This window comes from Tyto alba, unplaced genomic scaffold, assembly GCF_018691265.1.
Source record: "Tyto alba isolate M040663 unplaced genomic scaffold, T.alba_DEE_v4.0 Super-Scaffold_42, whole genome shotgun sequence".
Taxonomy (NCBI): Eukaryota; Metazoa; Chordata; class Aves; order Strigiformes; family Tytonidae; genus Tyto; species Tyto alba.
Window position 1 is genome coordinate 19,020,078 of NW_024881318.1, and position 120,628 is coordinate 19,140,705.

The 120,628-nt window shown below is 41.3% G+C and overlaps 1 protein-coding gene across 1 annotated transcript; it reads right to left on the reverse strand.

Annotated features, from left to right (window-relative positions):
• Positions 1 to 27,417: 27,417 nt before the first annotated feature.
• On the reverse strand, positions 27,418 to 118,485 carry PLCXD3 (phosphatidylinositol specific phospholipase C X domain containing 3). The gene is made up of 3 exons (XM_042804868.1): positions 118,192 to 118,485; positions 60,559 to 61,267; positions 27,418 to 33,910 (listed from the first exon to the last, which is right to left on the reverse strand). The coding sequence occupies exons 1-3, from the start codon at positions 118,292 to 118,294 to the stop codon at positions 33,754 to 33,756; spliced, it is 969 nt and encodes a 322-aa protein (XP_042660802.1). The 5' UTR covers positions 118,295 to 118,485; the 3' UTR covers positions 27,418 to 33,753.
• Between the last annotated feature and the right edge of the window lie 2,143 nt (positions 118,486 to 120,628).

Consider the following 120,628-nt stretch of genomic DNA (forward strand, 5'->3'; position numbering starts at 1 on the left):
AATGAAGGCAGACCTGGTCTGGTGGCAGGAATGGTTCAGAACAAAACAATGTCTCCACCAACACCCACAGAGACACATGTTATAGAGAATTGTGGAGGAACAGCTCTTTGTACAAAGGTAGCTGCTCAACATGAGCTGACAGGAATAAAAATACCTCTGTATTAGGTCATAATGGCTCAGTGCACTGCAGGTCTCCTTGTGCTGCCCAATAGATCTGCACAACTTCTCTGCTCTCAGTTTGAAGGCAAGAGAGTGAGAATATGGTAAAATGGCTGCTGCTCTTAATTAATTATTGCTTTCACTAGGAAACTGGAGACAGAGTCCGGGTCAGGGCAAAATACCTCTCTGCTGCTGCACCTTCTCTGCAAAAGTGTTGCTCCCGGAGAAAGCAAAAATCCAAATACATTTGAGGTTATTTACAGTGCTTTGCCTTTTATCCTCCACGGTGAGCTCCAGGCACACAGTGACCCTGGGGAAGTGCAGCCAGCAGACAAGAGTTGCTGAGAGCCTCTGCCCTGTAACACTGTCACCATCCCGAGACTGAGGTGCCAGGGCAGGAATTAAAGTGGAAAGCGAGAAAATATACCTGCGCAGAACTGAAACAGCAATGACAAGCACAAACCAAGGAAGTAGTTTGCCCTTAAAAAATAATCTAAGTCTGGAACAGAACCCAAAACCTCCCAGATACCCAGCATGCATCCCACCAATAAAGTAATGCTGCATTGAATCCCCTTTCACTCCAGCAGACTGGCAGAAATATGGAAAGATTTCAGAGTCCTCAAAACATATTTCCCAAGTTGTTGGGACCCAAGTTCATATATATTATTGAAAAAGGAAAACAACTCAGAACTTCCTGATGAATTTTCCAGTTGCTTTTGCAGTTTTTTTTTTTTTTTTAAATCTGAGTTTGGCCAGGGAAGTGTTTTTGTACAACTTGAGGACACAATTAGCAAACTGATATTCTGCCAGATCCCTATTACTTAGTGTAAACTTGTCATAAGAAGTCAAAATAGTCATCATTCTGATTCCATGATTACTGCTGTATTTGTAAAGTTATGTGAAAAATACTGGCCTCTACTTTTCAAAGAATATCTCCTAAACCTCAGCACTTCCAGCTCACTGAGGGAAGCCCCACCAGCCCCAGTGGGACCCCAAAAAAGAGATGCCTGGCTTCTCCCAGTCTTGTAGAAAGAAACCACAGCTGTGAGCTGCAAGTTGGTGTTTATAGTAGTATAATGCAGATGGCTAAAAGCTTCCAGCTGAGAAACTACTTTTACACTTTTTCTTAAAAGGAAAACAAGGAGTTACTAAAAAAAATTACAAATTTTAAAATTATTACAAGGAAAAGGTGCTTCACAGTCTACAAGCAATCTGTGCCATTCAAAATCAGAGAACAAGCTAGCAGACAAACATCACAGTTAGCATTGAGAGAAATGGCATTAGCGTACTTCACACCGAAGTCAGGGCTTGAGGGCAGCATGAGGAGAGCCATACTGAGTCCTTAGATGGGAGTTCATGTGAACTTAACTCAGTTGCCTGAAGCTGATGAGCCACAGCAGCAAAGAGCACTGCTTGGGCTAACTCACATTTTGGCAAAGCTGCATGCAACTGCTGATGTGCCCTAGGAGGTTGTCAGCTCATTTATTAGCAGGCAAGCTGATCAGAGAAATGAAGGGTCTGGGACCAGGACGACAAAGCTGGCAGTTATGAGAAAGGAGCTTTTCCCAAGTAAGGCAGCTCACCTTACGAAACTGCAGAACTGCTCTCCACATGTATGCCTCAGTTCCTCACAGGCTTTGTCTATAGGATATCCTGAGAGCAATCCCACTTCCTTCTGCCCTAGCTGGAGATCAGCACTTGCATATGAGCATCCTTCCCTTATACCATGGGGTGTTAGGGAATCTGAACAGCAGGCAATACCTTAGTGCTGACACTTCGCATCATGTTTGCCTTCTGTCCCCACAGTTAGCTGCTCACAAGGTTTCCTCATGACCTTTTAAAAGTATGAGAAATCAAATAAGTCTGCTTACAAGCACTTAGAAATTTAGTCAGCAATATGGCAGGTGATGGCTCATACAAACAAGAATGCCTTCTAGGACTGCTTTTCACATGGGAAAGCATCAGTGCTGAAAGTTTCACCTCCTCTGGACTGCAGTCCTGAAGGCTTTCACATCCATATGATGCTGTGTCTTACTGAGTCTCTGGTCTCAAGCTGTGGTGCAGTATTCCCCAAAGACCAAAGCACTCTCACTGGAATCAAATTTGGAATGACCCAGATAGGTCAGTGTATAGATGCATGCCATTTTAAAGCACTCAGACTTTGGGAATGCCTATGCACATATCCTTGGTCACAATTTCATTATTTCTACAAGAAATATTTATCCAGCAAAACAAACATAACATTCCTTCATCTCTGCTGCAATGTGTGTATAAAAGATCATTTTCCAAAGAATGGGGAAATGTTATCCCAAGGGGAGTGGAGAAATCCAGTGATTATTCTGCCTGAGATTGTAGCATTTATAGATGGGTTTCACAAGGCCACACCTCATCTATTTCATCCTGTATCTAATTTCTGACACTCAGAAAAAACATATTATCCTCCCAAGTCAATCACTAACCCCTCTCTGAGAGCAGCCTATCTTCTCATCCCAAAGCTATACTCAAGGGAGAAACTCCAGAACTGTAAAGGGGAAATTGCAGAAGGAAGGGGGCAAACACTACAACGCTATCTGGGAGGTAAGCAAAACAGAAGTCAAACAGTTCTTCAATTTAAGTGATATCCCTTGGTGCAGAAACAGGAAAAAACATTCATCCTGTCCCATAAAATTCACAACTGTGGACTGGTACCTCCTACCTCCAGTTCTCTGGATGATGAATAGCAAAAACTTACTCAACTGCACTCCTCATCTCACACAGATCTTGCAAACGTGGCTTCAGCTGTCTGCTCTCTGACAAAGTGGAGTTTTAAGACTGATACGATTCACTAGACATTTTTTTCCCCTCAAAATCTTCCTGAAAACAAAGTACTAGAGAAATCTCTCATCCTTACATGGCAGATGAAAATTTAATATCAGGCTGAACTGGAAGGAAAATACATTTTGCACTTAATTCAATAATTCAGTGAGGTATCTTTTTCCTCTTTAAAATTTTATCAACCTATATGCCCCTCATGAGAAGGGATATTGAAACAAAAAAATGAAGGCACCTTTAAGCACAAAAGGCCACCTGAATGGCTTCAGTACTGAGCTGTTTTGACATATCCTGTGGCAATGAGAAAAGTGAACCATAAAATATCTTATTTACTCTGTCCATCACCAGGCTGTCTGATGACAGTGGTGGTACTGCCCCCAGCATGGTACAGAGGTGGCGGCAGCCTTGCCTGCAGCCAGGCTCCTGTCGCTTGTGTTCTGCTTCACTGGGAAATCCACGCTGCTGCCTCTTCCCTGGCTGCCACCGCTGGTCTGAAGGAGGTGGGGAAGTGAAGAGCAGAGGCAAGGGCTCTGAGAAGAGGGGTTGTGTCAGCACAGAGGATGCTATGTAACAGCAGCGCCTGTGGAGAAAAACAATTTCTGTCCTAGGACTGTGTTAGCAGATTCAGATTTTACGTTGCAGGATTTGAAAGCTTTGAGTGGCAGCTGCCCTCCCCAGCTTCTTTGTCAAACAGCCATACATTCCCTCTCTTACACAGAATTTGCTGCTCCTTGACTTTAATTAACAATCTGGAAGTATTTGGTGCATCAGCAGTAGCCCAGGACTCAGGACTTTATCAAGGCAGGGGTTGGCACCAAGGTCACTCCAGGGCAGCAGCAAGGAAACCTGGCCACTGCTTCTGAAAATGTGTTCAGGTAGCTTTGCTCTGGATCGTGGCACAGTTCAGGGTGTTTAGCTCTGAAAAGCATATTCACTGCTTGCATCACCAGGAAGACCCAGCACAAGCCTTGTTTGCTGAGCTTTAGCCCTGTTTCTTGCACCCCATGGTAAAGAGTGGGCTGGAGACAAGGAGGGAACCCTCAGCTCAGCACCTTCTTTCGTTTCCATGCTTTCAGGCTACTCTTTTGTCACTTCTTCATTCCACAGATCACCTGGAAATTAAATTAAGACTTTTCACCTTTAGAAGCCACATTGAATTTCATCCACATTAACACCCAGTGACAGCTCTGATGGACTGACGCATGACCACAGGATTATCTGAGCACAAGGCCAGCACAGGCACATTCTCCCAAATCAGCAAAAGCACCCCTTCTGCCAGGGGCTGAAATGCTTAAAGTGGGTTTTATCTACCACACAGTGGAAAAACAAAATCCCAGTTTCTGTGCTTGTTATGGCACTTTACCATCAGAGAAGAGATAGAGAACCAACCATAAGCATTGCATACAGGCATCCACTCAGCACTCAGCCACCTCACCTCCTCATGAAGGGTGGATGGAAAGTTATCCACCACCTACACAACACCCTGCTTGCCAAAACAGCCACCAAGGAAGGAGAAAGCAGCATCTGAAGGAAGAGAACCTGAGCTGGCCCACCTCAGAAGAGTCGCACACCATCCGTTGTGTGAGCTGCAGCAGAGAGCACCAGGATCCCTCCTGCACCACAGCAGGGAGCCTGCAGCAGCCACCACTGCGAGGCTTATGGGGAAGGGAGGAGGACAGAATGTGTCTGGTGCTAGGCAGTAATTTGAGTACACAGCTGGAAGGAGGATGAATGATCTGGGCTGCTTGACCCACACCTTGTATTAGCCCAGGTGAACATGACCTTACCTTATAACATTTTTCAGAATAAAAGCTATCATTAAGTAGGTACTATTCAAACTGCTTGTATGTTGAGGATTTTGCATCTAAAGCAAGCCTACTATATGAAACAAATGATTCATTTAACTGTTTTGTTTCCTGGTTAACCCTTCACAAGTACTAATGAGATGGCTTGATTAGTGACCAGTAAAACATACTGTGATAATTATTTTTATAAGAAACCAGCAGAAACGTGTGTCAAAACTTTCATGGAAATTTCCTTTCTAGAATTTTTCATAGAAAATGCCTACTTTCCCCTATTTATTTTAAAAGTGAAAACTTACATTTATGGTGGCTGATATTTTTAAAATGAAAGGGTTTTTTTTCCTTTTTTTATTTTTTTCCTCAAGAAAAAGTAGAAATTTTCTCTGGAAAAGTTATTGAAATTAATTTGAAAATCTGGACATATTTTTCCATTGTCTTGCAATTTTTCCCCCACAGTTCTCTCTGTTAAATAAATCTAATCTGTGGTGTGCCCAGAAAAACCTGAATCACACATACAGGCCTCTTCCTACAACCATATTAGTGCTTAAACCAAGGTGGTTAAGCTTGACAAGAACAAATCACAGAGCAGGATTTCCTCAGTTGAATTATTTCTCAGTTGCTCATGCATCCAAATGAAAGAAGACTTAAAACAAACTTGCAAGAACGTTGAGAAAAAATTATCTCCTAAAACATGCACCAGGAAAGGTCTCTTCTTGTCTTGAAGGGATTGGAAATCAGCTGGAACTGCCAAAACTGAAAACCCATTAGCCTCTTCCAATGCCAAAAATATGCCCCTTCTCCATATGGGTTGTAGTAGTCAGCTGCCATTTCTGGGGCTCCCTGCTCCTGGGCCAGGCAGTCTGCAACACTGCTTTTCCCTCTTGCAGTCAAAAACCTACACACATCCCCTGAGACCTGTCCATGGGGAGAACAGCATTTTCTGTTCATGGTATTCATGTTTTATGTGCAGAGTTGGCACCCCAGGATAGTTTGAGTCCATATATGCAGGCAGTATCTTGGAGTCCCTTTTCGTCACCCCTGCATGGGCTGCTTGGACAATTCTATTATTTATATCATTTATAATTTAATTTATAATTATATTAAAGGTATAATTACAATACATGTTTTATATCTATAAGCACACAATTTAATGGGTTAGATTCCTCTGTTGAGGACAAGTCAAACAGGGGCTCACGAGCCAATGAATAACATAAGTTCCAAAATGTAGCTGTATGTCATTTTTCACTGGGGAGGAGCTGTAAAGAGCAACTTTCTCTCATGCAATCCAAAGGAGATATGTGACTTCCATCTTCACAGCAGTGAGTGGTTTCTGTTCCATCGAAGTGTTTAAGGACGACCCAGATTATGAATGCAGGAGAATGCAGGAGAGGGATGGCAGGCTTTCAGCCCCAGGCTCTTGTTCTGCTTCATCAATCCAGTCTCAGAGGCCTGACCCATGGTTCATGGCTGGACTATGGGCATCGCTGCATGTGAGCTGGCACCACCACTTTGTCCTACACTGGTCACCTATCATGTGTTGATGTAAGACCACAGTCTTCCCATTTGCAGTCACCTCCTAAATTACTCCCAGTCTCTGTTCAAGTCATTGGGCAAATTAATTCTCTCTGGGTACCCGTAGGCACTGGAGCACTGGAGTGAGAGATAGATGCTGGTGTCTGAGGCAGCGAATAGGACTGGAAATTCAGGATCCCTAAAACATCACCCAGCAAGACATACTGGAAGCTGCCTCTGTGTTTAGTTCTTCTGTGAGAAATTATAGTGCTTCCAGAGTGCTAGCAAACAGGAGGGACAACAGAGCTGTGAGGCATTTGTACCCCATAGCTGAGCAGGTATTCTAGACAAGAGACAAGTAAAAATACTTATCATTTCATGTAACAAATAACTCTGAAGCTGTATCAGTGCTTGATGCAGATGGTGGTACTGTGAATACTTGTGACCATACCTAGAATTAGGAGACAGCATCTTGTGCCACAGCTGATTTGCCCAGTATTTACGAGGGCAACAGCTCCCCATCTGCAAGGAGTGATCTGCTGGAATCTGTTGGCTTTGGAAACTCCCAAAGAACCAATTCCTGAAAGCTGACCCAAGTCATGGAAAGTATTTGGGGAAAGGCTCTGTTCCAGGCTGCTGGAAATACACTTTGCAACTGTGGGAGCCATCTGCTGTACTGGTCTATCTGGCATCAGGATGGAAAGCCTAGTAATGTGCATACATAAGGCAAACACTAGAAACTGCAATTCTCCTTTACAGGTTCCACAGAATTATGTCAATTTGCTTCCAGACAGTTTGCTGGTAGGTCTTAACTTCCTGAAAGAGGTAACATGGTGCTGAAAATGCTGAGGGTAGGAAGATAAGATCCTGCCTGGCAGAAAAAAGGGTAGAAAAGGCTTCAAACGAAACAATGTGAAGAAGTAAGGATCCCTGATAAACAACTGTATTTATTATCAAAAAGATTTGATAATCATCAGTTGAATCATCAGATAACCAGTTTGTTTGATTAAACTGGCACCCGAACGCCACAGGGAAAAGGTGAAGGGAGTGGGTACGTCCTTAATCACTGCTCCTGTCCCAGCATTCCTGTTCCCTGCTCAGACTCATTGCCTCTCTGCAAAAAGAGATGATGCTCTGATGCCACTGTTTGCTCTGGAGCGTTTTGAAGTCCTGGGACAATTTCCCTTCTCAGCAGAATCTAAAGCATCACAGTCAGCTTTGTCCTTTACTGGACTGGAATTGTTGGCTTTTCTCCTCGGGCAGAAGCATCCCACCGCCTCTGCATATGTGGTGCTGTGGTGCTCCCCTTCCTGCAACACAGCCTGAGGAACTTTTCACATAAATGAACTTGAGCCAACACTGTTGTGCTGGGCTTGAGTGTTTGAGAGTAGTGTAATTTAAATGGTATATACATGTTTTATTTGCATATATGTACATATATTACATACATGTATTTAAAATATACCAGATCTGGATATAGAGATTGCACCAACTTCTCCTTTTGTTCCTTGGTTCGCCTGTGTAGACAAAAATCCCATAATGTGCTGGGGAAACTCTAAGGCTTTAGAGGTTTCGTGCCAGCAGAGATTGACACAATGAGGATTTACCAGTGCAGATCCAGTCTGCAAGGCTTTGCTCATCAGCTCAGGCTCAGATTAATTCCTGTACTACAGCTGGCGATGGATGAGGGCAGATGAGACTTTTTTTGGTTTAACTGCCATTGGTCGGGAGAAACATGGTCATGCTTGGCTCCTACTGCACTAGGGAGCTGTGGCACTTGGCTGCATACAGCTATTTTGCAGGCAAGAGTCAACTCATAGCTGTGGGGTTTCCTCTTCTCTCAGTTATTTCTCAAGTTGGTAAAGTTCATCCACAGTGAGAGGCATAGGGTGATGCCAGTTTGGCATTCATCGAAGTCCTTTTTGCCAGTGTTTTGTCCCCAGTCTGTCACATCTATGGGGAGTGAGCACCCTACTGTGAACTGCACCACTTGCTGCTGGAAATGGACTCCAGGGATGGGTTTGAGAGCAGAAATATTCTCCACGCTTGTGAGTGTGTGTCTTCCTGACTGTATTGGTGCCTATCTTTCTGCCTGATACAGAATGAGAACAGAAACAAGAGAGGCATAGCTCGTCTTATTAAAGAAAGTTTACGTAGCATGTTAACGCTAAGGATAGAAAAGAACAAAGCCTAGGAAGGAAAAAGGATTTTCTTTGCTGCTGTGTACATTTTTCACATCATAAAGGTTCTGTGCTACATGAAAGCGCAGTCCTGCAAGCACTGATATGTGTGAACGACTTTATACCCCAAAACAGGATTTTTGAGGGACTTAAATGTAAAGCAATTAAGATGTGGAATTGCACAATCCTTAGCAAAATTCCTGCAGCTTTACTTCAGGCAAACTTCACCGCTAGGGAGCACCAACAGACAAAGTTTTTTAGAGCTTTGCTATGTTGAAATCAATCTACAAATATAAAATACAGAATGCATTTAACAGTGATACAATAAAAAATTTAAACTGTGATTTTTTAAAACTGCCCACTGAGAAACTAGATGAATCAGGAGCAATGGGGCAAGAGATTTTAATTTATTTGATCAGTAGGCAATGTCTGTAAATTGATATTAATTAAGAGCTCTGCTGATTCATCTCTGCAACTCATGGATATTTTTTTCTGAGTTTCTGAATGATTGGTAACTTTGCCATGATAAAAGAATACAAATACCAGGCACCGAATGAGTCTTTCTCCACCAGATGTGAACCTTCTAGGTCAAATCCGAAGTACATTACAGAGCCAATAGAACAAACAGCTTGTTCTTTTCTGTGGCATATCAGGATCAGAAGTTCCTGACGGTGTTTGGCAGTGACTCAGAGGCAGATAGAGAAAATTCAGAGCTGTAGTTCAAATCTCAGTCTGCACAGCAGAACTGACCAACCAGAAGTGTTTGCTAACAGCTCACCTCGTACATCTTCAATTTATCTTCTTTTTGCCAGATGCACAACTATATATCCTCCTCACCCTCTCTTTTTGTCTGAGTTGGACACAAAACATCAACATGCTGTCATTTCGGTGCAGAGTGGGGTGACATTAAGGACAGTGTCAGACTGCCCTGTGAAACTCTCTGGCCATTACGATTTTAGCTGTGTGCTCCTTTGGCTACATTCCATGAAGATGTTCAGGAGCCTCAGGACATTGAAATGAAGGCAAGGCTCAAGTCAGCACACCCTCTACTCCTAAATGGCTTTGAGGATACAGACCAAAGTGTATAATAAACCGATCATTAATGTAACATTTCACATCCTATCTTCTGTTTCTAACACTAGAAGAGGGGATTAGCCTTGATTATTCTGAGACTCAGGAGCCACCCACATTGCAGCTCTTCCCAGTCTTCATTTTCCCCAGCAACCAGGATGTGAGCTTATGACAGTGCCATCCATTTGGAAAGCAGTCCTGGAATACCTCACACTGATTCCCACAAAATAGAGGAGGTTTGACCAGAGACTAGTCTATATCCACTGCTCATAAGGACCTCTCTGTGGCTGGAGCCATGACTGAAAGGAAATCCTCCAAGCAAACATACACGTGACATAGCTGTCAAAAGACACAAAATGCAAAGCTGTACAAACCTGATGCAGTGGACAATGGCATACTGACCGCTCTTATGAAAACCCTTTTGGTTATTGTATGGAAACTAAACTGCATTAATCTAGTTTGCCATAGTAGCTCATTTCCAGTTGGACTAAGGCTCTTCCCCAAGGGCATGTTATTTCATACCTTGTTCTTCCCAATAGCCATCACTGTAGTGAATGTGCTCTAAATATCAAGAGAAGTTGTAATTGAATTAAGCAGGGAAGCTCCTGATCATTTGTACATTACAATGACACTTAAGGTGACATGCCTGACCACACACAGAGGGACAGTTTCTGCACCACAGTACTGCTGGGCTGGCCAGGGATGCTGATCCTCAGCCAGGGACTCCTTAGTCCACCTGGGCACTGTGTGTTTGAGGGCAATGGGGATGGGGACAGAAATGGGGCAGCTGAGATGAAATTGAACTGACAACAGTAGGTACATACCTGAATTATTCTTGATACACTCTGCAAAGCTGGATAGGGAAAACCATACAGAAGGTGAAAGTCTTGACGGTTGCTGGGCATTGTATAGGCTGTACAGTGTAGTACAGAAATAATGGCCTATGCAGGTAGATATTGCTTCCCTTTCACTATCAGAAAAACAATCCTAAATATCATAGCTTAGAGATCCAGTTTCTGACCTTCCTTATAGTGATACCACCCATTTAATGCTTGGTTCTCCAAAATAGCTTGCTAGCCACACACTCAGTGGAACAGCTGATGTTTGGTTATGGGGTGGGTGTGCGTGAAAAGGGCCCCAAGCTGTGAGGTGTCCCAAGCTCTGCTGCAACTCTGTCATGTTTTGACCAGTGATATTTCTGAGCAGACCTAAAAATCAAACCATGGCTCCTGTCTGATGGGGAGCAAATACTTAACATCACAGCTCATGAAAACTGTCAATCTGAAAAACTTTTCCTCTGGATGGCTGGTACATACACAACCCAGCCTCTTTGTCTCTTCATTGCAGAGCAATGCTGATGGCTAAAGAGCTGCAGATCAGCCTAAGCACTGCACAAATCTCATCTGTATCTGACAGGACTTGCCCTGCAGGACTTGCCCTGCAAGGTCCCAGAGCCAGCAAACCCAGCTTCAGCAAACCAGGGAGTGAACTGCAAGGTGCCTATGCAAGCCAGCTTATCTCTGCTCATTTGGACTCATGTCCTGAAATATCCATGTATGCACTAACACCATCAGCTAACCATCAGCTTCTGGCATCTGCTAATAGCCTTCTCCAGAGGAATTTTTGGATGGATCCTACTGCACCTTTCCATTTTCATGCTCATGCGAGTGGGAAATATTGAACTTTAATGTGCATGTAGTGATTGACAGGCTCATGAGGTGATCCAAAGATATCCTACTATCTATCCGAGACAGCTTTTAAAACTGAGTTTACAGTAGTCAATCCTTCTTTAGAGACTTAATGAGTTTAATGATCATCCCAGTAGGCCAATGCTCACTTTGCAAAAATAAACCCGGAGGACAGAGAGTGAATTCAGGTAGGCTTCAGCCCCTTGAGCCACCCCACTGAAGAGGAAAGATGATTTATGGTGTACCTGTTCTGCAGATAAGCAGGAGACTTGAGGCACTTCTGTAATTATGCATGTGCTCTCCTCTGGAAGCAGTGGCTATTTTCATACCACAACCCAATAAAGGAAATGTGAGAGGCATCTGCGCTTTGCTTATAGCTCCATTAGCCTTTCTTGAACTGTAAATTACTTGGCAGGCTGAGACAAAAGAGAAAGACAGGGCTGGATTACAAATGAAAAGTTTGAAGTTCACAGCTAATTCAAGTATTTTGGATTTTACTGCTTAAAGTTTAGTGCCTTAGAATAGTTACTCCACAATTATAAAACTCATTAGTGGAAATCAACACGTTTAGTACATGTTTAATTGTAGAACAGACTACTGTAATATATTTTTTATATATATAAGTGCTTTATAACATTTCAGCTATGACCATTTTCCACATCTGTCTTCATCCTGGTCTCCTTCTTACTTTTCATCAGTCAGAGAATAGAAAAGAGAATAGACAAATGGGTTTGATGTCTGCCTAGCACATTTGAAATTTTCAGAGTGAGGGGAGTTATGAACAATAAATTGTACATTTTCTCCCATTTCCAGCCCTCCGGTTTAACCATAATGACAGCACTAGGAGAACATAAAGGCACAGCCTGTGAGGGCCTGCGAGGGCAGGAAGCACAGTGCCGTAATGGCATCTGGAGAATTATCAGTAGCACAGTTGTGAGTAATTGCATAAATTGCCTTTAATTACACTCCATGACCTGAAACAGGCTGCTTCCAAGAAACATGACACACTACCAATCATGACAGATTTAGAAAGTAACTTGAACAAGTATATGGTTAGATCTTTCTAATCAGAGCCGCAGCTGAAATGACAGATGTGCATGCATATTTGTGTGCTTGTTTTATAGGTCACCAACAGAAGTAAAAGAGCAAGAAAAAAGTCCTTCTTTACACAGGAAACCCTACACAAAGTATTCCCAGAAAAAGGGAAAATCTGGAAATGGTGTTTTGCTATCCTTTTCCTGGGACTAAGTATCACCTCTGTCTTCTGCTATAAGTGTACCTACCCCTATAGGGAGGCTTTAGAGATGGCAGGTTATGCCACGGTTCCTACTGGATGATAACATCTTTGCCATGGGCGCGATAACAGTTGTAAGTTACCACATCTTTCCACAAATCCTGAAACAAATTTTGTCTCAAAGTCAGTTCTGTCCCCTCTTTAGTTACAGTTCTGCAAACTTGCATGCATTTTTGTGGTGAGGCAATTCTGTCCAATGCTGAACAGAACTTACTGATGAAATCTGTAAGTGTTGCATTAGAGGTGTTGCGTTAGAAAGCCATGCTCTCAGGTCTCCACCTAAGCCTTGGGGTGGACCTGAACTCCTGATCCAGCATCCTGGCAGCAGAGCCAGGAGCTGGGGTTGTAGATTTATCTAATGCTGATTTGTAGGTGCACATGTGCCTCCATGGCAGGCAGACGGGCTCCTCAAATGGCTCTACTGATGGAGCCAAGATGACTGTTTCTCTGTCTTACTGTTGCCTGTGTCCTACGGTGGGATGCAGTTGGTGGTGTTGCCGTGCCATCTTTACAGAGCTTACCTGCAATTATGGGAGCTGTGCTCTTCTCCATGACTCAGAATGTTTTATTCATTATCCATTTATGGTAAGACAAAGAACCAGGGACTCTGATGATACTGAAATTCCACTGCATGCGAATGGTTAGGTTTTCACCTGTGGGTCTCTAATTCTCATGCCTTACAACATGTGAAGGAGAGTTGCATGCCAAACTTGATGCATGGGCATTTACCTGCATATGACCTGCATGCAGAGTGCAGCTGGCTGTTCAGTTTTAACATGTGTATCTCTGTATTCAAGGATAACTGCGTGCATCACTCCTTGAACAACTGTATGAAGATGGGAGAAAAATGATATGCTATGTCATATGGCTCAGGCAGTCATTCTGCCAGACACTCTCCTCCTCACCCTTCCCACGCAGCTCCTGCAGAGTGTGTGGTGACACCCTCAGACTGACCCAACACCCAGCTTGGTCACATCTGGCAGCTTTAATCTCCTGAGCTGCACTACAAATCCTTGCATATCCAGGAAAATAAAGGGGGATCTCCATTATGCCTACATGATCTATTCACACTGCTAAGTCCTCTGTAGCAGATGTGGGTGGAAACTTACACAGTTAGACTGATGAAGAAGGAAAACCAACTCCTTCCTTGATTCCCGCTGTGGATATCCACGCAGTTATAGGCTGACCTTTCCCCTGCCCAAGGTGTTAGTAGGTCCTCAGTGAGCCATTTTGGAGTTTTTAATCTTCAGCCTTACCTGTATTAACACATTTTGAGGCATTCAAGAGGTGGATCCAGTAGGTCATACTGTGATTTTGTTGTTGTAAGTCTATTTGTCACACAACTCTTAGTTTTACATTTTTAAAAATTGTGTTTATAATGTACAGTAGAAAGCATATGTACATACTTACATGTCAAGGAACATGATGGCTATGTGCAATGGCCAGCAAATGTAACAATCAACTGGTGGCTCTACCAGGGTCCACATAATTCTTCTGAATAAAAGAATTATAAGAACCTCTTTTTTTTTTTGAATGAAAAAGAACTTCAAATTCCCTAAGCCACCATTTACAGGTAACTGAATTCTTGGCTTAATAATAGGCTTTAAAAACAACAAAATCAATCTGAAAACCAGCATTGAGTCTCTGACTCCCTCAACTGTCCTTGAAAATCCCAGCCTAAGGTCTTGCTCATGTTCCCATTGAAGTAATTAAATTAATGAAATTCAGCATAGGGCAGCAGAGGGAAGCGTAGTCCAGACAACCAAACACAAGGTTAGGAACTAGAAATTACAACACCCAGTCCCATAACTTGTTTTCTATGGATTATACCAACTTTATACTTACTTTTCTTGCCATTTCCCTCATCTATTTCTAGACTCCAAGGTTTACTCACCTATTTAAAAAAAGATTTGTTCACTTCTAAATCCACTACACGATCTTCAAGTTATTAATTTTCTTGGATAAGACATCACTGACAACCAGCTCTACTTCTCATCACACACTGCAGCACAGCCGAGCACAGCCTGGGCACCCCTCTCTGCTCCCTGCCAGCTGCATGAACTTACACTGGAGAGAGAAGACAGCACTGCACAGAACAGGGGAACATACCAGAAGGGCTTTTGTTCTGTGCTTGTGCGCTGGGAGGATGCAGGATGCAAGGAGGCTGCTGATGCAGGGGGCTGGTGAAGATGCAAGCCCATGCTGCCCTCTGTGATTTAACTCCACAGGAAGGAGGTCTCATGACTAATGTACTACACTTGGGCCCCTGATGTGTCAGTATTAATAGCAGCGGGCATTTTGAGGCTTGCTTTCCCACCCACACTTTCCCCACTAAGTCCTCCTATTCCCAGTGCTTAGGCAGAGACAGCCCTGGCTCCCATCTTCTGTATACATTCCTGGTACAGAACTCCACTCCAGCTGTGACACTCATCACTGCTTGTGCAATTTACAGCGCAGCAATGACCAGCTGCCACTGCCCTCCACTGGTCCCATTCTCTCCACCCACCCATCCACCCATCCATCCACCCTTCCATCCATCCACCCTTCCATCCATCCATCCATCCATCCATCCATCCATCCATCCATCCATCCATCCATCCATCCATCCATCCATCCATCCATCCATCCATCCATCCATCCATCCATCCATCCATCCATCCATCCATCCATCCATCCATCCATCCATCCATCCATCCATCCATCCATCCATCCATCCATCCATCCATCCACCCACCCATCCACCCATCCATCCACCCACCCATCCATCCTTCCCTCCCTACACCCACTCACCCACCCTGTTTGCACAGAGGCTTGGCAGCACTTTAGGTTGCCCTGGTTATGGTTTCTCCTCCACAGGCTGCTCTAGACTGCTGTCATACCCCTCTCTGCTGAGGCAATGAAAGCTTCTTCACAGTCAACCAGAAGGACGTGTAGGCCTTTTGGTGACTATGAAAGGGATATGCCAAGATCATGGTTTTGGCTATACAATTTCCCATTTTGATGTTTGAAACCAGTCTTGGTGAAAGAACCTGGAACAAGCTGAACACCTAGTGAAGCATGAGCATATTGCAGTCACTAGACCCATGGTATATTACATGAGCACTTGCTTAACACCACCTTTGCCCTGTAAAGCTACTCGTAATGAGAAGTTTTTCAGCACTGCTAATGACGGTGGGCCTTGTGAAGAAAGCTGACTGCATCATTGAAGTAATTTAGCCCAAGGGAACCTGTAGAAACAAATTAAGCAACATATAACAGAGATTTGCCTTCCTTTTTTAGCTATTCAAGCAAGCCAAGGAGGTCATGCAAAATATCTTTAATTTCATTAAAGGGAATTTAAGTCATTAATGTCTGGCTGACACTGTAGTGTTAATTCTGCTCTGCAGAGGTACGAAAATGGCCAGTGACCTGAATTTTTTAAACTGCATAGAAACAGCATGGTGTAGTTACAATGCTACAGCCATGGTGAGTTCCATCTCTAGGTATAAACAGTATTCCTTCAGACAAAAATTAGAAAAGCTGAAACTTAAAAGCAAGATCATAAGCATAGCATTGGGAAGAACAGTAAAGGACTCTTCATTTTCAAATTGTTTTGATATTTTGTGATCATAGTGGCTGGAGCTTTTTTTAATTTTTTTTTTTTTTAAAAAAGGAGCAAGTCAGATGAGAAGCTTCTTTTAGGTGAAATGTTGGAGAGATTCAATGAGTGTAACAGAAGCTGAGTATGCAGAGGAGGAATTAGTACAGTGACTAGAGCTGGAAGTTTGGAGAAGAAGATGATAGCAAAGAGGACCATGTTCTGTATGACCAAGACCATGAAAGAATTTTAATTGTTTCTGAACATGATACCTAAATAAAAAAATTAGGGTTTTGGTATCACCACGTTAACTCAGCTTCATTTTGCTTATGAATGAGCAAGGTGAGATTCAGCTACACTAACAGGAATTTGGTTTGATTGTTTTGATGATTGTAAAGGTCTCGTGGAAGAATTAGAACAGTTGATGAAAAGAAGAATCCATTGCCTATAAAAAAAAATTAATTACCCAGAGTGTTTGCTATCTAATTAGACATGATCCAGCTGATACCTCATAGCAGCTGTGCATAAAGACTCCCTGTTTCTAGAATCCTCACAATCTGAGTAAAATGAAATATAATGTAATCCAGAGGCAGTTTTTAGGATTACTAAATTAAATAAAGTGAAATAGTACTGAAACTATACACAATGGATTTGTAGGACACACTCAGCTACAGGTGAAGCAAGAGAACAGTGCTGTACAACAGGGAGCTTGTGCTGAATGGTCTCCCAAGATAAATCACAACTTATGTAATACAAATATTGCCTCATGTATATGTGTATGCATGTGTTTTCATTACAGCTAGGCTTACTGTTCTCTGCCTAACACAAGGCAGGAATGCTGAAGAGGTGATATTAAAAAATCGATTTATTTTTTTAAATATTACTTGAAGCCTAATTTCACTATTCACTTGAGAATTTACAAACATAAGCAATAACTGACCTTTTTCAAGTCCTCAGGGATAACCAAGAAAACTAAATCTGTATTAATTAAGTCACAGCACAACCTTGTTATCTATATTCAGGTGATTGATTTTCAGCCTCACCATCACCCCTTGTGAGTGGAGGCAAACACTGCCATTTAATTGCCTTGGTACTCAGTGCTAAGTCCAGGGCTAACATACCCTGAAACTGTATGGATCAGTGTTGTAGTAAGAATTACTGTTTTATAATTCATGGCAACGTAAGTTTTAGATCACAACACTGATGAATCAAGCAGCAGAGACTAACAGAAAAAGTCATGCCACTGTTAACAGTGGCTGGCATTGGAAATAATTCGCTGAACACTTGCAGAGCAACTGTTACAGACTTCAGGACAAAACAAGGATATCTCATATTACATGCATTTAGCTCCATAAAGTGGGATTTTATAGGTTGCCAAGATGTGTAAAGCACTCATCTTGATTTAAGTCTTGAAATGTTCAAAGTACCACATGAACATATTTGAATGTTCAGCTAGTGACACTAATGTAAATTGTCCCCTAAACCTCACAGCTGCCTACATTGCATATTCATTGTTTTCCAACAGCTCACTTTCACCCGGTTTGGTCCTTGAGCAACACTGTGAAAGGAATTATCACAGACTGGTACAACCCAGATCCTCTAAATCCTATCAAACTTCACTGTATTTAGGTTTCACAAGCACATTTTTGGGCAGGGAGGGGATGGGGAAGGGCAGGGACACACTGTACTGAAACTGGATGTTTTCTTGTACTCCTCTTCATCAAAAAAAGTCCAGGCTAGACTTTTGGGTTTGAAAACAGAAGGATCAGTAGAGGTGCCTGGGCATAGCTTAGTTCACAATTAGCCACTGCAAAATGCCTGTAAAACCCCAGTATCAGTGCATCATTCTTTGCATGGGATTTTCAGGTCAGCCTGAGTGGCAGTATTTTGAACCCTTGATGATTTGCAGAGGACTGGATTCAGTGTGATTAGATATAAATGAGACATAAACATAGACGAGACCCAGGCAATAACCTGGTATATATGCTGCTTTAGTAACTGTAACAGGACCACAAGGATTTATAATAACCAAAAACTGTGTCCTTAAAGGCTGAGATCTATCCAAGCCTCAGGGCTGATCCAAAGAAGGAGCTCATTTCAGAGTCAGTTGTCTCTCCAGAATTTCCTGAAGATTCTTCTTTCTTTCATCAATACACAAATACAATCAGAATCACACAGTTCATCACCTTCAAAGCAACAGGATTAGTGTAGCTTGCAGACAGTGTTTTAAAGAAAGTATTCTATCTGCCATCTGGACACAGAGCTGCAACACAGAGGCACCTGGACATGTTGTAGAGCCATGTTAATATCCTGACATGATATAAGTACCTAGGAACTATCAGGGAGGTGTTACCCATACAGGAGAGCCAGCTGCATCTTTGAAGGCAAACAGATATGGCAAAGAAATAGAAGAGCCACCTCCATCTATTACAAAAATGCAATTAGTGGGAACTCAAATAACACAGCTTAGATACAACAGTCAGGGAAAGAAAATACTGTTGTTTAAGAACAGCTTGAAGATACAGAAACTGGAAGTCCTACTGTAGTTGAAAAGGGAATCCTCTGCAACACGATGTAGTGGAGGTTGCCTTCCCCAGCAGATGGGAAGGCTGTTCCTGCTCAGCCATGAGCAGTTTGGCACGTGCCAGACCCCAAGCTTCCCACCACTGCTGTCCCCAGCTGCCTGAAAAATCCCCAGAGAAGCTCCCATTCCCAAGGCTTTACGCTTTTCTCAAGTAAATACGAAGTGCTAGCAAATTAGAGCACTGGTATCCTAACCTCACTTTGTAGAGGTATAAATGTCAGGCAAGCTCCAAGGTAGTGAGGCAAATAATGTGACAGCAGGCAAAACAGAGCAAAACCTGGGCACATCCTCACACCAGAAATGATGTAAGAGGCAAGCACAAAGCAATTTCATGTCGAAAGATGGCACCTGACCCCCAGACAGCTGCACATATGCAAATACATACAACACAGACAGGGAGAATCAACACTGTTTTTTACTCAGAAAGTAAAAAGATTTTCTGTTTGGAAGGTCAATGTGCTCTGAATCATTCCCCACATAGGTTTTGTATAGCAATTTGAGAAAAGATGCATGAGAAACAGCAGGAGATACACATTTTACCTTCTCTTCTTTACCCTTCTGAAGCTGCCCATCTGCTGTATAATCACAAAAATAGCAACAGAAAGGTCCCCAAACCATTTTGTTCCCTTCCATCTTGTCCAATTATTAGGGGAGAACGGGCTTAAATCAAGATACTCTCCATGCCTGTTGGTCTTTAAGTGTTCTATGCACCATAAAAGAGCCCCAGGACCAGAGAATGGAAGAGCTGCAGACCAGCCAGAAGATGGACCTGCTGCTGGGGAGCTGTCTGGGGCTGGAATCCAGGGCTCTGGCACCACCAAAATATTTCGCTAACATGATAGAGATTAGCAATTATGTGTTGAAAAATGGTGTGTTTCAGAAAACAAACTTCAAGAAGGAAAAAAAAAAAAACAAAAAAAAAACCCCAAACCTGAAACAAAAACAAACCCATAGGCAAGCTTGTAAATTATAAAAACACAGGTCAATTCCGCTTTGACAGAGATAACTTCTCTCCCCTTTAAGTGCATACTCATAGCCAAGTGTTCACACATATGCATGGATGATATTTACAAGGCAGAATCACTGTTTCTTTTTTCTTAGAGGATAAAAATACATAGATTTACTGACAAATCTTTGTAAACTTAGTTTTGCTCAGCTCCTTTCAAAAAAATGACAAAGTTTCCAACTCAGTGTCATAAATTCTCAACACATCAAAATAACACTCAGATCATTAATGCTACAGTATTTGCCACTTGCTTTGAAAAGAGAATTTGTGCAGACTTGTAAATAAATCCCATTTATATTTATTAACAAACTATTTCTGAGTATGCACTGGGTCCCACAAGACATAGAAGACCAAAAGTTAGCACTTATATTTTGCTCTCCCAAAGGTTCCTCTAAACCATTCCCTTCCACTTACCTGACCTGATTGATGCAGCAAAGGCTGTAATAGGAGCTGCAGGACATTGGCATTAAATACCACTGCTTAACAGCATCAGTTTTTTGTCATGTTTTTGTCCACAATACCCAAGAAAGAGGAAAAAAAGCACCTTGCAGCAGTAGCAGGTCAAGTGTTTGTTTTGATATGAAAAATGAGACGTAACAGTCCAATTCTCTGTTCTTCTGCACAGTGCTATGGGACTAAAAGTTACTACAAAATTGTCAGCATAATTCTCCAAGCTATTTATTTAATCCTTCTAGAAGGTCAAGATATTTTTCTGAATGTGTAGAAAATGACAAATTAAAAAAAAAAGAAAGGTAGCAGGAGGTTCACTGAATAATTAGTATAGTGACATATATACAGGTTCTCACATGAGTAACTTGGTCTTTTAAATTAAACTCCTTTTTCACTCTATAAATTGTATTTATTTAACCCAAAATCTAATCTTTGTTGTACAAAGAGAACATGAGGGGAAAAGCTCCTGAGAGCTCTACTGTGTTAAACGTTATGATACTAAGGAAATTAACACACTTTATACATATTTGTTAACTGCAGTCTTTGCACAGCTGACACTTTCAATGCAAAGAAAGAGCAGCCCTGAAGGTTGAAAAGTAGCTTCATCATAAATGGTTGATATACATTTCTCTTTGTCAAGTCTTTTTATCGAGCTCTAATTTAGGACTCAGGTTTTATTAAGACAAAAAAGCAGAGGGAAGATGACAAACATTGGAGAGCAGCAGCAGTCATGTTTACTCACTTCACCAGCACAGTTTCCTCCTAGGTGGCTCCAGGAAGGGTGGGGTTGCATTCGCTTTCATCTGTTCCTATTTCTGGTTTTAAATTGCCAATTTGTCATCATCAGGCCAAATTACTGACAGATTTTATAAAACCAGAATGACTTAGTTGAACCCCTAGGAAACTGAGATCCTACCTGATGTGCTTTCCTCTGGACAGAGTTGTGGGGTATCACAGGCCATCAGCTCTTAATAAATTATTGCCAATAAACTCAAGGCCTAAATTTCTTGTATCTTAAATACTCCATAATGGTTGACTGGGAGGTCCATGCTGCTATTCTGCAGTAAATGCAAGGAGACTAAGTCCTCGCTAAAAAAGGAAGTGTACTTCCAGCACTAGCTGTCAATGTGTGATATAACAGCCCCAGTAATTTTCACTAGCCTTGAGATACACCAGCTTTGCCTTGCTGCATTTAAATGAGGAGGCAGCTAATTGATCCAACCATTGCCTTGCTTTCAACTTTGATTTTGCTATATGTAAAATCCCAGTGTTCAGACTATGTAGTTGGTGCTTACGGTGGTGCTGTTGTATTTTGCAAGCACCTTTTGGAAAGAAATTCCCCCTCCCTTCCCTGTTACATGCAGACCAATTATGCACACGTACAAAAAGGTTCAGCAAGTTTAGCTTGAGCATTTAACTGTTCTAGTAAGGAGAATACAGATGATCTGATTTCCTTGCAGAGTACATTGTCTGCACAAACAGATGTACAGAGTAATAATCCTCATATTACAAAAAAGCACCTGATCTGACCATATTGGGGCTTTAGTAAGGCAGTAATTCAAGAAGATGACAAACTCATCTCTAAAAGGTTTGATTAATTGGAGCACTGTTATTTTGTGCAAGTCCGTGAATAGTGGGTATGAGTACATATTTGTATAACTATGCAGTTAATCATCCCAAAGCATTCAATGTGGAAGGTTACTTTTCATCTGGAAAAGGCCATTGTGGTCTTTATGTCATTGAACACGGAGCATGAAGACACAATTGCATGTTAGTTTGGACTATGGAAACAAGGCACGCAGGGCCAGCTTGTCCTGAGACAAGCCGTGACTACAGCTAGTAAAGTCCTCCTGATTCTCCACTCTGCTGTAAATTATATGCACAAATCTTTAGCCCACAAAAATACTGGTACATAAATGTGGGTTGGATGAATAGCCAGGCAGTCTTATGAAAATCAGTACATTAAATATACAAATGAAGGCACAGCAGGATCTTTTCCTCCAAGATAATGTTTTTAGCATCTGTTAATCCTTTCTAGCCAGGGGTATTAGGAAGGATTAAATATGGAAATAGATGAACCTGAATTATTCTGTGACCTTATGGTAACAAATCAGTGGGGTGCTCAAGGGTGAGCTATTCAAGCAGAGTTTACCTTCATAGTCATGTAACATGAATTAACTTTTTTCCTATTCATCACTATACAAGAGCTATCAGATTTTGATTTGTGTGAAAGATTACACTTTATTTTCCTTTCTGTTATGAAACAACAGCTCCTAACCACCTTCCCAGTCCCCAACTATTCACAGTTTAGGAACTCCCTGAGATGAACCCCCTGTTTGTGTGTTTAGTAACCTTCACTAATTTTTTTGTGAGTGTCTCTAGTCTCCCTTTGGGCTGATCAAAATACTCAACACCTACCACAGCATCCTGCAGCACTGAGTTCCCCGGTGTAACTGCACAGCAGGTGAAACCTCTTCCTTTTGTTTTCTCTGAACATGCCTCCACAGAGATTCAGCTGATGCCTCCTGCTTGTGGACTACCAGTTGCAGTCCACCCTTTCCATGCCACTCATGATTTCACAGCCATCTATCATACCTCTTTGTATCAGCTTCTTCTCCAGTCTGAAGAGTCCTGAGCTAGTCCTTCCTGAGGTGGAAGTCAGACGCAACTTTGCTCATCCTTGTTGCCCTTCTCTGAGTCTCTTTCAGATCTATCACACGCTCCTTAACACTGGCTAACCAAACTGCACTCAGTACTTGACATGGAGATGCTGCTTAGATGAACATATAATGATCTGCTCTGGTTTGGTCCTATTTTTTTCTTCATGATCCCTACTGTGATTTGCTTTTTTGATCACCAAAGCAAAATAATTTTATTGCTCCAGTATTTACAGTTTGTTTCAGTGCTAATGCTAAGTTATTAGTGGATCGAAAGGTAGACAGATGATAAATACATGTTTCTCAATAGCTCAGAGAATAGGCTATAGCCATTTTCTGTCTGTATTCACTGCAAATTTCATATTTAATTTCAGTTAAAATATGAAACCAGATACTTATTCTTGAAACAATCCAATGCCAATGGGATTATTAAAATGTGTTTGCCCCCTGGGGAACTTGCAGCGACTATATGAGCTACAAGGCTTGAGTACCCAGTGTGCTTTATTTCTGACAACTTCTCATGCTTTCTACTTTTTGATATTGTAATTAGAAGAAGAACAAAGGTGAATTTATGGGGTTGAAGACATATGACACCTTGAAAAAGGAGTTTGCTCTGATTTTAGGTCAAGTGTTTTAATGACAATAGGCAAATCTTCCCATTACTGCAGAGAAATAAATGATGACTTGCTATAAAGAAACTAGCCCTCAAAAACCTTTTGTAAGATCTGTGATGACTCAGGTCAGATGACTGCCAGGTTGATGAGTACAGCACTAGAGAAAGAGGAAAGTTCTAAACCCTGGCTGGTGTCAGTGCTCTCACTCGCTGCGTGCCTGCAGGCAAGATCTGCACCGGGGCAGGCAGAGGGCCTGGGCGCTTGGGAATAAGCAATTCGTTCAGGTATCACCCAGAGACATAACGCACTGTCCTCTTGGATTTGAATGCAAGATGAGTTTCAGATTTTTCCTGAGTTACTAGAAGAGCAAAGACAGAGGACTTAGACAATTAGCTAATAAAAGGCTTTTGTACCCCAAAGTAAGATCTACTCTGGCTGTTTCACCCATGTGGTACCCACATATCTAAAATACAGCCCAGCTCATGCCCTCCAATTCTTCCTCGTGAATTTTACAAGCATTATTTTAAGAAGATTATGATTTTCAGAAATATGATGGCTACTTGGGGAATGGAATTTGTTTGATCAAACAATAGTTTTGCTAATGAGGATGACGCTTTTTCACCTGTGCATATGTCTGCATAGATCACGTAGCATTAATGAGCAAGGACCCTGTGCATCACGTAAATCAAGCATGGGAGTTTTTTAAAGCTCTCTTCCTTTTAATCTGAATGCTGTGAAGGAGCAATGGCTCTCCCAGAGCCCTGTGACCTCCTATCTGCCTGCAGCTCATTGTTCAGTCCTAATGTTTTTCTATTTCCATGGCTCAGTCTGGCTCAGATATGCTTATTTGAAGGTCAAGGTGCTCAGGTATGTCATTCAGACAATATTGGCTGGGCTGAATCTGTGTGATCAACCAGGCAGGGTATCCACATCTCCCAGTGAAACAAAACACTTGGAGCATTTACTGTTGTGTTTTATAAAGCAGCAAACCCAGTCCCTTCTCATGTGATGTCTCCTAAGGCAATACTTCCCCTCTCAGGTGAACAAAACCCTCTTGCTCTTAGATTTTCCCACTTTCTCATTTACTCTCTCCAAAATACATTTCTTATTCCACACCGCAGCCCTGTAGGACATCCCATTCAGAGCCATTTTGTGAAATTCAACCCTGTGTTTGGGTCCCTTTCCATCTGATCAGCTCCTTCTGCAGTTTGTGCCACTCCTGCCATGCTCGTCTCCACCAGAACAAGAGTCAAATTCTCCCTTTCTCCCAAGATTTTATTCCAGCTACCCTCACTTCTGAGCAGGTTTGCTAGCTGTTAATGAATATATGAAAATTGGGTATCACTTCCACCGTTTTAAAGGAGAGATGGAAACTTTGTTGATCAATACTGATCCAAATTAAAGCTTACATTTACTATTTAGTACTGTAAAATAATTTCCACTTTGTTCACACTGAAACACAGACAAATGTAAATGCTGAAATGGGTGAGGTCCCCAGCTCTAAGCATTGAGGGATAAAGATTCCTGAAGTGACTGACTTTTTTGGCATGTGGGATCTCTGCAGCAGAAATCAATAAGCTTTCCTCTCTCTAGTTTAATTCAAAAATTAGCTTTTTCAAAGCTGAAAAAAATTACTTAGGAAACCAGGAAGACTTCCCTTTTCTGCTCATATATGAACAAAAAGTATGTGCATGTTTTTGGAGCCTTTTGGTCCTAAAAGAATATGGGAATTTTATAATTTTATATAATATATAAAAATCCTACTCAAATCCTTAACTCTAGCTCAAACTTTATTCATTTAGTAAATTACTTTCTATAGATTTCAGTGTTGATATAGATTTTCTTTGGGAGCCAGCATATTTAGCTCCATTTTATTTACAACACTTTTTTAATTAGTCATAGAGCTGATTTTATGTGTGCTAATTTGCTCAAGTCATCTTCAGGACACAGCACGAAAAAAACTCAAAAAAAAATTAATTTCATAAATAACATCCTTTTGCTGTTTCCTCACAAAATACAAGATGAAATAACAATCTACATGAATGTAAGTTAAAACAGATACTTGTTTACCCATGTGTATAGCTCACCCTCCTGTTTAGCAAAGACATACCAAGTCTAATCTGCTATACCACTTAGTCACTAAATCAGGTTTTAAGGGCTATTTGTAAGTATTAACCTGTCTTTAGACAATAAAAAAACATGATGAAAAAAGGGAAAGTAAGACTAAAATTCATTCTATCTAAATCACTGTTTTGTACTTGAAGATTTAAACCTGATATGCAAGTTACTTTGATTTCAATCAATAAATTTACAATGTAATTTTTCCTCAGAAATTTCAAAGTTGCTGGGAGAAAAAACAAAAGTAAATGAATAATGCCAGAAATTGCAGTTAGGGCACTAAGGAACAAGAAACTGGGCCAAAAATGTGGAGGTCTTCTTTTAGCACTTACACTGTGTCTATGCCCATGAACTGCTTGTTTCCATAAAATCTATTTAAATTGATCTTCTGAGAAAACAGTTGCATTTTAATTGAACTGTAATCAAATTAAAACCATGTAAGAGTAAAACTTTATTTTTTTTTTTTTCCTCAAATCCAGTGATTTAATTCACAATTACTTTCTGGAATCAGAATAACTTACTAAATACCAGTCTCACCTAGTGTTACACATGCTTTCTTAAAGGCATCAGCAACTCAGCTGGCTGTGTTCTCACATATCATCAGATCACTCTATTAACAGTTAGGACAGAGGTAACACATATCTGGAATAAAGTAGCTATTGAAACAGCAGGATAAAGTTGGCCTGCTGATTCTATTACTGGAGTAGTTTAGGAAAAAAAGAGAAGAGAATCACTTTTGCAATGAGGAAAATTCATTCTGTGTACTGAGAAACCTATATGCTCCTGTTGGTAAGACAGTACCTGTGGGATAAGAGGAGGAGGAGAGGCATGTTAAGCAGCAGGCAAATTTAATTCATGGATTTCTGCAGGGAGGCACTAACAGAGAGTCCTCCTTGGCATTGCTCATCTTTCATGGCATCTTCTTCTGCAACCTTGGCAGCTGGGACCTGGCTCCTTGGCTTCAAACTGGGCCAAGGGAGAGGGCATGAAGAGTGTGGGAGCAGAGCACTTGGGCTGGGTTTGCCTGTGACTCAGTAGGAGAGGTGAGCAAAAGCGATCTGTCCTGGAAAACAACACTTCTGGCCTCTCTAGGAAGGAAAAGTAATACAAACCTTAAACTCCAAGATGTTGCCATGAAGAAAAGCTCTATGTTCTAACATGCCACACTTCACCTCTGCAGGACACTGCCAAGCCCAGTCTTGCTGGCTGTGCTCCTGAGTGCAGAGAGGTCTTGGTGCAGGGCTTACCTTTGTCTCACTCTGAGGAACAGGTCCCCAAGCCCCACAGGAGGCACCAGGGAGATGATGGGGGGAACTCGCCTGCTGTCTGGCACATCCTGGAGCCAGGCTGGAGGCAGTGGCTGGTCTGCTCCACCAGCACCTGCAGGCAAGCTGGGTTTGCATCCGTGGGCGCTCCTCACCATGCCTATGTGAGCTGCAGGCAGCAATGCTGAGGGCCAAGGGGAGCAATGGAACAGACTAACGTTTCAGAGGTCTAGTTCCCGCTTTTCATCTCCCTCCCTCTTACAAGATGCCACCTATAGCAAGAGTAGCAGCATGGGCTCATGCAGGCTACAGAGCTGGGCCATACGCTTTGGTGCTTGAGGCAAACTGGGGCTGGAAAGCCCTGTGAGGGAAAGAGGTAGCTGAGAGTCTGCTGTGTCCCTGGCTGCACAAACACATTGCAGCGCCCTGTGCTGCTCAAGGGTCCCACAGCAACCATGTGGAAACGGTACTCCCACTGCAATGCCCTCATGGGGCAGACCACGTACGCCCCTATCATAATAGCACAGCCTGGGTCTAACATCCAACTCCACCCCATAATGCAAAACTGTGTTTAAGAAGCCTCCTACATGTAAAGTCTTGAATGCAGCAATGAAGCCATAAACAAAGAATACAGGTAACAGAGCTTTATTAGATGTTTCACCAGATACAAAGAAACTGGATTTTATATTACTCTTTTTTTACATTAAATACACGTTCTTGTCATAAAAATTCACATTTGCTATACAGAACTGTAGGCATTTTTTACACAACATTTATTAAAGTACCATTGATTAGATCCTAAAAAGAGAAGGTGCAGCTCTGTGAACCTTTGTGGGCACAACACACAGGGAGCTCCATGTCCTCAGTGTTACACAATCATCCTTCCCTCCAAAACGGAGAAGTCATTCAAATGCATTAATGCTCATTGGGAATAATAAGGCTTCTGTACAGAGATCCTGAACAGTGTCAGGAGGCAGTGTGGCAGTAACATCCCAATCATCACCTACATGATCCTAAAGCTACTGATGACTGAGGCAGACAAAAACTTAACAGCTGTCCTGGCAGGCCCAGATATTTCTTATTTTCCTTTTAAAATTGTATTTTTAACCACATATTGTTATTTTCAATAATAATAATTACACATAAACCAGGATTCTGCTTTAAGGATCCAAGCTTCACCGCAAAACTGATTTCAGATACTCGAGGAATCTCTCCCAATCAAATTGACTTTTGTAGTACCCAGATCTGAGGGAAGAGACTAGTAGGTGTCATCTCACTGCAGAAAAAAAGCCCAAGTGTACCTCCATCTTAGGAAATACTCACTGGCATATCATCTAATTGTTTATAATTTGGAATGAGAGATTTTATAACTGAATTCTCATCAGCCAAGGTGAGGCCCATCTAAGAGGACATGTGTAGGCAACTTGGAGTGTGGAGATAAACCATTCTGGGAGATCAGATGTGGGACACTGCCACCTTTTAACCCTGTACTTAACCTCTTATGAGAACCTGTGGATTGTTATGATCTACTGAGGATGACAAACCTCTAATGCTCACTTTGAACAGCATTGCTCACAGCTGACAGTTAAAGGGATGTGTATGCAGAAGTTGAGATAAGGAGCACTGAGCAGAGGCAAAGGAGAGGAGTGGGAAGATGCTGCATTTTGACTAGACAAAGATAGCAGAGGGTTTGATATCAGACTTCTGCCTTCCCTCAATCACTGTTCAGGTGGGTCTCACTGAAGCTGACCTCACACCAAACGTACTGTAGGGTAGGCACACTGCCTACTCCTGTCCAACTGGCCAGGCATGTGGTAGACCCTCTCTGTGATCAGTACATCTTTCAGAATTACTCTTGGCATCAGGCAGAGGCATCCGAGACAGAAACCGTGAAGGGAGAGCTAGACTTGGCTGTGGGAATGGTAGGGGGTTTATACCCGTGGGCAATGTAGAGATTTCTAAGTAGAGCACTAGGTCCTGTGAGGCACTGGGAAATTATTATAGCTTTTTTAATTAAAGCTGTCATGGCTCCTGAAAGCAGAATGCTGTATGTGGCGGGCCAGGCCAGGCAGCTCAGTCTCTGACATTTATCATTTTTACATACAGATTTTTACAGTCCAACCTAGATTGGAGCTGAGTTCAAAGCTCTTCCTGCGAATTTACAGCTATGTTCCAGTATGGGACATGAGCAGTATTGCATAGCATCCAGGCACTTTCTCAAAGCCAGGTTATCACCACCTTCCTATCATGATTGTATCCTAGAAGATGAATTTTAGGCCATTCAGTTACATGATCACAACTGCTGCTGGCATCAGCAGGAGTTGTGTGTGCACAGAAGTGATTTGGTCTGTATCACATTGGAAAGCATGTCTTTGTCACCTTGTACCAATCAAGGTAGTCAATCAGACAAACATCCTACTCTTTATTTACCAATATGTAAGTGAGCTCCACATAACTTCAAGTTTAACTCCTTAGTGCCGAAAAATGAGAGAGTCAGCCCTATGGACAATCCTCAATAATGTCTGAAATCAGAACTGATAATTATGGGATTTAAACAATATCATGCGAATGCATTAAGGCAGGTTACATAACTGCCCTTTTCCTTTAGGATTAATTATTATTTCCCCATACACTGTAGACAATCCATACTCCCATACACACACATACCTACAAAACAGCAGCACAGTAAAAACTAAATAGATCACTGAACTCCAACATACTTATAATCAACACATTGCACATACTATACAGCATATTTTAACCTCATAATTGGGTAAACATACACAATTCGGAACAATGTTGACTGTATGTAACACAGAAGCTACCACTGAGATATGGCAAATACATCATATACACTATTAGCTTTTACTTCACTGAAAAGGAGTTTAGAAGATTAAAACAATGTTAACTGAACTCTTGAAATCACCAAGTAGCATACTCAGTTGCTAATAGCTAGTGCTCCATATATTATATTCAGGATAAACAGCACTGGACCTGTGTTTTCAGGGTACTCCACTTTTTTGATGTTGTGGAGTTAAGCTCCACAATTTTAAATTTCCTCTGCAGCACAGTATATACTCACTTCACATTGACTATCTGCTCCTTCTCGTCCCAGAGTAAAAGTTTGGTAACTACTCTGAAGTTAGTAGAAATGGTCTGGATTTGTATTAGTATGACAGAAAGCCCAGCATACAGGATCATACATTCCCTCTCATGCACGTATGCATATAGATACACACACATGTGTATGCTTAAAAGAATGATTTGAAATGTCAGGACATACAAAACCAGTAACATAACCAACAGCAAAGGAATGCAAATAACCCACTCATTTTAGAACTAGGCTCCTGTGGTCCAATTCTGATCTTACCCCTCTCCACACAAGGCAGGTATCAGACTCCAGGACCAGCTGCTTATTTGGTCCAAATTGCTGTGGGTCGGATTAGTACCGAACAAAGACATCTCAACTTGTGTAAACTGAAAAACGGAGCCAGGTGGGTTTACACCAGCTGAGACACTGCATGTGTTGTGCAGCGCAGTTGCATTTTTTTCAAGTACAACTGAAAAAAAAGGATCAAGTAACCACGTGAAAACATCAGAAAACACTATTACTTGATGTGTATGCAATGAACATAGCAAGAGGGAAACTGAGCACAGGAAGGAAAAAAAAATGTTTTGCTGGAGAATGACATGACAGTTTCTGTAAACAGATGCTTATGAAGATTAGTAGTGTAGACAGGTATTTTTCCTCTGATGTCATCTTATTTCCCATGCAAGATTCCTCATAACATGTGGAGAAACCTCCCAAATGAATCAGGTCAGAACAACTCATCTGACCCAACTCCACAAGCACATTTCTGGTTGAAATCAAAGAGTTTTAGCTGCATATGAGTGGCAAAGCTGGGCTCCTGAATGGTCCAATTGTGCTGCATAGTCCCTCTGGCTTTTTCTTTTCTGGCAAGATCTGCCAAACAGTATCAACAGGGAATGCATCCCTATCAGGACTTGAGAGTTTTGAGGCCTTGCAGATGAAATCCCCAGAAAAGCATGAGGGAGAAGTATGTCCCCCTCAACTTTTTTTGTTTTAGTAATTAAGGCAAGTTTGTTTACCTGTCCCTAACATAAAGTGCTGTGCTTCTCCAACAGAAAGGAGTTTGACAGCTAAATGAAAACATAATTCTTCTGATCAAAATTTAACATTCTGATAAGACTATTTTTTTTTCCCTGTTAATGGAGAAACTATATGATTTGTCTATCATCCTCTTTGTCAGAGGTGGTTTGGTTTCCATCTTTTTTTTTTTTTTGCTTTGCTTTTATTTTCCAGCACCCAAATGACAATTAGAATAAAACTGGTGCTAAGCAAACATTTCATAACAATGCTAACAAGCTCAAGATAGCTCTATATATACTCCTAAATACAGGCACACGCACACTTTTCTTAAATACAGCAGAACAGTTGCTTTGAGTACACCTCTGTGTAAGCAAAAAGCTTGGTGTGTTTGGTGTGTGTATGAGCAGGGGGTCCCAAGAGGAACTCAGTGGTGTTGATGCTCTTGAATTCAACAGAATTTCAATCAGAATCCAACAAAAGAAACCCAGTTGTTTCTCCATCCAAGGACTCAGATTACTTTGCTATATTAAAAGGATAGGTTAACTCTTTTAACTATACTTAAGCAGCTGAAGGCTGACAGGACGAGTTTGAAAGAAAAAAAATCTAGCTAAAGAGAAAAATGAAAAGAGCATTTCATACCACATCAGCAATAAATAAGAAAACATTTTCATGTTTCTATGTGGGACACCCACATAGGGTGGGTTCAAAAAAAACATATGCTCATGTTTCATTTTTTGTGTCTGTTACATGAATTTTGCTTGGAGAGCCTGTGTAAACTGGAGTGCATCAACCCACCCCATATCTTGATTAGTTGTGGGTGAAAGCACTAGGGTCCTACCTGTTGCTCAATGCAAAGATGTCCCGTGACTCTTGGTAAATTTTTGAGGCTGTTTGTGTAAAGTTTTAATGTTATAAAAAACCTAACTGTCTTATATCACAGATTTCACTGCAGATGAATCTTACAGTCCTAACTTACACATAAAAAACTGCTACTGAAGGAGGCATCATAGATTTTTTTCAACCAAATTTATAATACACCTGTCCAGAAACCCAAATATCGATACACAAGTGTGCATGGATATCTTTGTGTCATATACATACACTTAAATATGTCAGTATACTACACATACACTTAAATGTTCCTTTACAGTACACACACACTTTTTCCAAGGCACCCTCTCAGTACAAAATAGCAGCAAGTGTTCATTTTAGTCTCTTTCTTCCAAAGCTAAAAAAAAAAAAAAAAAAAAATCACAAAAACCCTGTACCCCACCTGCCTTAACCCACCTGTTCAATATGAACATTTTTGCTTTTTTTAAACTCTGATGGGAGATGGTATTCCTTATCATCTGACAGAAAATAGCAAAGGATTGTATGATGCCATTCTCTTTTCTTACTCAATCAAAAGTTCTAGCAGTATCAATGGAAACTTGACCCTAGTCCTATCCCATAAAGCCCTGCAATATTTCAAAGAGCATTTTCCTTATAAGACATTGTAGCATCTATTGTTTTACACAAATGAAATGTTTTGCTTTCCAAAGTTGTGTGCCTGTGCGTTGATGTGTCCAGGAGATATGATTGCATTGTATCCAGTTAGGTGCCATACAGTGGCAATGTTCTCATTTTAGAAATCACTACGTTGTCCATACATCGGAATTTATATATGTTCCATTAAAAGTAGGACTATTAGAGATTCTGCTGCTAGAACAGTGCCATTCAGTAGACTTTCAACCTTGTGTTATGCAGTATAATATCCCACAAACAATTTAAGGTCTATAGAGTATTGTTATTAGCTAAACATTGAACTACTACACACATTAGTACAGGAATTTTTCATTGATGAAACTGGCATTGATTTTTTTTGGAATCAGCAGAGAAGCGTTGTGTTCGTAGCTGCCTTAAAGAGAAGCTTAGACTGCACCTATTTTTTTTAAGTGCAGTTTTAGTCCTGCAGAAAGCACATTTCCACTATGGGACAAAATCCTGCCCACCTTGCAGTACACACAATTTACTGATCTTATGTCCAATCCATGCTAAACACAGGAAATGTTCCTATTAAATTCAGTGGATGTTGGATTAGAGTCTCACATAAAATTGTTCCTGGGAGGAACTGGTGCTTCAAGCTGGCCTAACTTTGTTCCTGCTAGAACCAGGTGAAATACGTACTGGCAGCTCCTGGTACAGAGTTAGGCCAGCATCACATATTTGCTGACTTGACCTGAGGCAGAGACTTTGGAAAACCCCATTTTGACAACGAAAAGCAAGCAGGATTTAATCTGTGCACTGTGCACGCTACGTAATACATCATGTTTACTGTCCACTGATTATGCGTATGTTAGAGGCATGACTTTGGATTTACTTTACAAAGGCATTTAAACTTGTAGTTCACTGATAAATACAATCAGTTAAACCACCTAATAGATGAAGTGTAGCGGCTTAAAATTTTTGGGCCAGATATACTGTCCTCTCCCAGCATAATGCTCATGCTGTCAGGGAATCCTGCTGTGGGCAGGCAGAGGGCAATATACATCCCATTGCTCTGAAAACAGCAGATTTCTTGGCACTGTTCATAACCATAGAAGACATATGAATCACATTTGGTACTTCATGGAAAACATGTAAATGGCCTTCTTTTATCAAACACTGTAAACATGTTTAGTTTTGCTCTTCACATGAAACACAAATGTAAAAAATGATTGTAAATGACTAAAACATTTCCCCTACGCCCACCCACTAAAGCCCTAAACACCTCAGCGTGTTATAGGAAGATTACTGTTTTACAATATAATTCTTTTAAAATGCAATCTTTCTTTTTAATTCTAAATAATACGACAACACACATACTATAGTACTATCAAGTAGTGTCATCTTCACCTTCATCCAGGGCATAGTTGAGCTTTATGACTGTGCTGATGAAGTCACCAAGTTCTACAAAATCTGCAGTGATAATATTCACACCACTTTCTCCTGGTTTCTGAGTTCGGACCCACTGCATCATCGCCGGAAGAGCCCTAAGGAGAAAACAGGAACAATAATTACTCATAAAGCAGTGAGACAAATGCACTGAGGCATGATTTACCAACAGTGACTCCCATTTATTGTTCTAAGAGAACAATGTAAGAAAGGACACAGGTTACTTCTCAGGCTTTTTGAAAACCCTTCTTTTTATAATCTTAATTCTCCGTGGAAATAACATGATGATTGCTTTACAACTTCTCAGTAGAGAACAATGGAAGGAAGATCATACAGGCTTATGGTAACTATTGATCTTGCCTAGGGGCAAGGGCATGGACCAGATAACTTTTCAATATCATCCGGCCACATGACTACATAGGAATTGGTTTTGGTAAAAGAAGAAACAGAGAACTCAAGTCATTTGCAAAGCATGTCTGACACATTCAAGGAAATACTAAAAATAGTATTTTGGAGGACATGTTTACTACAATATAAGTAAAGTATATACTGAATACTCTTTCTTTCCCAGTATTAATATCCTAGCCACGAATTATATTTAATCATAAACTAGTGGTTAGTAACTGAAATAAAAAGCACCACAGTCATATTGACTATTTTCTAAGATGGCATTTTTTTTTTTTTTTGTATCAGATCCTTAGCACAGGAATACTGGGGTGTAAAAGATGTCCGCCTAACTGGCTTTGTAAGCATAAATAAATTTTTCTGACACCATGAAAATATAAGCTAATGATATCTATGGGAAAGTAAAGGGCTCCCCAGTCCTGCTGAGAAAGTCAAGCAGCAAGATCTAGTTTTCAGAAGGCAGAAGTTAACAGACTTCCAAAAAAATATGGTACATATTTTTCAGAGAAAGGGTAATTGACCATTGGAACAAATTCTTGATGACTGTGACAAACTGCAGCACTTGGAGTCTTTAAATCAAGGCTGGATGTCATGCCAAAAATACACTCTCAGTCAACCTCAAGCTGCTGTGTTAAATAAAAAAGAACCCCAAGACTGGGTAGAGCCGCAGCCAGTTTAGGTGAACATTGTGAACATTGCTATTGCTCTAAAATCTATAAATCTGTGATTGCCCCTCAGCCAGCAGGTTGTACAGCCTTTTTCACAGAGGCAAGGTACATGTAAAATGTTGGTCTGGCAGTAATTTAAATCAAGCTGAACATGCTGAATCTAAATCTGCTCCCAAAAGCTTTAGGAAAACAGATCTAAAGTAAACAGAACTATTAGCAGACACATATTGTACTTGTCAGTGGCCACCAGAATCAGTCATTTTAAAAAACAATTTAGTACAGAAAACAAATCAGCAGAAAATAAATTAACCCCCTCTATGATTTTACAGGGGAGTGCACAACACTAAGGTTTTGCTTCAGGAAAATGTGCTTAAATGCACTGTAAGATCCACGTTTAAGCCCAGCATCACATTTTATTTCACTCATTGATCCAGTATGACTGAAGCACATGCACATATGAACATCAGCTCATAAAACTGAGCTTAAGCACTTTGCTATATAAGAACCCAGAAAGCATCTTTAGATTTAAGTTTATGTAATCCTGAAAACTGGCACTCCATGGAACTGTAACAGGCACAGGTCAGGTGTTAAATATCCAGCAATGCCTGGAATGTTTGAAAAGATCTGTGAGTAAACAGAACCAGGACAGATCTCAGCAGAACAGCATGAACCACCAAGGTGATAAAAGGCAGCTCAGAGCAGTTGAAAACTCCACTGCATCTTCACATGCAAGCGATACTACTGACCACTGGACACAGACACAAGGCTGAACTTCTAAGATAGCAGTATGCTGCCTTTGTCTTTAATATTATCCTATTTAAGTTCAAAGAGTTTTAGGTTTGAAGGTGAACTGATTGATTGTAGGCAGGCAGATTTTTTCTTCCCTCCTTCCGCATAAATTAGTACCCTTGATATTTTACTCCCCCTTGAGGCATAATTAACTCCTTTTGGTGTCCTTTATTTGTTCTGAAGCTGGTTCTGATGTAATTCTGTCTTCAGACCATAAAGCTAGCTGTCTATACACTTAGCCACATAGACTGAAATATTGTTTTCTTTTTCCTACCGTGTTCTTATTAAGTCAGCCTTTAACAGACAGTCATGCCTCCTATTGATTAGTGCAATATCTTAAACTCAGTTTGCCCTGCCATTTTATCTCCACTTAGGCTTAGTAGTTAAATGGTTACATTTTACTGTTATTTCACACAAGACACAGTTACCTGACCTTCTGTTCATATGCAAATTGTTAACATCACAGAAATCTTTTGTTCATCTGACTAGAGAGATTTAAAGATAAATCAAAAAGTGACTCAGATTATCCAACAAAAAGCTTATTTGCATAGCAAAGACAGAGAACACAATCCTGTAAAAAAACCCCAAAACCTGAACAAAAGATTCCACTGACCTTAAAGATTTGATTTAGTCTATGCAACTCTGCTTATGATAGACATTAATAGAAAAAACCCATACAGGTCATCTTCCTCTGACAGTGCCATCTTGAAAGTGGATTACATCAATGACTGTAAGAAACCACGTTGCTCCGTTTCAGTACAAATCTCTCACAAGCTTGCAAAAATTAACAGAATAAGCCTGCTTTAACATTCCTCAGGGTGCTTTTGTGATAGCAGTACAAACCTTGTTCACCCTTCCTTGTAATTTCCAGTCTCTGCATGCTTCAAACTAGTAATTGTTCTCATTAAGCGTTTTAGTCAGAGGAACAAACCATGCTGTGTGGCAGCCACCCACATCACTGTGCTCACAGAAACCCAGTACTTACCATGGTCTTCACAGATATTCTTGCAATGTTGATAAGAAACTATTTTGTGCATAAGCATATGCAAATGTCTTAGGCTGCAAACCCCGATAACACCACTTGCCTCTGTGTTAGGCAGGTCCTGGCTCTCCTATGGAGGATGTTGATGCCCGTGTTTAAGGGTCTCACTGGAGCTCTGGCACCAACGGTTCAGATCCCAACCCTGCAAGTGTAGTAATCTCTGCTGTTACCCCACTAACTAGAGGCGTAGTCATACTGTAACTACATCCACAGCTCCATTGTGCTAGTGTAACGATTTTTCTTAATGAAACACTGTCATGCTGATAATAATGACAGCAATGCCACTATTGAAACTGCATGCAGAACAGGCTCTAGCTCTCCGGAGGGCAACCTCACATCCTCCAGCCCTCCCGTGCCTCAGCTGCCTCTGCTGTAAATGATGCAGTGAAAATTGGATGAGTTGATCAGGAGTCCCACAGTCCTCAGGGATGTGTTGTGAGGTTTCAGCACTGTGAGTAAATGTTCTGAAGGGCATACAAGATGAAAAATCTTATATTAACATGCTACAAACTAAGAGCCAGGCAGCTGAAAAAGCTGACAGATGCACAATACCTGTGGCCCTTAAACTTACTGAGTTGGCTGCATCCCGCAGCTCTGCAGTCCAGCCCATGAGGCCACAGTCACAGTTCTTAGAAGCAATCACTTCTAACCACTAAGGATTGCAAAAGCCACTGTGTATCGCTGAGCCACATACACAGAAGGGTGCTGCTTGCCTTATCCTAGAGCCAAGGAGGAGAGAAGGTGTGCTCGTCAGCAAAACCTGTGCAGGGAGATAGGAATCTCCTCCCCTCACCCCACTACCTGGGTTACTGTTTTCATCCTGCTGCGGCTCCACTGACCTGGGACAGGGCCATCCAGATCTGACACTGACGGGCCAGTGCAGCACTGCCCCACAAACCAGCACCTGAAGTTGACTCCTTTTTCCACATCCCTGGCAGCAGGGCTGGGCCAGCAGCATCAACAGGACAGGGAAGGGAAAGCCACAGGACTGTGGGGCTTGAGCAGTGACGGGAAAGGAGAGGAACAGCACACTAGCTGGGTTTGAATATGGACTGAGGTCAGTAATCTTGGTGAAAAAGTTTCTGTCCTGAAGGAATACATAGAATATATAATTATTTTACACTGACTGGGAACTAGGAGGTACCAGATTGCTGCCTCTCACTCTCAGGAGAGCCAGAACAGAGGGATGAAGTGATGTGGATGCAGATGTGGAAGGACCTCGTGGGAAGGGATGTGGTCCAGTCCCAGCCCACCACCGCTGCACCTCAGCACCAGCGGCCAGAACCACCCTACCACCCACACTGCCCAGCAGCCTACTGCAGGGGCTCTCAGACCTGCCAAAAAGTCTGCATGAGAAGGGGGAGAGCAGAGAAGATCTGGGCAGTCGGAACCTACCTATGCTGGACTATGCAGTGTCATGCAGAGATACTTAATGTGGCTATATTTCTTCTGAGACCAAAGCTTTTATCTCTAGGTGGCACCTCACTAGGTCAGTCAGAGATACTAATCATTTGGACATGGCTTGGGTATCAGCATGGCTTACATCATGCATACAAACATGACCTAAATCACCATTTCCAGCCTTCTTCCCCTCCCGCACTGAGTGGCAGTGTACTTGCTCATATAGGATTGCTACAGTGATTTTCATTTATGACCCAGTAAAATCTAGGTTCAGCACTGACAGTTATTTTATTATGTCTGTTTTCCCTGTTCTGTTTGCTTGCTCATATAAACAGAAATGTGTGCAGATTTAAGTTTTTCACTTCTTTCAGGAATCATTTTCTGATGCATTAAAGAACTCATCTGAGAAACACTGCCCTAAACTACAAAACATGCATAGCCCTTTTCAAAGCTAGTGAACATTCAAGACCTTTTTTTTTTTTTTTTTAATCTATTAAAGGTCTTAAATGGACTCCAGTGGTATTGAATTTTATTTAAAAAATAATAATTAAACATTCAAGTTGCTTCGGTTCAAGCAGCAAAACTGTGAGTCCCATAAAGAAAATATGACCTAAGATATTGCATTAAAATTTGCTTTAAAAAATTTGCTCTTAGGCTATTTTAGTTCAGAAAGAGGGGTGGTTGGTTTTTGGTTTTGTTTTGGGAGGGGGGTTGTGTTTCTGTGAGTTTTGGTTTGGGTTTTTTTTAATGCCTGAGTCATCAAAACCTGACAATGTGACAGAAGACTAACATAGCAGTGCTCTAAAACAGGACTTCCCATGATCAAACTGCTGTCTCTCTCTGTAGAGCCTTCAAGGGAAAGGAGGAGGAAAAAACAACTTTATAAACACAAAACAAAAGGCCCATTCACTGTTTAATGAGAGTTTGATCACTAAGGGCAGAGAACAGGCTTCCTTCTGGAGTGTAGGGAACCAATACAACCTAATCCAGACTGAGAAACTGGTCTCATTTACAGAGTGTAATGCTGCCTAGCATTAAGTGCCCATTACCAGTAACACCAGCAAGAACTGAAGCTGGTCCACTTGCTCAGAGCAAAGTGACATGTGGCATTTCTTCCCTCTCCAGCGAAGCACACACCCTGTCTGCCTGCAACCTTTTGCAAATAGGCATTACTCACACAAGCCTGTATCTGAATCCCTGTACTCTTTAACATTTCCCCCCTCCACTCAATTTTACCCATGTTTGCAAGAACACTGATTAAATCTGGAGCCGTAATTCAGCACACACTGACTTTGGCTTTTCAAGGATGCTGAGAATTCATCGCTCCAGTGGGAGCAGTGGATGTCTCACATGTCACTGAATCATAGAATTCAGGACTGGTAAAAACCTTGAAAAGTTGTTCAAGTTCATCCAACCCTTCCTGGGCAGGATCGACTACACAAAGATCAACAATAAAAACCACTCTTGGCAAATGTTCAATTTAATCAGTACTTACAAGCCCCCAGTGATGGAGATGTCACAACTTTCCTCTGTATTCAGAGCATCCCTATGTCAATACCCTTATACATCCACATTACCTCCAACTGGATTACCCACAAATAGATGACACCAAAAATAATAGCATTACAGTGTGCTGCTGAAGAGTGTTCACCATGTCCTCCCTCCGCTTCCACTAAAGATTTACTGTTCATCAGTAAATAAGCTTCCCTGCAGAACATGAACCTTTGGTACCATTCCATAGTACATCATTCTACCATAATTTTCTCTGTGGCAAAACTAGTTTAAAAGGTCCTCTTCTTTTATATGCCAACTGTTTGTTTCTGCTCCCTGATCAAAATTTACCATTCTCTCAGTTCTGCTAACAGACCTGTAGGGACAAAACAAAAACCAGCCCATGGAAATAGTCTGGATTAACAGAAACAAATAAACCATTTTTGCTCTCTCTCTGTCCCAAATGGCCCAGTTCATTGATGAGATCTGATTTATAACAGGACCTCCCAAATATATGAATTGACACAAATAAGGAACAAACAAACTGAAGCACAGAGATTTACACGAGCTTGGCATGAACAGGCTGGGAAGAAACTCCTTTGATTCACTTTCTTACCCCTCAGATTCTCTCTAGGCAGCAGTAATTTATGTGGCCATAAAATTGGTGCTACCAAGGCCAGACTGACTAGAACCAGAAAATCTGGGTAATGCTGGGTGAAATCTTGTTATTAATAGTCTTCAAGACACACAGGTGGGAATTCCTTTACCTAGATCCTGAATGGATGTCACACTGCCCACGAGCCATCATGTTGCAAGAAGTACCCATATTAATGTCCAACAGCCATGAATTTATTCTTCTGAAATGCTTAACTATAAATCTATCATCCAGTCCAATTGCTTTATACAGCATGGAAACACATCTAATCAGATGACACAGACTACTGTGCTGGGGTCTGGTGAATATTTTAATGTAACTGATCATAGTAGTGTGCTCTGCAGAGTTATCACGGGCCAGATGTCTGCTCTACTTTTGAGCTTTTGTTGGTTTTCCGGGCTTCATTTTTAAGGGGAGGCAGAAATGAGCTCAAAAGAGCATTTCCTACCCTCCATTCAAAGAACATTTCAGCTGAACTTATTGAACTTACACCTCTGTGCTTGTTTAAAAAGCAATGGGATATTTAATAGCAGCAAATGGTGGTTCTGGAAGTGACTGATAGAAAAAGCATCCTATTTTTCCCTGTTTCTGTGGTTTTAGCCATTGCACCTAGGGCATTAATTAACAGCATTAGGAATGCAGACAGCTGGGAAAGGACTCAGTGAACCCTCTACTATAAAAGATCTCATCAATGAGGCAACTCTAGTATTTTGGTTAGTCTCTTGGTCAATGAAATGGGGAACTGCAGTGGGCAATGCTGGAGCTAAAAGCTTGAACTTCTACCACATAAAATGAGGCATTTAGCTTTTACATCATGACTGAAGGCGGCCTTGTAACACACATACTTATGTTAGTGTGGACAAATACATGATAGTTCATGGATTAACAGAATAACTACTGCCTGTCATGAGGATGCTTGTGTTCAAAGTCTGGCTTTTCTCAGTGTTGTGGTTTGGGCCTGGTGGGCAACCAACCCCCGCAGCTGGTCACCCTCCCTTCCCCCTCCCCACCTGGGAATGGGGGAGGGGATTAGAGGGGTGAAGGGAGACTCGCAGGCTGAGATAAGAACAGTTTAATAATGGCAATAAAACAAGAACAATGATGATGATATGGGGAAAACAAAAAGACATATATAAACAGGCAATGTACAGCGTAATTGCTCACCACCCGCTGACCAATCCCCAGCCCGTTCCCGGCCAGCGACCCCGAGACACCAAGATCCCACAGTCGCAATCCCGGAAGCGAGAGAGAGAGAGAGAGAGAGAGAGAGAGAGAGAGAGAGAGAGAGAGAGAGAGAGAGAGAGAGAGAGCCCCTTCCCGACCACCCCTCCTCTATACAGTGAGCATGACGTGCCATGATACGGAATATTTCACGGGCCAGTTTGGGTCAGGTGCTGTGGCCGTGCTCCCTCCCTGCTCCCTGTGCCCTGGCGCACGGGCAGGACATGGGGAGTCGGGGAGTCCTTGAAGTCTCAGCAGCAGCTGAAAACATCAGTGTGCTGTCAGCATTCTTCCCATACCAAACCCAAAGCTAAATCCAAAACACAGCACTCATCTAGTCCCTGAAAAGGAATATTAACTCTATTTCAGCCCAAACCAAGACAGAAGCCAGTGCTGGGGATGGAGAAGCAGTGATACAGCAGGTCAAGGTAGACAAGACTGTCAACTGTTCTTCTAATCTGGACTTGTGCAAAGCATTTGACACTGTCCTGCATGACATCCTTATTTCTAAATTGAAGAGATGTGGATTTGACAAATGGACAACTCAGTGGATACGGAATTGGCCTGGAGAAGAAAAGGCTCTGGGGAGACCTTATAGAGGCCTTCCAGTGCTTAAAGGGGGCTACAGGAAAGATGGCAAGGGACTTTTTACAAGGGCATGAAGTGATAGGATGAGGGGTAATGGTTTTAAACTGACAAATGGTAGATTTAGATTAGGTATAAGGAAGAAGTGCTTTACTGTGAGGGTGGTGAGGCCCTGGCACAGGGTGCCCAGAGCAGCTGTGGCTGCCCCCTCCCTGGAAGGGTTCCAGGCCAGGCTGGACGGGGCTTTGAGCAACCTGGGCTGGGGGAAGGTGTCCCTGCCCGTGGCCCATGATCTTTAGGGTTCCTTCTAATCCAAACTATAGTACGATAATCAGTTATCTCTTTGGAGATCACACAGGGGAGAAACATCTCCCATTTTCATAACAGTGGTGAAAGTCTTAAGCTAGGAAAATGTACAGGAACAGAGAGATCTGAGTGATGTTCAGATGTCATTCCTTTCAACCTGTTGTGGCCCAGAGATAAGCCTGAACACTCATTTACACAGATGCCTGCATGTGGCATAGTTTATCTGCTTGAGACAGTCAGTCCTCGTCCCAGCTCCAAGCAGAAATCTGACTGTTTAAGAAGTGCCAACAAATTCACAGAAATAACAATAAGCATGGACTATTGAAACAGGAACTACAACTCATTCCACTGCCCGTTAAACAGAGAAAACCTCTGCTTTATGTAAGAAAACATCTGTCAACCATCAAGGGAATAGCTACAGGTTTGGGGCTTTTTCCCCCCCCATATCTTCTAGTTCTTTAAAAAGAGAGTTATGATTTATTCACACACTCATTACACTTGAATCACTGTATTAAACCATTCAAATCAGGTGTTGAGAGTTTTTTGGAGAGCAGGAAACTGCTTTGTCACAGGTGTGTGTTGTAGCCTATACCAAAGGCCAAGGTTTCCTCCACCAGACTCAGCCAAGGGCTTTGTTTTCTCCAAAGGTTGCCACCATGTGTCGCCTGAGACCTTTCAAAGAGCTCTCCTGCTGAGGAACTTGGTAGGGAGCTCGGGTATGGAGCTGCCCAGATGCCCCTTAGTTCAGTTTCACTTACTGCTCGTGGCTCAGACCCTAGTTACAAAACTCACATTCTTGAGTATTTAAAATCTGAATGATGTAAAAAAGAAGAGAGAGATTAAAAGGCAATGAATAAATAAAAAAAAAAAAAAAAAGGAGGGGGTTATCCATAAAGGAAGTATTCTGAAAATTAATGTGGAGAACAGTGAAATAGGGTCTACTTGAGTGAACAAGAAGAGGTGATTTTTACCATTGTTTAGCCCTGCCCAGAACCTTGGAACACAGATGAAATAGCAGAGTGATTCTGAAAATCTCACTTCTGAGTAACTGTAAGAGTTAGTAAAAAGGTATATATCACTATCAGGGAAACCAGAGCAGCTAGGTGGAAGGCAGAGTTTATTTAACAAACTTCTGGCTGCCAGCACTATCACCCTGCTGTATGACTGGTAACAGAATTTCACACATCGTTGCACAGTTTTCACTGAAATAGATACTACAATAAATCTGAATTACTTAATTAAATAGGCAAAATATGGTGGTTTTTTTTTTTTAGTCTAACAGCGTAGTCTGCAAAATTAATGTTTTCTTTCTGCAGGTGCTTCAAAATTAAACCAAATTTCACCTATATCCGAATCCTTTGCTACTGAATACAGAGCAAAGCAATTTCTATTTTCTTTCAGATAAACAGCTCTAAGTGGTTCTAATTTTTTTATTCCATCATGTGGAGATACAAAGTCAGTCTGTGGTGGCAGAGAACAGACAACCAAAGTATACGAAACTGCATGCAGCTGGTTGACACAGTACCTTGGTCAGTGTATTTCACAATACCTTATTCAGACAGACATACTGTAGAATAATTCATACTGAATGTAATGTTGAAAAATTCAAGGAAAACAACCATACTCAAATCAGAAAAAGTTTCAGTAAAGTGATGGGTCTTGCTGCATTCCCAGGAATTTAACACTTCCTGATTCTTCAGAGAAGGTGGAAATCTGATGCATTTGTGAAACACCAGCAAGTAGGTTACAATGAAGCAATTCACCCAACAAAGTTTAAATGGACAATTATGACAAAAATAATTGCCCTTGGAAAAAGGTACAGGGTCATTTTTCATCACTGCTGCTGTCTGGACAGCAAGAATAAGCACAGAATATAGTAAGAGCTTCAGGCTGCACATCCAAGTAACAGAAATTTGGCATAATTACAGCTCTGGTTTGAATGATGTGATTAAAAGTCAGGAAATGAGATGGTGGGGGGACAAAATTATATAAGAACACAGAGTTTTTCAGTTAATTAAAAAAATCAAATGTTTAGTTAATGTTCAACATCACTGATTAAACATACTTTTATTACATTTTGGTCTTTTAAAAAATTTTAAATTAGGTGTCATTTTAAAATAAAGTTATTTTGAAACTGTCAAAACACTTTATCATCTCTGAAACATTAACTTAGAAAATATTAAGATTAAATGTTTTCCTACATATTTTCCTCAAATACAATTAGCCATCAAGTTTCACCCAATTTCACAAATAGTATCAATGGTGCTCACAAATCTGGTTTTCCAGCAAATGTCTGTTTAGCATCAAAACTCCTTCCTGCTGCACCTCTCTCCATCTGAGGCACCACCTCTTCTTCCTGATGTTGCTTCCTTTGATTATATTAGCAACTGCCTTTTTGCGTGGACTGAACTTCCTCCACCTCTTTCTCCACCAAGCCTTCATATGCAAAGCTAGTTTTATCATTTCCCTTGTAAGGTATGCATCAATATATACACAGCACAAAGGATCTTTATTACACTGTTGTCACTGCCACCTCAGGTTTTGCCACTCAGCACCCTGACCATAGCCTGTGGGTGTCTAGGGTTCGTCACACCCCCACTAGCTCCTCCACAACTGCTTCTTATCACCAGAGAGGGACACTAAGCTACTTATTATTCTTTATACATTTTCTGGCTTCTAGCTCTGGTCTCACACAGCTAAACCAGCTTTGTTAATCAGCTGGATCCCAGAGGCGATATCCTCCTAAATAGCATCCTGGGCATTGCTGTGAATCATTTACCAGGAGCAGTCTACCCTGAGCCATTCCTCATCCCTTCTGCTTGACTTCCTCACAACCCAGTATTAACAAGCCCAAAGTATTCATATGATAAACCCTGTATTGTGCCAATTATAATTATGCCAAATACAGTACCCAGGAGATATTATGGAGTAACCACTGCTCCTCCACAGTGAGAAACGTTTGTTCTGGCTACAGCTGGGGGAGACTTGCTCACAGGGCTATCTTCCTGCCAAGGTGGTCCCATGTCAGGAGGATTTGTCCCCCTAAGAAACTTCTCTGACTCCTCAATAACCAGTGGGGCTATGAATGAATACTGCAAGCGTACCTGCTTCTCCATCCCCAGCACTGGCTTCTGTCTTGGTTTGGGCTGAAATAGAGTTAATATTCCTTTTCAGGGACTAGAAGAGTGCTGTGTTTTGGGTTTAGCTTTGGGTTTGGTATGGGAAGAATGCTGACAGCACACTGATGTTTTCAGCTGCTGCTGAGACTTCAAGGACTCCCCGACTCCCCATGTCCTGCCCGTGCGCCAGGGCACAGGGAGCAGGGAGGGAGCACGGCCACAGCACCTGACCCAAACTGGCCCGTGAAATATTCCGTATCATGGCACGTCATGCTCACTGTATAGAGGAGGGGTGGTCAGGAAGGGGCTCTCTCTCTCTCTCTCTCTCTCTCTCTCTCTCTCTCTCTCTCTCTCTCTCGCTTCCGGGATTGCGACTGTGGGATCTTGGTATCTCGGGGTCACTGGCCGGGAACGGGCTGGGGATTGGTCAGCGGGTGGTGAGCAATTACACTGTGCATTGCCTGTTTATATATTTCTTTTTGTTTTCCCCATATCATCGTCATTGTTCTCGTTTTATTGCCATTATTAAACTGTTCCTATCTCAGCTTGCAAGTCTCCCTTCACCCCTCTAATCCCCTCCGCCATTCCCAGGTGGGGAGGGGGAAGGGAGGGTGACCAGCTGCGGGGGTTGGTTGCCGACCAGGCTCAAAACACGACAGCTTCTCACATGCCTCAAGACCAGGCTGTTTCTGGGGCTCCTGCAAGCAACCGAGCAGACAGAAGAATGCTGTGCCATGCAGTACTGTCCTCCCATCTCTAGTGACAAAGCAAGTGGCATGGACAAGACGATACACAGCTGCCTCTGAAAAGGTTGGTTAGCAGCCATAACGTCCTCCCATTGAAGGGGGCCTGGAAGGAATCCACTAATGATCTCTGCTACTCTTTCAAAAACCAACAGAGCTCATCTTAAAGCAGTTTTCTGTACTCCCACTTTTCCAGCTGTAAGATTGCTGAAAAACTTCACTGCTCTGATGGCAGTGAGCCCTTCTCTCACTTCCAGCCTAAATTTATTTAGTCGGTGTATAACTGTTGTTCTTGTGAGAACACCAGCCTTTAGCCTAAACTGTTCTTTTCTCTCCCTGGTATTTACTCCTCTGTGATATTTATAGACAGTAATCACATAGCTTCTCAGGCTTCATTGTGCTAAGATAAACAAGACAAGTTCTCTTGATGTCTTCAGCAATTTATTCCCTGATTATCCTAGTTAGTAGTCTCTCTCTGCATCTGTGCCAATTTTAATCTACTTCCTAGAACATGAATGATCCCAATTGCACAGGATATCCAAAAAGATATCGCACTCATACCTTGGGCAGTAATATCACCACCTCTCTATGCGTGCTGGAAATGCCTTGGCATGTATCAAGAGGATATCATTCTTTTTCCCATATGCTTTCCACTGAGGGCTCAGCTTTAGCCAGCCATGGGTGACACATCTGTCTTGCTTGGCTTCCCCAGTTGATGAGATTCCACCTTACCAGAACATGCTCCCATCTCTACAACCTTCCATCTTATACCACTGAATTCCAGCTCATTTCTAAATACTGCAGGCATCCAGTCCCTGCTGTATGTTACCCCTCAGCTTTCCCCTGTTATGATGATAGCCTCTTATTTGAGTTATCAGCAAGCTCTATTAGCAGTCTCTAAACTGCTACAACTGAAAATAAAGTCCTTCGAGGAAATATTAAAGATGACCAAGCTCTTTGAGGAATGCTATCATTACCTTCTCCTCAGCCTGGTACTTCCAACAAGTCTCAACTCCATTTCTCAGTCTCAAATTCCATTTTGATTGATAATATCCTACTTAACACTCTACCAGCTGCATTACTGAAAACCCCAAATTTTCCTGTAAAATTTCCATAAAATTAGTTACAAAAACAAATGAAGATCATTTGACACCATCCACCTTTAGCAAAACCTCATCAACATTTATTCTACCATCCGTTAACCTCCATATCTTTAACACTTCATTCCAGTCAATCTCTTTAGTCTTGCCTTTTCGTGAAAGCTTGTGAGGGCTCAGACCATTCCCCTGACAATTTTAGATAAGGGTGTTACGTTTGCTGCTCTCTACTCTAAGCCACGTCATAAGTCTGCTTTTAATGTGTGCAATGCTCATGATAGTCCTTCTGCAATTCTGCTGTGGACATTAGACAGATCATTCTCCTCTCTGCTTGAACGTAATGACTTCTTTCAGCTTTTATAAAACATTTTCACCAGTGATACCAGGAGTTGCAAAGAAGGCTCCAAGAGGAATCCTGGCTGTTCAGACACTGGATGAAAAACTAACTTCCAAGCTCCACACTGAACATAGCAGAACTTAACATGAAGATAAGCAGGATTAATATGGTTATTTTAACCAACTCACAAGGGCCTATCATTAAGGTAACAGTGGTACAGTTTACTTACTTCACTGTGCAAAGGAATCCACTGGAAGGAATAAAATTTGCTTGTTTCACTCTGGTAGATGAAATCCATTGGAAGAAATAAAATTTGCTTGTTTCACTCTGGTAGATATTTCTGCTGACCTCTGAGCTATCCTTTTTAACATCCATTACTGGCAGATTTTGAAGTCAAATGCTAATAGTCATCTTTTCTTTTAACTCAACCTTATAGCCAATGGTCTTGAAATGTCTAAATGATGCAATCAGTGGCAACATAATATGACTGATGGCAAAATTCAGAGCAGTCATAAAGCTGAGTCAGACTCTTCCACATTGCGTAGTCCCAAATCAGTAACTCTAGCATCTATCATGCTGTCCATCTTGATTTCAAATCATTTTAAGGAGGGAAGTTGGGCTATTTCAATTTTTGTCAAAATAATGAGGTTGAACTGAGAGAAAAAATAAAAACAGGTTCTGACTTACTTTTCCTGCTAAAAAGTAAAAGCCCTGGAGATGTGCCACAGTATTACTTAGACGAGAGTGTCTCTCTGAAGAATGCTGTCCTTCTACAGTGTTTATTACCATGCACACCAACTGAATTATTATTGGTAATAATACTGATACTTTCCTTGGCCAGTGGCATTCACCCTATAGCTAATGGGTAAAACTGTAATTTCCAATAGTCATAAGCAAAATTAAAATGGACATTAGGAATGAAAGAAAAAGTATTATATATATTGTCTGCAGACTGGCACTTGAACAACAGTAATATCGAGGGGCAAGTAGAGGCTGGGTACTTCAGTGCTGGACACTCATTGTGGTATTAAATAGATCTGGCCTGAAATCAAGAACTGCTGCTCAGTGAGAAACTCCAACATTTTAAAATGCGGTTTTGTTTCAATTAAAAAGCAAATACAAAATGTTGGCCTTTCCCATCAAATAAAGTTCAGAACCTACTTCTGAATACAAAAATGAAGAGCTGTGAATATAGAAACAGCATTAAATATTGCAATTAACACCCTAACATAAATCTGAAGACACAACAGAATTCATAGAAGTACAAAGTTGAAATGTTTTGACATAAACTATTTTGTTAAAATAGACTTCTCTCTGGAGAAAAACAGTGAAAGATGCATTCCTGATAAAAAGAGTAGACTTTAAGATGCCTCCAGTTTTCAATAAAAAGTTGTACCAATGGGAAAAAGAAAAAATGGTTTTGTGATCGCTGGGTTCAAACAATTTACACAAATATGCACTCGCTGTGACATCTAACAAAACTAACAACTGCAGACCAAACACTTAAAAAATGAAATAAAATATTAACCAATATACCACTGATGTGAACTCAAATTTGCTTTAAAAACAAAAATGTTTTCATCATGTCGAGAGCTCTTACTGGTTGTGATCAGCACTAAAAATAGGTAGACATTGTGAGAAGTCTCATGTTTCCAGTAATACTGGTAACTTCTGAATTGATCTCATATTTTATTTAATGAGAACTCCACATTGATGAACTAGGGTTGCTATACCACAAATGAAACAAAGCACATAACAGACCATCAGGGAAAAGGTAGACTAAAAAATGCATTCTGTAGCTTGTAAAAATATAGCAAGGAATTGCAGATGATGCATCAACATTAAACTAAAATCCTAGATATATCCTATAGATAGATATTTGATTGAGACACGGCATAACAAAGAGGTCATAGAATCACAGAATAGTTTGTGTTGGAAGGGACCTGTAAAGGTCATCTAGTCCAACTCCCCTGCAGCAAGCAAGGACAGCTTCACCTAGATCAGGTTGCTCAGAGCCCCATCCAACCTGACCTAGCACGTTTCCAGGGATAAGGCACCTACCACCTCTCTGGGCGATCCGTTCCAGTGTTTCACCACCCTCATTGTAAAAAATTTCTTCCTTATATCTAGCCTGGATGTACCCCTCTTTTAGTTTAATACTATCACTCCTTGTCTTATCCCAACAGGCCCTACTAAAAAGTCTGTGCCCATCTTTCTTATAAATCCCCTTGAAGCACTGGAAAGCCACTACAAGGTCTCCCAGAGCCTTCTCTTCTCCAGGCTGAACAGCCCCAACCCTCAGCCTGTCCTCATAGGGGAGGTGTTCCATCTCTCTGATCATTTTTGTGGCCCTCCTCTGGACTCACTCCAACAGATCCATGTCTTTCCTGTGTTGCGGACTCCAGAGTAGAGAGGCAGAATCATCTCCCTTGACCTGCTGCCACCCTACTTTTGATGCAGCCCAGGATACGGTTGGCTTTCTGGGCTGTGAGCGCACATTGTTGGCTCAGCAGCAGCTTTCCATCCACCAGTACCCTCAAGTCCTCCACAGGACTAGTCTCAATCCCTCCATCCCCTGGTATTGATGCTGTGACTTGCCCAACCCAGGTGCAGGACCTTTCACTTGGCCTTGCTGAACCTCCTGAGTTTCACATGGGCATACTTCTCGAGCTTATCTAGGTCCCTCTGAATGGTATCCCATCCCTCAGGTGTGTCAACTGTACCACTCAGCTTGGTGTCATCTGCAAACTTGCTGAGGGTGCTCTTGATCTCACTATGTCACTGATGAAAATACTAAACAGTACTGGTCCCAGTACTGATCCCTGAGGGACACTACTCATCACTGACATCCACCTGGACATTGAGGCATTGCCCACTACTCTGGATCCAGCCATCCAGCCAATTCCTTACCCACCAAACAGTCCATCCACCAAATCCATCTCTCTCCAATTTAGAGTGAAGGATGTTGTGGAAGACTGTGTCAAAGACCTTACAGAAGTCCAAACAGATGACATCTGTAGCTCCTCCCTGGTCCACTGATGTAGCCACTCCATCAGAGAAGGCCATGAGGTTGGTCAGGCAGGACTTGCCTTGGTGAAGCCATGCAGGCTGTCTCAGTTCAACTCCCTGTCCTCCATGAGCCTGCACATAGCTTCTAGGAGGATCTGTCCCATGACCTTGCCAGGCGCAGAGGGGAGGCTGACAGGTTGGTTGTTCCCAGAGTTCTCCTTTCTACCCTTTGTAAAAATGGGTGCCATGTTTCTCTTTTTTCCAGTCACTAGGGACTTCACATGACTGCCACGACTTTTCAGTTATGATGGGGGGGTGGTTTAGCAGCTACGTCAGCCAATTCCCTCAGGACTCTGGGATGCATCTTGTCAGGTCCTATAGACTTCTCTATGTTTAGGTTCCTCAGGGTGTCTCAAACCTGATCTCTTACAGTGGGAGAGACTTTGCTCCCCTAGTCTCTGCTTGAGGTCCATCCACTCAAGAGGTGTGGGAAGAGAGGCTGCCAATAGAGTTCATTCCCTCCTCCTTCAGCATGATGTAGAGCTGTGCTGGACCACTCTGTTCCATCAGCACAAGGCAACACACACCTTCAGCCATGCACTGAGTGCGAGAGTCCCTGTGGTCGCTCACGCTCCTCTTGCGGGATACACACCAAGCTGCACACTCACTATAGAGCTGCTGCAGTCCCCTTCCTCCTACAGGCCTTTCATACCAGATGCTGATGGTGGTCACCTCCACTGAGCATCTGCCTTACATCAAGAGTCAAAGACCAGCCAGAGAGACCTTGCACCCTTCCACCCAGCACTGACTTGGGGGGGAGATCTGTTAGACAGTACAGCCTCTGTCAGTGTGACCCAACATGTAGTATATTATGCACAAGCGAACATGCTGTTTAAGAAATGACAAGAGTTCACGATCATGGACCTGGAGAAAAATATACACCACTAAAAAATAAAAAATCACATGTGTGTCTGCATCTCAGAAGAGATGTACCCTGAAGAGTTGCACAGCTGGTATGGTTGATGATGGCTGTAAGCAGGAGAGAAGCCCAGAAGGTTACTGAGATGGCAGTTACAGTAACTGAGCCTTGTGGTCAGTCCATCCAGTGCATTATTTCCAGCTACTAGAAAATAAAAAAAAGTCCTGCCTGAGCTGGAAAATGTTTTTCAAGCAACAGCCCACCTATAGTTCTCATGAGAAATAGCTTAGAAGAAAAAAAGCCCCAGATGTTCATCATATTGATTACTACTTCCACAAACGTTCCTCAGACTGCAGAGCTCAAAAATGGAGCTTTCCACCAAGAGAAAACTGTTCAGCTGGATTTATGTCTTGCCTGTTCTAGTGCAGCCAGACAGTAATAGCACTGAAACGCTGTCTGATGGAGAGAAGGAGCCAGCAGGAAACACCACTAGGTGAGACAGATTATTATCAGCCAAATGCTCTCTGCGCTGAGATTAGCAACAGGCTCAGAACTTACTGTGAGTGGTGTGAGAGCAGGGCAAGAGCACGGCTCTCATTTCCAGTGCTGCAGCAGTGACCCTACTCATCCTTCTTGGCTGAGCCCTGTCCTTTACCATCTGCAGCAGGATGCTTAACAGATAGACCAAACTGGACACAGTCATTCGCCATGCTATGTGCTCACGCTCCAGAGAAGCAGCACCAATCTTGGACAACACAAAAGTACCTTGATGACCTTCCAGCAATGAGCTTCAGTACTGCCTGCCTAGCACCCAATGACAGTCTGAAACTGCATCTCTGAGTACAAAGCATCTTTTCCTAATTCCCCCTAAGGGTAACTTTAAAGACTGATGGTTTCAGATTTAATTATTTCATCTTAACCATCACTGCACCTGCAGCTGAAGTAAAAATGGAACTTACTTGGTGACTCTTTGCAACAGCCCAGAGGAATTAATGAAAACAAAGTAAACACAGTATATGTGGGAGGACAGAGATGGTGAAAGTTGGCTAAAGAAAAGATGTGGCAGCAGTGGTCCTGAGCAGAGGCAGATCCTCCTCCTGACACAGGGGCAGCAGTCATGAGCCCCACACAACCGCAGCTCAGTTGAGACAGCAAGGAAGGGTTGTAGGAGTTGAATCCTCACTGCTTTGGCATTTTCCTCAACCAAAAACAGGGAACAGAGGTGTTGGCCCTGTTGTTGCTTTCCTCCAGTAAGCAGAAAAACCAAGGCAAACTGTAATGAACTTAGCTCTGAGGAGTGGCTTGCTCACAAAGAGGCAAGCTTCTTTGTGATATCCACACAAACCTTGGGAAACAAGGCAACAAACTCACTGGCTAAAATGATCCCTTGCCAGTTACTCAAGCAACACAGTACACTGCCATCCCTGTAGGAATTATTTGGATTATGGCATTGCCTCAGATCTGTGATTTGAAAGGGTCTCACCAGTTTCAGACTTCAGAATATGTAAATCCAAGTAGGAAGGGAATAAAGGTTGATGGCTGTCCCCCTCACTGTCTAGCAGCAAAATTAAGGGGTCCATCATCCAAGATCTGATTTAATTCTTGATTTACTATACAACAGTGCTTGCTGGCACAACTGAGAGCATCATAGCTCTGTTTGAAAAGTCAAGCAGGTTTCAATACCCCACCATGAAACAAATGCTGATAAGGTTCCTCCTTTGTGCTATAGCTCAGAAAAAAAAAAAAAAATCAGTGGAAAAGTGCCTGCATCTCACCATGGTTCCTACCCCACTCTCATCTCTCAGACTCCTTCATATCTTAATACTATTTTATGATATAATACATTTTGGATGACAGTTGCTTAGTTACAAAAACTCTCAGATCAACAGCTACAATATTAAAATCCTGACAAAGGTCAAATCCCACAGTATGATCATTCAGTGTCTTAAAGACATGTCTTATATTATTTTTATTAGTGTCTGAGATAAATACTGAAAGCACTTTTACTATAATCGGTTGCGCTTTGTTGAAGTAACTGCACAGCCTGGGACAATACATGAAATGCTATCATTATAATTATAGACAAAGTCTTATTATTATCTTAGGCTACATGAAGTTTATATCTTAGACTTCCTCCCCGCCCCCCCAAAAAATAAAAATTAAATCCTGGAATAAAAATGGAATTATGAAACATCTGCCTAGGAGTAAAGTTTTAGAGAAAAAGATCAATAAAATGAGGTTAAACATTTCCAGACTTTAAGAACAAAAGAAATAAAAATAAGCTTTATATTGTATCAAACCAGCATCTTTCCCAAAGACAGTGGCTCCCTCAAAAAGAATTGCATTGCACACCCACAGACTTTACTGAATTCCTAGGGAACAAACTTTATCATCTTGGTTTTAATGGAAGAAAACCATGGGCATTTTTACACCCAATGGAAGTTCTGCATCATACAGAAGGTGTTACATCACCAACACCTTTGGCCTGGCTGCCTTCCATATTTACAAGTCCTTTTCCACTCCCCCTGTTCCACCCGTTTCTTTGGTACAGATGTGGCACCAGGGTGCCAAGATCCCTTACTGCTTCCTCTGGATGCTTTGCCCCAACAGAACTCTGGCTATAGCCTACATTCATAACTGCTCATTTAGTCCACAAAGGCTACTTGTTTGTAAGTACAGGGAAGCATTTAATAAAATCAATTGCAGGCTTGCTATACCTTCTGACAATGGACCCCAGAGGCTTTCTGTAGCCAAGGTTTCCTTAGCCTGCCATCCAAGTGGAGATAGCCACTGCTGACATTTGGGATATGCCAGTGACTTCTCTAGGGAGAGTGTGGATGCATTTTCCCTATATTTCAATTGAAAGCCCTGTAAGGCTTTGGAGGATGTTAAAAATTGCCCAAATCTATCAGGAATGATACAACACATGCAACAGTTTTAAGAGTTAGCAGGAATTTTTTGACAAATTCTATCCTCATCCTACCACTCCAGGACCATGGAACAGCTACACAAGATTAAAAACACATAGTGACTGGATGTTAGTCCAGGACTGTCCAGTTCTCTGCTTAAAAATTGACAAGGATGTGCCTATATATCTACTCTACTCATTTAGTCCTGAAGGCAATAGTTTGAAGCATTTAATTGCTAATAAAACATAGAGAGATGGATGTTGTCATACCTACTGAGTTTGTATTTACTTGAGTTTGTATTAAATGTCTTTGTATTACACAAAGTCATTATCAGCTTGAAAGCCACCTTGTGAGTAAATCTGAAAAGGCTTGTTTGTGTAAATCTCTGTGCTCATTTTGTACCTTATAAATGAAGAGGAGAATGACCAACCCATCAGGGAACCGTCCCCTTCACAATGAGGTAAAAGCAGCTAGGCAGACCTAGGCCCAGCATCGACAAATGAATTTCCCCTAGGGTCAGCACTTGTTAGCATCTATTAGCTGTAGAGTTTCCTTAGTGATCTAAGTAATGTCAGAAAGAACAAAGAAAACCCACTGACTTAATGAGCCATTTGCAATTTTACTACAGCAGCTGTTCAGATTGAAGCATGAAATTTTTGAGACAAGTAGACATTAGTGGCAGCTTACAGCATCAGGACTATGGGAATGGACATTTCCTTTTCATGATGAAAAACACTTGCTGCTTTCTGTATATGCAGGGTCAGACTGTGCTCAGAGTGTGATGGTCGGATCACATAAAATGCATTTACAAGTAGTCACACAGCATATACTGTGACTGCAAGCAGGTGTTTTGGTGCATAACACAATAAAAGTTACAAGCGGGCAAAATAAAGGAAGACTGTGAGAACCCCTACTCCCAACCAGAAGACACTAAGCCAACTACCTCAAACACCCCAAAGCTATGCCACTGATAATGCTGGTGCTCACAGAGCTGGTGATCACCATGCCAACTTCCTTTCTGGACTAAATCCCACAGGCTACAAATAGGTATGTAGATAAATACTTTTCCCTAACAAAGTTATTAAATATCCTGTGCTCTTGTATTTTGTGGCATTTTAATACTATTCCATGTTCATCACCAAAGCCATTAGACACAACCACCCAGCACTTCCCAAGGGAACATGATACTAAAATCCTTGTGCAGACAGATGCTCTGATGATGAAATGCCACTAAAATGTCTGCCAGAAAAATCAGCCTGAACACACACAGCCCATTTGGAATTCTACTGCACAGGCCTGTTGACGTGGCATCTAGACGCTTCAGATGAAACCAAGGTCTCCCTGTGCTCCCCTGTGCGCAAACACAGAGACTGCCTCTTGTGTGGAAAGACTAGAAAAGTAATTAAAGATACTTTGAGGAAGAACAGAAATACTAAGGATTTGGCTGTATTCCCCAGAGTACTTCAGAATTGCATAGTAATATACCAGAATGATAGTTTGTGCCTTCTGGGGTAAAAAAAAAAAAAGCAAAAAAAAAAAAAGCCACCTCCAAAAGTCTAACGCAGTGAGGGACAAGTGTGCTTGTATCATACACATTGGTGAGGGATCAAGTTCACAGTTGCCTCTCAACATTTAAAGAGCTCACATACCACCTGTGCTGCCATGAGGTTGCCAAGTCCTAAACCCAAACCAGCTCATCAGAGCCCACTGCTCTCCTGCAACCCATAATGGAGATGGACATCAAGGTTACAAGCAGGAAGCATGCCCAGAAAATTAGCAAACTACAATTGCCACAGTTGCCATTTCTGTTGTTTTTCTTTTTCACATAAAACAGTTTAAGAATGGCATCAGACAGTACCAAGTGTGGATCAAAATATCATCAAATCCCACTGTTCCAGCAACACAGAAACTCAAAAATTCAGTTGGCTGAGCTATCACTTGGAGTAGTGCACCCACAGTAACCGACTCAAAATTCCCACTTCTTGCAATTTCAGGGATTATTTTTCATATAATATCCACCTATTTGCTAGCTAAATCTGACCCTGCTTACTTTATGACTGCACCCAAAGATGGCTTTTCTCCAGACAGCTTCTGTGGGCTACTTACCACCCTTTTGGTTAGTAGTATGGCTGCTCTGCCTCCACTTCAAAGGTTCGTTCTCATGTGTAGGATTTTTATTTATTTTTTTTTTTTATTTGCTTTGGTTGCTAAGGGGGAAGATTTAGCATGGTAGGCAAGGATTTAGTGACATATGAGCTACAGGGAACATTATCCTTTAAGATTAATTTGGAAATCAAGTGACAATTGGCTGGGTATGTGTTTATTTTCTATTTCTTGAAAGCTTTAAAAGTACCACAGGGTTTTTGCATCCTCTGAAGGCAATCTATTCTTCTTCTTCTGTATTATTCAACCTCAGAGACAATAAAGAGAATATCATGCTTGTCTCCAGTGTCAGAGATAAAATTACAAATTTTACTGCAAATCAGAAAACAAACTCGATTACTATGAAGAACAGCTCTACACTCATCAAAAGGTTGTCTCACAACTGCCTTTCAGATATACTAAAGGCAGCTGTCTCACTGTGAAGTTAATTCAATAAGCAGAGAGAATTTAATTCATTTGGTATGTACTATTTGCTAATCAAAGTGTATTTCTTGGCATCTAAACTGTGCATGACAGAATGTTAAGCCTGAAAACATATTGTTAGCCCTCAAAGTTTTTCATCAAATCCAAGAAACATAATGTGCACGCAAGTGAACGATTCTCCTTATTCGAGTAATGAAGATGAAAGCTGCGTTACAAAGTTTTGTAATGCTGAACTGAGGTCCTAGGAAAAGCTTATGAGAAAGGGTTTTCCCTCTTGTATTTGTGCAGGATAGAAAGCTTGATGACTTTGTAATTTCTCCTTCTTTCAAATTATTGTCCCACAGAGCATTACCTGTGATGACAGCAAAGCCTGTGAGCAATCACTATCAGTAAAAAACAGTCCTGGTCTACTGAACTCAGTATTAGAAGCATGAAACTGGTGTTTTTAATCAAGGTTACCATCACTTCCCATCTCGCATATCTGTGCTGTGGGGAACAGGTTGAGAAAAACATCACTTCTCCTTCTGAAATTATCACCTTAAGAGACCGCTCTACTGCAATTTGAATATGTGAACATCCACCACCAGAAGCAGCCATGATGAAAAGCTATGAAACCAACCATCTTGGCTAAGGAGCCACAACGTAAGCTACAAAGCAGCAGAAAGGAACATGCACTGCTGCAGTGTCTTCAGTTTTTCTGCTCTGATGGATGCTGCAACTGAGAGAAACCAAATTCTCCCTCTAAGGTGTCCTCTGCTCTTCAAATCATAAATAATCTCATGAGTAACAAGTAACTTCAGAGATCAAAACCTGGGATGTTTTATTGGATCCGAAAAGATCTAAACTTTGCCATATTTTCATAATTAAGTCAATATGTAAATGAAAACGGCCACTGTACAGATGGTCGAAAAAAGAGACAATTACAGGTTTTATGGCAAAGAAAAATTTCTTAAAAGTAGCACTTAATTTAGGGAGAAAAAATCCCACATCAGCATTATTTGAAAAATTCAACCTTATTACACATTTGCATTCAGATATTTCAATGTTCAATGTGCAGGAAAAACCCCACCCAATCATGGTTAAAAAACTGCCACCGAAAGCATGATACTGCATTCTTAATGTAAAGCTCTTTTCCAGCAGTTATTAATAAGCAGAAAATAATATAATATATATAAATCTATGCACCAACGGGCAACAAAAGCACATATGTTATCTACCTGGACACAATAATGGGATTTGATCTGTGTATTTACTCTGGAAAGGACAGAATAATCTCTTTATAAATAATTACAATATGGTTCAAAGTAGCAAACACAGCCCAGATGGAACATAAGCCCCAGCTCCTTTAGTAAAGATCATATACTTTTAAGTTACTAAAACATTAATGCAGCAAGATTGAAGAGAATTCTGTAAATTTTACTAATTGTGCTTCGTCCTTTAATTGTTCATCTTTTTTTTTTTTTTTTTTTTTTTTCAGGATCATCATCAAGTGACAAGCAGTTGAGAATACTTCATGTTTACTTTTAGAGCAGTTAACTCAATATACAAGCTCAGTTTCCATGTAGATTAATACACATTCAAAGCCTGTGTCTTCCTGAAGTGTATTTTTGTAATAAAAATACAAATAAAAATTCAAAATGAGATGCCACAGTTGGAAGACTAAATATCAGCTTTGGACATAATTTTAAAGGTCCATTTCTTTTGCAAGGGTTAAAAGAATTATATAAAGAAGGAAAAAAGTGCTCATGCAGCCGACATGATTACACGCTTGTGGCTCATGTGAAAAATCTCAGTTGCAATTTGGAGAAACAACATTTACAGGTATTCCTGCACAATTATTTACTGACATTTCAAGTTACGTATCATCTTGAAATTTACAGTAGAGAAAGGCATACTAAGAGTTCAAAGGCTCAAGTCATTCAGAGCTCAGCCAAACACATCCAGAATTCACTTGAAGTTTTTATTTTTCCAAACAGCTTCAAGGAAGCACATTATGAGCCAGAGAACAAGAGAAGGTTTTTAAATGCCTATTTTATTGATGTAGTGAGTTTTAAGAAGAACCTGATAGTTTGTGCTACTTAATGTTCTAAAAGAACACTCAGAAAGATGTTTACCAGGGAAAACAAATCCCTGAACAACAAGGTGAGTGTTTAACAGTAAATCCATCAATGAAGTAGTATTTCAGTACAGAGAAGTGCTCTTCAGACCCAGCAGAAAGGCAGATCCCAAGTCCAATGGAGCCTGTAAAAACATATGTGGAGGATATACAAGCAGCTGCAAGTGCAGTCATACAAGCACTTCTGAACCATATTCCCCTGCTTATAAAACCTTCTGTGTCAGTGTTTTATCATTTCAGGTAAAGTTTTTCCCTCTTTTTTCAAGTTAACAGTTGCTTTGGAAAGCTGCCATAAAAATGGCTCAACCTTTCCCAAAAATGAGGCATGTTTTCTTTGCAGGTTGCAGTGTCACAGACACTGCATCATTTACCTCATAGAAGAGGGCAGTGTTCCCAACAGACCTTCCTGACACAGGCACATCCATGCAGAGCAGAACATTATCAGGCCACTGACCTCCATTATAAATTTTTTACACTCTGCAACCCTTCTTTCTTATAAGGGGGAAAAAAAAGCTCTTGTGTCTTGGCATTAAATTTCATGTTTCCTACCAAGTTGTCAAGAACACAGTCATACATACATGCCTTTAAGCTGAAAATTGGCTGTGATTTATCAAAGTCAGAATGGTATAAATAATGCATGTCTTGCACAGATGGCTTTTTTTGTGATGTAACAACTAATGGCCTGTCACACAGTATTCCAAGTACAGAGCCTCTACAACGGTCTGCAGTTTCTTTCCTGTATGATAAATGAAGACCTGCTAGAAGGCAAATTCTCTCTAATGATGTCCTGATACCTTTGATATAATGTGTGATGGTATGCAGAAGGAAAAGCCACTTACCCTTAAGGTGTGTAAAGGTAGTTAAGGATGCAAATTCTGCAGTGTCGGGCTTTTCTGATGAGCCAAAATGAAAAAAAAAAAAAAAAAAAAGCCCAATACCTGAAGCCTGATGCATAAATAAAAACTTAAATGATCTAGATCATTCAGATAGATTTGTCCACACCTAGTAAGGAAATCTGAGGCAAGATGTTCAGTGCATATGGTAAGAAATCACATTTGAAAAATAAAACAAATGGAAAAACCTGCATTCCATAAAAAAAAAAAAAAAAGGCTAAGCCAATCCTGTAAGATCTCATTAGGCTTTAGGGTCAGATTTTCTTTCAAGATACAAAATCTTCTCCTTCAATGTGTTTCTCTTTAAATATTTTAGGATTATGCCCAAGTTCTGACTAACCCAAAATAGCATGGAAGAAACACATCTGCTGGCGTTTCTTTAAAAGGAATTAGAAAAGCAGCATTACCAACACACACATCCAGCATAGTCAACACGTTACCTCCCAGAAACTTACCTTTCTGTGATCGTTTCTCTGAGACCACTAGCAACCCCTTTCACCACTGTACTAGCCTTTGGCGTCAGCACTACTTGAGATATAAAAAAGGAGCCCTTCTTTCTTCTTTCGGTGATTGATGCCTGGAGGAATTGAATCAGTTTTTCTGGATCTGTTGTGTTTGCCCAGGGAGCTGGCATCATCTGGCCTGGCCAAAGAAATGGTACCTCGAGAGCCACTGGACTGTGGTAGAACACCAGCACTTGGTGTTCCTTTTCCCACAGGTACTGGAGGCTGACTTCATGGGCAAATATAGCAGGACACATTTTGTTTCCGTATGTGTCTCTGAGCATTTGGACAAGCTTTTCATGATGGTATTTCTGCATCCCATAGAAGTGATTAAAGTCCAAGAAGACCACTTCTTTTGGGTGGTCAATGAGAAATGCATTGATCTCTTCCAGACCCTCCTTGACTTTGGCACTGAATAAACCATGAGCAAAGTAGAGTTCATTGTCTGGGTCTCTGGGCTTGGTGGAAATTCTAAGATCAAAATACCGTATACCTGCCCCCAGCTGGCTGGTGAAGTTCATGGTTTGTGTAGCCAACCACTTCCTCATCAGCTTCTTAGCCACCGTCCCAAAAACAGACACAAAATTCTGGACCGTCTCTGGCTGTTCAGGCCCAACTGGAGAGGCTTCATCAATGTAGAAGCTAAATGAGTCATGAGAGCCTAAAAACACAACAGAGGAAAATGATCAATATTGTATTCATATATTAAAAGTCATTAGTGATTCTTTCTTAATAAACATAATTTTCTGACGTGTACCAACACCAACAGACTCCTCCCCTGCCCTTTTTCTTAATATATTGCATTTATTTGGCAGCATTTACCCCATCAGCACCTTGCAGGATCTTGAAGGAAACGTAATGCCTGTTTCACTGCTTGTCTGGGCACTCCCTCGCTCTCTTCCAGCCCTTACTCAGGCCTTTAAGCTCACTGAAGTCAGTGGGCTCTGAATGTCAGAGCAATCCTTGTGTAACTCCAGCAAAGCTAGTCACATTATAAATCCCTAGAGCCAACAAGAAGAGGAGAGTCTGGCCCTGCACACTGAATGGTGCACTGTCTAGTTTGCAGAACCAAAGAAAAAAACTCAAACCAAACTAACAACATCCCACACATACTTTTAAAGCTAGCTAAAATATGAGTTGAAAAATGCCAAGGACATGTAACCTTTCTGACCTTTTCTTTATAATTCAAGTCTTATCTGGTCATCAATAAGATTACTGAATGCTGTTTTCCTTCTTAAATTTACCTCTAAAATTCTTTGCTTTCCTTTGCTACATAAGAACAGATAGAGCCAGAGATAGCATTGCATTCCACTGATAAAATACAGAAACTCCACTGCATGCTCTTGACAAGAACGAGACGCATCACTTAACATACTGATGTACAGAAGTTATCATTTTCCACTACATAAAGTTGAATACAAATATGTAAGATACTATGCAAAATTCTCCATCATAAGGTATGTCCACTAAAAAAAAAAAGAAAAAAGCTACAAAACCATAAAACAAAAAAACAACAACTTATTTTGTTCAGCATTTAGACATTTACATGAAAACAGCTGATAAAGCTAAGGACATCTGAAAACACATGATCATTCCTCTGTAAGGAACTTCGTCTTTCTTTATGGAGAGATGAGCGGACCCTAGGAGATGCTCATTGCCCTTGTCTACCACTAGCCTTCTGAATACCTGGTAGTGAAATCTGGCAGTTTATACAGAAACACAGTCTGGCTGCAGTGAGAGCTACAAACCCACTGTCCCAGGTGGAGGGGATGCTTCTGGTCAGACTTGCTATGGCCAGTGAGTCTGCTCCTCAGTCTATGTCATACAGCTTGCAAAACTCCTTCAAGGTCAGCAGGCCTTTTATTTCTGAAATGGAATGAAGCACTAGGCCCTCAGAGATCCAAATCCTAGCATCAGAATACGTTCAGAGCACAAGTCTTTCCTGATACTGATGCTTTTGTAGGTGCTTTTAAAAATTATTTTCCAAAGCATGCATGCAGTGGCAAGTAAATATCACATTAATGAAATCCTGCTAGTCAGGCATTTCTGATGGCAATGCTATTCTAACCAAACTGGAACAAATGCTATAAACTGAAATGACAGCTATAACATTTTCTTCTTTAACAAAAAGAGTCACGACAAATCATCTTAGGCTGTGGCTTGGATTTGGCTTTGTTTAATCTGAGAAAAGTCTTAAAATTTCGTACACCCCTACTTTTCATGGTTGTCTCTTTGAACTGCATTTTACTTTAAATATTAGATAAATTTTTCATTCTGATGAAGCTTTCTACTGCTAAGTGCTGAAGTGATTGCATATTCTTTGCAGAACCTGATTAGATCATGGAGTATCTGGTTACACACTGATATCCCAGGGGACCAGATCTACATACAGAATTTTAATGGTAAAATAAATGATTAGAGCAGTGATTTGTGTTTCAACAGTATTACTGGGAAAATCAATGAGATACATTAAATGTTCTGCTCAATGTAACCTGTACTAATCTAGAAATCAAAGCAAATCCAGTCTTGTTTAAAACAAGCCTAACTACTGATATTAGCAAGCAATGGATCTTGCTTGTCCGCTGAAGTCCTTTTTATTTCAGTAGGATTTTATGTCATCCTAAGTACATGTATAAACATGATCAACTGATTACAGCAGTAGGCTCAAAATGGTATTAAGATTAATTAAACCGTTTGCCCTTTATTGTCTAATCTACAGACACAGGCAACCTTAAGTTACAGAAGAGGTAGCTAAACTTGACCACCATGGTCAGTATGTAATACAGTGACAAATACTACTTAAAACTATTTGAGAGAGGCAGCACAGTTCTCAGAGCAGAAAACTAAGGTGAACAACTTGTCAGCAGGTAGCTTTTAGATACTAGTAATGCAAAACACAGAGAAGAGAGTGGTGGGGGCTGGGAATGCCACAGACACAAACAACTGAACATTACAAGCAAGATAGTTCATAAAAATATTTTTTCTTAATTAAGGTCTTCATACACATATTTGAGCCTAAAAATGAGGATTCCTATGTGCAAGTTACAGAGAAAAGTCCAAAGTGCACTGAGAACCTCTATGTTTTGTGACCTGAACAAGGAAGTACTGTTAAATACTACAAAAAGAAAATAAGGCTTGACTTAACTCGGTTGACAAAACAAAAAGCATATGTCAGCTATTCAAGAGTATGTAAAGATTCTGCCTGATTCAAAAAATACAGCAAAAGTTTTGTCTTTTCACACATATAAGTAATTTGAACAGGTCATTTTAATATTTATTTTCATCATGCACTCATCTACATTTCCTCTTGCCTTCATCCTGTGCTGTTGTTCTAACCAGCTTACTCATGAAACTTGTAGAAATTCAAAAATCCTTACATTTGGCAGAGCAAATTAGAGTATGATCTTTTTCACTGTCATGGAAAATCACTATGTTCCTCATAATGAGAGAATCCTGTACAAACATAGACTTGTTTTTAGGAACCAGGTTTCCTTCCAACCTTGCTCTGGAGCATGGAGACTCTTCCATACTACTTTGCCACTGGGAAGCTGACTTGCAGGTGCTTTGTATCCGAATCTCAGCGCCCATAAAGACAGGATGCGGGGTGCACACAGAAATACTAATGCAGTGATGCCTGCTATCTTTGGAAGGTAGCAGTGCTTGCACACCAGCTATCTTTATTACAGTAGGGCAGAGGACACACTGACCTGAGGTATGGGGCAGTCTACCAGAGACTTCAAAATCTGAGACACAGGGTAGCAAAGAGAGGGGAACTGACTGATCCCAAGCCACACAAAGAGGAGGATACTTCTCTTGTGTGCAAACATATTTTCTCACTAGTTTACTAAGTGTTTAGCACTTTCTTAAAATACTGCACACTGTTTTCCGACTATTTCAACAACATACCATATCACTGATCCAAGGAATCAAGGAAGACTTGTGGATCAGGATCAGGGGAATGGCGAACAAGGGGTAAGCATGGTATGCATATGCTACACACTGTCCAGTCAAGAACAGGAAAGCGGACAAAGCCTTTTTTAAACATCTGGAAGATGCCTCATAATTGCAGCACTTGTTTTCATGGGGAACTTTGAGACATTTGCTGGAAGAGCAGAACAGCAGGCCACAGGCAATCTGGAGAGCATCGAAGACTTTTCTTCTGCAGGCACTCCTTTAAGTAGACAAGGTGCACTGCTAGACATGGTACGAATTAAGGAAGAAATGGCCAGGGACATGAAGGCTGACGGCAGCCTTAGCCAGAGTGACTATGAGGTGACATAAAGATTTAAAATACTCAGGAAAGTGAGGAGGGCAAATAGCAGACTAAAGATCCTGGATTTCAGAGCACCAGTCTTAGCTTCTTCAGGAAATCGGGAAGTGGTAGACTGTGGTATAATTACCCTAAATTCCAAGAGACTCAGGAGAAATGGTTGAACTTGAAAGACAACCTCTCTAAAGCATATGAACAGTGTGCAAGAAAACACGGAGTTAAGTCAGGAGGCCAGGTTTGGTTGAATGGGTAACTCCTGAGCTCAAATTTAAAAAGCCATGTACAGAAGGTGTAAGCAGGGATAGGCCGCCTGGGAGGAACAGAGGAGGCATACAGGGAGGGAGATAGGAAGGGTGCAGCTTGGCTGGAGTTCCTGCAAGGGACGGGAAACCTACAAGGGATGGGAAAGGCAACAGAAAGCTCCTGCAGATTTGTCAGTAGCAAAAGGGAGCAAGGAGAATGCTGGCCCACTATTTAACAGGGCAGGAAACCTTATAACGCAGGACAGGAAAACTGCCAAAGTACTTGGTTATCTTCTTTGACTTAGTCTTCACTGACAAGTCTGCTCTCAACCACCCCATGTCTCTCTGCCTAGTACTTTCTCTTTTTCAGACTGCTGGTCATTAGTAAAAGATGGCTGAGTTAAGGACTACTTACGTAGATTAGGCACATATAAGTAGAGAGGAAAACACAGGATTTATATGAACATGCAGAAGGCACTGGCCAAGGTCACGGTAAGGCTGCCCTCTCTCACCTTTGACAGGTCTGTTGATTGGAGGAGGCAAAAGTTACACTCATCTTCAAAATGGGAAAGCAGGACAGTCCAGGAAACAACAGTCTCTCAGGGAAGATCACAGAGCAAGTCCTCATGGAAACCATTTCCACCTTATGAACAGTTAAGATGTGACTGTGAACAGCTACCATGGACATAGGAAGATCAAATCATGACTGACCAACCCGATTGTCTTCTAGGAACAATGATTGGCTTTGGGGAAAACAAAATTTTCCTTTTACTTCATCTGTTACTTTTAACACAGTTTCACTTAATATGCTTGCAGACTAACTGGGAAGACAGCGACTAGACAAGCACACTGTAAGGTATGTGAAAAACTGCCTGGACCATCAGGCTCAGAAGGTAGTGGCTGAAGGTTAAAGTCTGACTTGCAGCTGATTACAAGCCAATTGTTTAACATCTTCATCAGTGACAGAGACAATATGATGGGGAGCAACCTCAGCAAATTTGCAGGTGAAACCAAGATGAGGGATGAGGTTAATGCTCTGGAGGGGAAAGTTGGTATTCAGAGAAACTTCAGCACAGCAGAGAAGCTGGATGACAGGAACCTTAAGAAGTTCAAAGGCAAGATGGACCCGGGACAGACAACCCCATTCAGTAGCAGAGCTGGGGGAATGAACTGGCTACAAAGCAGATCTTCAGAAAAAGACTTGTTCACTCTGACATAAGGAAAAACCAAGTTCCCCATAAGACCTGTTAAGCCCTGGAGCGGGAGTCCGTCAGGGCTGGACTCTATCCCTGATTCTCAACGCCTGGCTTAAAAGCCTCATCTAATTTGGAGTTAGCTCTCTTTCAAGCAGGGGGTGGACCATATGACTTCTGGAGCTACCTTCCAATGTAAATTATTTTGTGTCTGTTTATTCCCCTCCTCTCCCAAGATTAAAAAAAAAAAAAAAAAAAAAAAAAAAGATTATTTTCTTGTCTCTCAACCTTAGAGGCGATTATCAAGAGACACTTAAAATGTCTGCACCAGCCATGATCCAAAAAATAAAAGTGGTCAGTTGCAATCACTGAGACATTAAATTTTCATTAACTCAGATGTGGCTAAACACTGTTTAGATATTCAAGAGTAAAATGTGCAGTATCACTTAGATTGCAAGGAAACAGCTGCTACTACTTGTACTAGGGAGAACAGTCTCCTGTTTTCTTTTCTGAATTCCCATAAGAGGACAATCAGGAATATATAATCCACTACAGCTCAGCTATGGACATATTTATGGCTTCCCTGAAGGGCTAAACCCCCCATTTAAAAAATAATTTGGCTCAGTGCTGAAAAAAAGTCCCTCAGGGAGAGTGCATTTCAGTTCAGAATCATTTCTTCAGTCCCACAGAGATTTACATAGAGGCACAGCAAAGCTACCATTTTTGGTGGCTAAGCTTTAACGTATCATTCATAAAGCCAGCAAGCATAGCTGAACTTTGCTCTGCCCTCCACTTGCCTCACTGTCAGCTCTGGCCATTCCTCGAAAATAACAGCTTGGTAAACAGCACCTAAAATAGTGGTACGGAATCGAACAGTGCTGCCCAATGTGCTCCTGACAGCAGCAATCACACCCTGAAGTCACTGAAAAACCACAGATAGAAGCAAAGTTTCACAGTTTTTGGCATGTTTTACTCTCTTCCCCTTCTCACATAGATCTCAAGCACCTCTTGTCTCTGCGCTGAGAGTTTTCCAACAGCTATTGGAAGTGGAGTCTTTTACTACTGCTTTCAGTGTCATTAAAAGCTTTACTTGCTGTTGTCTTCCTATGTTTAGATGACATTCCTTAGTGACTATTGTTGAAATGTTACATGTGGTGCAGCCTAACTTTTTTGAAAACATCCTTGTCAGTAAGGGCTCTACAGTGACTGACAGCAGATCACAACGTTTCCTGAATGTTGTGGAGAACATTTAGGACAAATTCCATGACCTCTGGTACACATGAGACCAATGCAGATGTTCTCACCAACTCATTTGATCTGTTCTCACCATCTTGTTTGGCCTTAAAAATCAATCAAACAAGGAAAAAGCCCTGTGAATCTTTACATAACCACACTGTGATTGATTTCAAGGAATAGCAAAATCTAGTCATGAACACTAGAGTTGGTGCACCTTAATATTGTGTTTCACCTTCTTTTTAAGATGGCTGAGCATTGTTCTCTCCATCAAAGCCACATCACATCTCAGGAGGTCAAAAGATGCTGCCAAGAGCAATGCAATTCAGACTTCACAGCCCAGTTACTTTTAGCATTCAAACTGTTTCAGTGATACAAGCTTTGTTTGATAAAAAGATTACCCAGGAGAGTAAACAAAAACAACTGATAAAAAAAAAAAAAGAGATTATAGGTGGTGCAGTGACTCAGCTTTCCCACAGGTAACTGCCTCACTTATGAGCTGTTCTTCACCACGAGTTGTGTACCCCTGGCACCAACCGACGGTCACAGGGATTAGCCGCCTATACACACTTGGCACTCCATGATCCAAAGGCATGGGAAGAGAGACAGACACTACCTCAGGTAATGCAAAAATCCAGATAATGAACAAGTCAGAGTGAGAACAAGAGTACATGGATGACCCATTCTTGTCTACATAGGCCCACTGGCTACATATCTGATCACATTAAGTTATAATGTAATGTGTACAGATAACACTCTGCTACCCATAAAATCTCTTTCAAGCCTCATAATCTCTGTTAAAACCCTATGAGAAACAGCTCGGCTCTCCAAGCACCGTGCAGATGTTCCTTGGTAAACCAGTTAAAGATGCACAGACAGCCCCATGCAAGTTAGATCTGGTGAAGAGGAACTGGGAAGCATAAAACTGTCCCTTTGCAGAGAGACCAGGGAGATTTCTTGCTTCAATCCCCAAAACTTTTGTTTTGTTCTGTGTCTGAATTAAGAAGCCTGCAGGGACTGAGATGGCCACCTTCCAGGTCTCACCTGCCCAATTTCCATGGTCACAACAACCCAAACTGCCATGGTTAGCTAAAGGTACAGGTACCTGGTGAGGAAGGTCATCCACACTCTTGTTCCCCCATCTCAACCTCCAAGAGTCACTCGGGATTTCTGCAACTCCCCACCTGCGTGTTCCTACACTGCCCATAAATTAGCCAAGCTTTTCAGGCAAGATCGTCAGCGGCACCAGCAGGATCATGCCTACCTTTTGGTTTTCTAAAGGCTCAGGAAATCTCAGTGGAAAGTTAGAGCAGTGGTGCTCTTCCCAGAGTCCCAGCCCACAAACAACCACATATTCTTTTAACTTGGTCTCAGCATGGGAATTGGGATTTTCATTAAAAATAAAAAGCTGGACCTTTCTCTACATGAGAGGAGTATTTTTTAATATGTAAGAATATCTGGGGTTTATGCAAGTGAATTATCTGATCAGAAAGTAAGGAAAAAAATATTTTATAAGTCCGCATTCTGTAGGTGGCGAGCTAGCCCATACATAAATCAAACTGAATCACTCCCTCTCAAGTGGTGAAAACAGAAGAGCTACTTCACTTTTTGTACATAAAGTCCTGAAGCTTCTATTGAAAGAGAGACATAAACCAAAACTAAGACATTTTCTAAATAAATCCATTAAAAAAACTTGAAATGTCTGTGAAGTAACATGAACACAAATCATTCCGATTTTTAAATCAAATCTTTTTCCAGCTCATAGTGCACAAACAACTTTATATCCAGACAGTTAAATCTTCCAAAGTCAACTGTTTTAACCTGTTAAGTAAGCATTTTAATGCTTTCAAATGATAACTATGGGGATGAATTAACCTTGGTTTTCAATGGGAGGTGTTACCGATGAAGTCCAAATCCAGAGCCCAACTCTAAGCACAGAATGTTTGAATGATTTTAATTATGTGCATGAATGTCTGGCCCAATGTCTGACAGAACCCCATTTTGCTTTATGTTCTTTCAGGAGAATAGAATTCCAAATTGCTTTGGCATTATATTAACACCAGATAAATTGAAGTTGTTGAATATCAGGGAGCAGTAAGTCAGGCAGAGATATAAGAGAAAATGTATTCTGATCATGTTTGAGAATGTAAGCAAAGAATGTGGCAGGAGTGACAGAAAATGAAGCTGTTAAAGCAACATCTGCTACATTACTATTAACTTCGCAAGAATTTAAATGCTTCTGCAAATACAGCACCATCACAATTTCCCCAACAGGTATCTACTCCCTAGTCTGTCCACATCCTCTCTGCGAATTCTGTTGCCTCCAACAAACTCCTTCTCCACTTGTATCCCATTCTGCCTTGAAGACCTCGGTGATAATATGAGAAAAGGAAAGGCAACATTTGCTTCCTTCCTGTCCTGTTACTTCCCAGGACTGGCAGCCTCCTTCTCAATCCTCACCCTCCTCCTGCAGGAGATAAAGGCCCATTTTCCCTCTGCCACCAGGTGAGTCCTGGACCAGCCATCAGAATTGCAAATAACTATAACTCAGACCTTGGTCCTGTGCCTAGGGACACGGCATCAGGAATCTGCACTGTGATGCCTTATCAGGACTGTTATTGCAGACAAAGTTGTGTGACAAAGGGACAAGCTGAGAAACCAGATAGGTGCACAGTAATTAGTATGCAAAGATTTTAGCATGGTTTGCTTGCAAACATGAGCAGAACTACTTTGTACTAAAACCTACTTCAAAGTCATATTTTGTCAATCTCTGCCAGACATGGTTTCTAATACTACTTCTGCCATAGGTGGAACTCTGCACTTCTCAAGGAAAACATCTCAGCTGGAGCACCTTAATCCACATCAAATGTCATAGCACAACTACAACAGACGCATCAGCTACTGCATCAAAGGACACAGCCTAGAGCTGCACCTGGCAAAGTACAAAACATTCAAAGCCCAGCACAAAGCAACTGTTTTTTCATCAGTGTAATACAGAACAGAGAGTTTATTCTTCAGAGAATCACAGAAGAGTTGAGTTTGGAAGACACCTCTGGAGGTCAACTGGCCCACCTCCCCCCCTTCTCATGAGTCCAAATAGAAGTAAATGAAAGAAAGAAAAATGTTTGCACAGATTACTACTACACTGAAGACTGATCAAAAAATACCTGTCTGAACCAGCTTCTTAGCTAGGAAGAAAGAACTGGTAGTCCATCAGTCTGGAAATGGCATCCCATATCCAGTGACCCACTTTCAGATCTAGAATGATTTTTGTCCTCCCTATAAACAAATAAAATTTTCACAAAGAATTTTAAGCAACTACTTACTCTTGCTCCTCTGGCACCTATGAAATACTCCTGAGGATCATTTTGTTTTGTACCTTTGAACATGGCTACTATTTTCTCCAAGGGGAGTCTACAACTGTTGACATTGCCAGTAATCTCCATGACCATGACAAATCACTGTTACTGTTCCAAGTTGCTTGTTAAGAGGCAGCTTGTCGACTGTGGCAGTGCCTGCACTGGGGAAGTGTTTCTGGTCACTACACTGGGCCAAGATCAGTGCCTCACCTAAGCGCTACTTTCTTCCTCTAAGGAACTCACCTCTAAAATCAAACAGATTGGAAGGTGGGGAAGGATCTACTTAGCTTTAAGGCCCAAGATAACTTGCAATTATCACAGTACGATGGGCAAGCTCAGCTAAAAATGTGATTAGGTTACTCATTATTCTATTTATGAACACAATACATTTAGTGTCCATAAAAGTACCCACAGTCTCTTTACAACTCCCTCCTGAAAACAAAAAGACCAAGTCCCATTTCTCTTAGAACATTACATCAGTTAATTCTGCATTTCAAATTCTCAATACTCTGTTGATAAGTAAAGAAATAAGAAGAAGTAAGCTGTAATTATATTTCTAGCTCTCCAAACAGTGTGAACATGTTCACAACTACGGACATCACAAGGCCAATTCTGCTAAAGAAACTATTCTTTAACAGAAAATTATCACATGCTGCCCTCCAAAGAGCATGTTTCCCCTCTCATTTAGTAACTTCCTTATTGTCCTGTAATTATTTGTGTAGGAGGAGGTGCTATAATGTTTTCTGAGACACTGCTAAGTGTAGATAGCCTCCTACCTCTTCCCAGTCAAACCACCTCCAGACAGATTTCCTTGCAGACTTCATGCGGATAGCGCACAGAAGACAGCATGGTGGAGCAGTATGCAAATGATGGGGGCTTTCCAAGAGCCCCAGATTACTGTACTCCAAAAACTCACCATTAAGTGAATTAGTAGTTTCATCAAAGGTAGATCCTAAACAAGCCAGTCTTCACTCGGACGAACACAAAACTAACACCGCTGGAAACCTGAAAAAAGGCTGCCAGATCAGGCCATACTGCAGGGCAGAGCATGCTAATTCTCATGTTTAATGAGCTCAGTGGAGGCCTCGCCCAGTGCCATAGTGGGAGCAGGGCAAGGTCTGGGCAGCAGCACTGCTCACAACCTCTCCCCATCTCTGCTGCCCCTTGTGCTCTGCTGAGTGCAAGACAGGCCACCAGATTACCTGCAGACATCTAAATGCAAACAGTGTGGGGAACGCTTTTGAATTATAGATGTAGAAGTGGAAATGACCATGTTGAGGACTGAAAGAATCAGTTGGTGTGCCTTTCCCACTATTTTTTCCAAATGTGATCTAAACCTCTCAGCTGTACACAGAAGAAAAGGTGGAGGAGGAAGGCAGTAATATAGCCTTTGCATATACCAAATGCAGAAAAAAAAGCCCATTGGAAGTTTGTGCATTGCACTGAAAATTTTAAAAGGTGCAAAAGCCTTAAAACTTAAAGCCTGCCCTATAATAAGTCATAAAAAACTTACTTTTATTTGTTCAGTCAAGTGAAACTGTAAACATGATACACATAGCACAAATTCTTTAATAGAAGAAGGCTTCATTCACCTATCAGGCTAAAACCCAGTGGGATTCATGCAATAAGAACTTTAACTCAAACTTAGAAAAATTAGTAAATCAGCTCTTATTTCTGACACAGCAAGAGTAATTACCAATTTTTAAAAAGAATCTTTACATCAGGATTGACCAAGCAGCTAAAACATACAGTTTAAGATCATCAAAATTTACAACTTCAACAGCAGACCAGACACAGTGCTATGGTGTGCATGATGCAGGTTAAGCGCTGTGATAGGCAGACTGCCATGGCTTTCTCATTTATGAATTTGACTGAATATTTGAAGATTTAATAGAATATTCAATATCACATTAATAAGCATCACATACCACTTTGTATTTTATGAACAATTCTAATCTGAAGACAAATTATCTAATCACTTGGAAATAAAATACTTGGGGGCAGAACTGTAGCTATTGTCTATCACCAGCACTCCACAAATGACAATTCTTTCAAGTTTGTGGTTTTTTTGGGAACACTACAAACAAATCTAATATGCTATTTTTGTTTTTACTCTGCAAGTTCTCTGCTGCGTGTTCAGATGCATCAGAGATCTCCATCAGATCTGACATTTTAGTTAAATGCTAGTCTCAGAAGTACCATATTAGCTACTTCTTAATTCAGGGACTAACATACAAGAATGTGAACATTTCAGGGAGGAAAAAAATAGCAAGAGGTATATCTGATTCTACGCCTAAAATTAATGTGCCAGGAATAGTTTGGCATGTATTTATTCCAGCACCAGCTCAGTCTGACTGAGTATGTAATCGGCATCCAAGTCATATCTCCTGGGGCAATCCGCAGCACTTGAATTGTGAGCCAATAGCTTTGGCACTAGGGAGGAATTGCGATGACCCCAGGCAGCTCTGCTGAGCATGCGAAATGGCATCTCCCCACAGTGAGTGTTTTCTGATCATAATTCTTGTTCATAACCCTAATGCTGCCATTGACAGGACAGCCTTGAAGGGCAGTATGCAACTGAGGAGGCTTACAGGTAAAGAGAGCAGGCCGTTGACCTGTTCGTGTATCTTCCTCTCCATACACACAAAAAGCACTACTTACTATGTATAGCCATACGTAATTCAACGTTTACACTCTACAATAGGATCAAATTAGACAACTTCTTCTTGTGCTTTTATTTATTTGATTTCTTTTCATGGAATAATACTCTTGGTAACAAGAGAAATTTCCCTTGAAATAATTGCTTCTGATTACACAGATCTCTCTCTTGCCACCTATTGCATCTTTTCAGCAACAAAGAACGTTTGGATGCTTGATTTTGCGTTTCTCCCATCTCTTGCCTCTCCCCTCTTCTTTGATCTACTTTTTATCTGGCATATACAGTACAGACCCTTCCTGACTCATGGCTGCACTGACACATGTATTAGCCTCAGTATACTTCTTATTTCATTGTGCTCTCCCTTCTCTTTTTTAGAAGAAAAAAAAAAAAAAAAAGGAAAAAACAATAAACAGTGCAGTATTTTCTATTAAATCTGAGCATCACTACTGAACTGTTCTAGTGATCTTATACCTGACAGAAATTACTTGCACAGCATATGCAGTTTCTGCAACTTTACCCATTATTTTCAGGTCAAGAAAAGGAAAACCAGGAGGTATGGGGGATAAAATGAGATTACATTGTAAAGCCACTGGAAGAATGATGCCTTAAACCATGTTTTCTGTTACTTTTAAGATATGTACAAGAAAGCCACTGCCATCTGAGATGGATCTCCACAAGAACGTTAAAAGGCAAGATTTTTCAATTGTTTGTACAAACATCAAACTCTGCCACAAGCACACCTGCAACGCAGAGAATAAGGACTCCTCCTGCACTGTAATGAGTGCCTTGACAGTCAGTTTATCAGCACTCCAGAATGGGCTGTCCTAGGGACAATGACAGATTTTTCTATTTCTATGCAAGAAATTCAGGCTAGATTCCTTTTCATTTTCTCAGTCACTGAGCTTGAAAAGCTGGGACAAATCTGAGCAGTTCACCTTATTCTTGTGGGAAAAAGTGAGGAAGGCAGGTGGAAGAAATAATACTGTCTTTTCTGAGTCAGTTTGCAAAGGCTTTCACATACAAACCTTCTTAATAGACCACTTTTAATAAGCTGTCCATATAAACTTAGCTGACAGACCACGCCAAGGCTGATAGATAACAAAAGCATGTAAAATACTGCAAAGGAAGGGGAGGAAGAGGGAAGCACATAAGGTGTTGTATTTTGACTGTTCTCTTTGCTCTGTGCCTTTCCTTATCCCTTGGTTGCCTCAAATCTTCACATTAGACATTGTTCTACTTTTGTGTATTGACTGGGACATTTGACAAACTGCTACAAACAAAGTAACTCCCCTACATACTGTGCTGAATGCAAGACATGTCTCCCAAGACAAGGTGCTCTAGAAGAAGTCTCTCATGCAAGGTCTCAATGATAAGCAAAGAAACTGTAATGTTTGATTTCATGTTCACTGGAGAGAAATAATAAAATATTTTCCCTCAGGCCCTGAGATGTGAATGGAAAACACTACGTCATCTTTGCCAAAGCATTTTTTTTCCTGCAAAAATACTGAAAAACAGCCCTAAGAACTTGAAGCCTGAACTTAGGAAGTCACCAGCCACGCATGTACAACTGGTGTATCCCTCTGGCCCAGAGGGTCCCCAGCAGTCAGTTTGCTTTGCTGTAACTCAACAGAGTACATGAGAATGGGCAACTGGAGCAACAACACCATGAGGAAGCACACAGGCTCATTCTGCTGGCCTTAAACATTACCCCTCCACCAAGTCATCACACCATGGTGTCATTGGCTTCCTCAAGCCCAGAGGTCTTGGAAACACAGCACAGAGCTGCTTTACTACACAAACCCACTACTTTACAACATGACTCCCTGGGAAAGCACTACAGAGGAAAAAAACCTTTCCAGGAGGCATCACTGTGTCCTCAACATCATCAGTATTTGACTTTTACATCAAACTGCAGAACAAGGAAAATAGTCTCATTTGAAGATTTTTGCATGAGAGAGTTCAAGACAGTTGTGGCTTTCATAAAATGTCATCTGATGCTTCATGATGTCTTGCAGCTGACAACACACTCTGACCCTGCTGGCACCCAGAGTCTGTGGCAGGTGTCAGACTACATCCTCCTCGCAGGCAATGCTGCCCTCATGTCTTTCAACACCTTCTTGCACCATGCTTTGCTGCTCAGATTCTCATGGAAGAGCTCCACAGTCACGTGTAGACACTGTCAGCTGTTCTTTCTAGGAGCACGTACAGAAGATAAAAATACAGCTGGCTGCACACTGAGTAAAGAAAAGCAACTACACCTGTAAAACACTCAATGTTTTACATCTGATCAATGCCAGAAAGATAGCCTTTTGCAGTGAGACAACAGCAAGACTAGAAGCCGATGAGCCAAGAGGCTTTATAGAGTGAAACAGTGGAAAGATGCACCCAGTTGGAAAAAGAGAATCCAGAGAACAAGTTTAAATAAAACTATTTATTTGGTCACTGCTAAATGGAAACATAAACAAAGATGAGCTGCATTTTTACTACTTGACTGTGAAGCTTGGATAGACAGGAGACCTTTCCGCAACTCAACAGGGCGGTTTAAAAATAAAACCTATCCAAGCTGTGTGCAAGTAAGTTTGCAGCCCAGCATGGTTCAGGTAAGCATTGTCACATCACTCATGCTGTGACAAGGCAGTTGCCCCTTTCTGCCAGGGGCTACAAGTCTGCAGAGATTTAAGAGCTCTCCAAATAGAGGTATGGGATAATCCACAACCCCCTCTTCTCCACAGGTTTACCACCTGATTACTGAATAAGGTTAAACTCTAGAATATGAGATTTAATTATACCCCTTCAACAGTTTTCATGCTTTTAATTATAATTCTGAATAATCTTCCTAGATGTAAAAGTGATTTGTTTAATTTTTGACCTTGAAGATATCACAAAAGAACAGAAAATACAGCAAAACACCAGAGGTCTAAAGAAAGGTCTCAATCTCAGTCTCAACCAATAGGCAGGAAATGGGCTTCACTTGGATGATATTTTAGCTGGTAGATCAAATAATAAAAAAAAAAAACAAAACAGAACAAAAAAACCACAGTGTAATACAAGCAGGCATTACAAGTGCCACTGTTGGAAGAATCTTAGCTAGGATTACAAAATACGTCTACCAGCCACATCACCAGGTGCACATCCTCTCTGGCCCAGGAACATAAAAAGACTAATTTCATTTTGCAAACAGAATGGCAACAAGTAAAGACACACAGAATAGACAGGATTCAAGCTGTCAATGCCTGTCTTTTACTCGTCTTCCACCCTCACTGAACAAGCAATTTAAAGCCTTGCACGATCGATCAACCTAGAGACCCATCAAACACACTGTTCCTAGCAATTCAATTTCAATCCAGTTCTTCTTGCATTATTTGTTGCTAACAGTATCCCTGCTTGATTCAATACAGCAATCAAATAAGCCACTATACAATACAGAGGACTATAAGAAATGAATGGAACAAGTTATAAAATAGCAGTATTCCATTTCCTAAATTTCCAGTCTACAGTGCACACCAGATTCCCAGTTGGTATTTATCAGTATAGCTCTAACGACCCATTAGGCCAATTTAGACTGCTGCAGATCTGGCTGTTAGTGTCTACCATTTAGCATTAAGAAGTCAATGAAGAAGCACAGGCAGTACTATTGATTAACTGAATGAACAGTCAGCTGATCTGCACTTCGTCCAGGCTCAGGATACATCTAATTTACAGTGGATATGCTCATGCCTTTAAAAACAATAGTTTAGCTGTTCCATGCTAACACTATATAAATAACATTTCATAGCAATTTCCTAACATGTAATTGAATATTATCCTCCCTCTAACTCATTTCACCTGTTTTCATTCCCCTGGTTCAAAAGTTAACTTTGACACAGTAAATCTTACAAATTAGTAAATGTATTTTAAGGACCTTTCAAAGCATCTGAACGTGAAATGTTTTCAGTCTTGAGTATGTCCAAAAAAGGCCGTATTTTTCTGAACATTATGGCAATGACTGCAGTCCACCTAGACTGACTGTGTTTTGCTTTAATGCGACAATACCTCAGCTTAAAAGACAAAGTATTGTCATCTGCAACAACCCCACAACTGGTGAAACTGGTAAAGCTGATGATATTGGTGAAGGTAACACTTACAGTGCAGTGATGATGGCAGCACAAATTATTTCATGCTTTCTTTAAATTCTCTAATAACTTCTGTGTCACCCTCTTCTTCTGGGTAGAGACTGGCCTCGTTCTTCAGGCAGGAGTACCACAGACCAAACTGCCTTAATATCTCTTTCCTCTCCACTCTGTAGCTCTGTACCATCTTGAATATTTATTATTTCAAGACATTTGCAGGGACTTGCTCAAGACAGCCCATTTCTGATCCAGTTATGAGAAGATGTGAGTGGATTGTATGAAAGGAGATCCTCTGCTTTTAACCATTAAGGAATTCTTTAATAAAATGGCACTGGCAGACAGTGTCTCGGTTCGACAGTCCCACTCCACAGCCAAACACAACGGCAGCTGTTCCATACTGCTATTATTGCCATTTTTCAAGGAGACTGTCAAAGCTGAGTCTTTATCAGACTGTGGTTTTTTTCTCTCTCTCTGCTTTTCTTCCAGTTATAGACATATATTAACTCAGGAATTTGACAAACTTTGAGTAACTGAGATCTTTCAAAAAATAAAATCTTCGTTAATTGAGGAGCAGCTGTACAGGGAAAATAACAATCCAGCAAGCGATTTTTAATTATCTAAAAGTGGATTGAGTTGGATAGAGACCTAAATCTTAATATTTAACTTTCTCCAGACAGCTTTTTCACAACCTTAACCTCTCTGTCGGATGCAGAGCCACTCTCCTGCCACAACATCACTGAAGCTGTGGAGCCAAAGTTCCCAGGATCCCCCATCCTGTTGACACACAGTTGTGACCCAGAGAGCTGTTCGGAAGACAAATTCAGCGCTTAGCTTTGGTGGAATTCTCTTCATCGCTCAATTGCCATTTCTGCAAAATGGGGGATATTAATACACTTTCTTCCATTAAAAGTCTCCTAGTAAAAACTGCTGCGTAGGAACTAGGCATTGCTGAATTTTTAGTTGAGGCAGTACCTGGTGCAAGTAGACACTCAGTCAAAAGCTTAACAATATTCTTGTTAATGCCTGTCACGGACCATAGGGATATCCTCTTGCCCATAAGATCCACCTTGCTGCACTGTCTTCCTCCACCCAGCAAGCCTGCGCGACACAGGCAGCCAGGCAGACAGTTCAGCAGCCACACCACCAGTTGCAGAGCCTGTATTTCACCCTTGGAGGCGCATGGTGCTCCTGATGGTGCCACCAGGAGGACATTGTCCTCCCCTCCCACCCCAGTAACATTATCACTGATTGGACAGATCCCACATACAACACAAGACGCCTTTTTGCTGAAGTTCAGTTTTGTGCTGTGCTCATGACCGTAAAATGTTCACCCTTGCATACAGTGAAAGTGTTCACTATTTTAAAATGGAAGTATCAAAATAATTGCATGGCAAATTATTTCTCACTTATGACAAACACCTAGTCCATAATCTTCTGTTACTAGCAACTGCACTGACATATAAACAAAAAATAAATACCTCTTATCAGAGGGCATGTTTTGAAATATAAACATATTCATCAAAAATTAAAATTTGCAGTAAGTTCCTAAATCTGTTCCTGCAACTAGCAATCAGCCATTTTGCACATTATGTTACTGATATACTTTAATTAGCTCTAATTCACACATTATAATCACTGTCTAGAAAATTTGAGACGTACTTGTTATGAAGCAGTTTTGCATCTTTATCAACACACTGTTGCTTTAATCTTACAGAAGTCACTAAAGCAACAGAAAAGATCTCTGCATTAAGAACTATGACAAACTGTCTTCCAATTAAGTACTCTGTTTTTTTGAAAGACACTTGAAAATAGCTGAAAGTATTAAAATTTCTTGTCATTGAACACAATAAAGAAAAAAGGAAGAAATTATTCCTTTACTATAAGGACTAGTATTTTTCTTTCAATGCATTTCAACAGGACACAGAAACTAATCCCCAGTTCTTTTAAAAAAATCCTCTGAGCATATACTTCTATCTTTGAAGACCTTTGAAACTCTGACTTGCAGGAGTCTGTCTACTGCTGGGAGTCAGTGACATCTAGGTTCTTCCAAGTAAGGTAGCTCTAAGCCTGGTGGAGCTAAACTACAACATGCAGCATTATTGCTATTGAAGAGGCAGGAATTTAAAAATGAAATTAAGCATTTCTACCCTTTATCATAGTGATATAGTTGTTGGTGATACTAATGTTCAGCCCTCATTACAATGCAGTTCTTTAACATCCACAGTTGATTTCCGAGCATTGTTCCAGGCAGGTTTAATGCAGCCCAGTTATCAAGTGCAGAGTTTTACAAATTTGCTGGATCTGCTAGGTGAACTGTAATTTCCCCTAAGTAGTAAGAATCAAAAGCAAACCTGGTGCAGGTGAATGAAAACTAAAGGAATAATCAGCAAAAAACCTTGAGAAGGAAAGCTTTTAAATTGCAAGCTATTTTGTCTCAGCAGAGACTGGCAATCCAATGGCTTATTTATTTGCTGTAGTGCCCTTCAAGCACAGGTAGGTCTCACTTCAGGTGCTTAGCAGTCCAAAAAAAACATAAATGCCAGAATTGCATCTGATCACCAAGCAAAAGATATGTTTTGCCTTTTGCCTTATTTCAATAACATACCTCTCTCTGTGCAGAGATACAAATCCACATTTAACACTAATTGTTTCCTTCTTCCACAAGTAAGCCTCCTTTGAAGAACTCCAGAAACAGAAATAGTTCCATTATTTGCATACAGAAAAGCAGATTTCACGGCACTGATTGATTTTCACCAGTCAAGCAGCAACAAAGAGGCATGCAAGGGCACTGCACTCTGGACTGTAAATGAAGTGTTCAAGGATGACAAGGCAAGCGTGAATGCAGGTGCCAAGCATGGGTTTGTGTATGATGCCACACATAAACGACCCATAAAGGGGAACAGGAGACATATAGCAACGAATCTGTGCTGAAATCCATCCCTGTCCACTGCGTGCTCTATTTAGTGGCTGCACACAAATGCAAAAAACTTGCTCATCCTGTACAGCAAGAGCAGCTGCAATGGAGGCAGAATCTGCCCCTGAGTGTAGGAGGAAAATGAATACTGAGCAAAACAGCAGTCCCCACCCTCATGCCACCAGTTAACAGTTTTGCTGGTATGTGACCTTTTGTTTGCCATCAAATCATCTCCCTAGCAGTCAAATCATGTGTTTGTCTATTCATCAGACCCTCTGAACATTCAAACCACCTGTTCACATACACAAAGGCTGTCTGGATCCTTCCTGCCCTCTATTGTGGCAGCTCAATAACTATGACAGGGAGCTCCCAGCTGGGTATAAGCAGTGGAGAAACACTGCGCAGCCAGAGGGGAAAAGAGTTATTGGCAAAGCACACTTATATAGGGAGAAAATCAGGGTGTGGTAACTCAGTGACAAGCCATCCCTCTTCTTGTGAGTATCATAAAAGAAAGGTTCTCAGAATAATTAATATAATAGCGATGTTAAAATGTTAATTTGTACAGTACTTTGAGGAGCATGCAGTTCTGATTGATGTTTTGGCAGGAAAAGGAACCTTACTTAGCAATCTCTGTTTGCTGAATTAAAACACTAGTAGAGGCAGTTTGATAAAAATGATGTCACCCTATCTGAAACCAAGCCAAAGGAAATAAATGTTTTTATGATTTCAGTCCTGCCACTTTACAGTGATATTTAGACATAGAGATTTCCAGGATCTCAGTATGGGTGGAGTTGAATCCTCAGCATTAAAAATTCAAAATTGTGGGAAATCTCTACAAAATTCTAGGAGTAAAACCACCCCCAGATTAACATATGCTATTTGCAGGAGCAGCAATGCGTTGGGTATTTAATTTAATCACATAGATGAACATCCACTTCACGGTCCATGTTTATCACCCCGACTACCTCACCCAATTGTAGTTGCTTAAAATTAAGCCTCTCATCTAAACTGGTACTGGTCATCTAAATTCCTGCAGAGTTAAGACAGAAAAAGATGGAGCTCTGGTGTGTACTTACCTTGTCCAGATATAGGTGTCAAATATATTAAGGTAATTCACCAGTGGAGGTTATTCATTTTCTCCACTCCTTAAATGAGACAAACAGCTCACTTCAGGCGGCTAAAATTAGGTGAGATGAATCCCAGCATACAAACCTCCACTATTAATGAATGTGAGGAAAATACTATCCCTATATTTCTGATGGAAAAGTTAGGGTCTTGAGAGCCTGAAAGTCATAATTTAAGAGAATTTAAAGTCCATCTGCATGGAATTTGTAAGTTTAAAGTCTAAAACTATGACCCAGAAAAACCCTCTGTGGCAGACAGGCAGAGAGTAGAAAGTCTTGCTTCTTACCACAGCATTTCCCAAGCTGTAAGAGTTGTCCAGAAATGAGTCTCATGGATGGACATGTCAGTGCCCAAATGGCATATAATCCCTGTTTAGAAGCACAAACTTAAAGTGTCCTTGCTCTAAATCCCTGTTTAGGAACTAAGATGTGAGCACATGCAAGAGAATGTCAGAAAGGCCTGAATGTGCTCAGTAACTGCAGATATCAGGCCACAGGGTCCAGAGGAAGGAATATGGTTAAGAGATAAGGTGTGTGTGTTGCTGAGGGGTGAAGACAGTTGAGAGTGCAAAAAGTCTGCAAAATTCAGGCCCACAATATTTCAAACTAAGCACCAAACAAAACAAACTGAACATTTATGGAGAAATTTCTACAGAGACACATCACAGACAGCCTGTATATCAGCACAGATCTAACCATCTAAGGATGAAAAGAAATGCATGAATTAGAAATAAAAATCAAAAGAGGAAAGCTCAAAGAAACACTAAGATAATAACTAACAACATAAAAAAAGGTCAGAGCTCATCAGTTTCTTTCTAAGTTCTTCAACCTTTTACATCATGGTAGAGCTCAAATTTAGGGAAAGACTGGAATAAAACTCCCATTCTGAAAGTGTTTCTCCCCCACAGAAACACAGAGAAAAGTGTAAGAGAAAAGGTGATGGTGCTTGCAGGAAATGCTAACTCAGGTTCAAGAGAAGGGGTCATTACTACAGGAATATAGGCAAGAACTAACCCTGCATGGCTCTCAGGACTCACCAGTTGGGCTGAGGCAAGCTGGGCTCTGAAACCAGAGGTGAGCAGCCTGTGTTTGATGTGATGGGTAGAGATGGATGGACAAGCACAAGGAGAGCCTGCAAGACCAGAATTGCTGTTATGGGTCCTGCAGAAACAGCTGTGGTGAAAGGCACCATTCTCTTTACGCATTCACTCTACACAACTGGTGTAGAGAGGAAGGTACGTAGCCACAGACAGCCCAGAGACAACCACCACAAATTATCTGAGTGCTTTCTGCAAGCTATGAGACAGACATCCCACAGGGAGAAAGAGCATATCCCCCTGTAACACTTTGTGTTGGACAAACTAAAATTACACAAGCTATCTTATTTCTCTTCCCACAACATGAGAACAGTGCCCAGATGGTCAGTACTTGGCAGTCTGAGGAAAAGCATCTTTTAGGATACGCTCAGCACAACCCAGGCTGGACTCCTTTTGATATCCAGACAGTAACACTTGCATGTTTCACAGACTGAGCTACTCCAACTGTGTTTATTCTTAGATGTCACTAGCATTAGTGTCAGCTTGTATTTTTGTCCTTAGCTTGAAGTCTGCTGCTTCCGTTTCAGGTCTGGAGAAAGGTTTCTGTCCCTAAAAGTTTATCCAGTTTTTTTTCCAATTATAGCCATCAGTCCTCAAAAGATACCATCTTTTCTACATGCCTAGGATTATCGCAGTTGTAAGGAAACTACTACAATATGGGAAGATACTGATTTTGGTGTCTGAATGGAGATTGCCCAAAATGAAGAAAAATTAAGCCACATTACCATTTAGTTCTCAAATTTACCCACCATACCCTGAAGACTAATACCCTCAAACCTCCAAGTATTACTAATTTTTAACTACTATATACAATTAGGTAGAGAATTTCTAAGACTGAGAAATCATCTGTCACTCAACTCCAGAGGAAATAACTGAAATAAGAAATATGCTCCAACAAACTGAAAAAACATTCCTGAAACAAAACCAAGCACTATTCAGCAAACCCTAAAATGCTGATAAAATAATCTGATAACAGACAAAACAAAAAAAAAAAAAAAAGAATAAAAAAAAAAAAGAATCTCATTAACGTGATAAAAACACCCACTGCCAGCAACAAACTGACCTGGAAAACCTACGAAAGCATCAAGAAAAATAACAATAATGTCAGATTGGACACAAATTTGGAGCAATGTCCTTAAAAAGGCTATTTCTTCAACAGTAGGCAGCTAATAAAAACCCAGACCTCTTAAACTTTTAATATTTTTGTGAACCCTAAGCTTCTTCATTAAGCTAATCCCACTGGCTCCTGATCAACAGGTAACAAACTCTGCTGCCAGCTCTTAAGAATACGGGAAGCAGCACTTGGCAATCCATCGCAGTAATTCACCTTTTCCTCTGCGAAGTAACTAACTATTAATCTCAGACTGCTTTAATATCTAAGGCTGCATCATTTAGATGAGAAAGAAATCCCAAAATCTGTGTGAACTGTCTTGATATAGATGTGGCACTTGCCCAAAGGCAAAGCCCTCCCCTCCCCTGGCCACCTCCACAACCCCTCCCTGCACATATACATGACTTTTCCTTCTGATACGCTCTTGGCATCCAGGAAAGACACACACGCTAACAAACAGTTCATGGTCCAAGAGAAAGGGAAAGTATCTGTAAATAAGAAGAATTACATATGGCAGATACACAGATATTTTGTCTATGTGCTTCTTTCCACTTGCACAGCATTGAAAATCAACCTTTTTTTTAAAATTTGGTTGAAGAAATGCATAGAAGATCAGCTTAACCTTGTGCTTTCTATGGGTTACATTACCTGACTCAGTTGCCAAACTGTCCTGGTTTCAGCTGAGATAGAGTTAATTTTTCTTCTTAGTAGCTAGGATAGTACTGTGGTTTGGATTCCGTGTGGGATTTGGTATGAGAAAAATGCTGATTATACATGGATGTTTTCAGTTGTCACTGAGATTTCAAGGACTCTCCACTTCCCCGTTGTCCAACCTGTGCACAGGTGCACAAGAAGCTGGGAGGGAGCACGGCCAGAGCACTGGACCCAAACTGGCTAATGAAATATTCTGTATCATGTATCATCATGCTCAGTATATAGAGGAGGTGTGGCCGGGAAGTGGGGGGGTTCTCTCTCGCTTCTGGCTTCTCGAGGATTGCTAGCTAGGAATGGGCTGGGCTCAGTTGCTGGGTGGTAAGCAGTCGCATTGTGCATTACCCATCTGTGCTTTTTAAATTATTATTATTATTATTATTATTATTATTATTATTATTATTATTATTATTATTATTATTATTATTATTATTATTATTATTTCAATGATTAAACTGTTTTTATCTCAACCTACAAGTCTCCCTTTACCCATACAATTCTCTTCCTCCTCCCCCAGGCAGGGGAGGGTGGGCGAGCGGCTGCATGGTGTTTGGCTGCCAGACACAAACACAGTTTAGTATTTCCAAATACTGCCTCTGTCTGTCTTTTTGTGAAGTCTCTCAGTGAAGGGCTGGACACAAATCTGGTTGTCCCTGTTTCCAAAACCAATTATTTTCAGTGGCACATCCCTTCCTATACATTCCCTCCCCATCCCTCTCCACCTTCTGTTAGCAGCAAAGAAATGAGATGAGATTATAACTAACATCAGGCACATTTCAACTGAAGCCTGTTACAGCATTTTCCCATAAATCTACCAGTTATTTCTTAATAATTATTTATTTATGCATTTGTATGCAAACAGATAATTGTGTCACAAATGGTACAAAAAAATGACAGAACTACACAGTTTCTTTACACGGCTGTATTCCTGCTGCAGAAGGTGGCAAGTCTGAGAGGCTTTGGTTTTGCAGAAAATATAATGCCAGGGTACAATGGTGAAGTGAAAGGTCAATCTGACCTTCACTTTGACAGGTTTTAGAAATTAAAGGTTAACACACACACAAAAGATGTAAACTCTGTCTCAAAGACTCCTTTCCAAGCACTCTTTTGTACAAAGATGATATTTCTGCATAGAATCACAGAATCATTTAGGTTGGAAAAGACCTTTAAGATCATCGAGTCCAACCATTAACCTAACATTGCCAAGTCCACCAAAGAGTGGCATGAGTACAAGTGAGACTTCAAATTATATTTTAACTGGCTTTAGACAGATCAATGCAAGCTTCTCAGAGGACACTTACATTGATTTAAGCAGTTCAGACTGCAAGATTACTGTAAGAGATCAGTGTCCACACACCGTGCTTCTCTCTGCCCACCCGAGGTGGGGACGGGTCTGACTCAGACAGCAGCCCTGCAAGGGCTGGCACTCAACAGTCAGCTGCAGGGGAGATGCTCCCAGGGGCCTCCTGACCCCTATGTGTTCCCACCCTGCAACAGAAACAGTCTCATTAGTGGTGCATCATACCCTCATTTTTCTTCACTAGGGTTCATCTTTGTTTCATTATGGCTGCAGTAATTAGTTCATGAGGAGGAACTGCCACTGTTAAAAGCCTGAGTTGTAATGCAAGGACTCGATTGGCATGAACTGAATTTCAATACCTGAGTGGAGCCACATAATCTGTTGTTTAACGGGAGACTTTGCAGCGCTCTGTCACACTGAAATTTCTGCATTTGCATTTGATATTACAGAGTTCCTACATTTCTACCCCTGCCCCTCCTCCCCAGTAATATACACCTCTAAAGGAAACAAGAAGAGGGGATCAATTTTCAAAGACAGGTGGAAATTTAATTCCAAAAATACAGAGAAATTGTGAATAGAATATTTTTATCTAGGTAATACTCATGAGCCAGAACACTGACAAGGACATACTGTAAACTGCAGGCTCCAAAAAAAAAAATCCTGTTCTAAAATAGAAGCAGCACTATTTAATTACTTCACCAATCTCTCTTCTGGCAAAAGCATCAGCTAAGTAAATAAAACATTTCAGTGTTGAGCTGTGATTCCTTATGGCTCTGGCTTTGGCCAGGTTGACAAATAAAACTAGCATAAACCTCAAAACCTGGGAGGCAAACAGTTATCTCATTAAAGTGCAGCACATTAACTTGCAGCCATCAGCTCTGCTGCATGCTGTGCTGTGAATAAATTAAATGTGAATTCAGAAGAATTCTGGCTGGCTGTGTCTGACAAGCTTTATTACTGTGCATATAACAGCAATCATCTCCCCAGTTTTGCAGGAAAAAAAACATTAAAGAGGAAAGAGCAAAAGGGTCCAAGTTTATCTTCTCTGGTAGTGGAGTGGCTAAACTCGTAATGCCAGAGATGGTCTCGCATAAATGCTTTGATGGCAAGTACACAAACAAAACTCATCTTCTGGACAATCACCAGTGAGGCAGATATTCTGGTGACCTACCACTACCAGCTTCTCCTTGTGGCCATACCTGCTGAGTGTCTGTTGCTTATGCAAACATAGTCCATGCTCACTCAAACAGAAATGCAATTTGAGCATCAACTATGTTGGGCTTTGGCTCAGTCAGGCACATATCACAGTGGCAGTCACTGAATAACATGTTTTCTTGGGGCAGAAGGAAATATTTCCCCATCTTCTCCAGTTCTTTGCCACTATTCTTGTAGTGTTATTAAGCTCCTTTATCCTGGCAGCATAAAGAGACTATAACATGTTAGTTGTATTTCATCCATTTCAAATGAAACAACATTTGACTATGAAAAACAAGGATTAACACTTCTTTTCCATTGTATTTTGTTAATTTCTATCACACTAATGAAAATCAGGATTTGTGACCATCATTCTACATTTCCAAATACAGACATAATAGAAATTCATGAATTTTAATTAGGTGAAATCATCAGACAACCAAAACATGCATTAAGACAGAAATGAGACAACCATCACTTCAGCTGACTCAGGTCTTCCAAGCCACTAGCACAAAGACTGAAGCCATAGCAGGTCAGTGATCCAGCACAAGGAAGGAACACATAAATTCACAGCAAAAAGTTTTATATCTTTCCTTACAAGATATCATTGTTCAGATGGGCTCAATATTAATTTACTAATATACGATCCGTGGCATGAACTCTTGAAGACTTTATGGCTGGATTTAACTCAATGGAAGCGGCATTATGTGATGACAGTAGAATTTGGGCCATTGACATAACTATAAATAGAAGCATATAAAGCCATTTTCTTCTATTAAGCCTAACGCCTTGCCCTCCAGGAAAGCAAAATCCTGTAGCTCCCTGTTTATTTAACTGTGCGGACACATTAGACCGTATAATGTCAGAAAGTCTCTTGGACAAAAGCACATTGAATTCCAATTAGTTCAGATTGATGGGGAATTAAAAATTAACCTTTTTTTCATCAATATTTTAAAGCCATATTAGGTTCCATTCAGTGGAGAATGTCCTTAGCATGAATCCAGCAGCATCCTACAGAATAATCACAGCAAAGCTGGAGAGGAAGACAAGCATTTAAATGCAGAAAGTAGAAGGACATAGAGTCTGCCTAAAGCCTCCAAAGCCAATGACCATTTCACTGCCAGAAGTTTAATTCTACATCTGTATTCCACATTTTTAAAAATGTTCTTAACTCTTATGAAAGACAGTAAACAAGATTCCTGTCAATTTTCTTTGGTCTACAGATGAAAAACTTTCACTTCTAAAGCAGCATCACAGTGAAATTAACTTCAGACTCCTCCTTCAGTGCAACTGATGTACAGTTACAGAGATAGCATCCATTTCAGCTTGAAAATGTGGTCCATAAATCCTTTGCAGACTTCTGACCTGACACACGTTCATTGTGATATTGTCCCTGGAGAGGTGCTTGCTCTCTCCACAACCATCACCATCTCTGAAGCCCTCAAAATCCACCAGAACAACACCAGACCTGGAAACAAACTGTAGCACCAAGTGAATGTGAGTAATTTGACCACATCATCTTACAAATTCCAGTATCACTGTAGTAGCTCTCTGAAATGCTTTTGACTTTTATTCCATGCTTCTTTTCTCAAGAAGGGAGTTGAAACATCTCTGTGTCAGAGAGGAAGTAATTACTGATCATTGGTAATGAAGACTCCTGGCCAAAGATGACTGTCTTGCTAATGGTTCCTAAACACTGTACCAAACACAAATATTCAGCAGCCATGGGTGGGGTGGAGGGGAGAAGAGAGAGATGTTGAAAATCACAACTCATAAATGGAAAATGTAAAAACCTCAACAAAAAGACAGGAAGAGACAATGTAATAAAGCAGATGATCTATATCAGAAGAGATCAGACAAGACCAGAAGAAAAGGTTGTGCAAGGTAACAGAAATAGAAGCAGAATCATAATAACCTTGCCTACGGTGAGGGCAATTTTCAGCAGAGCCAAGAAACATAGACGAGATTTTGCATACAGGCACTTGTTATTTTGCTTCAGATGCCATATGCTCTAGTCTACAGGTAAAATATGTGTGTTCCAGGGAGGCTTCTGTGTGAAGTTGCTGTTAACGGTCAGATCCTGAAGGAGCCCACTCTGTGCTGCTGTCCACACATGATGAAGCTTTGCCAAAGGCATGCTTTAGCTACTAAGGCTTCAAGGCCAAGAGATGGCAGTTGACTTGTGGCCCTAAATTCTATGGTTTTATAACCTAAGAGGAAGTATCAACACCAAGTTATTCACCGGGAACATGCACCCAGAACAGGGTTACTGAGCTCAAGCATAGTCTTGAAAACATGCATGATTGAAGCATGGGGGTGCTACAGGTGCCTGGTAGGCACCTGCAGTGGGAAGGTGGGCTGCAGCTCTCACACGCAGAGGAGCTGGGGAGTTAAAGCCACCCCACACCAGAACACAATTCCCAGTTCTTTGAGTTTGCTTTCCCCTGGCAGCTTTTCTAGCCAAATCAGATAGATCATGTACAGGTGTTGGGGGAAAAAAAAAAAAATAAATTGAGAGGAAGGAAATAATTGTTTTTATATTGTAAAAAGCTAGATGCCCAGACACTACAGTAGTGTCTGTGCAAGGATCTGGTAATTGAACCTAACTTCTATAGGGTACTTCCATTTACAAGAGGTAAGGATATGAACTAACTAGTAAACAAAAATAATTTACCTTGACAAATACACTCTTTTTCTTTGTCAAACAGTATAACAATCACTACTAAGAGGTACTTTAGTAGACACAACTTCTGTATGTCCCCTGAGAGTTCCTATGTGGGTTCTTGTCAGAGCAAGACATGTATTGCCGCTCAACTGCTGCTGCACCACCCCATGTAGGGTGCTCTGCAACAGTGCCACACACATGGGGAACAAAGGAACAGAGAACTGGAGAAGACTGTGGCAATGTTTACTCTGAAAATGGATTGTTCAGCTTTTGAGGGTTTCCAACAAAGACATGAGAACTTTCTGAACAAGTTTTCCTTTTCTAACTTGTTCATTTACCACTTGATTTGTCTCATATATTTTCTGCAGGTTGTAAAATAATTTCTAATTTCATCTCTTATGAACTTTCAACAGGAAGTGGACATGTGACTGAACACAGAAAAGTATATGTACACATAAACACACATATACACGTATATGCATTGGAGTCAATGCAATGATTAATGCATGTCCAAATTATTCTACCTATTAACCAAGTGATAACTTTAGCATCACATAAAACATAGCTCTTTAACCTTTGAATGGGTAATCTGCTTTCCTGGGGAGGAAAACTTTTGTCTTGGCTTCAAAACAATCAAGAGTTGGTCCAGGATAGCTTTTCGGTTCTTGAGACCTCTACTCTCACTCATCAAAAAAGCCCAGAAACCACTGCAATACTAAGTGTGATGTGTGATCCTATATCCTGGGGTTTTTTTTGGTTTGGGGTTTGTTTTGTTTTGTTTTTTTTGTTGTTGTTTGTTTGTTTGTTTGTTTTTTAATAATTCAGAATTTTATTTAAAAATTACCCATATGTAGAACTTAAGTGTGCTAAGTCATGGGCAGCCTCTGCCATGGACATCATGCAATCTAAAACAGAGACAAGAGATGGCCAGACAAAAGAATGAAAAGGAAAAATAAGATAAATCTGCATAATACTACTGGTGGCAGCCATGAATAAAGAGAAAACAAATTTTTCAAATCACTATTCATGTTTATGTTGGGTTTGCATACCTGTTCCCAGTGCAGGAAGAGTAACACAACTACTGCCAGGGACAGCCTCAGCTCTCCCACATGGAGGGCTGGTCTAACAAGGAGCTGACTCAAAGTAACATTGTGGTGGTCTCTACCAAGTGTTTGACCATGAAAATGTTCCTGCTTATTGCTATGGGGGTTGGACTAGACCATTAAAGATCCTTTCCAACTCAAACTAGTCTGTGATTTTGTAATTCTGTGTGACTGTACAAATTCAACAAGATTTAAAGAATTGTTGTGGTTTGAGCCTGGCCAGCAGCCAACCTACCACACAGCCACTCTTTCGCCCTTCTCTTCCGGCAATGAGAAGGGACAGAGAGCCAGGCTTGGGGTTCAAGAGAGGACTGGGATGGGGAAAAAATCACCCTTTATGGTCATGACCCAAAAGCAGACTCATTAGGGGAAGAAAAAAAGAACATAGATTTATTACAGACAATAACAACACGTAACAGAGTAGGACAGTGAGAAGCATTGACACATCTTGAGAACACCTTCCCCCCACCCCTCCCTTCTTCCCGGGCTCAGCTCTGCTCCCGATAACTCTACCTCCTCCCCCAGTGGCGCAGGGGCAGGGAATGGGGGGTGCAGTCAGCGCTGCTACTTCTTCCACCTTCAGTGGGGGGAGCTTCTGGAACTTTTCCCCCTAGCTCCATCATGGTCCCCCCCTCTCACAGGAGACAGTCCTCCACAAACTTTCTCCGACATGAGCTCCCCCCACAGGCCACAGCAGTGTGGGGAACCACACTGCTCCATCGTGGGTCACTAACTTTCTCCAACTGGACTCCCTCCCACGGCTGCTGCCCTTCCCGAGCTGCTCCGGTGTGGGACTCCCCCGCATGCTGCAATCCTCCCAGCACTGAACTACAACAGCAGGGGCTACCTTTTCACACAAGACCCCGGCCTTCTTCGGGCACAGCACCTTGATCATCCAGGCGAAACTGAACACAGGCCATAAATCAGTGTCTGCTCCACCACAGACCTCCATGGGTGGCAGGGGGGCCGCCCTGCCGTCTCCCCACAGGATACAGGGGGGTCTCTGCTCCGGCACACCTCCCCCCTCCTTTCTTCCTCCGTTCCTCCACTGACCTTGGTGTTCACACAGCTGCCACAACTCCTCCTCACAAGTCCCCCTGACCATCACCACATCCCTTCTTAAATATGCTGTCGCAGAGACACAGCTGATTGGCTCAATTTCCCAAACAGAAGTGGAGCTGACTTGGAGCTGGGGGAGCTTCAAGAAGCTTCTCACAGGGGGCCGCCCCGATAGCCCCCTCCCCTGCCACCAAAAAAAACCCCACCACTCACTCAATCCAGGACAAGAATGCATCTCCTAACTACTTTTTTTCAGCACACGAGGCCTGTGCCCAAGTACAGTGAAAAGCAAACCCAGGATCTCTAATCTTGAAGCCCTTTGAGCATGAACAGCAGGTGGAGGGAGTCCATTTTTAACAATGTGTTTCACAGAGCTAACTTCCAGAATTTAAGACAGAAACCTCAGTCACTAAAGCATCTTTCTGGAGGAAAGGTGAACAAGTAGTCTTAAGTCCAGGTATGAGTGATACTACTCCTTCCACTCAGCTTTTTCAGAAGGTAAGTTAGCTACAAAGCCCTGTGTTCAGCTGGTTACAGTATTTGATGAAGAGAAGGTAGTCTTTCAGGTAGTTTTAATAACCACCCCGCAAATCAGTGGCACAGTTAGTGTCCAACACAGAGCGAAGGACACTGAATATTGCCAGCTCAAATCTACCAATTAAGTAGTGATGAACTTTGAGCAGAAAAGACATACTGCACTTTTAGCTCTTTACCCTGAAGACCTGTACAAAGAGGATAATTAATTGAGAAGATAACTATAGGTGAAACCCTAGCTCAACAGCTGGGAAAAAACCATGAATGGATGAATTATATATATACGTATATGTGTATATCTGTGTGTGTATGTTTATGTAGATATATAAACACATATACACACACAAAATAAAAAAACATTTTTTCATTCATAAATATATATATACACACATATGAATGAGAAAGTGTGCCAGACTCCTTTGAATGGGAGCTTAAAGAGTTACCCTGCAACACGTACAGACACCTTTAAAGGGCTGTGATGGATTCTTGCAATCATCTGTTACATCCCAATCCTATCACTGTCCTCTCTGGGAATTCAAGAATGTGGGAAATCAGGACATCCAGACAGAGACAGACAGTAGTCTGCCCTGCATTAGGGAAGGGGCATCGGGAACACAGTCACACAATGGGGCTGCTTTCAAAATGCCTTGAAAACATCAAACTTGCTGTCCTCAGGGGAGCCCACATGCACTTATTTAAGGTTCAAATGGTCTGTCTTAGGGCAACATGTACATCGACCTCAGCACTGATCTAATTTTGACTTCTCAAGAGTGTGGTTTCATGAATTCCAGGTGCACTTGAAAATACACATTTAAACTTTTACCAGTTCCCATGAAAGTAAACTTATATGCATATATGCATGTTACCTGAGGACGTGTGAGCAAAAATCCCAAACTGGCACGTAGACACTTGTTAAATACCACAGAAAAATATATGCATTCTATAAATCTCCACCTGATACTAAGCACCTGGAAGCCTGAAAAAATATATACAGATACCATTTGCTTCTTAGGAGTCTGGTGCTTGTGTCATAAACAAGAAACTAAAAAATATTTACAGGCATATTACATTTACCTTGTAATGATCACCTATCGAGAAGGTTCACTGCCTTTATGTGGCTTATAGGGGTTTTTTTCACTATTGTGTAGTTCAGCTCTTCAGGCTTCTAATCCTTACACGTATTCCAAGCACAGATTCACTCTTCATATTATGTAGCTCAGTCCACAGTTTGCTTTGAAACAGTGAATTTGGCTGGGACTAATAATACTCTCTACATTCTGCAGCCCATTTATCAGTCAGATTCATCATTTATTCTCCCATGACTGACGGTAAGTAAAGTCCCTCAAATTAGTTTCCCACACATAATTGCTTCTCGTAAGGTTTATGTGAGTGTTCAGGAAAGTTCATTGGGTCACTGCAGTCAAGAAGTACCTTTTCATACTTTTAATTTTCTGTATCCCAAATGGTTTTAACTTACTGAACCAGGATCACAGCCACATTGTACCCTATCCACATTCTGACTTCCTCTGTTTTAGGGAGATGAGTAAACTTTTAGAATTTAGGCTTTTATAGAACATCCTGAGAACAAAACTCTACTTAAGCAATTCTGATACAGGAAGGATTGTACTTTAGATGGAAAAATTGAATACAAGTTATACCTGAAAACAATGTGCTTTTCATTGCTACACCCTGCTCTGTCTACCCCAATCTATTCCACAACAGTCTGTTTATAAATTCATTCTAAACTGTCCGTATGTGATATCTTACCCTGCTGCAGGAAAAATAAACATCCAAAGGAAAATTCTTACCAAACATTACTTTTTCTGCCAAAAAAAGTATGGAAAGACAAAAGAAACTACCTAATCTCAATATTACAAAATAATGGTTTGATTTTTAAAATACTGAAGATAAAAAAATTCACAAATAATGTCAAAAGACAGTAAGAGTAAGGAAAACAAAAATTTTTTAAGTCAATGGACATGCACTGTTGTGTAAGTCAATTAAGTAAGTCTAATGACTCCGAAGGAAGAAATAAAGTGAGACAAAAATCTAGTTATAAGAAATTGTTGTATCCACGATTAAACACCCTTGATTAACTGTGCCACAATTATCACTCCTTGTTCAATCTGGAGAGCTATGCTGTGTCAGCCCACGTATTCTCTGCATATTGTCTAAATGAGTATTTTCAGATATTATTGCCTGTTTCTGGTTCCTAAAAAACAAACTTTTGCTCCTAAAAGATTCAGTGCTTAAGGGCATGTACAAGTAAATCAGTCATTTAGGCATCCAGATAAAATTCTTCCTTAAGCAGACAGCAAAATTGTCATTGCAGTGAAATATTCTTTCATAACCTTGTCAGGAGTAGCCTCTACCTCTTTCAGGTTGTTTTTGTGTTTGTTTTTTTTTTTTTTGTTGTTTGTTTGTTTGGTTTGTTTTGTTTTTTTTACTAAAAAGAAGTTATAACGGTTTGGTTTCTGACAAAGATCTCAGAAGCCTCTGCAAGGTGGTGATACTACCACTTTCCAGGTCTTGCAGAAGAATAGAAAAAGGATTATTTTTATTAGACCTAAACTAACAAGACATGCTGTCCATTTCATAAAATATTTTCTATTACTTAAATCAGTAAGAGATAACATTAATGTTTCATTTGTAATCACCTGTCAATCCAAGTTTACACATTTTATTGTTCAAGAATGCCTGCAAGGTATTATTTTAGAAGAAAGTAATCATACATGGTTTACAGAACAGAAACACTCAAGGGAATTAACAGACAATATCTACAGATGCAGACCAAAATCATATTAGAAGTTGATATAGGCTGTTCAACAAAAACAGCCTATGACAACATGCTCCAAAACAGAGGTGGATTTAAAACACTGGAGGCAGAAACATAGTTCTTGAGTATTTCCTTCTCATCTTGGCTCTTTGCCAGAAGTTTCCATCCTACAAGTCCTACTACTGATCTAATCCATACTCACCAAAAACTGAAATATGTAACCTAAGCATTTTATTTTTTATAAGAATACCTAAACTAAGTTTTGTTTTGTTTTGTTTTGTTTTTTTAATTACAGGTGTCGCAGAAAGGGAGGATTTCAACAAGAAATTTGTTCATTTTTTGAAACAGCTTTAAAATAGGAGATTTAACATGAGTAGTTTCAGTGAAGTACATTTTGTACAGGGGAATTCAGTTCCCTGCAAATTAATTCTTTACAAGAAATTGCTTATTTGTAAAATGACCCAGACAGAAGTTAGAAAATCCTGAAGACCCATAAAAACTCACAGAATAAAAAACTACATTGACCTGAGAGGCTTTCTGAATAGAACTAGATGAACGTTTTTCATGGTCTTGAAAAAGTATCCATCTCTCCATCTAGCATCACCAAAAGATTTAGAAGATGCACATGTATTTTAGTGAAACAAAAGCAAAGTTTATGCCATTTTTTGTAGCTGGGAACTGCAGGAGTATACAAAGGAAGTAGTAGCTCTGCTTGCCACTGTTCTTGATCTTCCTTACGACTCTGCATACAGTCACTGATGGAGAGCAGGACAATAGGGAGATGAAAGTACAGCTATTTGTACGGTCCTTTAAACATAACATCTTGGTTTGAAATAAATCCTTTGGGTTTGATATGTATCTTGCCATCACTGATATAATAGGAGGGGAGGTGCTATGCTGGACCTTGTTCTTACCAACAAGGAGGGAAGGGCTAGTGGGGAGTGTGAAGCTCAAGGGCAGCCTTGACTGCAGTGACTGTGAAATGGGGGAGTTCAAGATCCTTAGGGTAGTGAGGAGGGTGCACAGCAAGCTTGTTATCCTCAACTTCAGAAGGGCAGACTTTGGCCTCTTCAGGGATCTGCTTGGCAGAGTAGCTTGGTATAAAGCCCTGGAGGGAAGAGGGGCCCAAGAAAGCTGGTTAATATTGAAGGATATACTGACTATCTACAAACTGAGGAGCGATCCTGACAATGAGGAATGCAGGTAAGAATGCCAGAAGGCCTGCATGGATCAACAGGGAGGTCCTGAACAAGCTCAAACACTAAAAGGAAGCCTACAGAGGGTGGACGCAAGGACAGGAAGCCTCGGAGGAATTCAGGGAAACTGTCTGAGCAGCCAGGGATCAGGTTAGGAAGGCCAAAGCCCTAACAGAATGAAATCTGGCCAGGAACATCAAGGGCAACAAGAAACGCTTTTGTAGGTATGTTGGTGATAAAAGGAAGATTAGAGAAAACACGGGCTGTGTCTGGAAGGAAATGGGAGACCTGCTTACCCAGGATATTGAGAAGGCTTAGGTACTCAACTTTTTGTGCCTCAGTCTTCACCAGCAAGTTCTCCAGCCACACTGCTCAAGTCGCAAAAGACAAAGGCAGGGACTAGGAGAATGAAGAACCACCCACAGTAGGAGATCAGATTTGAGACCATCTATGGAATCTGAAGGTGCTTAAGTCCATGGAACCTAATGAGATGTGCTGCGCATTGTAAGAAAACTGGCAGATGAAGTGGCTAAGATGCTATCCGTCCTATTTGATCCAGTGAAGTTCCCTCTGACTGGAAAAGGGAAAACATAACCACCATTTTTAGAAAGGGAAATCAAGAGGACCTAAGTAACTACAGCCCAGTCAGTCTCATCTCTGTGCCTGGCCAGATCACGGCACAGATCGTTCTGGAAACTATGCTAGGGCATGTGGAAAATAAGGAGGTGATTGGTGACCACCAGCATGGCTTCACTAAGGGCAAATCATGACTGACAAATCTGGTAGCCTTCTACGAGAGGGTTATAGCATTTGTGGATAAGGTAAGAGTAACTGGCTTCATCTACCTGAACTTATGCAAAGCATTTGACTCTGTCCCTCACAGCATCCTTGCCTTTAAATTGGAGAGACATGGATTTGAAGGACGGACCACTCGGTGGATAAGGAATTGTCTGGATGGTCACACTCCAAGATTTGTGGTCAACGGCTCAATGTCCAAGTGAAGAGCATTGACGAGCGGCTTTCCTCTAGGGTTGGTACCAGGACCACTGCTGTTTAAAATTGCTTAACAGTGCTTTGTTTGTGACAAGGATAGTGGGATCGAGCGCACTCTCAGCAAGTTTGACAACAACACCAAGCTGTGTGGTACGGTCAATATGCTGATGGAAGGGATGCCATCCAGAGAGACTTGGACAGGTTTCAGAGGTGGGCCCATGCAAACCCTGTGAACTTCAACAAGGCCAAGTGCAGGGTCCTGCATGTGGGTTGGGGCAATCCCAAGCACAAATACAGGCTGGGCAATGAGGTAATTGAGAGCAGCCCTGTCGAGAAGGACTTGGGGTACTAATGGATGGAAAACTGACTATGAGCCAGCAACACCCACAGCCCAGAAATCCAACCGTGTCCTGGGCTGCATCAAGAGCAGTGTGGGCAGCAGGTCGAGGGAGGGGATTCTGCCCCTCTGCTCTGCTCTCATGAGACCATCCCTGCAGTGCTGTGTCCAGCTCTGGGGCCCCCAACACAAGGACATGGACCTCATCAAGTCGGTCCAGAGGAGGCCACAAAGATGATCAGGGTGCTGGAGTAGCTCCCCTGTGAGGACAGGCTGAGAGAGCTGGGGTTGTTCAGCCTGGAGAAGGCTCTGGGGAGACCTTACAGCAGCCTTCCAGTGCTTAAAGGGCACCTACAGGAAAGGTGGGGAGTGACTCTATCAGGGAGTGCAGGGATAGAACAAGGGGTAATAGTTTTAAACTGAACGAGGGCAGACCGCTAAGGCCACAATAGGGAATCGTTACTTGTGCTGGACTGCTGTATAGCACAGAAGAAGAAATCTGTTCAAGTTACAGAATAATTCCATTCAATGGATTCTACAGCAACCCTGAAACCTTATGATGAGAAAGTGTGTTTTTTTCTGGAAAGAACTCTAATCTTGCTTTAACAGATTTCACCTCTCAATCTCTCAGTCATGCCAGCAGTCTCACTGGGAAAAATGCACAGTTTAATTCCAAGCTGAATATATATGGAGTAAAAATTACATTTATATTTCACTTCTTGACTAGCCCTAGAGCATGCTGTGATACTTATGTTCCTACCAGAGAGCCATCCCAAAAAAACATCGCTCATATTCTTTAATCAGACTTAGAAACATTTTCATACTCTATAGTAAGAGACAGATCCATCAGAAATATGAATCTCACAGGGTCCCCAATAGCAGCCTTCTTCATGTAGCAAATGGCCTCCTCAGGATTTCATGACTTCTAGTGTCAGAGTAAAATGTGTCATTAAAAGCTTTAAAAGGGCAGGTCATGGAATAATTTACAGGACATCATCTTCAGCTGATACCAAGGATACTGAGACTGAAATTCAGAGGAACAGCAAAGACTTCATTCAGCCTCTTCTCCTGATATCACCAGCTTCCCCCTCCCTCCCTTTGGCTGAGGTAAGTAATTCCTCACCATTTGCTCTTCTTGAGGCTTTGAAATCCTACTGCAACATACTATACAGCAATACCCTCCTCTTAAGCAACCAGAGAACTGTGATTACCAAGTACAGCACAGTCAGAAACACACTTTTATACAGAATGACACTGCCACATACCTTAATTTCAAATACTTTTTGAAAGGCATAATGTCTTTACAAGGGTAAAGAGGACTGTATTAGGGATGGAAGAGCTGTTCAAGTAGTATGAACAGAATAACAAATACTGTAGTAATTGCGTAGGCTTTGTCTTAGTTCTTCCTTTCCTTTGCAGATAACAGGGACAGCTCAGAAAATCAGCATCACTCTAAAGGAGAACAGGCTAATTTGATACCATGCAGGCTCCCTGCTAGGCATCACAGCATTTTAACACACACATTCAGTAACTATGTAAATTAAAACTAACAAGAATTCTTTTTAAGTATGTATTTTTACAAGATAAGCTTCAGAAAGGGAGACACTAGTAATTTTTTCCACATCACCAAACCTCTGGTTTGCCTTTGTCTTGTGGAAGTATTTCTACAACACAGGACATAACTAGCACCCCAGAAGCACACATGGAGAGGCCTAATTTTCTCTTTGCCTGGATCTTGCAGAGATTATTCCACGTGGTTAATGCTGAAATGCTGGCAGAGCAATAAGGACAGCATAGGCAGTAGCCAAAAATAATGGTTCAGCCTACCTAGCTCAAGACCAATGAGAAGTGAGCTAAAGGCAGCACGGCTGTCACGAAACTGCCCTGGTACAGCATTTGGTCAGGTGTGTCCCCATGGCTCAGGGACAGCTAACCTCAAAGTATTACTCCACTTTGGGAAGTAATATTTCATTTAATTGGTAACGTATTTCCTCACATCTTCCCTGCTTTAGATTTTCTTCTAAGACAGAATGTGCAAAGCACTGAGGCATGAATTTAATTCTCATCTGAATTACACCCATGACTAGTTAAGGCTCAACCGTGGTGGTCATACTCCAGTTTGTAAAAGGCTTAAGGTATAAGCAGTCCTACCAGTGGGCTTGTTCATGTGAAAAACCTCACTGGTAAGAGAAAAATAATTCAAAATTTGCTACTTTTGCAGTAATTTCTGCATAATTATCAAGCCGTAATTCAATTGGCTAGGCTCTGTGACACACACAACCATCTAGAGAGAAGCTTCAAGGTTACAGATCTTGGCTCTTTACCAGACAGAGCTACTCAGCACAAAACTTCACTGAAAAGGAGCACTGCATTTTGACAGTTTAAGATGCTCCCTTGCAGAGAAGAGCTCAGAGAGCAGGTCAAGTCATATAAGAAGCTTCACTCTTCCAGTGCTTGCCCCAGTTTTTCATACAGCATGGCAAAAACAACCTTACCAATGCATTACCAGCATCAATTTTTATAGAGCAACAGTTCCAGTGACTCGCCATTCACACTAGCAGCAAACTCTCTGAATTTACAGTACTCCTCCAAACTTGTCCCGATGAAGAATAATAAAAGCATCTTAATTGCCACTCTCTAACTACTTCTTCTAAATATTTTTTTTTGCCAGAAGGCGATCTCAATTCAAGAGAAATCAGTAAGACATGGATGAACATTTTTCATCTGTTAAGAAGTTTCTGGAAGTGTTCCATGGAAGGTTCCCTCACAAATAAACCATCACTGATGTACTGCAAACCTACAGCAGAAAGTCCCCTGCACAGCTGATGACCAGTGCTGGTGGAACCCATCTGACCTCATCCACATGCAGCATAACTTCCCCAAGAGGCCCAACAGCTAAAGCTGCTGGAAGAGAAAGAAGATTTGAAAATAGCTACGGGTGATGGCAAAGATGTGCCAAGCTGCAGCTTCAAGAAGATTGCATAAGCCTGATTCCCTAGAAGACCTCAAGTTTTTACACATGAACTACTGTGAGTTATCACTCATTACAACAACTGCAGCTGGTTGAAAAATACCACATTTCAACTCAGGTTTCCTGAAGGTAAGTAAAGGATGGGAAGAGAGGGTTTCTAAGGTCAAGCAGGGCACCCACCTGGTAACGTGCTAACTTTGTTTTACAATGAGGCACTCTTTCCAATCGATGTTTAAAGGAGTTCAAAGGGATCGCACCTCATTTGTTTCCTTTGAATCACATAGTAACTTAATCATCAATACATTTTCTCCTTGTGATCACTTCTTGATGATCTGAGCCCAATTTCCAGAGTTGTACTTGGGTGCTTCACTACTTCTCACACTGACACACTACCTCAAAGGGCTTTGTCACTTTACTTTCATCTTCCATATCTGTCTGTTACTATGAATACCATACTGCCCTTGCAGCCACACCAGACTACCATCTCTACACTATACACTGTGCTTCTGAGCATGTGGCCAAAGCCTGCAGTGGTGATTTCTTCTCACCTGCCCTACCTGCCAGAATCTCAGCCACAGCTACCCTTCAGGTCTCTTCCTGAATTATCATGTTTTAAAATACCTCTTCTGAAAAAACAGCTGCGTTTTGAATAATTCTATAGTTCAGCCCCAACCTATTAGGTTTTTTTATCCACATGAAGTTCAATTCACTGTGGTACAGTATGGGTTACTGTTTTCCTCATGTGCTTCTTTCAATTGTTATTACTCACATATTTCCATAATGAGCTTTTTCTCACCTAGTTTATTAATGAAAAATATTAAACAGGACCCAAACATTGCAGCAGTGAAAAAACACCCTGCTCTGAACCCAATTTTAACAATTCAGTGCTGCCTTCACCTGAAAGCCATTCAGATCATTTGCATGCAAACAATACTACCAAGATTTTTTTTTTTAGCAAGTATTATACACATCAGAACAATAGTAAACAAGTTTTAACCTGTGGTTTTACCAAACTCATTCATCATCTCCTCCCCCAACCAAAGACATTACTTGAAGATTATTTCTCTAAAGTCAACATGTATTCACTGTCAAGGAGAACAGCAATAAGTGTGTAACAGCCGGCACAGGCCTACTGGCAAACATCATGTTAGGCTCTCAGCAATTCCATATCCTGACTTAAATTTGGCAGCTATAAAAAAATTTTCCATCAACAGTTTTCATTTTAAATATCCTAGCTTGGCAATTGTGGAATATTTCAATACTTCAAAATAGCTTGATCTCAGCACCCAGTCATCAGAACACAGCCCTATTCTGCTGGGAACTCGCAGCATTTTTCCTGCATGGTTTAGCACTCGTTTTACTTAAACTTATGCACAGCAAATTCTGTCACTTTCACATTTTTTTAAAGAAAGGCCTAGGCTGCACTGGTATACAGACAGTTCTTTCCAAACAGAGATCCTGAGGACAAAATTTAATAGATAGGTCTATCACAGTGATACATATTTTTGGAACATACGTAAGAATGACAGAAGTAAAACTGTCTTTTCAGAGCCCACAAATGAACTTAGCAGCTGGTGAAGTGCCTCAGTATATCCTTTTATTTAGCAGTAAAATGTTCTCTTTGTTACTATAAATTTCACTTATTTTCCCAATAGCAGCATATTATCCCTGACACCTCTTTCTGAGCACACATTTTCCATCACTTTTGCTCAAGTCTTAGAAGTGAAATCAGTCAGCAAACCACTCCTGGGCTTTGCTCTAGATGTTTTCTCAAGCAATGCTTTGCAAAGAGATGGAGCTAAATCTGGCAGCACTCACCCCCTAATACGCAGGCAGTGATTTAGGGTAGTAACCTAAATGGCTGGTCCTTATCCCTCCAGCCTTCAGTGTATTTATTCCCCTTTTAACTTACTATATTCTCTCTTGCATGATTTTGGGTGAATGGATAAAACTACTGGTGCCTTCAAGCTTTCAGATCGTGCTAGAGGAGGCTTCTGAGTGCTCACACCTTGTCCCACTATATTAAAGACTACGGTGATGCACAGCTTGCTCAACAATATTCACTTCAGGCAAAAATCTCATATTCTGGTTCTTTGCATGGGTGACTGAAGGACACAGATAAAACCAGCTGACTATGGTTCAACTGCTGAAAGTGGGAAGAGTGCTGCTGGATGGCACCAGGAAACAGCCATCAGAATGGTGAGGCAGTGTTTACATGTAACTCCACTGGATGACACATGCAACCCTTAAAGTAACTCAGAATGTGTTGCTAACTGGCCCTTCTTCTGCAGATGTTCCAAACCTCCCATTTAACTGAAACTACTGTAACGCTTTCTTGGCTTTTCAAATAAGGCCAGAAACCTCATCTCCTGAGGCTCGCTCTCTAACCTGTGGGGATCTGCCACAATTGCTTATGATCTGGTCTTGACTCTCACTGGTCCTTCCCTTCAGAGACCACGTCAGAGGTGGGCAATGCAATCTAGCACTCCACATGCCATCACACCCGCTGATAACTAATGAACATGCATTGCTTTGCTGGGGGAAACATTTCCTTTCCTTGCTGGTATGACGAAGTGCAAACCACAGAAGTCTCATGTACAAGACATCAAAACCTAACATGTCAGCTGTCATGAGAAGCTTTGGATACCCTTTATCCCCTGTTACACAACACTGTAATTCACTGTCAGAGCAGAATACATAAACTCTAAATTACACTACTGTTTAGGAAAAAGCATGGTTCAAAGGCTAAATCACTAAATTAAGATCTATAAAACTCAGGTTCATTTCCTACTCCTGCCTCAGCCTCCCCCATTTTAAGCAAGTAATTTAGTTTTCTGATCCATGAAATATGGAAAACATTTTGTTGTAATACAGAATATGAATCCTTTACAATCTGCATTTAGTATGGAAGCTATGGAGATGGTTAAATGACATACACCTTTTCCATGCTCTGACTGTTTCTTTCAGACAAGCTTTAGGTACATGTCTTTGGCTGTAAGTCTACTTTTAATGAATCTGACCTCACATCTCCTTCCAGAAGCATTAGCAAAATCCAGAAGTCAGGAGCTCTCTCCTAGCTCAGCAATACTACCAATCATCACATTTTTACACATCAATAAGGAGAGGTGTCTGCTGCACGATTTGGCTGGGCTAATATCGAAGTCAGCCAGTCTGGTCAGTTGTACTATGACGTCTCAAGTATCTCCAGCTCTACTGCTCCTCTCACTGCCCAGTTCAGGCACCAAAAACTCTGCAAAACCTTATTTTCAATGGGATACACAAATCCACACAGTGTTTCAAGAGCTGCTCTTCTGCTATCTCCTTGCACCTCAGTTTCATTTAAACTACTTGTTTTCAAACTATTGCACAGTTAGTAAGATGACATGAAAATCCAGACAAGATCAGAGATCAAAGAAGTCTTTTGTAATAAGCTGCTTAAAGGAGATAGAAGGCCTTGGTGTTCCAGGGTTTCAGAAAACAAACCAATACTGCTGTCATGAAACAACCATACATGGCTTCAAATACACCACATTTCAAAGTCCTTTTTTGAAGAATATTTTCTGTTTCTATCTGTATCTATCTCAATTCCATAGTAATTCCAGAAACAGATTGCTATATTTGAACTGGGAGACAAAAACCAGAACTTACAAACTACTTGTCCCAAGAGTTGTGCAGACTTCAATTATATGAACATCTTAAAAGATATGTTAAGACTTTGAATATAAGCTAGCTTGTTTTTGAAATACTGCTGCCTGAACTTTAAAGCATATTATTATGAATAATTGTTACTACATTTGAAAGCCTCATATATTTCCTTAATTTAACAGTAAAAAAGAGCAAGTCTGTGAAAGACCAGCTGGCTCCAGCATCATTATAATGCATGCCAAAACCAAAATATTACTTAGTGGTATTTCAGTAGCATATTGTCTCAAAAAATTAGATTATATGCTATTTCCTCCTCTTCTGCATATTCCTTAACTCACTACAGTAACTAAGGGCCTGATCTAGCACTATTAGTCATCACAGTATGTCTGTCAGTTGACTACAAAATGCAGTAGGTAAAATCCCAAATCCTGCTTTTCTCTAGTTGTTCTTTATATTTAGGTTATAATAAAAGACAATGGAGTATCTGTATAAGTCTGACTGTAAAGCTCATGATTTTTTCACTTTTAAGACAGACTTTTTTCTTTCATGTAGCTGTTTAATAATGGTTCACATAGACTGGAAGCAACATAAGCTGGTACTCATCCTTCTGACAAATAAGTTGCATTGGGTATTTTAGAGGACCATATTTAAGTCCATCATCTAATCAGCATTGCCTTCTTCAGCTGCTCAGAGCAATTTCTTCATCAAGAGCTAACGAAGACAGACTCAGCTCCACACCACACAACATAAAAATACACAGTTATTACTCTGATTTAGTGACTCTTCATACAGATCTGCATTTACACGTAGTACAAGGCAGTGGAAAACTAGGCCCAATGAGACTAATGTCAAAATTTCTCCCAACAGTCAGTGAATTCTATTATTCAAAAAAACTGCCCAAAACCAAACCAAACAAAAAAAACACCTAAACTTAACTATGAATTGGGTTGAACTCATGCAAAAGGCATGATGTTCAAGCATAACACTTCCTTCTCTCCCTTCCGGATCTTGCCTGGAACAAAAGTTGTTATCCAAAAGTTGTTGGGAGTTTCAAAAACACATTACTTTGCCTCCTAGATTAAATCAATGCTCACAAATTACTATCTGAGACACGAGTGACACAATTGCTAGCATACACCCACTTACTTTTAAATACGGTTTCCATGTTAGAAAAATACTTCTCCATATTTCTACTGGCCTTATGTATTCTCTAACAAAGTATTTCTGGCCTGTATCCCACACTTAAGACAGTTGAAATGACACCTGAAGAAAAGTGTAATGTTGAAGGGAGTGCATTTAGTTTCTTGGCTTCTGTGTTCCAGGAGCAGCATACTCTTGTAGACAATAGCAATTTCGAAAGGGCATTATCTCTTGACTTAGAGACATTACTCTCAAGGCATTAAGTTCATTTATCAGTGCTTCTAAATACCATTTGAAATATAAAACCACTTATTATTAAAACCTTAAAACGACAACAAACACCATCACCTCCCCTCTCTTTGATATAATTCAAGCTAATTCACAGCATATAAAGGTGGTTTAAAGATTAAGAAATCTTATCTCTCTTAGCACATCTGGGAAAGCAATGTCAAAGAAAGATAAAATCCAGTTCTGTAAATTAAACTGGTGGCTTATTGTTGTCTGAAGATTTGACAAGCAGGCTGGGCTGGAAAGAGGCCACCACAAGTGTCAATTCCTCTAGGGTAGGTGGCACAGTACAGACACTTCAGAGATACATGTTTTCTCCAGAGCATAGAAATGTTGATTTATATGGATTGTAAATAGTCAGAAACTGTTGAGTGTTGCGAAAACGGAAAGGACATCTTCCAGCCATGCCCCTACATCTCTGCAGCGGTGGGCGAGATTCACAGGACCCAAGAGATGGCAAACAAGATGAACATCCATGCTCGGTTGGGAGGGAGGCCTTCAGGCTGCATCCACTGTCCTCTGTGCAGGTTCTGTTGCTCTGTTATCTCTTCACTGTCAAAAAACTAAAGCAGTCCCAGAAACCAGGACCCAAACTTGTCTCAGTCCTCTCTTGTTCCAGTCACGTTCTCCCATCACTGACCCACTGTCACAAACCTTCTTATGCCCCTCTCCCCAGTGTCGTACAAACCTCACACTCTCCAGCAGCCAAGGGAAGTCCCTACTCCAGCCTTACAGACTCAAGGACACAGCTCACCCTTGAAAGACACTGGAAAAGCAGTCCATCAGGGGTTATATAACATAATAATTCGGATGCAAACTTTTAGCTCAAGAAATCCACAGGCCAGAATAGTAAGGGGCTATGTGTGCAGGGGAATATCCTTTTATTCTCACCTTGTCCATAAGCCCTTTCCCTGACACAAGTCAAAGAAGGTGCCAGAGCCAGGGAACTAAACTAACTGCACCTTTGACATCCTTCAGCACAGCACTTCCCACCCTGGCCCTCAATCTCCATCCTTGCATCTCCCACACCATGTAACCCTGGCTCAGTTTAATACCCATCATGTTTCTTTGTCCATGTACTGACAGGGCTGTCCTGAAAAACTGAAGTCATGTTCTCATACCAGAGATTACTACTGTTTTTGTAAATGATGTAACCTCCAAGAATACAGTAATAATTTTGTGCTGTAGGAAGTACATTAACGAACAGCTAGGAATTGAAATCATAAGGTAGACAGACCAGCCAACCTTTCTGCAACTTGTTCTGACCCCTGCAGAGCAGGATGATGCGACAGGGCCAAGCACATAATGGCACAAAAACCAACCATTTCTCCTCAGTACCAACAGCATATCATCCTGAGCTCTCAAATAAGTCAGTGTCTGGTTTTATCAGTGCATATTCACATCATTTCCAGCCACAAGAGCCTGAATCATTGAAAGTCAGTTCACTCAAACTTATCTTAGAAAGACCAGTTTTCTCCATAAACCACACTAATTTCTAAAGGGATTCCTGCCTCTGCACACTAGAAGCAACAGCATTCACATATACACGCACTGTTCATGTCCTTCACGGTGTCCCTTGGCTTGTTTCCCCATAAGACAGCTACATCCAAAAATTACTGAAGCTGGTTTGATTTCTCCTTATCAATTGTCAACTTATAAAAGGTTTCTTGAAACACTCGCTAGGCACATGCACTAAATCACATTTGTCTAACAGCAAGAGTCCAGATCCCTCTTGCAACAAGAGCCTACACAACTAGATAAACCTTGAAGAATGACTAGAAGGTCAAAAAACACATGCTCCCCATTCCCACCCCAGACAGGACTCTTTTGAGGCAACCTCTCCAACTGGAAAGCGTAAGAGCTGTCAATTTTGCATCAGAAGCAGGATAAACCAGAACTCCAAGCAAGCAATGCTTTGAACACTGAAGTTTTGATAAACTGAGCATCTCTGTGCCATTGGAAAAGCCTGCACTTCAACCATGGAAATGGTGAGAGAATTATACCCACTCAGGGAGAAGCTGAAGCATTAAAAAACCAAACCAACCCACAAACACTGTCAAAAACAGAAAATTCCAGGCTTGGATTAACATACTTACAATGGCCTAAGTAGTCCTGAATTTAAATATGCAAATTATTGACCAAAAAAACACACTGCTGACTGCTGTGGTATACTCTGAGGACCAATACACATAGGCAGCAAGCACAGCTAATTCCAGCACACACCTGCTGAGAAGTTCTGGGGATCCAATGATGCAAGCCCCTAGAAGCACTTGTTTTTGTGCAGTGAGGATACAGACATGAATGCAGACAAAGCCACAGCATCTGCTATTCAACGTCCAAGTTAAATATTTGCCTCCAGGAGAACTTCCAGTCAACACCCACCTCCTTCTTTTTTGGCCAAGGATAACTGGAGAATTTCTGTTCAAACTCAGCTCACCCCAGTGCACTAATAATTCACTCCTACTGCACTGCAATACAAAACATGAACGTAGTCCTCCTTGCCTTCCAGCAATGGAAAAAGCAACTACCAGATGTCTTCTGCAGTAGCTTCACAGTGATCTCCTGATCTGTCCATCATACACAGATAAGCCACTTTTGAGATTTCAAAGCAGACACTTCAAATCTGAGCAAAGCAATGCAAAAGACTTACTTTTTTGGATCACATGATGAGAACATGCATCTATGCACATGGTATGTAAGGAACACCACCTCCCCAGCTTGCATGGCTTCTGAGACAGTACATATGAACACGATCTACACAACTAAAACAAGCAGTCTTGCAAAATATAAGGGCTTCAACAGGAACAAGAGTAATCCTAAAAGAGCAAACATGTTGGGAATCCTGCTCTAGCAACTACGATCAGTATCTACTCAAACTTCTCCTCTGCTGACAACACAACTTCTGGATAGTATTCACATGGCTGGAAACCAGCATTCCACCAAAAGCTCATGCAAGCATTGCAGTGTAAAACAGACAAACAGCCTTTCTCCCAGAGCACTGCCTAAAAGTCAGTGAAATGTTCCACAGCCCATGAAGCACACTTCCTAACCCAGCTCTCCTCCTAACAAGGCCAGCCTCAGTATCAGTGGTGGTCTTGACATTAAAAGCCCCCGTCTATAAAGAAGATAAAATGGCAGAGATTTCTAACAGCTTTCTAAAGATCATACAGCAGCTTCACAGATAATGAAAATGACTAAAACTTCTCCATTTATCTTCTAGCCTTTAATGGCAGGCATCTGAGTGAAACATCAGAAGACAATTCCAGACATGTGCTTGTGCAGAAGATTTACAAACATGTAATTTGGCTTTGGTGTGAACATCTAGACTAGTTTAAAGTGTGTATTTTTGAATAATACAAAGTTTTAACAAAATAATTTACCAAAAACAAACTAATACACTTTGAGGCCCTAAGCCAGCAGTTTCATTTTTTTGTTAAAAAAAAAAGAAAGAAAAAAAAAACTGCAGAATTTATTTAATGAGCAGGTTAGTTCAATTCCCTTTATCCTGGGCTTTTTAATTCACAAGAAAAAATTTATAATCCAATAAACTTGGTGCATATGTTTTCGCCTTCATATCAGCAGCACGTCATACATCTCTGATCATCTGAAACACTCACAGAGGGGAGTGAAGCCTGGAACTACAACTAAGGAAATTCATTTTTGATTCCCTCCCTTTCTCTTCTTCTAGCTATTCTGCAATATTTTATGTCATAGTTGAAACACTAAGATGAAGTATTTAAGTATGAGGTATGCAAGCTAACCAGATAAGAGATGAGATGAAGCGAAGATTAAACTTTATTTAATATGAACAGAGATGTTTAAAAAAGTGTCAAAGAATCTGAAAACTGTTCTACTGATTTGTTTTAAATTGTATTACAGTGAAAACTGTGAGATGATTCTAAAATAGATGGAAAAAGACCAAATCTGTACTTCTGAACAGATGAAACTATATATTCCATTTCACCTCAAGAAAACCAACATTTAAGTAACTATGACATTTTGCTTCAGTAGAGACATCTCACAGTGAAGATTCTCTTTGAGTACTTGGACCTGAGCTGTAGGACCCTCAGTTTCCAAGGAAGCTGGCAGCACTCAGCACCTGTCAGCATTTGGTCACCATCTATCAGGTACTAATCTATAAGGGAACAAAGATCTTCAGCTTTGCCTCAAGCATTCTGGACAGATGACAATTTAAGGAGGGGTTACTGCTGGTATTATGAACTGCAGTTCAGTAGTTTTGTTGTTTAGCTGTTCCTCCATGTAGCCAATGGTCGGAAAAAAAAAAAAAAAAATTCAGGACTCCAGATTAACCAAGCACTTCTTAGCACAAACTACTTCTTTGCTACCTATCTATATCCAATAATGTAACTGAACCCTTACTATAAAAAATGTGAAATATGACCTGAAGTGGACTAACTGTGCAAACATAAGCAGCACAGGTAGAGTTTTCTATCAGAAGCACAAATATATGAAAATAAACACACAAACTATTCATCACTGAAATCACAGAATCATCTAGGTTGGAAAAGATCTTTAAGATCATCAAATCCAAACATTAAACCAACACTGACAAGTCTACCACTAAACCATGTCCCCACATGCCACATCTACACGTCTTTTAAACATCTCTAGGTATGGTGACTACACTGCTTCCCTGGGAAGACTGTTCCAAGGTTTGATAGCTCTTTCAGCAAATAAATTGTTCCTAATATCTAATCTAAACATCCCCTGATGTAACCTGGGCAATTTTGTCTTGTCATATCATTTGTTATTTGAGAAAAGAGACCCAATACCCACCTCACTACAATGTCCTTTCAGGTGGTTGTAGGGAGCGATAAGGCCTCAGCCTCCTTCTTTCCAGACTAAACAACCACAGTTCCTTCAGCCGCTCCTCATAAAACTTGCACTCTAGACCCCTCACCAGCTTTGCTGCCCTTCTCCGGACATGCTCCAGCACCTCAGTGTCTTTCCTGCAGTGAGGGGCGCAAAACCAAAACCAGTATTGGAGGTGCGGCCTCACCAGTTCCAAGTACAGGGGGACGATCACTTCCCTAGTACAGCTGGCCAAACTATTTCTGACACAAGCCAGGATGCTGTTGGCCTTCTTGGCCACCTGGGCACACTGCTGGCTTATATTCAGCCGGCTGTCAACCAACATGCCCAAGTCCTTTCCCACCAGGCAGCTTTCCAGCCACTCCTCCCTAAGTCTATAGTGTTGCATGGCGTTGTGGCCCCAGTGCTGGACCTGGCACTCAGCTTTGCTGAACTTCATACATCTGGCTTCAGCTCATCAACTCAGCCTGCCCAGATCCCTATGTGGAGCCTTCCTACCCTCAAGCAGATCAATGCTTCTACTCAACATGTTGTCCTCTGCAAACTTACCAAGGGTGCACTTGATCCTCTTGTCCAGATCATTGATAAAGAAATTAAACAGAACTGGCCCCTATACTGAGCCCTGGGAAACAGCACTTGTGTCTGGCCACGAACTGGATTTAACTCCATTCACCACAATTCTTTGGCCCTGGCCATCCAGGCAGTTTTTTTACCCAGCAAACAGTATGTGCATCCAAGCTGTGAGAAGCCAGTTTCTCCAGGAGAATGATGTGGGTAACACTGTCAAAGACTTTACTAAACTCTAGGTAAACAACATCCATAGCCTTTCCCTCATCCACTAAGCGGGTACCTTGTCACAGGAGATGAGGTCAGTGAAGCAGGACCTGCCTTTCATAAACCCATGCTGACTGGGCCTGATCACCTGGTTGTCCTGTACATGTGATGGCACTCAAGACGATCTGCTCCATAACCTTCCCTGCCACTGAGGTCAGGCTGACAGGCCTGTAGTTCCCCGGAATCCTCCTCCCGGCCCTTCTTGTAGATGGTCATCCCCTCCCAGAGGAAATCACTAGTGATTCCCATTTCTGGCAGGCTACTTAAGAGGGGAAAATGCTTCATAACATTTTTTTACATTGATTTACCCCCAGCATTTCAGTATTTCTGTAGTTATTAGCTGATACCACACAGGTATTCAAAATAATGGAAAAGGTAAGATTGAACCAAGGTATGCTGCAGTAGGTAGGTCATGCAAAAAAAAACATTCAACCTTGCAAAATTTTAGATGAAAATCCAAACTTTCAGGTTTTGAACCATCTTCTTTTCAAAATATATTATTTGCAGTGTACCACTGGTTTTACTCTGGAGACTGCACAAGCAGATCCATTCACAAATTAAGCACCTATAATTTGTACATACTTTGAGGAAAGGACAAGATGGGCATAGAGGTTATTCTCCCTGGAACTGGCTGCTCTTTGAAGAGCAGAACTGTTAAACATTAATCTGTTTTAGTAAATCTGAAAAGTATTTATTAAAGATATATAATCAATTTCTAATTAATTAACTACAATTTTAATTAATACCTCTATCCAGAGCAGTAGAAGAGATTGCGTAGATCTCTTAAGGGACTTAAAGTTATAGACTCCATAACTTTGTCTACTTTGCACCTGCATTTTTAATTACTTACACAGTCAAGTGTATCTGAGCATCTTCAAAGCAAGTATCATTGTGTATGAAAGACACAATACAAGTTTCACTACAGTAAAAACTGTAGAATGTTATCAAACATAAAAACACATACCAAACACAAAGTTAAAAATTATCAGGAGGTAAGGGCAGTCTGGATGCAGAGAACTGTTAAGCTTTCAGCCAAGAGATTAAATGAAATAGAAATTCAGTGAGGTGGAAACAGAGGAATAATTCCAGATGGCAATAAAGCCATTCCCTCTGCTTCACCTGACATGGTGGTAGGATGCAAGGCAGGTCAGAGAAGAAGCCAGCTCTGCTGGAACTAAGCCACAGGAGACAGAGTGGACAGATATTGCTGGATTAAATAAATAGCTCCTGTTGGGAAAGCAAGCAAAAGCATTTTCAAATTACTTCTCATAGCAGATGGGCAAGTAACTAAAGGGCTTGAATTGTTTGATTTTTATGGCAGCGTGAGGAACCAAACAGCTTAATTTTGTGTATGCTAGAAACATGTCATGGCAGGGGAAATTAATGGTGAATGCGACAGTAAACTGTATCACACAGAAATATTTCTAAAAGGGTTATAAATAACACATTAGCATATGAAGGGCCAGTGAGAGAATGTTTTGTGGATAAAAATGATGTAAAAAGGCGGCCATCAATAAGGAAGAAGAGAGCTATCCTAAAAAAGTTAGAAAGGTCAGTTATGAAGATCTTTGCTCATTTTCTGAGTAGAAAATAAAGTACTTATTTCAGGTGGAAGAACACTGAAATAGAGTACAAAGTGCACTGGAAAAAGAAACAGTTCTTCTAGATATTTGCATTCATGTCAAAAGCTAACAGACAACCTGAATTGTAGGTTTATATATAAGTTTACACCTGAATCATCGATTTATGGTTCTAGGTGGAGCTAATTTTGTACAGAATCAGACCCTGGCAAGCAAAGCGGAGGAACACTATTGACCACTAGTGGACAGACAAGGATGAAACAGGTCCCATGTGTTTCCCAAAGACAACCACTCGTCACTGTAAGAACATCCAATTTATCAGCTATTCAAGCTCAAAATTAAAGAGCTCCCTAATAACATTTAAACAGTGAGTGTTGTGTATCTGTAACCAACAAGGAAGTATTTCTAGCCATTTTTAAGATTAAATAATTTCCCCATGGTGCTGGGGATGAGAAGTGTCTGCCTAAGAAGTAATCACTTCAACATTTGCAAGGTATTGCAACAGAAGACAGGAATTTTAAAATATTTGAAACAGAACTGTTATGTTACCTCAGTAGTGCTTCCATTCACAAAATGGCTAAAATATTCCAGCTACAGTAACATGCGTGCTTTTCCCAAGTATCCCCATATCATCTACCATCTCTTAATAAGTCTTTGACACTAACACACATCCTCTCTTTTTGCAAACTAATTCTCTGTGAAGCCTTGCTCTTTCTATTCAAAGCATGATGATGGTGGGATAGCAGAAAATACAAATTTCAACTCTCAGAGCCTCTTTCTAAAGATGGGCAGCATAAAAAAATTCCACCTGCCAACAGTTTCTTATTTAAAATGAGCCAACTTTAGCTCTGCTGTGTCCAGTAATTGCTTTCTGGCTGATGGACAAAGAAGGTCAAAATACAAAAAAAAAAAAAAAAAAAAAAAAAAAAAAAAAAAGGTAAAACCTCATCCAAGAAACAAAAGAAGCCAGTCAGGTCCTGTGCATTCCTCTTAGGGAACATTAAGCAAACATAGCTGCCAAACTGGTATCACTGTGAAAATAATTTTCACTAAGATCTGTATTGCTCACAGTGAATCTTCCAGCAACAAGAGCAAATGCTGAGGCCAAAAGTTTCATGTGCTCAACGAAAGTAGAAAACTCTCCTATGAAACTAAAGCCAGAAGAGTCCCAACTCTCAAAATTATGCACGCAAGAGATATTTGGAGTCTTAAATTCATTCAGAAGATTTTTATCTACACTATATGAAGGACAGACATGTCCGTAACACACATCAGTATTGCTCATATGGCAGATCTTAGGCTAGCACTGATTTTGGTGAAGGGATTAATTACTTGGGGAAGAAAACACTTTTTTCCATCATAAATTATTCTTACAGTCTTCTCAGCTGCTTGGAATATTAGCACCAGGGCAAAAGGCAATATGTATTACACATTATTACTTGTACAAAAACTCTGATGTAAAACTAGATACATACTTGCAGATTGTCAACAAGAAGTTAACTGATCAGTAAATGGCTTAATTCATAAGGAAATGCTGCCTACTGTTGTCTACTTTACTGCATTGCTCATATGCTCAACCTGGATTAAGAGGAGGGCATTAATACAGCAGAATACATAGGCTCTCTATACCTCACCTTCTAGCCTTGACTTGGGGGCACAAAGATTTTAGTTCTATAAACATAATTATATATGAAAAACTATTTCTTATCCTGGTCAAAGAGATACAGGCTTCAAACAAAACTACACTTTACCACCTACCAAAAGACATCCCCTCTACCCCCCCCAAACAACAACAACAAAAATAATTCAAAATCCTCCACCTTTTTCTTTTCCAGACTGCTGTGAGTTTAGCCAGGCAGATCTTTCAACATAAAAAGCAGTTTACAAACACTAGGAGACATACACCTTGGGCTGCAATCCTAAGAATATATCCTTTCATCATTGTAATTATCATGGCAATAGAAGACTAAATACGCATGGTATTTTCTGGAAGTGAAAAGATTATTTTATTTCCAAGCAGCATACACAATTATTTGCTAATGGCATCCTTCACTTGAGGAGAATCTGCCATTTGCAGTGCAAGGGAACATGGACATAGCACAAGGAAAGAAGAAAACATCATGGTACAAGGCATTATCCCTGTATTTGGAAGAAATCCAAATGGAAAAGTTTCTGACAAAGCTGCCGTAAGTTATATTAGAGATCTCTGCTTCATCTACTGGATTCCTGGTCTTAGTAAAACAATAGTACCTGGTTTGAACTGCAGAGAAATGAGTAAATAATTTACTGGAACACTCACAAATTTCAGCATTGACTATGGAAACATAAGTGGTGATAAATAGTACAAATTTGTGCCTGCATAAACTTAACAAATGGGCAATTAAAAAAAAAAAAAGGAAAAATGTGTAATCGATCATGTTTTTAAACATAGTATGAACATAATATACCTTCAACAATATTGTTTAAATACGATCATGACAGAATACTATGGGGTTTTGCTTCTATTTGCAACAGTTAAAATAATGCATGCGTGTCTGTGCAAAAACAACACAGTGTATGATCTCAGTTCCAAGCACTCCTTCTAAACAATGAGAACTGTACTGATGATTTCTAATACAACAACATTTTTCCCCTAATATAGTGGCACATCCTCTGTATTGGATAAGAGATGATACATTCATTGGGAAAATTCATTCTAACATTTTGAAGCTAATAGTTTTCTTCAACATTAGCACTGGACTGTTACTCTGGCTCCAGAACTGAATTCTATTCAGATGAATTAAGGTCAAAATCAGTATTCCTGCTGCGCAAGGGAAGTTAACATCTTGATGGGGGGGGGGGGGGGGGGGGGAAAGTACTGTTAACTTTTGGCACAGAAAAAACCCCAATGTAAACAAAATACATTAGTAATTAAATGATTAAATGTTAGTTTCCAAAACAGTTAAGAATCCACTAATTAAAACTATGAAGATTTGACATATGAGGTTCTGGATTCTACATATTCCTTGCATTAATTACTTGAATAGAAGTTACATGTTAATAGCTATTACACACACGTAGAATTGTTTTCAAGTAAACATTATGAATGTCTCAAAGGTTATTTCTTCTTAAAGGATGAAACTAATTCCATGTTTGCTTCTGTACTAATATTGTGTATTTCCACAACGTATGTTGAATGTAATAATAAATCTACAGTTAGAAGATAATATTTAAACTGCACTGATACCTACAGCCTGTGTGCCAGGCTCCCTAATTGACAAATTCATATGAAATATATTGCCTCCCTCCCAAAAAAGGTCTGTCTGCCAAAGCTGGCATTTTAAAAGTGAGATAGACAGATAAATAAGGTTTGTGTCAATTCAGAGTAACAGGAGGGCAAGTTTCAAAGCTCTTAACCCTATGCCATTCAAGTCATAGAAGTTTTGCTGTTAATTTCACAAAAAGCAAGACTGTGTGCATGGCTGTTACATGAACAAAGCCCTTCTGCCGATGTAAGGGGTCAATCTCTGTACTTACAGGCTGCAGAACTTGCCCACTGCTTAATGCTGTACTGGGATTAACTGGCATTTACAACCCACAGTAGGCTTTTTTTTTTTTTTTTAAATTTAAACATGTTAACAAAGTGTGAAAGCCTATATTATTACTGCCAAAGCACTGAAACAGGTCCACTGTGAAAAACTGTCCTATATTTCAGAAAGAGACTATGATGAAGTAACTGAGAGACCTTGGTGAGATAGATGCAACAATAACAGCCTCATGATGCTTCCATCAAGGAAACCAGTTAAAGGTGATGCACATCAATGGCAATTTCTTGCATCTGCAAGCAAGTATGTTTGATCATGATCTCTTCAAAACCAAGAGAAAGTCTCTGAAACAATACCTTTAAGCTGTCAAGGCCAAATGAATCGCAGACTCATTTCTCATCATAGTCAATATTCTGCAAGAATATTTCACACCTTGTGGGTTAAAGAACAGTTATTAACACCAGAAGCTTTTACAGCTCAAACATAGTTTAACCTAACAGTTACAGATGCTGGATTCCTATGGCTTGGAGAGACACAATTTTATACAGGATATATTCAACCAACAGCAAAAACTAGCGTAGCAAGTAAAACAGTACACGTAGCTTGCATAGACTGTAAGAAACAGACACACATGATTTTGAAAGGGGATACCTGCATTTAAATGAAACTACAGAAAACATATTCTAGCAAATAGCTGCTGCAATTACACTATCTTAAAAAAAAAAAATCTTTGACTAGTATTATAAAAACTGCTGTGACAAGAGGAGCTGCTACACAAAACTTGCAAGAAGTGAGCATTTCTCATAAGAGGCTAAAGAGATGTTACAGCTTCAGCATCTCTGAAACCTCACTGCTGTTAGACATCTCAGAGGGGACAGGATGCTGGTAAAGAAGTCTTGCAAAATGAGGTGCTCCCTCAAACCTGTGATCATCCAAACACTGTTTTGTATTCTGACATGTATTTTGTGTAAGTCTACAGTTATAGTTAATACTTTGCCAAAAAAAAAAAAAAAAAAAAAAAAAAAAGAGAGAACACAGGAAGGGAAGAGTTCATAGAGCACCATGACCTACCATTTCTCATGTTTTCTGAAGGCAACCAGAAACGAGGTCGCACACCGGTACATCTGTCTACCCTCACGACAGCCGGCTGCCCTGCATCCCTCCCCAGCCCCCTCCCCGAGCTCCGACCCCCACCTCGCGACACAAGTTTACGGGGAAACAAGCAACACACGGCATTTTGGTGGCACATGAGGTCCAGTAAAGGGACTGTTAGGCCAGTGAAGAGGTACAGGTGTACGCTACTTTTGCGCACAAATAGGAGCCGCAGCCCGCGCACTCCGCCAGCCATCGCCTCCAAGTTCGTTACAGTTTGGGGCCGCAGGAGCCGCGTCCGGCGGGCACCCCCCCCGGACACCCCCCATCCCTTCGCCCCCCTCGCTCGTGTCTGAGGCGGCCACGGGAGCACGGAGCGGTGTCTGAAGGGGAGAGCCCCGGCCGCGCAGCCCGGCGTGAGGAAGAGAAACGCGCTAAACGCTCCGCTCCCCGGCGCGGCGCGGCCCGCGGGGAGGGGAGGGGAGGTGGGAGCCCCTACCCGGGATGGCCAGGTTGGTGAGGGGGGTGCGGTGGATGCTGCCGGGCAGAGCTGCCATCCAGTCGGCGAACCGCAGCTCGTTCTTTCCCTGCGACGAAGCCATACTGCTACTGCTGCTGCTGCTGCTGCTGCTGCTATTGCTGCTGCTGCTGCCGCCGCTGCCTCCGCCGTGCCTCTGCCGCTCTCCCGCCGATGCCGTTCGGTCCAACCCGCCCGGCCCCGGCCCCGGCCCCGCCCGCCCGGTACCGCCCCTCGTCGCCTCCCCACGCCGAGCCGAGCCCGGGCGATGCCCCCGGCAGCCTCCCCGCGGCGCGGCGCCGGTAGCAACCACCCCCCGCCGCCCCGGGGCTGCCCTGTCCCTCTCTCAGCGGCGAGCGATGGCGGGATCGGGCGGCATCACCGCCGGCGCGGCACGAAGTGCTCGGGAGGGCGAACGCGCCCTAAGTAGCAGAGGGGGCTCGGGGGAGGGAGCGGGGTCACGGCCCAGGCCCCGGGCGGGAGCCGCAGCTGCACCGGCCCCTCGCAGCCGCCGGCGCGCACCAATCCGGCCGGCTCAGCCCTGTCGCCGGCCCCGCAGCTCGCGTGGAAGCAGCAGAGCCCGCCCGAGCGCTTGGCCGCGGGGCTGTAGCCGACAAGGCATCTGCTCCAGGGATGGTGTTTAGGGGCACTGGCTGGCTTTTGTTCCCCTTCGTAGACCTGATTGTTTGCAATAACCTCCCCGACCTTGGCAGTCGGTTGGTTGAACACCTTCGGCGCTGGGACCTGGGCCCATCTCACAGCTGGTGCCTGTGGCAGGCTCGTCTGCCTCTGATACAGACTTGTGCTTCTGCAATGGGTTACTCACATTAAAAAAAAAAACATTGCTCCTTACTTGAACGCTCCTTGGAGATCTGTAATTTTTTTTAGCAATAAATTTTTATTGTCCTTTGAGCATGATCCAAAGTAGTGTATTCCATTCTTATTCTCAACCTACCTGGCTTTGGAGAAGCATCTTAAATGTTGGCATTAACAAAGCATTTATGTTACTGTCGCCAGATTAATGAATGAATAAACTTGATACAGATCTGCGAGCCATCTTGAACTGCTAAAACAAGCCTGATCTTTTGACTTCGGAATGACTGTTTTTTATTAAAGTTGCTGATACACGTGTGAAAAATCACCTGGTGGATCTGTCAACAGCAGTGCCTGAGCCAGAATCAGTTATCAGTTCATCAGTTCTAGAAGGGTCAGCTGTGGTCCTTCTCAACATAAAATCATAGACTCACAGAATGGTTTGGGTCAGAAGGGACCTTCAGGATCACCTAGTTCCACCCCCCCTGCCACAGGCAGGGCCACCTTCCACCAGACCAGGTCACTCAAAGCCCCGTCCAACCTGGCCTGGAACCCTTCCAGGGAGGGGGCAGCCACAGCTGCTTTGGGCACCCTGTGCCAGGGCCTCACCACCCTCACAGGGAAGAATTTATTCCTTATCTCTAATCTAAGTCTGCCCTCATTCAATTTAAAACCATTACCCCTTGTTCTATCCCTGCACTCCCTGATAAAGAGTCCCTCCCCACCTTTCCTGTAGCCCCCTTTAAGCACTGGAAGGCCAATGTTAAGGTCTCCCCAGAGCCTTCTCTTCTCCAGGCTGAACAGCCCCAGCTCTCTCAGCCTGTCCTCACAGGGGAGCTGCTCCAGCCCCTGACCATCTTTGTGGCCTCCCCTGGACCCCCCTGAGGAGGTCCATGTGCTTCTTGTGTTGGGGCCCCACAGCTGGACACAGCACTGCAGGAGGGTCTCACGAGAGCAGAGCAGAGGGGCAGAATCCCCTCCCTCGACCTGCTGCCCACACTGCTCTTGATGCAGCCCAGGACACGGTTGGATTTCTGGGCTACGAATGCACCTTGCTGCTGTCATGTTGAGCTTCTTGTGAACAAACACCCCCCAAGTCATCTTCTGTAACAACTGTCTTTGGAATAAAAGTACCGGGAACAACTAATAATAACATTTTCTGTTTCCAGAGAAGGAATGAAAAAAACCTCTTCCTTCAGTCACAAAATAATGGAATGATTTCTTGGAAAATGAGTATTTCTAAGGTATTTAAATAAAGGAAATTTTTGTGACTCAATTCTTGCAATAGAAGTAGCTCTTAAGGTGGGATTTGATTGGGGAAATGTGAACATATGGTTGACTTCAGGGGAGATGTAGAGTCTGAGTCAAGTAGTACATGAAAAAGGGGGAAGAGTAAGCAAACAGCCACAGAGGCAGGTTTACTTTTCACGGTATTTATTCCTGCCTATTAGGATGCTAATCTGCCCCTTCCAAAATCACTGGCATTAGTAAACTTGAAAAAAATAAAAATGAATCCACATTTTGGATAGAAAAACATAAAACCCACTAATGAACTAAAGATGGAAGATGTCACTTTACATCATCTTCAAATAACAGGAAGAAATTA

What these genes read in the sequence shown, in the direction of transcription:
- PLCXD3 (XM_042804868.1), bottom strand. Translation starts at nt 118,294, where the DNA reads ATGGCTTCGTCGCAGGGAAAGAACGAGCTGCGGTTCGCCGACTGGATG. An exon ending in CACCAACCTGGCCATCCCGG is followed by an intron (nt 61,268 to 118,191) that starts GTAGGGGCTCCC and finishes TTGTGTTTTTAG; the next exon opens with GCTCTCATGACTCATTTAGC. An exon ending in AGAGAAACGATCACAGAAAG is followed by an intron (nt 33,911 to 60,558) that starts GTAAGTTTCTGG and finishes TTTTCTCCTTAG; the next exon opens with GGCTCTTCCGGCGATGATGC.